Source organism: Oryzias latipes, chromosome 23, assembly GCF_002234675.1.
Source record: "Oryzias latipes chromosome 23, ASM223467v1".
Classification (NCBI taxonomy): Eukaryota; Metazoa; Chordata; class Actinopteri; order Beloniformes; family Adrianichthyidae; genus Oryzias; species Oryzias latipes.
In genome coordinates, this window is record NC_019881.2 from 8,599,558 (window position 1) to 8,721,409 (window position 121,852).

General features: G+C 40.4%; 3 protein-coding genes across 6 annotated transcripts; 2 read left to right on the forward strand and 1 right to left on the reverse strand.

Annotated features, from left to right (window-relative positions):
• Positions 1 to 4,324: 4,324 nt before the first annotated feature.
• LOC105357050 (signal peptide, CUB and EGF-like domain-containing protein 1) lies at positions 4,325 to 107,260 on the reverse strand. 4 transcript variants are annotated; one of them, XM_023952622.1, is made up of 23 exons: positions 107,007 to 107,260; positions 102,004 to 102,129; positions 84,390 to 84,515; positions 64,815 to 64,949; positions 50,605 to 50,733; positions 49,583 to 49,699; positions 44,590 to 44,679; positions 32,844 to 32,960; positions 25,733 to 25,855; positions 24,412 to 24,528; positions 24,156 to 24,278; positions 23,931 to 24,050; positions 19,937 to 20,035; positions 15,630 to 15,746; positions 15,165 to 15,323; positions 14,862 to 15,065; positions 14,619 to 14,780; positions 12,851 to 13,018; positions 9,604 to 9,765; positions 9,324 to 9,521; positions 7,768 to 7,920; positions 7,589 to 7,668; positions 4,325 to 7,269 (listed from the first exon to the last, which is right to left on the reverse strand). In XM_023952622.1, the coding sequence occupies exons 1-23, from the start codon at positions 107,188 to 107,190 to the stop codon at positions 7,120 to 7,122; spliced, it is 3,159 nt and encodes a 1,052-aa protein (XP_023808390.1). In that variant the 5' UTR covers positions 107,191 to 107,260; the 3' UTR covers positions 4,325 to 7,119. The 4 variants fall into 4 exon arrangements, with proteins under 4 accessions (XP_023808390.1, XP_023808391.1, XP_023808392.1 ...); XM_023952623.1 differs by having other exon boundaries at positions 102,004 to 102,126; positions 107,007 to 107,259; XM_023952624.1 differs by lacking the exon at positions 44,590 to 44,679.
• LOC111946965 lies at positions 73,958 to 78,379 on the forward strand. The gene is made up of 2 exons (XM_023952626.1): positions 73,958 to 74,546; positions 77,715 to 78,379. Exons 1-2 carry the CDS (start codon positions 73,974 to 73,976, stop codon positions 78,306 to 78,308), a joined length of 1,167 nt encoding a protein of 388 aa, XP_023808394.1. The 5' UTR covers positions 73,958 to 73,973; the 3' UTR covers positions 78,309 to 78,379.
• A 2,342-nt stretch (positions 107,261 to 109,602) lies between the features above and the next one.
• On the forward strand, positions 109,603 to 119,876 carry LOC101164364 (sorting and assembly machinery component 50 homolog A). The gene is made up of 15 exons (XM_004082957.4): positions 109,603 to 109,777; positions 110,277 to 110,390; positions 112,649 to 112,750; positions 112,848 to 112,935; positions 113,019 to 113,125; positions 113,215 to 113,345; positions 113,609 to 113,696; positions 114,336 to 114,464; positions 114,560 to 114,631; positions 115,103 to 115,189; positions 115,992 to 116,062; positions 116,213 to 116,280; positions 116,732 to 116,878; positions 118,200 to 118,341; positions 119,217 to 119,876. The coding sequence occupies exons 1-15, from the start codon at positions 109,757 to 109,759 to the stop codon at positions 119,260 to 119,262; spliced, it is 1,413 nt and encodes a 470-aa protein (XP_004083005.1). The 5' UTR covers positions 109,603 to 109,756; the 3' UTR covers positions 119,263 to 119,876.
• The last annotated feature ends 1,976 nt before the right edge of the window (positions 119,877 to 121,852 follow it).

The following is a 121,852-nucleotide window of genomic DNA, read 5'->3' on the forward strand; positions in this document are numbered from 1 at the left end:
ATGTCATTTTATTTAATGCAATTTAATGTTACTAACGTACTTTTTTACTTTATTTTATTTTATCTATAGTCGCTTGGTGGCTGGCCATGGTCAGAATGGGACAGAGGATGGAAATTAGCCTAGGTGTCTCACTATTTTTAGAGAACTCCACACTGTTCGTTGCATACATTGTCCCTTAAAGAAATAATAAATAAATAAAAATCTGCCAGAATACAAAACAGAACATCTTCTATATTTCTAAAGTATCTTAAGGGTTGTGTTAGTACGCCAGAAACTACATTGGAGTTTTTCATTCATTTATTCATTCTTTTCTGCTTTATTCCTTTCGGGGTCACGGGGCCACTTATGGGCAAAGGCAGAGAACACCCTGGACAGGTCGCCAGTCTGTCGCAGGATCACACATATCCCACACCCATTCACACCTATGGACAATTTGGAGTGAACAATTAAGCTATGAAGCATGTTTTTGGACGGTGGGAGGAAGTCGGAGTCCCCGAAGAAAACCCACACATTCATGGGAAGAACATGCAAACTCCACACAGAAAGGTCCCCCATTGTTGTTCTGTTTTAGGTCCCCCAGCCGGGACTGAGGCAAGAGCGCTAACCACTGCGCCACCGTGCAGCCCAGAGTTTTTCATATAACCAAAAAAAATTTAAAAAATACTTTCAGGTTTGTTTTAGGCACTGATAGTAAAAAATGTGTATGCTTCACAGATGTCCATGTCTGAAGGGTAAAAGATTAATGAAAAAGCTATAAATATGAAATACAAGATGTTTCCATGGATGCCAGTGAAGATCACAAATGATTGACAAAAAAAGGTTCAGCGCACTGTCTTGTGGGGTGTAGATTACCCAACTCCCAATGTTAAAGTGCCTAGGATAGCACAAGAGTTAATGAGCAAAATTAATTATTGCAGTCTCGGGCCGCCATCTAGTGGATAGATAGATAGATAGAGAGAGAGAGGGAGAGAGAGACAGACAGACAGGCATACTTTATTGTGTATATATATATATATATATATATGTACGATATATATATATATATCTACTGTGTGTGTGTGTGTATATATAACCTGTTTTTATTAATAAGTTATGCTAAGTTTTAGTTTGAAATGCAAAACAGAGGGAGTGGAAGACTCGGGTGTCGCTTGGTAGTTGGGGAGCTGGTGCGGGGAAAAAAGGAGAAAAGAAGAGAGGCTTGTGTCCAGAAGAAAAAAAAGTGATTCTGCTTTGTTGTTTTTTTCATTGATGAAAGAAAAGAAACAGTCACTTTTTTCCCATAATAAATCTGACTATTATTGCTTTATATCAAGTGAACTTTCAGCAGAGCAACTGCCAAAGGGAAGCAGACAAGCTGATGACAGGAGAGTCATCTCCTCATCTGGAAGTCCCTGTGGCTTGCAGATGCTGCCTATGATTGTCTGCTGTGTAAATATCACATAGGCAAGTATCTGATTTATCTGTCAAGCGTGATGAATGACCCCCAAAAGAGCATCTGAGCTGATAAATTCATTCATTCATCTTCTTAACTGTTTTGTCCCTTTCGGGGTCATGGGGCTGCCAGAGCCTAACCCAGCCAGTTGTGGGTGAAGGCAGGGGACATTCTGGACAGTCTGTCGCAGGACCACAATCACACACACTCACACCTACGGACTATTTAGAGTAACCAATTAACCTATGAAGCATGTTTTTGGATGGCGGGAGGAAGCCAGAGAAACCCACGCATGCACGGGAAGAACATACAAATTTCACATGGAGTTTGCATGTTGCTGTGAGGCAAGAGCGCTAACCACTGCGCCATCATGCAGCCCATGTAAGCTGATCACAATAGTCTTTAGTTACATTCTTTAGTTAAAACCTGATTAGAATAACAATTTATCAGCTCAGAAAAAGTATTATTCTAAACAGGATGTAACTAAAGAATGCCTCTGACTGTCACAGACCTTGAAGGATGATTAGAGCTTGGATAATACACTCCAGGAGTGTATTATCACTTGCACACTTGAATTATTGTGCATTAAAAAGTGATAACGCACAGTGATAACCGCACGCCCTAAAAAGAAGTTCCGGTCACCTCTCTTAAGCCTTCTGTATCACTGCACCGGCTTCTTTAAAACAACCTTCAGCTTCATCATCTGGACAAAAGCAAGCAGTAAGAGGTGAACTTTCTCTCTGAACTGATGCTCTATTTAACCTATCGTGACCACCAGCATATATGGGTCATCCTTTGCCGGTGACATTTAGATCAGAGGACGGAGTGCTGTGTTGTCACAGTAACATGACAAAGCGCAGCACCACGTGACAAATAATCCGCTTTTTTGGAAAAAAGCGATCCAAACCGAAAAAAATATTAAGATTAAAGTACTAAAAACTGATTGAGTGTTTGTTTATTTTGTAAGTGACCTTGTTATAATAAAGCGAGTTAATGGTCTTCGAAATGTGCATTATCAGAATTAACAAACTTCACGTCAAATGGTTCAAGCTTCCACGGCGTGCGTAAATTTCCGATAATACACACTTCGTCAGCCATTTACCTTTACTTAAGCCACACATGCACTGTTTTTTAATGTTAAATGTCAGGAATTATTCACACTCATCTGAATATACTGTTCTCCCATTGGGGATTAGTGGGTTCAAATTTACCATCTGATGACACTTAAGCCTAAAAGTGGAACAAAATGCATTCAAGCTTGACAGTAGCTATGGTTACATGTACAAAATATCTTTGATCAGATCAAAGATCTCATTAGTCTTCAGCTATGTACCTTGTCCCCGAAAAACTTGATCTGATTATAACAAACGTTTACATAAGCCACACTTTCGGTTGGAATGAATCATGTGGACATGCGCGGAACTATCTAAAATACCGTAGAAGAAGAAATCGTGAGTTCCGTTGTAAAAAGACAAAGCATAAAGCGAGATGATCTTCTAAACGTGCTTTCATTATTGTTATGATTATAGCATTATTAAGTGCATGTTCGCTCATAATTTCATAAATATGTGAAGCCAGTGCTTTATTCTTGGCCGAACAGACCCGGAAGAAGAGTTATGATTAGGCTAATACCTGCCAAGAACATTTGGCTTTGCATGCACTCAAAATCCATGCGGACAATGCCGCAATGTGCATCTTGGCTGCAAGTAAATATGTGGGAATAACATCAGCCTTTATTTTGTCTGGACACGATTGGTAACACAAATTCACACAAATTGGCTTGGATTCTCAGGACTGGGCAGACCGGCATTTCTGCATTCAAAAGCCGCCTCTGCCAGCTCACTTACTGTCCCAAAGTCGCTCAGCTGTTGGAGACACAGTTCTCCCAGGAGATGCAGTTATCTAAGTGTCCGGCAGCTCATTTATGCAGAGCAGCTGGACTGCGGGCCTTCTCCATAGCGCACACCATATCAAAGCACCCTCCCCTGCTCGCAAACACGAAGCTACGAATGCGGTCCTGTTTGCGTTTCAAAGCCTCCTCTGGTGCGCCACAACCTCTACGCATGAGCCAGAGCAGTAATGACCCACGATGAACCACGATCAGATCAACAATCGGCATAACCCATCTATCACAATCAGAAGAAAATTGTGATCCAAATGAGTCTGATCAGGTCACAGTATTCCAAATGATGCGTTTACATTACGCATTTTTATTTTGATCAGGCGTTTATTCTGATTACTTTTGCCCATGTAAACATAGCTACTGAAGCATTAGCAGGTTGGCTTGCGGACTGCAGAAATTTGGTGCAGCAGAGCTCCGGTTCTTTGGGGAGGAGCTCCAAGAACCTTCACATAATCATTAGCTTTCATGAAATTCCACTTGGTTTTGTTTTGTTATGGTTTTCTTATGCTTTGTTATTGAAGGTAATCTGTGACTTCTTCCTGAGTCGGTCACAGTTGCCTGCAATCACTGGTTAGGGTTTCTGTAGTTAGGGAGGTATCTTTCTGTGTTCTGCACTGGTGCACCTTATGTCCTCTACTTTGAACTTGGCTTTTTTGAAACATTAAATGTTCTGGAAGTATTCGGAGTCCTTCCTGCATCTGGGTTTAAACCCGTTTGTCTGACAGTAACACTATCAGCTTCAGGGCCATATTTTGTATTTCTGTAAATAGGTTGTATTTAAATATTTTTTTGCATGAAGAATCCCTATTCATATGAGCACATTTCAAAATAACACTTGATCCCGACTGAGATTGTTTAGGGATAAATAAATAGTGTTTGGACAGGGTCTGAGTTTTTGATCTATCTGCAGAAAAGAGACATGAACGACCATAGCCTGATTTGAGTAAAGCACGACACAAAGAATCAATTCACAATAAAGACCATTTCAGTTGGTTTTCTGCTACTGTTTTTTATTTTGTTCAGTATCAGATTTTTTAATTATTTAAACAATGTGGCACAACACTGTTACATTTTCTTCCTTTGGGCACAACCGAATTACACAACGTTCAAATGATTCCTCATATACATACACACATATACAGTCTGCAGTCCCAAGTCACTGCTTCCTCACTCACACATCAATCAGGTTCTGTCATCCTCATGTGCACACACACACACGCAAGCACGCACGCACACACATACACACACACACACACACACACACACACAAACAATCCTTTCACCCAATTCTCAGGGAAATAGAGTCAACTATGGAACAATTCATTTGTTTTAACACTCACACTACACAGAAGCCACGTTCATAAAGCAGGCTGAACCTCATCATGTCTGTGTGACAGCTATTCCACATGACCTGGAACCTGACAACAGCAGGATTGTTGGATCTGGAAATAATCTGGTACACACTGAAATCACTCACACATTCTTTAAGCCGATCAAAGATTTTGCTGGCTAACAACCTGCGTATTTCAATAATGTCATCAGGTTTCTCTTCTGCCTTATTCGATACCTTTCTTTGGCATAAAGGCCAAAAATAAGATCAGAAAGGCCAAACTCAATGTTTTGCAAGACCATTTTTTCCTGTTGCAACCAATGAACTTTCAATTGTTTCCATGACTGTAGACTTTTCCAAAGCCTTCCCCTGTTGAATGAGTTTTAGCTACTGTTGTAACCTCATGGACAGAATCTGGAACTGGTTTTCTCAGAAAAAAAAAAAAAATCACAAAAAACCTAAGGGGCTGACTTTTGACTGCTGTGGTTTTTACCAAATTGATCTTCAAATGTACCTTTATATTTTTTTATAGTGTTAAGCGAGAAACTCAAATGGCCAAAAGGCAAGATGACTTCAAGCATCTGCTTTATAAAAAATTCAGCACTGTCACAAGAGGAAAACCTCTCGACTGCACGGTAAGCATTAATTTCTAAAGGAGCTTGAATGCCATTAAGAGAGTCTGCAGACATTTGGAACTTCTGCTGGAGAATTTTAGCTCCTATGCTAACAAAGCTGTCAGGTTTACAGTTGAAACCTGCAGAAGGACATCTCTGCCACCATGTGAACCTTCAGAAAAATACACAAAGTTCTCTTTTCAGTCACATTGTTTAGACATGGGGTTCATCTTGACCCTGTTTCATGGTTTTTACATATATATATTAGTGCTGACGGGAATGACAGAAACATTTGGTCAGGTTATAAAAGAAGAACATATCTACACACTATACTAATTTAATGAAAAGAAAGTGCATCAGGGTGACTTGGGACAGTTGTAGCACTGCAAGTAGAGCCGTCATACTAGAAGAGATCAGAGATGCTTCTTTAATCTGGCAGCTGTAGAACACGGATAGCTCAAGGCTGGGCCATGACGATGTTCACAAACTGTAGTGGTGCTAGATAAACTGGTAAAATAGCAACACTGTTGTCCACTGTACCACTGAGCAAAATCAAACTATTGTCATTAAGTAAATCAAACAGGTTACACGGGTTCCCCTATCTTCACGTGTGGCACATTTCAGTACAACACAAAAAAGTCACAAGAAACATTTTTCTTTAAAAGATATAAAATTCAAGTGCAATTAAAGGTTCAAATATTAGTTAATTACATACATTTATCACTTAAGAAACAAGTTTGTTGCTTAAAGGTAGTTTATCTTGTCTTAAAATATATATATATATATATATATATATTTTTTTTTTTTTAAATTTAAAATATAGACTTTATGCTACAAAGGATAAAAGCACCAACAGAATAGTTTACTGGAACGGTTTAAACTGACACCTTTGAGCCTTTTTTGGAATATCTGTGTTTGCAGTGCACCAATTGTCTTCCAACCTCTTTATTTTGCGCACAAAAAGAAATCCAAGTCAGGATGCAACGGCATCATTTCTTTGGGGTCAGTCTCTTTTCCTATGTCAAGGCTGTGAAACTGAGTCAAAACATTATTAACCACTAACGGTTCTGTGATATGGGCCTCTACAAGTTATGCCATGTTGTATATAAATTATACAAAACAACACAATACAGAACAAAGGCTGGACAAAAAAAGAAAACGTAGAACACAACTTAACCATTGAAAAAACGCCTGGAAAAAAGAAAAAGGCAAGACTATTGCAACTATTTGATGCTGATTCATTTCCTGAATCCTTCAATTTTGTCATGATGTGGGCTAATGTGGCATGTTATTATAAGACGGATTCCAAAACGACATAAAAGGGACAGACTTTAAAAAAAAAAAAGCAGCTTTATGAAACTTTGTTAGCATAAGATAGTAACCTTGGCTCTCAACATTCAATATGAGGCAAACTACTTTCCATGTGGAATTGAAGACTGAATTGAAGACTGACTTGTGAATTATAAATCATAAAATAAATTATATGATTTATGTATCATAGCAGATCAAATCCTGACAAGTTAAAAGATGAGATGTAGAGCACACAGAATTAACACCTTTTTCACTTAAATACTTTGCAGAAAGTGCAATCATTTGTAAATCAAATGTGCAACTTAAAAATAAGTGAGACATGACTGTAAAAAAAAAAGCTTTTCTGTGCTTCTGTGCCTCTTTCCTCACATTAACAACAAACAACCAGGGAAGCAAATACAGATGATCAAGTCTTCTTAGCCACAAAGGGGAAAGAAGATTCTGGGGGTTTAGGCTACCTTTTAATGTAATGAATGTGGAATGATGCAGGTGGAATCAGTCTTTAGCAGGTAGAGGAGGCTTCCAGTAATTAATATGGTTGTAGGAACCTTGTTACTTTGGAACGTAGCAGCTTGATAAAGGAGCGAGGGAACATCTCTTTGGACTCAGCTGCTGTGTATCTGAAGTAGTTCTGGGGGTGGGCAAGAACGTCAAACAGGGCCTTTATTAGCTTCTTGTCCTGAAAAGGATAAGACAGGTACAACAAACATGAAAACTACAGACATTTATAGCTCATTTCCATGTTTCTCTTCCAAATGAAGTTGAACATAGGCAGCACATCGGTGAGGGGGTAATTTATTTCCACTTTTAGGGACGAAAAGGTATTGTGTTAAAAATTCTACGTTTCCAGTCAGTCGTTCCCATGTGTTGATGCTCTGACAAGCATTATTATTAGCATCATGGGAGGCTTTAGATTAGTGGGTTGATGGTCAGGGGTTCAAATCCTAGGTTAGTTGGTTGTTGTGTTGAGACAGAACACCATGACACATTATCAGTACCTTCAGGATCTCCTGATGGTTCTCAGAGGCATACAGCCTTCCATCTCGCACTATGTCCTCTATGAGCTTCTGATAGTCCTCTAGGACACAGAATGGAAAAGACAAATGACTAAACAAGGAAGGGTATGCGAAAAAGTAGACAATTACAAGATCAAAGTGGGACTCATAGAAAAGTTTACCATCATACGTGACATATGGAACCTGGAAGCCTTTGCCGCTGTTGACCTCATTAGTCTTAAACTGGATCCAAAGTTTGCGAGAACGAGAGGTGAAGGCAATGGGTCTCTCGTAGGTCTGACAAGTCTCGTACGTGGTTATGGACGTGGGCAGCGCTGGAGGAAATGTGGAGAAAGTTTAGGACCTTCCCTCAGGAACCATCTGACACAGAGCATAGCAACCCACAAGATAAGCCCCTGTCATGATTTTTAATGATTAGACACAGCCTATCTTTGTGTAACAACAAATTATGTTTATGTTGAGCCTTAAAATGTTCTAGTGCAGTGTTTTTCAACCTTTTCTGAGCCACGGCACACTTTAACCTTAAAAAAAATCCTGCACACCAGCATCCAAAAATTTAAAAAAAGAAGGAGAAACTCATAGTCTTGTATTGATCTACAGCCCCTCCACAATCTCACATGCATTTTTGAGATAAGTGTTGCAGAAAAAGCTGGAAACTGCAGCTGTTTTTTCTAAAAGATTCAATAAAAGTTAAGTTAGAAGATTTAAAAATAGTTTGATGTGTGTTCGTTGGTTTCAAGACGTCTAATGACAGATCTCCTTGTGCCCTGTCACTCTCACAACCCAATGCATCATGGGAGATGTAGTGCATAAAACGGCCGGAGATCGGTTTTCGGAGCTTCATTGTTTTGTTCACTTGTTCCACGGTCTGATACCGGATTCTGTGGAAAGCTACAGCGCAAAAGACGAGCTTTAGCTGGTATTTTTGTTAGAACTGAGCGACTTTACGAGCTAAATCGGGACAAGGAAGTGAAGACTTTAACCACTTCTGATTGGTCAGACTGATGACATGTGATTAAGCCCCTCAAGAATGATTGGTGGAGACAGTCAAAGGGACGGGACTTTTCCCAAATACAGCCGGAGCTGCAGCTGAATCGCGGTACGGTCATTCTTATCAAAATGTCTTTAATAAAATAAAATAAACGCAAAGAAAAAGTATTTTACGATCTTTTATATTCCTAACTCCTCAGTGTTTTATCAGGGCCTGTTTGGATGAACACAGAGCTGAAATCCTGGAGATGGGAAATGTTTTTAGATCAGTTAATGAGGGCAATTTTCCACGGCACACTTGACCATCTCCCACGGCACACTAGAGTGTGCCGTGGCACACTGGTTGAAAAACACTGTTCTAGTGAATCAGCAATGATAAAATGTACTTTTCGAGAAACCTTGTGAGTTCTATTTCCCCCTTTCGTTGAAATAAAACTCTTACCTTTGTTGGTTATTTTTGAAAAGTTGAGTAGAGGATTTAGATTAAAACAGTGTAACATAACATTTATCTGTTTTATCATTGTGGGATAGTTCTAAAAAGATAAAACATTTTAGATGTATTTTTTGAAAAAAACAGCATCATTGGGTCTGTATAACTTTGGGAAAACTAGGAAATTTCTCTGGAAGAATATCATAAATTAATGTCCTGCTCACTGGACCTGTTCCTGATTTTTACGTTACCTTTTGGACCTTTTCACTACATCAAAAAGTAGAAGTCTCTCTTTACCACTCTTTCTCATGACCAGTACGTCTCCACAGTCGTCTTCAATAGGGAGAAAAATCTCTGGCACCACAATAAGGATCCGTCTCTTATGTGGAGGGTTGATGGTCCAGACACAGTTCACATTTGATGGGTAATCTCCAGGGTAGTTAGGTGACTCAATGTAGCCAGTGAACTCCCCCAATTCTCCTCCACACAGCTGATCTGAGAAGTTTGCAAAGAACTATCATCACAACCCTTGAAACATTACAAGGTATAATGGCTTTTAGAAGAAACAGAACTTTACTTTTGCAGTGAGAAACATTTGTGGCACCATCAAAGTCTGTCGTGGTATTCCCGGGGCAGGTGATGCAGTAGTTCTGCCCAAACTCGGACTGGTAGGTCCCAGCTTGGCAGCGGATACAGCGGTGGGTGGTAGAGTTGTAATAATGTCCAGGAGCGCAGTGCACTAGAAAAAAGAAGCAAACTAAAAAACTGAACCACAAAGACTAACCAAGGATCATTTCATGTCTGTTATACTTCATAACTTGATCAACCCCAAACTTTTGAAGTCACAACTTAACATTTTGCAAAATTTAAAGCCAAACAAGGATAATGTCCCATCATGTCTCGCATGTTGTAAACTAGCCATTTGGGCAGTTTTGTTCCACCGGACACAAGACAGGGCTCGACATAGCCATTTGTCCGCTGGCCCGGTCCTGTTTTTCGAGCAGTGCGGACCACAAGACTTTACTTTTCACTTGCCCGCTCGGGCCACTAAAATATCTAACGGTTTATTTATTCTTCACCTTTTTCAATAAAGTAAATTTTGCGAAAACGTGTAGATTTACCTCGTCTTCATAATTTAGTTTTTCTGCTAGTCCTGTGTTCAGACTTCAAGGGTTTCTATGGGAAACCTTTGATCACTTCTCCTTCTCTCCCGCCTGCGCGCGCTCGGCTTTCACTGCCGAGCACCACGCGGCACGCGCTCACTACTTTTTTTTTTCAAACTTTATTGAATTTAACAATTCAATACAAAACAATGTTAAACAGCAACAAGGAAGGCACAAGCCAGTGGGTTATTATTACATTTGATTATAAATCCGACACCGTCACTGAAGAGAGACTGAAGCATGTCAGAGATGTGGAAGACATGGCAGGAATAGATAGGAATATGTTGGATGGAGTAGTGGGTATAATTAGTAGTATGGACAGCAAGATATTTAATGAATGCATTGAAGATGAAACTGTATCCACTAAGCTTTAAGCTGAATGTCAAAGAATCAAAGGCAACTCCAAATACCTGAATCTCAGACTCAAATGCAGTAGAATGTTAAACTACTTAATTTAGTTTTTCTTTACAACACTGTAAGCAGTAAGTATTTTTAGTTAGCTGAATGATCTCAGTTAGACCTGCACAATATGAGGAAAACTCGCGATATGCGATATCAGAGATTAAAATTGCGATAACGATATAATTTGCGGTATATAAACAAACAGCAAAATAACCAAATAACCATTCCCAGTTTAAAAATTATACTCCAAATGACCCACGTTGACATAGGTTACAAACATCTAACATAACAGGGCTCCATCTGATTGGTCAACAATGTGAAGGCGTCCATCCGATTGGTCAAATGCATTGAGGGATTTATTTGATTCGTTAAATGGTTCAAGCTGCCATTAGATTGTTTTAACACATTTAAGGTTTATGATTTATTGCGCTATTTGCCGTTAGAAGCACCATGAAAACTTCTGAACTAGTGTTTCCTACTACACTGCAGTGCTCTCTTCAAAACATCTGAAACAGACTAGAGCAGATTTAAGTTTGATATGGTCTATTTTCAGTCATTGAAAAGTGTAGAAATAAGTGATGTCACCAGAATGCACCAAATTGCACCATATTAAAAGTTTCCGGGGGGGCATGCCCCCGGACCCCCCTAAAGTTGCAAGCACCTGCGGAGCGGCGGGTCCCGCTATGCGCGGTGTCGGGCCAGTAACTTTCAGGCAGGGCCAGTAAGTTTCAAAAACTACTGGCCCTGTGGGCCAGTGCAAATTTCTGGGCTATGTCAACCCCTGCAAGATCTATATTAGATAAATAATATACAGCCATTGTAGATGTCTACAGGACAACTCAGACATTCCCATTTTGCTACTTTATTAGATGTCTACCAATAGTGTTCTGAAAGACATCTGGATATTTTATTATTTTTTATTTTACCTTTATTTTACCAGTAAAAAATCTCTTTTTCAAGAGAGACCTGGTGCCACAGATGTTTTTTTAGATGTCTACTAGAGAACCTTTTTAAATATTTACTAGATATGAAATAAAAAAGCCAAGTCAAAGATGTTTCGATCATTGAGACTTTGTGTGCCGTCATTCTTTTTCTTCTTTTACTATCAAATATAAACATGACATTATTTGTGTAGAATATATATTTTCTCCTAATCTATACATGTAAATGGAATTCTTTACTTAAAGAACTTCAACTCTGAACAGGAACTAGACTCTTCTGTTCCGCAGTAGATAAGAAAATGTGCTTAAAGCTCATTCTAATAATAATAATCCACTCGGTCAGTAGATGAAACCTTTTACCATCATTTTGTTCAGTTTTACAATAAGTTATACATCAAAACACGAATGTCGAATTGTTGTTTTGATGCAAGTTTCTGTGACTTTTGACCCCAGGTACATTTCGGCAGAAATCTTTGCTCTTTCTTGGAATGTAGAACTTTTTGATTTCTAGTTGTCCATGAAATAAAAGGCTTCAAAGTGGTGTAATGATTAGCTCCTTCACTTCACAGTGAGAATAACTCTGGTTCAAATCCCAACTGGGACCTTTCTGTGTGACGTTTGCATGTTCTCCCTCTACAGGTGTGGATTCTCTCCTGCTTCCTCCCAATGTTCAATAACGTGTTTCACAGGCTTCTGTGTCTTTGTGTGGCCCTGTGACAAACTGGTGACCTGATTAGGGTGTGCTCCACCTTCATCTGGTTTGGAACCTGTGACACCAAAAGGGATTCAGTGGGTTCTGAGGACAAATGGATGGATGTAAAATTGCAGTATTTATATTTTAACTAGTAAATGTTTTTTAAAAAAGTACTCTAATAGATGTCTAAAAATGTCCAAATATCAGATGTCTACAGGTAGACATCTAACAGATTAACATAATAGAGATGTCTGAGATGTCCTGTAGACATCCATGGTAGATGTATATTAGGCATCTTAGAAATTAGAAATTATTATAAATCCTGTGCCTAGTGTGGAAAGGCATTTCTCAATATGCCTGCTTATTTCTTCTGGGGTCACTGAGTGTCACCGATTTTTATTCCTATACATATCAATATACAAATCAAAATTTGCTTTGTGAAGTTATTTTGGACCAAACAATAGAGATGGCTTGACTATCTGCCGAAACACTCTTTAAACATGTCCAAAATCTTTTCAAACAACTAACTCATTAGGACTTTGAAACCATCAAGTCAAGAAAATCCTAATAATGGATGGGTTCAAAAACTACTAAGAGCTTTTTAGGAACTGTAAGAGAGCAAACCTTTGGCCTCACAGTCTCTGAATGAGACAGATCCTTCATACTTAGTCATGAGACCTCCTCCACATTGAAAACATTGAACTCGGCCTGGTTCTGGCTGGTAAGTGCCCTGTGGACAGGGTTGGCATGGGTGAAAGCCATCAGAAGAATACTGACCAGCTGGACACTGACCTGTAGAACAGAAGGAACAAATTACCTCTCATTAATCTTTCGTAGAACAGTAGAACAGTCTTAGAACAGTCAATTAGCAGCAAACCTAATGGGAACCCTGCCCCCCTCCCCTCAAAAAACTCTGGTTCTAATAGTGAACTTCTATCAATCAAAAAATCTAATACTTGAAGACAAAAAAGGCCAACACGGACAAAATCAAATTAGATGAGGCTGGTTTTCCCCTTAATGACATTGAGAGTCATGGTGAAAATGTCACAACTACAAAAGTGAGGAATGACTTTCCTTCAGCTAATTAAAAAAAAACATTCTTCAAACATCACTGATGAATTAGTTATGTCAAACAGGTATCAACGGTTATCTTTTTAAACATTATCTTTCAATTGTAAACTTGTGAATTGTTTTGGTTTGATGCATTTCTCGGTAGAAAAGACCGGTGCCTCAGGCCGCATTTACACTGCATGGTTCAAGTGACCCAATTCCAATTTTTTCCTCTCAAGTGGCACAGATCGGATATGACCGGTGAACGTGTAAGCAGGACAAAAGCGAATGGATTCCGTTTTTTTTAGATCAAATACAGGCCTAATTCATATGTGGAAATACGAATCGGATACCTGCATTTGCCATGTAAACAGACAAATCGGATATTCTTCTGTAAATGCAAGTCGTACGTCAGTGACGTTAACTCAGGACACCACCAACTGAGATCACATGACGCTGATTTTGCTGTTCGAGGTCAGCTGGAGCCCCATCAGCATGTTACCTTTCAGCTTCAGGCTTCGAACCATAGTCAGAAACCGCTGTTGTTTCCGGTCGGGTCCCGGTCGAGATGCAAACGGTAACTAATCAAGTGGGGCACCGTTGCTCTGGAACAGGCTAGAAGCCGTTTATTTCTTTGCTTGGATGAAACTGTTAGTACAGCGCAACGTCTGAAAATACTTCCTCGTTCAAAACTCAGAGAGAGTACATAAGCCGGCCGAGCAGCCTTCCTTTTTCCTCTACCGCGCATCCCGTCTCCTGCCTCATCCTGGAGCGCACAAGCCAACGCCTCTTCCGTCGCTGCGTTGCCTCCATGACAACCGCAGTCACACAAAAGAAACGCAACAAAAAGGGGAGGGTTTCGCCATGCTAAACGTTTGGACCAACACGCATCTTCTAAATGTACTTTTATTACTGTTATGATTATTATTATTAAGGGCCTGCTCGCACATCATTTTTTAAATCCGTGCGGTCAGTGCTTAGGTTCGCGTAAGGTGGAAATTCTGCTATGTTTACGTAGTCCTGAGAACGTCTACGTTTGGCAGTTTCAGCATTGTATAGTGTAAATCGGATGCGGTTCACTTTTAAAAGATGACGTAAGCGAGTCGTCAAAAAAAATCGGATTTAGTCAGAAAATCGGATTTTGGCATCAAATCTTAGTCACACGCATCCGTCCGTATGGGGGTTGACGTATACAGGTTATGTCCGGGTCCATGAAGGGTCATAGAGAGGAGCGGGCCACAATGTAACAGTCTTTTACCTGAATACATCACGGTATCTTTCTAAAGAAACTGAAAGCAGAATGACCGTTTAGATTAAAAAAAAGAAAGAAATTGCAATTTACCTCCACACTGAGACACATTCTTGGCCCCAATAATGCCCTGTCCATCTATACTTGGACATGGCTCACAGGACAGTTGACCCTCAGTATCCTGGTATGTTCCTGTAGGACACTGGACGCACTGCTCCTGCTCCCCGCTGTAAAATGTCCCCACACCGCAGCTCACTGAAGAGCAGTGCAGGAGTGAACACTGTAGCTTTCAACAGGACAGCAGTGTCAAGGTAAGTAATCAGATTCTGTTCTTACCACATTTTTCATCCTGTAACACTTGTCCTGTGCTGCAGATTTCCGCTCCATATGGAATCCTGGATGGTTTTTGAGCCACTTCATATTCTGTCCCAGAAAACTGGATGTAGAACTGCTGTTTGTTGATGGACTTTCTAAGTGTACGCATGGCATTCTGCAGCTTCACCTTCATCTTGGCCCTCACACAATCTACATTGCAGACATCTAAAGGAAAAATCCGTTTTTCCAATTAATGAAGAAAAGTATGCTTGATTTCTTCAGATATTATTCTGAAGTGGACACCAAACTTAAAAACGGACACACCTGAAGCTTCCTCCTCGTTCATTTCCATTTCAAATTCAGCAGTGATGAGGGAAACCTCTTTTGAAGGAGACTTGCGGCCTCTACGGCGCCTTTTTGAAGAATCGCACTTGAGATTGACAAATGTGACCTTACAGTCATCAGTGCATGGAAACTGGCCTCCTTCCAGACAAAAATGACAAAATGGGTTTTTTAAACTTTTGTTTTCAGCTAAATACTGTCTATGAATGTTATTATTATTAATACATATTTGCCAACAGGCTGAAGCCCATTAATTGGCAAATTCACACACCAAAATCAAAAATTAATCACATATTCGTCGTATAAATAAACCAAAGAGAGGTGAATTATTTGACTATTGTTTACAAACCTTTGATATATGTTAAAAGATAAGTTTTAAAAGTGCAGGAGTCGGAATGGAAGCTCATCAGACAATGACACAATGACTGGATGACATATTTTCTTTACCTGGAACAACCTGCTTGGATATCTCTCTATGTTTCTCCTTGTTGCGGGGTCTCAGGTGACACTTTGCATCTTTGATCTTGAACCTGGTCTTGTGCTTGATGGGGGGTGCCAATGTATCTTTAAAGGCAAACATTAGAAACACAGATGTTTTCATGTAGGCCCTGTATTTCAATCATGGATCATGATCAAAGAGATCCAGATTACCAAATCCTCAGATTTGACTCCATGGATTAACGATTTTAATCAATCAATCTTTATTTATACAGCACTTTTCATACAAAAGCAGACACAGAACTTTCACTAAAATAAATACCCCCCCCCCACCACCACCACCACCACCACACACACACACACACCATAAACCCAGGCTGAGTCACACCAAAGACTCAATTGAATTTGGGGGGGTTAATCCACCAGAGCGCAGCTGTGTCTGCGGCTCACCGCTCCCCCCAGGGGATGGGTCAAATGTGAAGAACAAATTTCACACACATAGGTGCAAGACAGCTAATGGGACTTTAACTTTGAACTTTAGGGGATTTTTTTTCACAAATGGAATTAAAAAAAGAAAAAAAATGACCCTAAAAGAAATTCCCACGCAACAGAATCAAAGAAACAGAATTTGACTGTCCAAACAGTCAAATGCTTGCACCTGTGCTCAGGTAAGGTTGATGGGATGTAGAAAGAGGGGGATGGCCCGGTCATTTCCACACTAAGACCCCCACAGTGGCAGCCAGAGCCCCCCTGAAACCTACATGACGTATCAGAACTATGTAATCCACCTACCGCTCAGCCCAATGTCAGCTACTCAGACCAGGGATGGAAGGACCGCCACAAGGGCCCCCAACGCCAGACAGCAGAACATTACCTACAATCTAATGATTACGTTCTCTCCAGATATCCAAAATTCCCAGTTCAGATATCATTTTTATATCATCCCTTTTTTGTTGTACCTTTTCTAAAGAATCAAGCTGCAGGTTAAGGTTAGCCAGAGGTCTGAAACTTGACCCTCACTGAGTCCATCCCTACCTCCAAAGCACAGCCAATGGTCGCAAAGGTCAGGGAGTCCTTTTGGCATGTGGTGGCCCTATTCATTATCAACTATATTTAAAAAAAACGTCCCGACTAATAATTAAGTATGAACATTTCTCACTTGTCCATACCTGTATCTGTGCATGCTGGGTTATACACAATATTGACTAATGTTACCTCTGTCTTCAAGTTTGTCAAAGTGGGTTATGTGCTTTAACCCTTCTTGGTCCTCTTCCTGGTTTCTTCTCAAGACCCGTAGTTTCTGTTTGTATCTCAGTGAAGTTGTTTGATTCGATTTGTTTGACTGCCATTCCACAGACATTTTAAAAATGTATCTTTGGCAGAGACTACTATGAGTTTCTGGACAATTTTGAAGAAATCTGGAAGAAAAATCCTAGCTAAAGTCTTCCAGACCATGACAGCAAAATTTCTCTCCTCAAGAGAGAATTAGCTTCAGGATAAGATAACCAACAGTGACAGGAAAGCAGGGATGATTTTGAAAAAGATGTAAAGTCTGCATTACTCTGATTGAAGTTGCTTGTCAGGTATGAGGGCCATTTTTTTTTCTATATGTCAAAAACGAAGCCAGACAGATTTATGCAGACACTGTGGTAAATTATGATGACTGCCTACACTACAAGTGTAGTGTTTAATCTTGAAAACAGTAAGCAGGCGAGAAAAGAAAAAGGATAATTGTTTTTGGTTTGTTTTCTTTCTAGAATGGGGAGCATTTTCATTGTATATATGCACTGACTTATGTTATATGAAGCAGGTTAGGTCAGGTAGCTTCAAAATCTCTGTTTGGCACCATGCTAAGTTACAAATGAAAAGATGCAGAATAGAGGTAAGATCTTAAGCCCGAGCCCGAGTCAGAACCCAACCCGGCCCGAAATTCAGGTCGGATCGGGTCTAAAATGACAATCATTCGGGTTCGGGTCGGTTCGGGCCGGGCTTCTCTCTCGCTGACTTTTTAAATAAATATATTGAAATGGCTGTAAAGAAGCTCCTTAGGCGGGCAATTTTCAAACATTTTTTTTTTAATCCTGTACGTCAGAACGGTTACCGCACGAACCGAAAGGCACAGCCAGCTTCTTCTTACTCAGAGGGAGAACGTTCACCAAACACACACACACACACACACACACAGACAGGTAGACCCCGTCCCCTCTATCCCACCAGTCACCAGCCCGTCGTTGATTGACATACACTGTGGGCCAGCAACTGGCAGAGAGAGGGGGGCGCCGGCCACCTGCAGCTCTGCGCACGTGTCGTGAATGGAATCTTCCCTCCGCAAGTCCGCATCTATTTTGTTTAGGTATCCCCGATATGGAGCACCAAGAAGTCAAGGATAAACTTAAGACAGGGGAACTGAAAAGACAAACACGCACCGCCGCGGCTGCAGTTATTCTCCGCGTAATTAATCAAGATCTCTCTTTCACTCTCTTTTTCTGGCCTCTTATTCTGTGTTCCAGCGTTATTTTGTTGTGCAAATGCATTTATCATGATCATAAAAATATGTAGATTATTTTAACCTTTAGAAATCTTGCGTTTTTTTTCTGCCAAAAATACTATGGGATAAATTGAAATTTCGGGTTTGCTTCGAGCTCTGGCCTGCAAATCAAGTTAATTGGTCGGGTTCGGGCTGGGTTCGGCTTTAATGCCCACGGGCCTGGGTCGGGTCGGGCTGGATTTTTTAGGTCCGATCTTACCTCTAATGCAGAAGACTAATTTAGGCAACAGACTGTGAGAAGTCAGAACTCTGTCTCCCCCTCTGGTCGCCATTGGGAACCATCTTTAGAGTTCTAACCACACCTGGATGCTGCAGACCTGAATCTCATTCACTCAATCAACCAGAGCATACTTAAGCACTGCACTGAGCTGAGCTCTGCGTGAAGTGTTGGTTGTGCCACTCTGCCTTCATGACCGAGCGTTATGTCTGGACCTGTTCTTCTGACCCTGACTGCCTGACTGCCTGCCTGCCTGCCCCGACCCTTGCCTGTATTTTGACCATCCTGTCTCTGCTTTGATGAACTCATGCCTGTTATCATTCATTTTTACGAATGGTACAGGTATACCTCACAAACCTTTATATGGTTCTAAAGAAAACCGCACTTTAAACTGTCCACACTATTGTGCTCATCATTAGAGGGAGGGCTTGACCTCCCAAATTTTAGATATTACCAACTTAGTGCTCACCTATGTGTAATTGCTGAATAGGTGTCCAATAGTCCAACGTCACTTTGGACTGACATAGAAAGGTCGATGTCTAAATGTCCTATAACAACTTTCCTTTTTTTTTTTAAATCTAAATGCATAAAATCATCCTGCATCAATCCTATCCCAATAGCAACTGTTACAGCATGGTGAGCATGAAGGAAAATGGAGGGCAGGTATCCAATAACTTCCTCCCTTATGTAATAATCCAGATTTTTTGCCGAGAATGATGGATGATCGATTTCATATTCGGGCATGTATTGGATTGTCCAAATGACATCATTTGCTAAAGGAACCTTCTTTGATGAAATTTTGAATGAGATCTCTTGATGCCATTTAGTCAGTTGATTGAAAAACAGTTTTTCCAGAATGGACTTTTATCAATATATACAGGTGAGAGATTTTGCTAAGTTCTTCATTCAGCGCTACTGAGAAGCGACTGCCTGTTGCAGCGGCTCCAGTTGTTATGACTTTCTGTTTGTTTTGTCTTTTAGTATTTATTATAGTCTCTTTCTTTTTTTTCTTGGTCAACAGCATGGATTTTATTTGCTCCAAGCTTGTGTCTTTACTTTTCCTGTTACTCTCATTACTCATCGTAACTGAGGGTAACCCGTGTGTGTGTTCGGGAGAAGAACATAGTGATAAGCAGTTGTTGCTCTTTTTTTCCTATGGGAATTTTTCTATGGGAAACTCGAAATTGCAAGATGATTTGCACGTACGTGTTGTAAATTTGGCAAGCTGTTTTACGTACGTGTACATATTAAACTGCAACGTTATTGACGCACAGGTAGAGAAGAAGCGGAGTGACTTTTTAGCCAATCAGAATGCAGAACACAATGCACGATGCAAATCTGTGAAGTAGCGAAACCGTGAAAAGTAAACCGCGTTATAGCGAGGGATCACTGTACATGAATTTAATCTTTGTTTACATGGGCAAACCATTATGTTATGTTTTGTGTTTAAAAAAATCAATTAATATACATGACAAAAAATGCAGAAAAAATAGTATTTTAAATGTAAAATCTCAGGGTATGTGATGGACTGACAGCCTTTGTTCACCTTACCTGCACAGGTAGGTTGAGTAGACGTGACATTCCTCCTCTGAAGTGATCTACCAGGTTGGACAGGTACACCACAACTCAGGGAGTAGCTGTTCTCCGAGTCTGAGGAAAACCAAACAGAACAAAGAATTTATAGGAGAAATATCTGAGGAGCAGTTTCCTCATACGTGAGATGGAAAGTTTTTGTTGAAAACATTTTAGGGTCTTTCAATAAACTTTTAATAAACCATCATGAAATATGTTGTATGAAGACATAACATCTGCTCCTGTCAGACTTCTAATATATCGTCAAAATAAAGGATCTAATAATCCTGTTTTTCACCTGATTTCCTATGTAAAAAAAAAAGAAAAATGAAGTGAAAACTAAAAGTTTTTGGAAATCTTTAATATCAGATGATTAAATAAGCATCCAAGCTTCATTTAACCACAGGAATTTATGACACCCTCCCTTTAAAATTAAAATGTTTCCCAAAAGACAGAAAAACTCATATTTCACTTCATGCCTTGAGGCTGTCTTCCATTCTTAAACAATAGATGCCAAGTACAACTGAGAAAAGGCTGCACTTTGGGGAAACAGTATGATTAAAGTATGTAATCAATCCACAGATGCCTGTTAAGCACTATCACAGAGGCTGGGGTGATGGCCAAATTGGCGTGATAGGTGAAGCCAAGAAAACCTGCAGAGTGAAAAAATGTCAAGGCTGAGCCGAGAGCCCTGCGACCCCAAAGAGTTCAGAAATATAGCAACAACCGACACAAGCAACCTCAACAAGAATCAGTAGAAGATGAAGGAGCTGCGTCTAGTGAAGGGTGCTACCAGAACCCAGAGTTTCTGCAGGGAACCACAGGAAAATTTGTTTTATTTTACACTTTAATATCTTTTATTTAAACACTGCTCCTGAGGCAGATACTTTACGCAATTAAATTGGAATACTAATATTCAATGATGTATGCTCATATCAATCTATCTATTTTCTTTCGCCACTTCTTCGAAAAGTATGTGTTCACCCATCCAAATGATCAGAATCAGGTGTCCTAATCACTTGGCCTGGCCACAGGTGTATAAAATCATCACTCAGGCATGCACTGTGTTTTTTTACAGACATTTGTGAAAGAATGGGCTACTATCAGGAACTTAGGGAATTCCAGCATGGAACTGTCATAGGGTGCCACCTGTGCAACAAATCCAGTGGTGAAATTTAACTAATCCTAAATATTCCACAGTCAACTGTAAACTCTATCAGAACAAAATGGAAGGAGTTTGGGAACAACAGTAACTCAGTCACCAAGCGGTAGACCAAGTAAACTGATATAGAGTGGTCGGTGGATGCTGAAACGCATAGTGCAAAGAGGTCGCTGACATTCTGCATGGTCAATTGCTACAGAGCTTCAAACTTCATTTGACCTTCAGATTAGCAAATGAATTTAAGTGAGTAAATGAAAAATAAAAGGGAGGAAAAAGGAAGAGTAAGTTGGTAGGGGCGCGTTGCCAATCAAGGTTCCAGCTGTGTGCACCAGAGCTGACTTGGATGAGGTGCGTACGTAGTGTAGACAGAGTATTCCAAAAGGTCGGGAAACCTATGACCCATTTCAATTCATTTCATTTCAAAAGAGTCAAAACCTCGGAGGCAGCTGGTGAGATTCTGTAGTAGTGCGGGGCATAGTTGTGGCGATCTACTGTGTGCTCAAGCGTCGCCTGCCACATCAGCCCCAATGTTTGTTTAGCTTTTCATTGAATATCATTTATTATGGAAGCGATTCTGTAGCATAATTAAAAATAAAAATAAAAACCATAAATGAATTTTAATTTTCAAAATGAGGCTGCATTTTTTTGACTCAAAATTAAAATGAAAAAGCAATCCGCCAAAATGCTTTTTCATTTTCTTCTTCAACACTGCTTATTAAAACAGGACAAAATGGAGAAGTGTGTTTGGATGGTGTATGAAACCCTGCTCGGAGCACTCTGTGGATATGAAGTGATATTTATGCCACCACATTGCAAAAACTTTTTTTTGTTTAATTAATTTATTTTTTTGCTTTCAAAAAATATTTTTGCGTTGGCAACACAACTGTTTTTGCATGTGTTGTGTCTCATCACACTTTTTTCCATATCTTTGATCTTGTGTTCATAAGTTTCAGTTTAGCGTGACATCTGCCATCAAAGAGCCTGCTGATTGGTCTAGATTCTGACCAATCAAATAGGCCAATTTATCTAACATGGTGTCTGCTACCAAGGCTCAGAAGCTGAACCAGCTCTTTTTACCTTTGATTTTGTCCCTTTGGCTGAAGCAAATTTCATTTTTAATGATTTAATTTTATTAATTTTTCAAAATAATTCATAGTTTCTTTCTTTATTTTTTAGCATTAATTGTTTTTTTTTTAGCCAGATTTTTGAATTTATGGCTGAGGATCTTCTAAAATTGCAAAACTAACAGAAAGTAAACTGTAAAGTTTATCTGCTCATATTGCACCAAATCAGTGCTTCTCAAATAGTGGGGTGCGCCGATGCAATGCCATGGGGGCGCGCAGTAGTAGCGGTTTTAGCCACAGCAATGCGGGCAATTAACCAGGGCGCAAATTTAACAGGACACCGCCCGCTGTCACCACCGGTGTCAGTGCTTGGAAAAAAATCTGCGGCACTATTGGTTTCCTATTATCTGTTATATCACAGAGTTTGTAACAGCCTAAAACTGTAAACTGCAGTTCGTGCAGCTGCTCCTGTCTGTGAGAAGGAAGGGGAGGGGTAGTGGGCTTAGGCTGCCAGGTGAAACGCGCACGCGGAGTGCTGCATTGCGCAACATCAGGATCATCGTGTGCCTTTAGATGACTCAGGTCATGCTAATAATGTCATTCTTTATCAACTATTGTAGAAATTTTGATGACGTGTCTTTATTTTCCATCAATGTGTTCTTTGTCTGCCTGTCGTTTAGTTGGTGTCAGTGTTTGACATAAAGACAGCAGGTAATGCAGGAAAACAGCTGGACTTTATGAGATCATAAATAAACAATCGATCATTTAGAAAAAATTGGGGGGGGGGGGGGGGGGCTACTTGGCAGTGGTCCCCCTCCCATGGTTGCCGCATGGAGTGTGCCCCCCCTCTCTCGGTTTTATTTGCACCTTAGACATGTAGGGCCCTTGGTAGGGGGGATGCTTGGACATCACTGCCAGTAAGCAGCAGAAGCAGACATTTTTGACAAACTGGTCACAACACTATAAGAAATAAATACAAAACCCTGTTTTATTTTGTGGCTTTGCTGTTCCTTCTGGGTTTTACTCTGAGAGAAACGGCCAGAACGGTTGAAGACTGCAGAATTCCGTACAAACAGAAACAGTACAATGTTCAAAATCCATGCCTGCCTCCAAGCACTGTCAATACGAGACAGAGACACCTGATTGGTTAGAATCTAGACCAATCAGCAGGCTGTTTGATAGCAGATGTGTCACGCTACACTGAAAATTGAGAACGCAAAATCAAAGATGGGGAGAAAGCGAGATGAGACACAACGCATGTGAAAACATTTATGTTGCAAATACGAAAAAAATACTTTTTGAAAGCAAATATTTAATATTTTCATTTGCAACTTTGTAAAGTTTTGTTTGCAATGTGGTGGCATAAATATCACTTCATATGTGGAAGGTTTCCCCTTTCAAGTGGGGCACAATAACTTGACAATTTGAATGTAGTGTGAATTGGTGAATGGGACTGTGACTGTAAAGCGCTTTGGGCCTTCAAGGAAGGTAGAAAAGGGCTATATAATTATACGTCATTTACCATTTATAAATATACATATATTTGTTACTGCCATCAGATTTCAAATGTATTTGTTAAAACTTTTAACATTTTGTGTCTTGAAGATAATATTGTGCTATGATGCCATCATGTTATATGTACCATCTCAATATTTATAAAACCGTTTTCTATGGATGAAAGAGAACACTTCCAGGGTGTAACTTCAGAGGAATTTGAAACATCAAACATTCCTGTCTGTTGGTCTACCTGCGAGAAAGAGTGCATTGGAAGGACATGACAACGAGCACACCTCTGCCCCTGAGCTTTTTGTGCAAGTCAGCTGGGCTCTGGGTGCTGGCTTTCCATCGGGAAGACACTTCACAGCCTCTGAGGAGCACACACACACACAACACAACACAAAAGGGGCAGACACACTTTATATTTAGATGATGATTGGGTGTGAAAGTAAAAAAACAAAGAGATGCTCCTCACCAATACAGTCTTTCTTGTTCCAGTGGAGTTTCATGCCCAGTGGACACAAACACTCATAGCTGCCCTGTGTGTTTATGCAGCCGTACTCACAGCTCCCATTATTGATGCTACACTCATCAATATCTGTCAGAAAGCACCAACAACATGTTATAACTTCTATTGTTACCAGTTTTTCTTTTCAAATGGTAATGAGAGAAAAAGAAGAAAACAAGACCAGGGCTGTGTGTGTCGGTGTACCGTTCCAATAGAGACTCACCTCCACAGTGGGTGAGGCCGTACAGAACGTACCCCTTCTTGCACAAACACTGAAAGCTGCCGGGGTAGTTGATACAGGTGTGATCACAGGTCCTCTCAAAGGAACACTCATCAATGTCTGAGACACAAAGAAAATTTCACATGAATGATCTGCCACATTTCCCAGAAACTGGTGACATTATAGAGCTGTAAAGACTAAAATGTACAACATTGTAAGAAGAAATTATCCTCAAGAATGCACGGAAAACCTACTTCAGTATCATCTCAGTTCCTTATGACACACAATCAGAAAAAAAAGACCCTTAATGGATTCAAAGCATGAATACCACTTAAACTATACTATACATTGTATTATCATTAAGGCCAGTGGCCGGGTTAAGGCTCTGGTAGCCCTATGACCCCGTAAGGGATAAAAGGGGTTCAGAAAATGAATAGATAATGCCAAAACTTTGGATCAGGATCAAAGTGATTCAGATTACCAATCTTCCCGATTGGACTCCACGGATCAAAGATTTTCATCCCAGTATATCACAATTCTGCCGGCCCAGATCAAATTTCCTCAGGCCTAAGGACATTTTTTCCCCCCCATAATTCAAAGTAATATACATTTCTCAATTGACAATTTAATTTGCAATTTCCATTGACACTTCGATATGCAATTTAGGCCTGTATTATGAAAATGTATTTTACAATTTAGAACTCAATATGATAAATAACAACTATAATCTTAAATATGAATGAAATACTAAATAAAAGCAGAATCAATTGTATTTTAAATTGTGGGTTTTGGAAACAAAATTCAAAGGGAAATGTTTTTTTCAATTAACAATTCAATGTTGAATTAAGTCATGAATTACAGAAATGCAGTTTGCATTTTACAATACTAAGAAATGACATCTCAGTACATTGTTTTAAATTTATTTTAAATAAACTTAAAATCTATTGGATTTTATTTTGCAAAGGTGTCCAAATTCAAATGAAATGACAAAACAGCGCCCCCTGGTGTTAGGTATTTACACTTATAGAGTGCCACGCTTTTTCTCACCCCAAAATTCAAACTGAAATGCAGTCTGTTAGATGCTCTTCAGGGCGGGGCCCACTACCTGCCTAAATTTGCTAAATGCTGCCTACCCTTCCTTCAGGAGACCTTGAGGACAGACAGAGTGTAAAACCAGAGGATGCTGAACTTTCCTCCTCTCAACTCCAAACATGTCTGAATAAATCAACTAAAACACTTCTGCCTCACTCCTGACCCTTCAAAAGAATCTGAAGAGGGATCTCTTTGTAACTTTCTCAGCACTTGACAGGTGCCAGTCACTGACCTTGACATGAACGCTCATCTGTGAGAAGTTTATGGCCTTTCTGGCAGCTGCACTCAAAAGAACCCACTGTGTTTCTGCAAAAGTGGTCACAGCCTCCGTTGTTCTCCTGGCATTCATCGATGTCTGGATTCAAAATGAAAAAATGACAAAGACGAGTTAGATTTTAGTGAAAAATGAACTCCATGTTCAGCTTAAATGTGTACTGTAATTTTTTTTATAATCAATTGTGAGCCGAAAAGTAAATATTCCAGTAGATCATGGCCGGAATGATAAATGCAATGTGATTGCATGCTTAGTAGGGAAAATGCACAGAAACAGATACTTATTAGATACTTACAGATACTTATTAGAAATTCTTCAACAAGCAAAATAAACAAACAATAGGGTACATTTTAAAAGTTATATCCCTCAATTCTTCTAATTTTAAATAATTTAGAGTTTAGGAATATATATTTCCCATCTCTTTTTATAAATTATGGTAAAATACCATCTATTTATATGGCCCTTTTCCGCCTTGTTTGAGTTCTTTACAAATCCCATTTGCCCATTTACGCACACATTCAAATGCATCTGTGCTAGTCAGTCACCTGAACACATGAGTGGATTTAGCAAGGAGCCTACAACCCTAAGGTCAGTGGTCTATGACTCTACATCTGTGCTGATTCTTTAAATCAGTTTAGCAAGGCAGCAAAGCAAGCAACAGTTCTCGCAACAAAAAATTGCTAAAAGGAAGTAAGACGGAAAATATGATCAAAACTGAAAAGCAACGTAAGGCAGCACAGAGGTAAAAGAGTAAAGAGATAAAAAACAGTTCAAAATGATTTGAAGTTTTTCTTCAAATCATTTTTAGCTTTTCCTTTACAGTTTGTCAGTCACCGATTCTGCAAGATTTTTCACTTAAAACGATAAGACAAGTCTATAATGGTTAAGAAAAAAAAGTATTGATCTCCTACAAACAAATGACAATTCTGTCCCTCACAGACGTGTTACTTCTTCTTTTAGACCATCTGTCTTCCACTGGTTACCTGTCTTAATGTCACCTGTTTGAACAAGTTATCTGTATAAAAGACACCTGTCCACACCCTTGAACAGTCAGTCTGAAACCTCTCCACCATGAACAAGACCAAAGAGCTCTCAAAGGACACCAAGGACAAGATTGTAGACCTGAACAAGCCTGGGAGGAACCATTGACTGTATGACAACTGGACTGATCATGTGAAAATGCCTTCCTTCAGGCCCCAGTGTAATGAAGCCAATTCAGTCAACATTTTTCCACTTTACGCGCTGTCATGTTGGAGCCAGTCAACAGTGATTGGTCTGAGTCATCTGAGTCACGTTTCTGGGGTAGCTATCCTGTTTGAATCCTGTACTTTGAATCCTGTTGGATTGGATGTTTGAAGTCACTCTCAGTGGCTTACGGTTGATTGACAGGCTGCTTTGGTGCCTCTTATACAATTCACCACATTATTTACCGACACTGAACCTTTCTTTGTCTGTTTCTTTGTTGGTGTTTCACAGCAGCTGATGTAGTCCTGCATGATAGGATACACTTGCAAATGTTTCTAAGATTCCAAAATATCAGAGGTCCGCTGAAGGGCACACTTACTCTGACTGTAGCAATACTGGAACCTACAAACACAAAAAAAGATGGACTGAGTACAAACGGAAAAAAACTGAATCTTAAGGGAGTAAAGAAGACTCTTGTTTCCAGAAAACATCTCTCTTTTTCTGATTAGTAAGAAAAATAATCTGATAAAGAAAGTTTTTCAATTGCAAAATAATCATAGTTTGAGAAAACATGTCTCAGTGACTCGAATTTTATTTTTAGAATTCTCTGTGAGACCATTTTTTTGCATGGGGCAATCATTTTGGACTATTTTCTAAGAGGCCTGTTTTTGCAGTGTAGTACAAAGACGCAGATTAAAATAATTAAAATATAAATTTACAAAACTAAGATTTTTTTTCTTCAAATGTTTGATTCTATCTAGGAATGAACAGCTATTTCCCACTAGTGTTTTTAAGACATACCCAAACAAAAACATTACAAGTAGTCTGGGTTCTTGTGTAAAATCTGAGGACCACCGCCTTGGGTCTACCCAACACAGACAGCTTCTTAATTATGTTGGCATCTGCACAAACTGGCAGAAAACTGAATCTACCCACACTTAATGACCACCCTGGGCATGGCTGTGCCTTATTACAAGCTTTACAATTACCTTTAATGAAGCTTAAATATTCTTTGAGCTTCACTAAATAATTAAGCCCCCAAACATATGGAAATGATCACATCTAAAGAGAATAGAGTCTGCTGAGGTGTCCTGAGTGTAGCCTCCATGTTGTGCTTGTGGTTCTTTTTAACGTTGATTATATTCTATGGAACATTATCCCAACTAATCAGTCAGTTAGTATTTCACTTATACGTTTGTATCGATGCTTTTGTTCTGCTGAGTTGTTGCTCGATTTAGTATATTAACAAGATTTGTTTTATCTAGTATTGTTGGCAGTAATTTTGTTTTTTCAAGTGAAAAATGTATATATCTCGAATGTTTATTTCACAAACAAGTCACTAATCTTTTCCTTTCAGCTCTTCCCCTCTTCCCCTTCTTCTCATAGGGGCATTTTTTAGCAGGAAAACAGAAACAGCTCATTCAAACATTTCCTAGATGGCGTGAAAAGCCAAAAGCAGAGAGCAAAGATTATTTAGAAATCAATACCAAAAAAAAACTGTTGTTTTTATCTGATGTTTTCATTATGTTGTGACTTCCTCTATGTTTGCATTTGACCTAATATCATTTTTTAAAATAACACCTATAGTTTTTCTAAAATAATGGAATAGTTTTGGTTGGTAGATATATTTTAATCTATCAGCTAGCCCAAAGTCAAAAAATAGCATCAACAATTTTTGGTTTTTGCAAACTACTACAGACGTTTCATCAAGGGCTACAGTCAGGCGGCTGCTCCTCTTCACAGCTTTACCTCATCTAAATGTCCTTCTGACTGGCCTCCTGCGGTTGCCCTCGTTTTTTTCCAGAGCTTCAAAGTTTGTTCACCACTGCTCCCATTCTTACTATGCCGGATCCCAACCGACAGTTTATCATGAAGTGGATGCCTCAGAATGTGGCATGGGTGCCCCCCCTCAAAGGTCAGAGAAAGATCAAGTCTAAATATGTGTCTTTAAAACGCCCAACACAGTTTTCCAGGATTTGCCGCTCCCTCTCGGCAATGGCATCCATCAGCAAAGAGTTCTTCCCCAAACCTTGGTACCCAATCACAGCAGCAGACAGCACCTCTCTGCTCTCTGGGTGTTGGAAAACGTTTTTAAAAAGTGTTGAGTGTTTTAAAGAAACATATTTAGACTTTTTTTTTAACATTCTTTATCGGGCATATCTGTTCAAGAAAATGGGAAAAATAGGAATTTCTTGCTGCATATTATTCACAATCTAAGTTCTAGCATCATTGCAACACATCACCAATGCACAAATCTGATGACATAAAAGGAGTCTCACAACCCCTTGTGCCATGTAACTCTGATCTGTGAATAAATGCGGTTTTGTGTGCAATTGGTGTTTACAATTTAAAGATTTCTATGCGGAGGAGCCATTTGGAATTCATAGCTAGTTTTAGGCTGCTATAATTTCAAGTTGTGTTATAAATTCTTTTTTGTATTTTGTTGTATGTTTTTGATATTCAAGTGTAAATGTAAATACACAATTGCGAATACACACAGTTACGCTCAAAATGTATTGTATGAGTTATAAATCAAGAATCACACACAAACAAATCCAGTAAGTCTATTTTCTTTCCATACATCAGGGGCTCAGCTTTGGACGCTAATCTATCACAGGGCCAAAAGAAATGTTACTGTTTTCTTTTTGGTGTTGTTTAGGTTCCAAATACTGATTTAACATCACATGTCATTGATAAACAATAGGAGTGTAAAGATTCATTTGAACAATGATTGAATTCTTGTCATAGTTTGTGGTTGATCTTGGCTCACATAAGGGTTTAGGACCCTAAATCTAACCGATCTTTAGCCAAAACTTTAACCAGTCTGACTCAGACAGAAATATTTGAGTTCTGAACAGTGCAGGTGAAGTTTTCTGCATTCCTTGGTTTTCTTAAAGATTATCAAGTGTAAATTAAATATTTGTAAAAACAAACAATTAAACAAGACTGAATGTCAACTCTATTCAAATGTTAGTTTTCTAAAGTTCAGCCCATTGTTGTTTTTCCACATCCAAATAATCCAAAGGGAACCTTTTTGGAACATTCTTGCACACGGTCTGGTCACATGTCTTTGGTAAATTCAAAGTGTTTCCACACATTGGACTGGAAGGATGGACTGATCAGTTTTTGTTGTCATCACATGTGTGCTGCCCGCTGTGCAGAGGGCCTGGTTCCCCCCAACAGGGATGGGGTAGGGGACAAATGATCTGAGGTCCCAACTTTCTTTGTCTAAGGTATGTGTTGTTAGCTTGTGTATGTGGGTATGAGTGTATATTGTTGGGGCGTAACGGGTGTGTGTAATAAAGTTGCTGTTAAAATTGCTGTGTAGGGCACTGAGAGGACATCGCCTGATTGCTCACAGTGATGTCCAAACACCCTCCCACCAAGACGCCCTAAATGTCTACGGTGTTGTTAAAATTGGCTGGTGGGGGGCTGAGAAGACATCTCCTGCTTACTGGCAGTGATGTCCAAGCACCCCCCCCCCTCACCACCACCCCCAAGGGTCCTACCTGTCTATAGAGCAAATTGAACTGAGATGGGGAGGGGCCCGAATCCATGCAGCAACCACTGGAGGAGGACGATTGCCAAGTAGCTCCCACTCCCACATAAAGCGCCTCGCAGGGTGACCCTCCCCTCCTCTCCTCGCCCTAATACGTTGTTGTAAGAAGAAGGAGGGTAGTTCAGGGGCAGCTGGCAGACTGACCCCCCGATTGGTGAGGCCAATCGCCACCCCTGCGAGAGCGCTGGTCAGGCTCTTACAGGATCAAGTCAACCCGACCAGTCAGGGCCCCCACCGAATGCCTCAGTGGAGATCCCAACCCGCTAAAGCCCATACCTATAGGACCCCTCCTCCCACAAACAGCCAAAGTATTGTTACCTTGTGAGCTAACTTTTAAACAATGCAGTTTTGAAAGTCTGAGTGTTTCAACAGACCAGGAAACTTCAAAACAAATGGTCAGCAGGCTCATGATGATGTCCAAATGCATCAAAAGCAACTTTTAGCCTCATTTACTTATGGAAACTCTAATCATCTGAGATGGAGATGACAGTGGATCTCACCTTTGATCATTAAGGCAGTTGAAATTTGCAATGTGACATTTGGACACTGGAAGAACAACTTAGACAACACATCCTAACAGAGCCAGTTAGGCATCAGAAACAAGATGAAAACACAAGCACAACAAAAAAAAAGATTTTTCTTCCAAAGTCTCTCTTCCGTTTCGGCACATGTAACACAAAACTCTGTTAACTAAAGCAGGAACATTTTTCCTTTCATATAAATGAAATGGACTGTTCAACTAAAGTGCATCTTTTCATGAAGGCATAGAAGAACACAGAATTAGACACCATTAGGATTTGTGTGTTTACATGTAAAAGAGTGGCAACTTTCTGAGTTCATGTGATCTGATAGTTTACAGACTGTAGTCCAAACATCTATTTCTAAATATGTTTAATGACAATTTCATTTATTAGCTGAATCATTACAATTAGATAATTGATAAATTAGGATGCAACGTAATTCAAGTTTAGAGCTTTGAGGAACTCTTAAAATAAAATTTATATTTTTTATTTGTTTTTCTGAATAAAAACAATATTGTCTTTTTGATTGTGGTTTAATAATTCCACAACATATTCTTCCTCTGTTTTGCATGGGTCATCCGCCTGCTGTGTTTTCTGCATCTGCAGCTGGATGGTGCTGTCAGAATGACTGTGGTCACGTCAGGGCACCGAGAGTGGGAGACAGCCAGACAAGAGCGAGCGTGGGCCTCACTGTCTAAACATCTTTAAGTTTGTCGACACGTCGCCCCAACAGGGCTGCGGCTCTGAGATTTCACACACCTACATGCCACATTCTCACACTGCCTGATACTCATTTTACAAACACGCTCTGCATGCGCGTGCACACACACACAGAAAGTTTCATAAACTATAACTGAACACATCAAAGTGGCATCTGGATTCTGATAAGCAAACAGGAATGCTGCTGCCACATGTCCAGCCTGTCTTGTTGCTATGACAACTCCTGCAGTTTCCAACAGCAGATTTGTGACATGTGAAATTTGCTTTTTGGGCCAACAGACAACTATGATTCCATCTCTTAGTCGTTGCAAAGGGAAAGTTTCAGTGCAGGTAGAGTAAAAAAGCACAATGAAGATTCATGGTTTTCCATACTGCAATCTACAGTTTAAAAACTAACTATATAAAAGTTTAAAATAATTTATTACTTGGTATGATTTATAGAAGTAAATTATAATATGATTTGAAAGTGTCAAAATTGGGCTAAGAACCATTTTAAAAAGTCTGAACGAATTAAAGAGAAAGGATTTCGTAAAAAATATAACCATCAATTTAAACTAGTAAAAATTTGTAACAAAATCTTTGAAGAAACCTATTAGAAATGGGCATCGATTTTTGCTGTTTGGAATAAACTTTATTTTCTTTAAAAACGTTTTACTAAAGCTTGCAAAAAAGCCACAATATTAAGATTTGTCCAGATCTCACCAGAACAAGGCCTCTCTCTCTCTCTCTCTCTCTGTGACTCACTGAGAAACTGCAGCTTACCCTCCATCAGATATTTGTTTCGAGCAAAGCTAAAATGTAATAATCTGTAAAGTTTAAGCCCCCACTGCTGAATTACACTCACAAACCAATACCACTCATTGCTGAACTTTGGAAGACCGAAAATGCTTATGGCCCAAAATAACAACAAAGCAGCGCCAGTGCCAAAAACCGGCGCATGAGCTCAGTGCCGTTGGAGGTTGGACGGACGACAGGATTTGGCCTCACATCACTCAGATGGGAACCGGAGTTCTCAGATAACAGCAGCCAGGTTCTACTGATCCTTTCAGACGCCTTTGGGACCTCCAGTTTTGACTTTACTGACCTTTGCAGGTTTTGCCATCAGACTGCAGGGTGAATCCCACAGGACAGCTGCAGCGCACCCCTGTGGCAGTGTCCTTACATGTCCTGTCGCAGCCACCATTGTTCACAGCACAGGTCTCTGCACATGATGGGAAAGATGGAAAAAGACAAAGAAAGGTTCACATAGTGACTCCTGTTTGAAAACAGCTGGAGACAGCAGTGGAGCTATGGTTGGAGACAAAGCTTCATGTCCAGAGAGAATAGAGCACGGTGGATCCTACGGCTTTCTTGTATTGTTCCATGTAGCTTTGTCTACACATAAATGAAAACATTTCATGTTTTAAGCAACACATACACAAAAGGTTACAGAAAGACTTGTTGCAGATACAACAAGAAGTAACATTGGGCCGACGATGAAGGGGGAGGATATCTTTAGCCCATTGCTCGATGCTGTTTTCACATGTGACGAGAAATCAGTTAAGATGTGAAAAAAGTTAAGGCTAGTAGATGAAATAAAGTTAGTACAGTTGCTGCTTGAACTCTGCAGAGCATGCTTGCAGACCTTTTCCGGGAAAATCTTCTTTTATGTGTCACAGATAAGGTTTGCTGGGGTTTATGAAGCGGATCCTAAAGCAAACACAAGCTTCTGGTAACTCTAGCTCACCTGCTAAGCTACTGCTGCTTTAGGAAAGCCCTGCACACCCTAACCTATTGGGGCCAAAGAAGTGCTAAAGAGGATGAAATCAAAGAGGTCATCGAAACTGCACTAAATAATAAACTCTTTTGGGGAGGAGTGGGGGTAGAAATGTGTGTTCAAGGTAAGAAATTGTGTCATTTTAAAGCAAATCTACTGATTCCTCTTTAAAAATAAATATTCCTCACATTTGTGTTTTCTATTTCATTTTTTTAGTTTTCCTCAGGAAAACGCGACAGAGGAGAGAGATGCCATTCCAGCTTAACAACAGCTATGTCGGGTCCTGTTTTCTTTATTTCATGAAGCAGTCATTTTGGTCAAAAAAGACTTTGTTGGCACTACGGTTGATTTTCATGTGCTTCCCAACATATTTCTGTTGTTTTTTTATGGGTTCATGTTTTCAATTCTCCTACTATAACTTATGATGACAAACCGAGAGGTTTTTATCTGTCAAAACAGCGAAAGTTGCTCTACCCTCAGAACAAACAGAAAATTTTGGAGCCACGAAGGCTGATTCTTTGTGAAGAAACGGGAAAGTATTTGTGGATTTGCTTGTGTTCCTTCATGCATCTCTAAACAACATCCATCTCACGACTTTCTCCATTCATCTGTTTTCTTGCCATGTTTATCCAGCACATTCCTTTAAAAGTATACTTTTCTTTCCAAAGAAAAAGTTCTGAAACAAGAGGTTTTTAGATGTTGTTTTTTCCTGTTAGTAGGGCAGAAGGTTTTGAAGAGGATGTGTTTTGGAAAATCCTACAAAGGTAGGAAGCAGAGACACTTCATCATTCAAGCTGCTTGTCTTGAGTGGAAAGGTGAATGTGGAGAGACTTTGTGGTGTTTATGGGTCTGAGTGATTTATACGTTGTGCAGTGGGCCCTATCATTAGCTGAGCTGAGCTCAGTCCCCTCCAGCTGCCACGCCCAGCTCAGCCCCAGGGCCAGAAAAAGTGTGTGAGCCGCCACGCCTGACTAATAAGCTGGACAAGCCCCTCAGCCAACTTTTTAACCTATGAGACCTGCATGTTTCTCTCAGTCTCCTGCTTCATCAGGAATCAGCTTGTTCACTTCGTATTATTCCTTCGTAATCATGACCTTTCACCTTTTCACTCACTGCATGTCTAATCCACTGCAAAAGTCACTAATTGTTGAACTGTTAAATACTGGTTGAATTTTTATATTTTGTACAGAGAACTTTGAGTTTATCATAGTGAACTTTGTGACTGTGTCTGCTGGGAATGCTTAGATGTTTTCAGTCTTTAGGGTGAAATGCATGGATGAGAAACTGCAGAGACAGTGAGTGACGTTATTGAGTTTGTGTGTTTAACATTTGCAGGTCAAGTGCTTTCTAAGGCATTTCATGTTCAGCTTTTGGTTCCAAATGTTTAAACCCTTTTACATTTACCAAAATGCCCCATTTACTCTATAGTCAGAAGGGCCAGGACACAACGTTTCACTTAGTGAAAAAGAAGAAGATCTCTCAACCATAAAGCATAAAGAGGATTAAAGAATATTGAAAATCTAAAATTAGGTGTCAAATAGCTGCTCGTGCTTAAAAAGTTAACAATCACTTCTCCATGCTGTTGTCTTTACAGTTTTCAATTCCCTTCCATTTTTATCCTCTAGTTATCATCTTGACAGGGCTTAAAACAATGACGGAAACACAGAAACTACCATCGTAAATGAGTTCCTATTTTTCCCTTTTCTGTGTCACAAAGGAAGCCTAACATTGGTGTAAAGTGTTTATGAAGTTTTCTTTTCGACATGCCTGAAAAAGTCAAAGTATAGCCCCCAAACATAAACTTACTCAATTTAAAAAATAAAAAAACAGAAAAAAATAGTCTTCTTGTGGTGGTGGCATCAATAGATGAAAATAATTTTTGAATTCTCTACTTTTCAGCTAGAGAATCAAGATATATTCATCCACTAATCTTCTACACCCACTCAGCCAGGACAGTCAATCACAGGCCTACAAATTCACCTATGAAGCATGTTTTTGGACTGTGGGATGAAGTCAAAGCACCAGGAGAAAACCCTTGTATGCACAGGGAGAGCATGCAAACTCCACACACTAAAGTCCCAACTGGGATTTGAACCAGGGCCTTCTCACTGTGAAGTGAGAGAGCGAACCACTACTCCACCATTGTGCACATCTCTGCACTAATAATGTAAAGGCCCTCCAGGAAAGACTCAAAACCTTCAAAGATATCATTTATATCTGCCTGCTTTCAAGAACGAGTTAAGAACCAAGCTCTGGCAAAAACATACTTGCACAGTTTTTACCCAACATGACTGCTCTATATTTGTTTCAGCAGGGGACTTACCATTTTACCTCTTTTTTATCTTGGTACAGTAGGACAATAATTCTGTTTTTGACCATGCCCATGATCTATAATCATGCATTCAATTAACGTTTTAATTGGAGACGTTGGACGTTTTAAATTTCACATTTTTAATTGACGTGCAAAACTCCCATTTTCGATAAATTGGCTACATCCTTACGCATATTATCCATAGCATATCTGTCTTTGTCTCTTCTTTCTGTACAGAAAGCCCAGAACAGCCAGACACCAGAATAAACAAATAAACTGATAGGAGTGTCAAATCTAACACAGCGATGCTGTCTGTGCTGACTCAGGACATTATGAGTGCACCACGTCCACTTTCTAACATTCACACATCTTTCACATCTGCATAGGCACATATTTGTGTCTGCAGTAACTGCAACTCAAAAGTTCAGATCTGATTATGGCAACATTTGTTTACCAAGTAAAAATGATTTAGATTTTTTTCCAGGTCATTTCATCAAACCTCATAATTCATCACTAAAAAAACCTTAAAGTCAAACAAAATGTCTTTGACCAGCGATGACGTTGAGGGTTTTTGTCCCTTTTTTTCAGCCTGATGCTCAGTTTTTTGCATTTTCTCAGTCTGCTCCAGGTTCATGTTCTTGTTTGTCTCACCTGTTGACCTCTGTATATATATATATATACTTCTAATTCAGCTCACTCCAGTGCTAGTTTGTTTGCACTGTTGTCATATTAATCTTGGCTCTCTGTGGGGTTTCCTGGAGTTCTTTCATCAAGTACTATTGCAGTGAGTTTTTTCTTCTCCTTTTCCATTTTTTGCAATCTGACCTGTTGGAGATTTTTTGTTTCTTGTTGTTTGGAACTGTTTTTCTTCTTGGATTTCTGGATTATTTGGACTGTTCTTAACCTAAGGGAGTTTACCTTAAATTTCCATTAATCTCATACAGTAAACCTGGATTAATGTTCTCTTGCTGAACTAGTTTTCCCGTCAATAACTATTTTTTTTGTTATAGACTTCCTCAACTGGGGGGGGGGGGGGGGGCAGTTTACTTTGGACAGAGGAACTCCTCATTTTATGTTATTAAAAATCCTTTCTCACTTCCTCCTGTGTTTGGACTGTTTTGGACTGTCCTTACTAATTCGTGACAGTTTTCTCAGACAACAAAAAGAACACTGAACTTTCTATTTTCATTAAAAAAAAATGGTTTAACCCTTTAAACTTGCTATAAAGTTTGATATTGTTCAGTTTAATGCTCTGAATATTGATCTGTGTTGATCAATATTCCAATTTTCTTTGATAAATGTTTTACAAAGCATCAGAAATATTTCTAAAGGGTTTTTGATGAGGAAGGACAGACATTCTTCGACCACGGGGGTGGTTCTTTGTATTTGCGGATTCTGCAGATTCACGAGTGTCTCTGTTCCCTAACACCCGCAAATACTGGGGTATTTTGTAAATACTGTATTTGCATTTTTAAATGTTATATTAATATTTGCTGTCCATGTCTGAACCATGATGAAGGCTGCACGGTGGCACAGTGGTTAGCGCTCTTGCCTCACAGCAAGAAGGCCCCCGGTTCAAGTCCCGGCTGGGGGACGTGAAAAACAGAACATCAATGGGGGACCTTTCTGTGTGGAGTTTGCATGTTCTCCCCGTGCATGCGTGGGTTCTCTCCGGGGTCTCCGGCTTCCTCCCACCATCCAAAAACATGCTTCATAGGTTAATTGGCAACTCTAAATTGACCATAGGTGTGAGTGCAGGAGTGAATGGGTGTGTGAGTGAGGACATTCTACCCTGCAACAAACTGGCGACTTGTTCAGGGTGTCCCCCCTGCCTTCGCCCACAAGTGGCCGGGATAGGCTCCGGCAGCCCAATGACCCCGAAAGGGATAAAATGGTTAAGAAAATGAATGAATGAATGTCTGAACCAAACAAACAGGAAGATGAGCAGAAGCTGTAGCTTATTTACCGTAAGCAGACACCCCCATATATACTGATTCAACTTTGATAACAAACACACACAAAAAACAAAAATCCACACAATATAGTTTGTGGGTTAATATCATAACATCCTTATTGTTATGAAGACTATTAATTGTCAGCATATTTTTGTCACTTCATAATAAATAAATAAATAAATAAATAGCGATGCATCATGGGGCTCAGACAACAGCAACAACCAGTGATCACATGATCATCCTTTGAATTATTTAATGTAAAAATTGCAAATACTTTATTTGTATTTATTTTTAAATTTACTAATGTTTGTACATCATTCATTCCACTTCCACGCTTATGACTGTCATGCAGAATCTGGTTAATTTTTTGAAATTCAATGATCCCCTTAAGAGCTTGGAGACTAAACAGCTAAATTACTTCATGTACTTCATCCCAGACACTTTCTTTTCTTTGATACATTTTGATTGTACTTGTGGGATGTGTATGTGTTGGATTTGTATGTGTTTTATTTATTTTTTACTATGTTTGGTACTTTTACTACTAATCTTTATTTTTTTACGTCCGTCAAAACAGCCAAACAATCCAAAAAGCTTAAAAGGGTTAAAGAAGAGAACACTAGCTGGTCATTTTACAATTTCATTGGGAAAAATAAATAAATGAATACCCACTGGCATGGGGTCATTTTAAGGTACTGTAGTAATGCTCTGCTTCATTTTTTTTTACAATTAAACAATTGTGATTATCTAAATAACTTTTTACTTTGAAATAAACACAAAACGAGCAAACAACATGAAATGTTGGTCAAACAAATTAAAATTCTTTTTTCATGAACTTTTTACAGGACTGACTGCCAACTCCCCAAGCTTTTCCAGAACCTGAAATCTCTGACCCTCCTTTAGCTTATTTTGTGGGTTAAGCCCATGTAGCTGATTCAACTTTGTTGTCAAAGTTGAATCAGCTACAGTGGTGGACAAAATTGTTGGTACCCCTCAGTTAAAGAAAGAAAGTCCACAATGCTCACTGAAATGACTTGAAATGTTCAAAAGTAACAATAAATTAAAATGTATTGAAAATGACAATCAAAATCAGCCATTACTTTTGAGTTGTTGATTACCGGTAACAAAATTATTTAAAAAAACAAACTAATGAAATAGGGCTGGACAAAAATAATGGTACCCATAACTTAATATTTTGTTGCACAACTTTTGAGGCAATCTCTGCATTTAAACGGTTTCTGTATTTCTCAATGAGCCTTCTGCACCTGTCCACAGGTGTTTTGGCCCACTCCTCATTAGCAAACTGTTCCACTTGTCTCTGGTTTGATGGGTGTCTTCTCCAAATGGCACGTTTCAGCTCCTTCCACAGATGTTCAGTGGGATTCAGATCTGGGCTCATAGAAGGCCACTCCAGAATAGTCCAACGCTTTTCTCTGAGCCATTCTTGGGTGTTATTGGCTGTGTGTTTTGATCGTTGTCCTGTTGGAAGACCCATGACCTGTGACTGAGACCAAGCTTTCTGACACTAGGCAGCACATTTCTATCCAGAATGCGTTGATAATCTTGAGATTTAATTTTACCTTGCACAACTTCAAGACACCCTGTGCAGCAAAGCAACCCCAAAACAGAGCTGAGCCTCCTCCATGTTTCACAGTAGGGACAGTGTTCTTTTCGTCATATGCTTCATTTTTGAGTCTACGAACATAGAGCTGATGTGCCTTACCAAAAAGCTCCAGTTTTGTCTCATCTGTCCAAAAAACATTTTCCCAGAAGCTTTGTGGCTTGTCAACATGCATTTTTGCAAATTCCAGTCTCACTCTTTTATGATTTTCTGTCAACAGTGGTGTCCTCCTTGGTCGTCTCCCATGAAGTCCACTCTGGCTCAAACAACGACGAATGGTGCGATCTGACACTGATGTACCTTGATCTAGGAGTTCACCTTTAATGTCTTTGGAGGTTGTTCTGGGCTCTTTGGATACAGTTCCAACTATACGTCTCCTCCATTTGTCATCAATTTTCCTCTTCCTGCCACGTCCAGGGAAGTTGACTACTGTCCCGTGGGTCTTAAACTTCTGAATAATCTGTGCCACTGTCGTCACAAGAACTTTAAGCTGCTTAGAGATGGTTTTATAGCCTTTACCTTTACAATGTTTGTCTATAATTTTGTTTCTAATATCCTGGGACAATTCTCTCCTTCACTTTCTGTTGTCCTTGTTCAGTGTGGTACACACCTTTTCACCAAACAGCAACGTGACTATTTGTCTCCCTTTAAATAGGCAGACTGACTGATTATGGGTTTGAAAACAGCTGTGATGTCAATTAAAGAACATACCTGAGTTCATGACCACCTGGGCAATTAGTTCTCAGTCTTTTATGGAGGTACCATCATTTTTGTCCAGCCCTATTTAATTAGTTGTTTTTTTTTAAATAATTCTGTTAATAAGCAACTCAAAAGTAATGGCTGATTTTGATTATTTAATTTTCAATCAATTTTGATTTATTGTTATTTTTGAACTTTTCAATTCATTTCAGTGAGCATTGTGGACTTTCTTTCTTTAACTGAGGGGTACCAATAATTTTTTCCACCACTGTACATGGGCCATCTTCAAAACCTACAATAACACCTGCCACATGTCCCATACAATTAATTATATGTAACAGATCCAGTATTCATGTGAGAAGCGTAAATAGGAATTGTAAAAATCTAAAACCAGTGCCGACTCAGAAGTCATTAACCCTCCATGAACTTGAAAACAACAGTAATTGCTCTCAACTGAATCTGGTACTTTAAATGTATGCTTACTATCAGACAAATCATTTCTTATTCACTTCTTGATTTTAGATCGTAACCTGAATGGTCTGTTTTAAACAGAGACTTGGAATTGTGGTTCAATGGGTTTACTGTCTGAAGCAACATTTACTTTACAAAGACATAAAACAAGGAAAGGGTGGGGGAACTGCTGCAATCCTGTCTGCTTTTATTGGTTTTACAGACAAAGTGTTTAATGAGTTAATATCTTTTGAATATCAGGTCATTGTTTTAAATAATCCTACTGGGTTGTGTTTGATGGTATACAGACTCCAAAGTGTAACTCATCTTTCATTTTGACTTTGCAGAGCTGCTTTCAATTATTCATGTAGATCTTAGCAGAATAAATATTTTTGGGTGATTTTGACCGACATGTGGACTCCATCGGACTCATATAGTCCATCGGACTCCTCCATCGGACTGATAGGTCCAAAAGTTTTTAAACAAATTTAGCAACAATGGATTTTACTCAGCATGTCAGTGTTCCCAAACACAACAGCCCACTTCAATAAAAAGATAAATAACATTACACAATATCTCCCAACGACCAGTAACAGTTCATTTCGTTGTATTCCCTTTGGCTTGTGAGAACACACAAGAGTTTTGCCTTGATTGGTGCTACAAAACCTCTGAAAGGGTGCCCCACCTTAAACTTAAACCTTAAACTTAAAACTAAAACCTGTTCTCTGGATCCCATACCCGCCTCACTTTTTAAATCCATGTATTCGTCCTGTGAGGAGGAGCTCCTGGACATCGTGAACCGCTCTCTTCAGACTAGGATCTTCCTATCGTCCTTAAAGACTGCAATGGTTTGAGCCACTCTGAAGAAGAGTGGTTTGGATGATTCAAATCTAGACAATTAGCCCCCAAGTGTCAAACCTGCCATTTTTAAGCAAGATTTTAGAAAAACTAGTTTTTATTCAATGAAATGATTTTATTAATAAAAATATTATTGTAGAAACATTTCAGTCTGGGTTTAGACCCCATCACTCCACAGAGATGGTGCGGGTCAAGGTTATAAATGAGCTCAGGTCCAACACTAACATAAAGAAAACATTAGTTTTAGTATTGCTGGACCTAAGTGCAACCTTTGACACAATTGACCACTCAGTTCTTTTAAACAGACTCCATGTTACGGCTGTGGCCGTAATATTGTTTTGTTTGTATGTTTGGAATGCTTTTCTGTATGTTTTCTTTTGGGAGGGTCTGTCTTTCCTTTTCTTTTCCCTCCTCTGTAGTGCTAATTAGATTCCACCGTGTCAGGACCACCTGATTGGCTGAGGACTTCCCAGCGGCCGCTTTAAAAACTGCATCCTCATCTGTTGAAGCCCCTCCCCCCCCAGCACTTTGAAGTTTACCTTGGTTCTAATTCCCATCCGATTACAGTTTACACTGACCACAACCCTCTAGTTTTTTTGAACAGGATGCAAAACTCGAACCAGAGACCAATGAGATGGTCACTGATGGTTCAGGATTTTAATCTTAATATTAAACACAAAAAGGGAGCTGAGAATTTGGTAGCGGATGCTCTTTCGCGCAGCATCCACCTAACCTAAGCGATGGCTTCTGGGGGGGCAGAAGTTTTCTCTTAGGTTGGGGGGTGTTACAGCTGTGGCCGTAATATTGTTTTGTTTGTATGTTTGGAATGCTTTTCTGTATGTTTTCTTTTGGGAGGGTCTGTCTTTCCTTTTCTTTTCCCTCCTCTGTAGTGCCAATTTGATTCAACCGTGTCCGGACCACCTGATTGGCTGAGGACTTCCCAGCGGCCGCTTTAAAAACTGCATCCTCATCTGTTGAAGCCCCTCCCCCTCCAGCTGGCAGCAGCAGAGCATTAGATCAAACATTGTTTGAGCTTTTTGGTCCTGGTAATTTGGGTTGGTTATTTTTGTATGTTTTTTAGTTTTCATTGTAAATAAATTCCCAGTTTAATTTCAGTCTGGGTCTGGTGAGGGTTTTTTGAGTCATTGGTGTATTTAGTTTTTCTTTTTACCTTTATGTTACTCCCATTTACAGACTCCTAGACAGGGGCGTAACACTCCATGACATGGTTGGAATCACTGGAACTGTACTCAGTTGACTTGAATCATACCTCACAGGAAGAGATTCTATTGTCAGAGTAAATGATTCATCATCTGGGAGGTGGTGTGCCACAAGGATCTGTGCTTGGTCCCACTTTTTTTATCCTGTATATACTTATGCTTGGTGATGACCTCAGGAGACCTGGCATAAAACTATCATAGTTATGCTGATGACACCCAGTTATATGTGGATGTGTGTCATGATGACTTGGGATCCATTGATTACCGTACCTTATACGTTGTATTTTAGATATTGAAACATGGATGGGAGAGAACTTTTAAAGCTCAAACAAGACAAAACAGAGATTTTAATTGTCGGTCGTGAAGCTGAGAGAAAGGGTCCAGTCCTACTTATCAACTCTTAACTTGAATGTGTGCAGTAAAGTCAGAAACCTCGTAATTTTAGATGCAGATCTTACCTCTAAAGCATACACAAACTAAAGTTACAAAGACTGTTTTTATCAATTTAGAAACAACGGCCGAATAAGACAGTTTCTCTCGAGAGCAAGTGCTGAAATATTAATCCACGCTTTTTTAACATCTAGAATAGATTATTGTAATGCTATTCTTTTTGGTATTAACAAAAAACTATCAATCAGTTACAGCTTGTTCAAAAGTCGACTGTTACCTAGAACCAGAAAGCTGGAGCACATGACCCCTATTTTAAAATCTTTGCACTGGCTCCCAGTCAGCTTCAGGACCGATTTTAAGGCTCTTTTATTGGTTTATAAAAGTTAACATGGAATTGGCCCCTCCTTCTTATCAGATTTACTCATAGTTTATGACCCTCCCAGACCTCTCTGGTCCGCAGGTACAGGTCTGCTGGTGGTCTCAAAAGTCAGAACAAAAACTCACGGTGAAGCAGCATTTAAGTACTGTGGGCTTTGCCTGTGGAACAGCCCGCCTGAGGACATGAAAGCTTCATCCACTGTGGAAATTTTTAAGAAAAAACTTAAAACAAATCTTTTTATGGAGTTTTTAAATGTCCACATGTTTTCATTAGATTATATACATTTTATTAATAATTCATTTGATATATTTTGATTGTACTTGTGGGATGTGTATGTGTTGAATTTTTATGTGATTTTATTTTTATTCTTTTACTATGTTTGGTTCTTTAACTACTATTTTTTATCTTACTATTATCTATTTTATCATGGAAAACACTTTAGGGTGCTTTGTAGCAGGTAAAGTACTATACAAATAAAGTTGAATTAAAAACACAACAAATGATCATTTTGGTTCATTTGCAATTTTCCCACTATAAAACACAGGATTTACCCAAAAATTCGCTTTGAAAAAGAAATCCACTTGTGCTACTCTTGGTGAGTTTCCAGGAGGTTTTCTGGATCACCTACAGTAGCCCTTATGTGTCAAACTGAAGCAAGTGATGTAGCCATGTAGACAGTGAAGACGACAGCATGGGTACAGATCGCAAACTCAGAAACCTTTGGTGCTTTTAAATGTGGATGTTGTGCAGTAACACTTCATTTTGCAAATTATAGTGAATAATAGCTGCTGGCAGCCAAACAAAAACCCTGCACAGGTGTGCATTCTTCGCATGCATTTAGCTTAAGGTTTGGACGTGTTTACTTCATGAAGTTAGGGAAAAGCTCTTTTTGGACAAAACTGGTTACCACGTGATCTGCTTTTTGTAAAGGTCATAAAATTCTGTGTTTAGCATTAAGTATTAGTCTGTGAGAAACCTCTGAACTAGGATTTTCTCAAAGTAAAACTCTTTCAAAATAGTTGCAGAAGCAGTTTGGACCTCTGACTGAAGGGGTTGACACAGTGGACACCAAAGATTAACAGAAAAAAAGTTAATACGAGAGGACGAAGAACAAGAAGGAACAAAGAGATGAAGAGTAGGGGGTACAAGCACAAGCGGCATGGCAACACATAGAAAGAGGAAGAAAAAAGTTACCCATAAGTAGCCGCCGTTTCACCCGCTTGTCCACATCAGCTACTGACGTGGCATTGAACTCAGAGCTCTCAATTGCAGCCTCATCTTTCTCTAAAACACAAGTGACAAGGGGACAAACAGTGAGCAGCAAGTTAATGAGAAGCCCGAATGACCAGACTTTCAGCCCCTCTTGGCCTTTGAGCAAAAAGCCAAAGCCAAGAAGCAAGAAGCGATGAGGAGGTGCCAAAATTCCTGTTAGTGTTAATCCCAAACAATGACAAAGTACCAAGAGCAACTCAAATCAAAATGAACCAATTGATCAGCATTGGTGGGTAGCTTACAAAATGAAGCAGGTGGGCAGAGAGGTGGGGAGGAAAAGAAGTGGTGAACGGTATGGGATTTAAACATAAAGAATCCTTAACAGGAGGAGGTTTAGGAATGGCATGATAGAGGGGGGAACAAAATGAACTATGACTGTTGGTGTTTATTTTGCTGTTGGCAGTGGAGTTTATGTTTCCCATATCAAACAGCCCACAGTCAGAAAAAAAGGTCCCTCACATTTAAGAAGAAGAAATGAGAAGGGTACATGGAGGACATTTTCAAAACAAGCTGCTTTAACTGCAGGTAAAGAGCAAGCAGAACAAAATTGGATGATTTTGGCAACAAAAAGTTATAAAGGGGATTTATGAGGAGCACAGGAGGGCAATGGGCAAGGAGAAGACTCAAGGAACTAAAAAAGACAATTAAGATAATGAAAAAGGAGAACAGACAAAGAAAAAAATTGTTTGAAGACAAAAGGCAGTCAGTCCCATTGTGTCCCACAATGGGACATGAGAAACAATTTAGGAGGCTGCGCATACTTAGAAATGAGTGTAGAGAGGGCATGCAAAGAGATTCAAAGAAAGAAAAAACTGGGTAGTCTGGGGGCAGTGCTGGTTGCCTGTTTGTCTATGGACCCCATTACAGCTGGCTTTAACAGTAAACGCTGGGAAAACCACATCTCTAAAAGCTGGGCAGCAGGGGTGGAGGGGAAATGAAGTCGGGTTGCACTGGTTTGGGAAATCACATGGCTGTTAGAGTGACATGTGTGGGGCTGCATTGGTGGTTTGATGATGGGGTTGGGAGACAAGGCCATCCTTTCACCTAGTCTTCGTCATTAGGGCCTGAATGAGCATCTTTTTATTAATGGTCGACATTTGGGGCAAAAACTACAGGCCTTTGATGTCTTTTAAGTGGCGGAGGTGGGGGAAGAATTGAAGACAATTAGTGCCCGCTTGATTGCCTCAGTCCCACCTTTTTACCATTTTCTTTCCTCTCTGAAGAATGATGGACAAGCTGAAGCACATGGAAGTGCCCTTGGGTATGAATGGAGGCTTTTTGGGAGAAATGTGGTGGAGTGAATACATGAGTGCAGAATAAAAAGCGTGTGCATACCAGTGTGCACGCTTTTGAGGGTGTACTTGTTTGAGTGTGTGAAAAAATGGTCTGAGAGGGAGATCAAACATTGGTGAGTGTGTGAGCAGTGGATGCACAAGGACAGTTTAAGAAGGTGTGGGAGGAGGGAAGCCCAGCCATTTTGTTCCTAAAGGGTCTAGAAAGTAAGAGATGGTCCACAAGAAGAGGCTGTTTTGGGAAACGACTTTAACCACTGAACACTACTGCTATCAGGAGAATGGAAAACCAGTGCACTGAAAGGAAAGACAAAGACTGAGATCACGAAAAACAACACCAACAACAAGATATACTTAAGTTGCAAAGGATAAAATGATAAATAAATTAAAGAATAAAGAATAAATACAGAAGCAAAGCAGGTTCTCCAATGCAGTGAACGAGACAACCAACAAATATACAAATGAGTGACAGAGGGAGATAAATGGAGCACATGGTCCATGTGAGCAGGCATATGCAGCAGTAGTGGGAGTGCAGAAGGATGGACGGTGCGGGTCGCTGCCTCTATGTTGATTAGCACGGGAGAACAACATAATGATGAATGGAATGAAGTATGAATATGTTGGAAAGGTTCTGATGGGTTGCTACAGTTTTTCAGAACTCGTGTAAAGCTGGAAAATGAAGAGAATAGTGAAAGAATTTGATGGGGAGGTTTTGTTTTTATTTCTCAGCTTTAATTAAGATCAGGCTGCAATTGAGATGTCCATTTTTACCACAGAGCCTACACAAGATCTTTAACCCCGCAAGCAAGAGTTAGTCTTTTGTTCTTGTGCATTGAGTCTCTATTTCCCCTGATTTAGCTTTGAATGTTCAGACAAGACAGGCAATCAGGTACTATCACCAGAAAGAAGTAATAAGAGGAAGGAGAAAGAGAAAAAGGTTGAATAGAAAAGGCATAAACGGCAGAGGGTTAAAAGAGGCCCAAAGAGCAAAGGGAAGATACAAACAGAGATCCTTTCTCTTCTCAAAATATGAAGAGAGAAACAGCGAAGTAGGATACAAGACACTGAGGAAAGAAGGTAAGAGAGGGTTCCTGCTTTCATTCTGCTTCCATGCTGCAGCTTTTCCATCCATGGCGTGTCCTGCTCTTCAAACCAGCTACAAAGAAAAGGGGTTAGCGGCAGTCAAAACTTTGCACTGAGCAGCCATATGTTCCAGTCAAAGGAAGACAGTGAGCAAAACACAAAGTTTTCAGCCCTTCATCACAAGGGCATTAGAAAATTATAATATTGAGCTCATGTTTCAAAAGTTTGGCACCAAGTTCGGATTTTTTGGTAAATAGTGCGGAAACAGTGGACATCTTCCGGCTGGGCAGGTGGTTCTAATCTTGAGTGTAAAAAAAAAAAACACATGGAAAAGTTTCCTTTTTTATTTGGTTCATTAGGGTTTACAAATGTACAAATGAAGCAGAACTTGTAAACAAAAGTCATATGGACTCTGAAGCAGCTTATTAATTGGAAAGATGTGTGATGAACTGCCAGGCTCCCAGCTTTAAACGTCTGACTGCAGGGAAGTCATAACAAATCCGGATTAAGAGCTCTGAACTTTAGAGGCGGCTGCTGTAGGGATTTCTGCTTCAGTGATCTGCTACGAACAACCTTTCTCAGTTTTGAAAAAGCAAAGGAAAATAAGCTAAATGACTCATAAGACTCTGGTTGAGCCTCAGTTGTTTTTGTCCTACTAAACTCTCCAAATCTGGGAAACCGGAGGAATCGTATGTCAACCTTTGTTTCATAATAGCCATAAATACTGGATTTTTCTGTCATTTTTTGTCCTCACCCCTAACTAAACCTACAGCACATGCTGTAAAAAAAAGCAAACAGACTTGTCTTAATGTGATTTACAATTCGTACAAATCTTTGGCTTCACTGTTTAAATAAACTGACCATTGAATTTTTCACCTACGTTTCACTGACACCTCCCTCCCTTATGTGAACAGTAGAAAAACAGTTTCATATAAAAGTTCCAGAAGGAGTTCAAATTCTTTAAAATCAATTAGAAATCCAAAACAGCAATTGAATTTAAAATTCTAATGTTTTCAGTTAAAATTATAAAAGGCAAGACTTTACTAAAAAAAACACAATATAATACATCATAACACGATGACAGCTCTTCCCTCAGTTTTCTGTTGCACAAGAACATTTGAAAACTATAACCCAAAAACCAGGGGGTCACACTGTTTGTCTACACATCACCTAATGCCTTTTTAATAGAAAAATGAAGAAATCTCGATTTATTTGCTTCAAATAATATAATTCTGATTTTTAAACCAGATTCAATTTAAAAAGTTAAACAATTTACATCGAATGAGATTCAAACCTTAAAGACCCAGTCTCCAGTTTCTGTAGGGCTCCTCAGTCAAAAGGGGATGATGGAAAACAGCTGAACTGCTTCACTTTATTAGTATACATATTTACATATATATTTATGCACTACTGATTAGAACATTAATATGTTTGAAGCTGGAAGAGGAATGCTGTTAAATACGTTCGCTGACAAAAAAATTGGACTAACACCAGCTACTTGCAGGTTGTAGTCAACTCACTGAGAACAGAACTTGTCATGATGAACGTATATGTCCGAAGGGGAGACAAAAATAACAAGTTTCTTTGTCATTGCATTTTCACTGAATCACCAATCCAACTCTTCTAGTAGTCACAATAAAACACCATAAGTCAGAATCCCTTCTGACAGTTATACAGCTACAGTCTCAACAAAGGATGTCTTTGTTAAAAGTGAATATTTTCTGTTTCTGAAAAAACACTGCTAGAGGAAGATAAAGCCTTAGTCACAACTGCCCATTACGAGAGGGAAAATGAGCAAACCTGTACGGGGCACGCAGGTGGCCTGGGCGAAATGTCAAGGTCGTAAACGTCTCAGTGGACGCGTAGAAAGAAATTATTCATGCACAAGGGGATTCAGCGGGTGACAGGTCGTAACAAACACTTACAGAGAGAAGTAGGTGAGATGGAGGCACTGATTTTTTCTTCCTTCAAACCCGCCCCCAACCCCTTGCACTGTGAAAGGGGCCCGTTAGAGCTGTTCAGGGGATACGTGCCCGCTCCTCGTGTGTCCCTTTTGCACTGCTTGCGTGCACCTCGACTGTTAGAAATGAGGAAATTAGACGATCAAAATGTAGTTCTTTTGCGCGTCCTACTGGCACCTGCATATTCCATGCACATGCCGTGCAGGCAGCATTCGACCATGCTCAATAATGAGCCAGTACGTGCATCTTACCATCGACTATATGTGATGTAACGGCATAGTACGACAGAATCACTTGTACGTCAAAACCGAATGCAACGTCCATTATTCTTACACAGACTTCACAATACACTTACACTTATCACACGCATGAAAATCGTATGTTCCGTTTTCATGACGGACCTCAAGGGTACTCCAAGACACACCTGCGCTCCCCCCGTAAGATGCAGCCACTCCTTTTTACGACACGTCACTGATCCGTACAACCCAAAAACCCCAGCACCTGTACGGGTCAACCCCTTGTACAGGTGTATGTGACTAAGGCTTCAAAAAGATAAGAGTTACTTAAGGCTGCACTCACCGCTGCAGGTCTTGCTGTCTGAGTGAAGTGCGTACTTTTGGTGGCAGCCACACACTGGGCCCGTGTCTGTGTCATCACACGTGTGTTGACAGCCACCATTTCCATAGTGACACGTCACTAAAGACATAAAAGCACATTAGTGACAATAATGATACTTCAACAGTTGAAAAAGGTTAATAGTTTATTATTTAAACCATTTTTGGTCATTTTTAGCTGAAATTTTTCAAAGCATTCATGTTGTGAATAAAGATAAAAAAATGTATGATGGGGAGTCTGTGAGAATGACACATAAGAAGAAATCTACAGATTATGACAATGTTGGCATGTTACAGATAAAAAACGGAATTGATGGCATAGTCAAAACTGTCACATACACTTGCAACATATCCCTTCAACAACAATACTTTAAGATGTGATAAAAGTTGCTAAACTGAATCAATTTAAAAAAAAAAAGAAGGTGATCAATCACAGACCTGGATAATTACTACCATGATATTTAGAAATATTGGAAAAACTGTCTCTTAAACAGAGGTAAAAGAGAAAAGGTAAAAGAGGTTAAATGAGCAAGAGTGTGGTTTTTGCGAGAACAGGTCTTTAGCACAGAAAATTTTGCAAAAGCTGTTGATATCAAAGGAAACGCTCTATATGCAAATATTGATTTGAGGAAAGAAAGTGACACATTTGATCCTTATTGCTTCAACAGAAATGTCAGCCTTATTGGGGGGGAAGGGGAGTTCCATATGTATTAGAATTTTATATGGACATCAAAGGTGTATTCACGTGCCGTGCTTCACCATTAGATTACATGAAATATCATGCATGTGTTTGCGTTTAGGTTGGTTCTACTGTTGATTGACTCTTGTTTGGTACGTTCTGAATAACTGTTAGGATTTATTCCAACCTGATTCTACACAAACCGAGAAGGCTCTCAATGCTGCATGAAAACAACATAATGCTAAAGAAAGGAAAGAGAAATGAATTATGTTTTGTGTGCAGACTGGAGATTCCATCAGCATACATACATGTACAGTCTTTCTGGTTCTTGGCAAGTTCAAAGCCGGGTCGGCACTCGCATGTTACGCCACCTTTGCCTGGAGCCTCTCTGCAGATATGAGCACAGCCGTGGTCCTTGTTCATGCAGTTCATTCCATCTGTATTCAAAGTGGAGACATTCATTTGTATTTTTTCCTATTGCATCACCAAAAGCTTAACAAAATGCTGAAACAGAGAACACTGGCATTGTTTTTTCTCAGCAAAACAGTTTCCATCAAGGCAGGAAGACATTGCTTCTAAGACTAAAAAGACTGAAGGTGTGCAGCACTTCTGGGCACACCTTTACCCATAAACACTGTGAAGGCCAAGTGCTGCTGGTGTAGAAAACGTTTTAATGTTTAAAGTTTTTAATGTAAGTTGTTAATGGTTACGATATGCAAGGGTGAAGTGGTAGATGACTGTCATTTAGTCAGGGGTTAATAGCAGTGTGGGTTGTTCACTCTGATGTGCCACAAAGACTTTGTGTTATTTAATTAAAATGTAGGAAATAAAGAAAAATAAATAAAAAAATTACACATTAAATAAATCACTGGGCGGAAGCTCCGGAGAAGACCCAGGACTGCTGCCCCCACAGCCCGGTCCCGGATAAGCAGAAGATGATGGATATATCAACATTGAACATTATTTACAACAAAATAAAGCTTTTTCATCAATGTATTGCTGTCATTATGTATTTAATTATTTCTCCAAACTAAAATGCAAACTTTATTTTTACTCATAAATAAAAGTGATATACAATTATGAACTGGCAATTCAATTCGTCATTGAATCATGAAGCTTGACATTTTACAAAAGTCACCAGAACAGGCCTGAGTTATGGTAGTTGGAAATATGGAAAAGTTGGAGAAGTTCTTCGTCTCAGTAGTCTACATAAAAGATAAGTAGCTCAAGATGAGAAGAAAAAACTGCAAAGACAACTGTGGACTTTTGAGAAGCAAAGCTCTACACACCATCTGTGTTAGATACCAGTTTGTAAATTTTGGAAGTGAGCATTGGGTTCTTATGGTCAATGAACTTTGTTACTGTAGGGGGAGGTTCTAGGTCTATTTGGGTGCACAGTATTTAGTACTTATAACTGATTTGCTGGTATTCTAGAAATTTGTTTTTACTAACAATTTAAATTGAGGTTAACTTTTGGAGGGGTATAAATATTCTATTCTGAATTATATGTTGAAACTGTTGGATCCCTTTGTTCTTCCATGAAGTAAAGTAAATCACGTTTTTGTATAGTAATATGTCAGGTTTGTTCTTAATGGGGGTGAGTTTGCATGGAAATATTGTGAAGTTGCTATTGTTTTTTTTGTTTTGTTTTTTAGAAATTCCCACCAGGCTGTTAGAGATTAGCTGATGTTCAAACTTCTGAAGCACTTGTGATGTTTAATTTTGGGACTGAAAAAAGGCCAATTAGAAATATGTAGGTTATCACAGAGTGTGTGCTCTATATCTATCTAACAGACCAAGTTTAAGCCATTTTAGGACATAAAGTAATCTGTTTGGGGAAATTCTGCTGGGAAACTGCCTGGTCCTGGGGCTTTTTTACTAGGCATGTTAGTTAGTACTTTATGTAGCTCTTCTTCAGTAAGAGGGGACTCTAGGGCTGTAATTTGTTCTTCCGTTGGTCTAGGCAAATCAATGCTATTGAGAAATCTACTAATATCGTTGTCAGAAGGGTCAATTTGGGATGAGTAAAGGGATTGGTAAAAGTTCTTGAAAACAGTTTATTGAAACTGGATCAATTCTAATGTTTCCTGTTTAATCTATGACTGATGAAATGGTTATCTTTTCTTTGTTTAGTTTGAGTTGATTTGCCAAAAATTTCCCAGATTTATTACTGTGATCAAACCTCTATAAGCGTAGTCTCTATAATAAAAAGCGTATTCTTTATTAATTATTTCATGTAGTTCGAGTCTAACTTTTCTTATTTGTTTGCGGAGTTTGTTCATCCGGAAAGCTGCTGTGGGCTTCTTCTAACAATCTAATTTTTTTCTCTAAATCCACTATCTTAGAATTTTCTTTTTTTTCTCATCATTTTCTTTTTTTTCATGAATCATCTCATCTCATCTCATTGTCAGCCAAACCGTAACACAAATTATATTTTTCAATATTCATGTAATCGAGTAATTTCATTTCGAAACAATTTCATAATGGTAACGGTTGATTTAACGAAAAACCTGCCTCAGACTGATTGATCTGGTTGGATAAGTCATTTCATAGATTAATCGATTAATAGTTACATCCTTAGTGATTAAAATAAAGTAGTGAGATGCTCTAAAACAGATTATCGGAATGGGTCTTAAAACCCTACCACTTCAGCTACTGTAGACAATGCCGCTCTATTAACATCAATATGCAAACAGTAAAGTATTTTCTTACTCATGCTTCCACTGTTCAAAAGCTTTTGTCTACAGTTAGCAATAAAAATTGAAAAAACATTTTTTAAAAGCTCATTCCTTCCGCTTTGTTTGTATTGGGAAGGTCAGCGAGTTTACCACGTCTGACATTTCTCACTGGGAGCACAAGTAGGTCCAGTTAAAACATTGAGTCTTCATGGGCCTTGTCTTCATGGTCCAGTAAGAGCCCCCAGGATAGAATCTGTTTCTCACACAGTCTCCACTGTCTATTTTTATTATTCTGTCTGTTTCATTCTTTTACTTTCGCTGCTTGTCTTTATCTGCCTCCTCACATTTCTTTTTTTTCTCTGAGGAACTCTGTCTCTAGATGGGGTCCAAGCATATCATAACCATATTATTACAACCTGTCTCTTGCAGTGTTACCCCAAAGCCTCATAAGTCTAGCTGGCAAAGAATAGGGGTAGAGAAAGGAGAAAGATGGAATGGCTTGAAAGGCAAAGGCAGCCTGAGACGGTTGAAGCGGGAAATGCTGACAGGAATGTGGAGGAAGAGGTTTGACAGAATGAGGAGAGATGGAGACAGAGCAGGATAATTTAAAGCTCCACATTCGCTTTCCTCTCCACTCCTCTCTGAGGCTGATGAGGAATGAGGTGATGCGGAACACCAGCCTCACAACTACGCTGCCTCACCCGGGACAGAGACATTTTACAGCCCAGTAAGGCTCATTTGATGCAACTTTTGAGGAGGATTCAAACTTCAACAATGTTAAGCACCTAAGAAAACATAAAAACAATGAGGGATTGCTGGCTTTAGCCAATAAAACAGCCTAAAGCTGCACCTGGAAATGTTATCACCCAAAAGAAGAAGAAGAGCTGAGATTCAGAGGCAACTCAGTAACTTACAATGCACCATCCAATTCTAATAAAAGTATTGTGTCTTAAATGCATATATACAGTATATATTACATCCATATTGGATGCATATGAATATACATCTTAAAGCACCACCTTGGAGGGGGTATTGTGCTTAAACTCTCCCAGGACTTCTACAGTCAGTGGCCACTACTCATGAACCAAAGGCAGTTTGGTCCAGGGGGAAGAATCTGACAAAGACTAAGGTTGCCTTAAATGGTTTTCATGAGCTTTGAAGTGTATTATAATGTTTGTTTTCTCAGAAAAACAAACCCCGAAGCAGTATTTCAATCCATTCCAGTGGGCGGCTGGTGCAGTGGTAGGGCGGTCGACCTCTGATCGGAAAATTGCAGGTTGATTCCTACCTTGCCCGCCTGTATGTCAAAGGGTCCTTGGATGGAAGTTTGGCGCCATTGTTCAGCAGCAGGTGAATGGGACTGTGACTGGAAAGAGCTATACACAAGTGTATGCCATTTACCATTGACGCATTTCTGAGTACTCTCTAAAAATCTCAGTTCTTTGCACCAGCCTCTTCAATCCACAAAAACGAGCAGGTCACGAGCTGACCTAAACCAGTGAGAACAGCCCCTTCCAGAAAGAGTCTGCACTGCCAGCACTGCCCCCAGGCTAACACACACACCCATTTTCTCTGTGGAGCTAGCAATGATCAGCTAAACACTTTCATATTAAGTTCACCATTTGCAAATCAATCTTTGCAAATGTTCAGTTGTTTGTTTCGTGGGTAGAATGTAGATACACTGCAGAGGCCAACTCTAGGATGACGTCATGAAATGGGTTGCACCCATAAGGAGAGAAAGGCAGAGCCTCAGAGATCAGGTCATCTTACTTCTGGGTAGGAGAAGAGTTCGTGAAAAAAACTAATATTTCATAAATAATTTGTTCTTCAGTGTGACAAAAGTAACATATGATCAGATATATGGATATAGTTTACTCTGATAAGAAGTAAACTACCGTATATGAAAAGCATGATATAGGCCCTTTAAAGAACTAACTAACAAATTTGGCAGGACAGAAGATAAATTCTCTTACAACTGGCCAAAGTTAAAATAGAATAGAATAGAATAGAATTACTCATTAGGGCCACATTTTGTTCAACCTAAGCTGGTGAATCATGTTTAGGAATTTTACGACATTCCCATAAAAAAATGTTGGCTAAAAATGAGTTAGCTAAGATCGCAACAGTTGCAAACTCGCCACGTGCACGCCATTTAAAATCTACAATGTCTAATTCCAACATTTCTTCTACAGTAGTTTCCCAATGCTAGGAGGTTAGGAGATGATCGATGAGTTTTCATTAGTAGCTGGCACTTAAGGTGCTTTTTTTTGTATTCAAGATGGCAGCCTTTTCCCAAAGTCAATTAAACTTCTGTGGTGGTTGTAGACTTAAGCTGGTCGCTTTCTGTAAAAATTTCAATAAAGCACACAAACAAAAGTGAAGTTTTCCCATATTGTGGAAAAATGTGAAAGTCGCCAAAACTCACACTTAGATGCAAAATGGCCACCAAGCCGTACTTTGTGTGGCCATCCCATAATATTATCAAAACTTCCTTTGGATATGCCCAACGTGTGTGTTATGGTTTCGTTTGTGTATTTTGAATTTTGTTTTGTTGACCGCTCCTTAAGTGATTCCTCTAGAGCGAAAGACAAGAGCCGATTCCTCCTTATGAGTCATATTTTCTAAATATTTTCACCCTTCCTGACCTTATTTTTCTCTCTAAGCTGCATGTGACGGTGTCTGTGGTCAATATCAGTTTGTGTTCAATGCACTCCACAGCGGGGTGGGGGGTAGCTGGGTACACTCGCAGCAGTGCAGAACTTTGCGAAAAAGGCAGACATAGGCAAAGAGACAGGTGCAACTAATTGTAAAGAAAAAGCTAACGTCAGCAAAGATGAACATGGAGGCATTAAATAGTTCTTTATGTTTTCAACAGAGTGGCCTTCATCTCAATTTGAATGGTGGCATAGACCACATGTGATGCAACTTATTTTTGTGCCATTTTTCAAGTAAAGTAAAGAGAAGTGAATTACTTTTTCAAATTGGTCATAAGTAAAGTCATTTTATTACAAATTTGGTCCATTAACTAAGTAAAGTAATCAATTAATTTTTAGAAGTAATTTACCCATCACTGCCGCTAGCTTACAGCCCTGCACAACCCCAACCTAACATTAGACTTAGTGCAACAAAAATGGTGAGCACTATCGGAGCCAGTTTAGATCCAGATTCCAGCTCAGACAAGGAAAACAAAAACGTTCATGGATCTATTTGTCTGCAAGTTAATACATCAGAAGAGAGCGGAGCAGGGAGCTTGGGGCCCGCCAATTGTTGCTTTCACGTAACAAATACAAACTATTTCAAACAACATTTTTTGTCTGCTCTTGATTTACAATTTAAAGAAAAACTAAGAAATGTAATTGTAAACCTAATTTTTCTGTTGTCAAGATAATGTCCTCCATCTTCCGAAAAATGCCACAAGAACATTTTGAAAACACTAAAAACACAATTCTTATTGCAGTAGGTCTTTAACCTTTTTTTTTTTTTTTTTTTTTTTACCATAATCCAGTTCTTAACTTCTATATAGAGTTATTTATTCTCTTATACCAAAGGTGCCATTAACCTGTAACCGGAAATAAAAATGTAAATATAAAAAAACCATCTTTATCATGGATACAATAAAGCCCAACAACGGTAGCTTTCCAATTCATTGCTGAGATTTTTTTAGTGTATTACGGTATATTATCTTGTTTGCATACACTTTCCTCCCCACAAATAAAATTCTGTATACATAATTGCTGTAATCTTAGAATGACTGTTTTCTTATGTGAACATTTCATATGTTGGATAACTATTAATTCTAGCTGTTTAGATGCTACATGCGTTACCCAGCTCTAACCGTAATGCACAATTCTACCAGGTGTGTCTCCACTGGGATCCATAAAATGATGCCAAGCTGTTGCTCAGGGACACCTGAACGTCCATACAGTATACTACTGTACAGTATACTACTACTATGTTACCCATCTATCTCCACTGGGGCCACGAGATATCGACATGTAGCTCATATGAAGCTACATGGTGTGAAGATGAAGTAATGGTGGCCCATGTACAGTCAGGCCACCTTTACCTCTTCTTGGACCCACCTGGGCAGAGCAAACATCTTCAAAGATCACTTTCAAAACAATGTTCTAAACAAGTCTGTGCATGCATGTTAGTGAGGAGAGATTTTCAACTACCTTCATCTTCAATGATGTTTGGCCCCTCAAGCTGCAGGTAACCACCTTTGCTCTTCACATTTGCAAAAAATGCATAACTAAAAGTACTCCAGAAATTAGTTACTTTATTAAAATTCAGAATCCAGCTATTGTTTCCTAGACATATACTGTAACTCACAGCTCTACCAGAAAATCCAAAAGAGAATATCCTGCAGGAGTTCCAACATGAAAGCAGAAGATCACCTTAACCTACAGCAAATCTGCCTCTGAATGATCAAAGGAACCAAAGGACAGGTCTGGAACTACCCAACTGCAGTCACATCTAAATATTGACAGATCTACTATGTTGTCAACAATCTGTCCATGATACTGAATTCAACTGGGTTTATTTTTTTAAAATGACATGTTTGGAAAGTTTTTTCCTAACTTAGTTTATATTTGCATCAAATATAACTTTGTAGCCAATTTATGAAAAAAAAACTGATAAAACATTGTGTCAAGATGAAAATATTTTAAACTTTTTAACTGTGATGGCAAAGTATAAAATTTTTTTAAAAACACAGTGTAGAAAGGCCCTGATTTTCCAGTCTGGCTGCTAGCTGCTCTAGTTACATTACTGAACTTTAACTTGAACAACTAAAGAAAAAAAATTGCATCATACCTCAGGAAGCACGGTGAGAACTGAGTATAAGTGCATTTCTATGTCCCGTTTTTTTTCATTCTAATTCTTTGATCAATGACGATCAGATTAATCTGACACCATAACACTAACGTGGCTCTATAAGAGGACACTTCTAATGTCCATAAAAGGCAGCCGAGAATGTCATCTATCAAATCAGATGACCTTATTTCATCTCCCCTGATGGGAATCCTTCTGCAGAGTAAATAGTTTTTCATGTTTAATGAGTTTGTGTTAAAGTTCATGGTATCACTCAGGAGGACGAAGGGGACTGCAGTGTGTGCTCCCACGTGCCTCGTGTCTGCCACTTAAAAGCTCTCTGTACCTCCAATTTCCTGCTTTAGTTTGTTTAAAGTGAGAATTCTTTCGTCATGAACAAAATGTGCATGTGGGAGTGTGCGCGTGTCAGAGCTGGAATTTGTGTGTGTTCAAAAGTCTACACATTTATGCCCTGAAGTGTGTGTTTGTGTGTGTGTGTGTGTGTGTGTGTGTGTGTGTGTGTGTGTGTGTTGTGAGTGCAGCAGGCTCAGGCTCAGTCTGCTTCCTCTCTCTGCACAGCTCCAAATAAACACCTTCAGTCCAATCCACCATATTTGTCTCTGTGTTTATTTTTTCTCTTTTACTCCTTGAGCACTCACACTTCCCCCATCCTTCTTTCCCACAATCCACTTCTGTCATGGCCTTCCTCTTTCTCAGCACATGTCAGAGTGACTAAGTGAAACCTTTGTCTTAAATTTAAACAAATGGCTGCCTGATTGGGCCTTATCATTTATAAATCATATCCAGACAGCCGTTTATCTCCTTCAGCTCAGTGTGTCACGACTGTGAGAAAAGTGGAGCAGTTTGAAATGTTTTCAGCGTCTTTAACTCCTCTTGGCAACAAAGGTACTAAATAAATGAACAACAAATCACAACTGTTGCAACACGGATGCCCTACTTTTCATTGGCTGTGTATTATTCAGAAAAAAACATCTCTTGGAGCTCAGTCATGGCAACAAACTTTTTCAAAGAACAAAACTCAATGGGTTCAATTTCTCTCAATGAGTAGCTTGTTACATGTGATTGAAAGCAAATGCAGGCAGTCAGTCATAATATAATATACATCCATTGACCCACCTATCCATCCATCATGTACATCATCTCAGACAACATACAGTATCCACTGGATACCGGTTCCATTGAAAAAAGCATTGGGGTTTTTGGCGTCTGATAGTACTCCATGTTCATTAATCAGCTGTTTTTAGGGTTAGAATAGCTGCTGACAAGTTTGAAATCCAGAAGTATAAACCATTACGCAATTTGAAGTTATCACACTGACCTGTTTTTTTCCTGGATTTTTTTTTTCTTTACTGGAAGAACTCCCAGTAAGATAAAGTCTTCCTGCAAGTCCTAAGAAGTACATATTGTGCTTCTATCAGTACTTTTTTAGCTTTATGCTTTTTTTCCCATTCTTCAACTAATGCATTTTTTTTTAAATGACTGCTTTTGTTTCTAATATTAAAAAAAATATTCAATCACAAAAACAACGAGCATATTTAATAGTTTCATAGTTTCAACACAGCTAATCTTTCAGTCTGCAAGATTTCGGTTTTTTTAAGTTTTTAAAGTTTCAATACTAGAATGGAAGGTAAAGCCTTCAGCTTCTAAGACCAAACAACATTTCTACTAAAAAACTATACAGGGGTTGTCCAATCTTAACTTTATACTCATTTCTTTCACTACTTCTCGTAAATTGCTCTGTCTCTTCTTCTATTTTGTTGTGTGCTGCAGTGCTCCTGCCGATGGCGGGTTGGGGTTTAACAACGTCTTGAAGTTTCACTGTATACAGTGATGAAAGTCAGGCAAGGAAAAAATCCCTGAACTTTTCTTTGAGCGATATGGCGGGCACAGAGCGAAATTTTGGAAAAATACGTGGTCTTAGATGCATTCTGGTGCATTCTGGCAACTAGTTATTCACTTCTTTATCAAGAAACTAAGACTAATTGGAGCATCATGATTTGTCATTCAAACCCCTAGTTTGACTCTCCATTAAGGACTTGCTGGTCCTAAAAAAGAATTTGGAAAATTGCTCAAAGTAACACAATCCTACAATCTACGCTTTTCCTTAAAGCTGCAAAACATACAATTGCTAAAATATAGTAACATCAAAGCCCCAAATGGCAAAAAGAACACCAGTAACTATGATATTCTATGAAAATACCTCAGTTATTTATACATTATTTCTGCTTTAGAAATGACTGATGTACAACATCCACTTGCACTGTTTTCTCAAACTATAATTACATCAAAATATGGGATCTGCTTTAAACTATAATTCTATAACATAATACATCAATTCTTTAACACCAATACTTAGTAATCTGGGAAATATCAAAACAAACATACAAACTAAACTAAACATTGTAAACATTATTTTTTAAGGGAGTGCGGGTCCAAACCATCAAATACTTATAATTAATGTCAACTATACTGAACTAAATCATGGTAATTAGGAAATACAAATAAATTAGATAGAGAAATGTATTCAAAATAAAAACTGAAACTCAAAACTAAAATTGAAATTATTTCAAAATGTGGTTTTGAGATTATTTTACACAAAAAAGTATTTGACCTACACTACCTTAAAAATCTTTTTTTTCCAGCCAAGACCACTTCAATTTGTTTTTTATCGTCTTCTCACAACTGAGGTCGTGACCACGCTCAATAATGACGATGCCTGCCATTATTTTAACACAAATTTGATCGCAAACTCTTCAGATGTGTTTGTGAAAATTTAGCGTGGGTCCGCCAGTTTTGGTCTCTAGGGAAGCGAGTCACGCTGACCACGTGGTGCAGACAGAGCCAATCAGACCCGTCGACGCATCCGAAAGCAACTAAAACGTCCCGTCATTGGTCAATTAGGCCGGGAAGACGAGAGATGGCCACGACCATAGAGGAAGCGATCTGCGGAGAAATATAGAAAATAAAGCTAAAATTAGCTGATTTCAGACCATTTTTTAATCCGGAAAGCGATTTGTCCGTAGAGATCAGGTCTTTATTTCCCGGAAAGTACGTTCGGTTTGCTCAAAAACCCGGATTTCCGGGAATTCCCGGAAGACTTTCATCACTGTGTATATAAAAGCTCTGCTTTGTGAGCATTGAAATTCACATTATACTGTCAACCCACAAAAAAGATTGGGATTATAAATGTGACACAGTTTGCTGTTTTTTTCGGTCTTAAAGCTGTTTTCCACAGGGCCTTCTGTGGTGCATTGACATAAAACAATAGAACATACATTAATCAGTCAGAATGTTTGCATCAACTCAATCACGCCTGCGTCTGACATCCATCGCTCCTTACCTTAACTCAAGCTTTACGAAGGAGTTCTCTTTCCTAGGATTCGTTTTGATGTCTCCCTATGGATTCGCTCCTGCCTGTTCCTCAGAAGCACTTCTCTCATTACACCAATCCTGATTAGCTGGTGATTGCAACGCTAGCGTCACCTGTCTAAATAAATAGCTAGCACTACAACGCAGCGTCATCCAAACACTTCTTCATGCTTCAAAGACCATCTCAAGTTTTCCTATGTAGCTAGCTAAAATGTCCACAAATCGGGGGCACCTTACTCTGTTTTAGGCGCTAGCAACTCCTACCTTGGTTCTCCACCACAGACCGAAGCATTCATTTGGTAAGCACACCAGTTCACTAACTCCTGTGCTATCACACCAGTTAGCACATGCTCTTAGTGTCAGCCCACAGCCTCACAGTATTCTCCCTAGTTAAGCAGGAAGATGAACACCCATACCCCTCACAAAAGAGCTCATGGGGACTATGGGGCTTGACTGTGTGGTTGCACACACCAAGTCTGCTTCAGTTGCCTCGGGCTGGAACATGCCTCACTCACGATGCATGCACCATGAAGAGTCTGCGGCGTCAACTAGCTTACCAAGCTAGTCTGTCGGGTGCGGATCCTTACTTGTCTACCAACAAATAGCCGCCCAACGGTGAAGAGAAGCAGGACACCAACTCAGACAAGGAACTGTAAGCCACAGGTGGCTGGGACTCCCAGCTGGACCTGTCTGCGGCAGCTCCGCCCGCAGAGGATGTCTTGGACTTTACCTATGCTGGACGTTTTCATATCCGAGAATGAATGAGGATGAAGGTTTCAACTTCCTTGCCTAAGTTGGAAGGCAGAGAAGTATGTTAGAGCAGTGTAGGACATGTATGAGGGCTGTAAGACAGTGGGGAGGTGGGCTGTTGGGGTGACAGAGGTGGAGTTGGGATTACATCAGGAATCAGTTCTGACCCCCTTCCTGTTTGCAATGGTGATGGACAGGCTGACAGATGAGGTTAGACAGAAATTACCATGAACAATGATGTGTGCAGATGATGTTGTGATTAGTAGTAAGAGCAGGGAACAGGTGGAGGAGAAGCTAGAGAGGTGGAGGTTAGCCCTGGAAAGGAGAAGAATGAAGGTTAGCTGCAGTAAGATAGAGTACATGTGTGAATGAGAGGGAAATATGTGGAGGAGTGGGATTTATAGGGAGAAGAGATGAAGAAGGTGGAGGATTTGAAGTATCTAGGGTCAACATTCCAGAGGAATGGAGACTGTGGAAAAGAAGTGAAGAAGCGAGTGCAGGCAGGTTGACATGGATGGAGAAAAGTGACAGGTGTGATGTGCGATAGAAGAGTTTCAGCTCAAATGAAAGGAAAGGTGTAAAAAACAGTGGTGAAAGCAGCCATGTTGTTGGGTCTAGAGGGAGTGTCACTGAGGAAAAGACAGGAAGCAGAGCTGGAGGTAGCAGAGATGAAGATGCTGAGGTTCTCTTTGGGAGTGACCAGGATGGATATGATTAGGAATGAGGACATCAGAGGGACTGCACATGATAGATGTTTTGGAGATAAAGTCAGAGAGGCCAGACTGTGAGAGTTGGGACATGTCCAGACCAAGCTGTTTACCAGAAGCTATGAAATGGTAGAAAATAACACATCAGAAAACAGTACATTTCTTTTTGTGTAGGTCTGACAATTATAGGTATGTAAAGAGCCAAAGGCACACAGATAGGTGGATAGAAATGTGGGCTTAAATCACTTCTATGTCTTTTTAAGATCGAATAAGTGACGGCCTCTTGAGTTTTCATGAAGAACTTTGACAGAGGAGAGGAGAGTATGAAGAGGAGGGACTAGGGGAGCAGAATTTTCCAAGAGGATTCCTGTGGAATACGTTGATGCGGCTGCTATTTTTGCCCAGGACAGGTACAAGTGTTGAATTGTGAGTGTTGAAGAGAGTGGAGGTTTGTGTAGAGGTGCTTAAACACATTGGAAGGCAGCCAGAACGAGCCTACCTCAAGCTTTCTTATGTTCTATTGAAAAAAAGTCTAATAACATGAAAAAAAATGACATTTGTTTATGTTTGAGTTTCTACACACATTCTCACACACATGCAATCCATGTGAAGTATATCAAAAAGCCCACCTACACGTATGTGTGTATTTGACATACTACTTTTTCACAAAAGCTCCATCTTAAAATACATTATTTTGCTTTCAAACTGGTTAATCTCCAACTTTTTCTTTGTGGGGCCTTGCATGAACTTGTTTAAAAAAGTAAACACATCAATGGCAAGAAACTGACAGACTCGTGATCTTGTGGTTCTTTCCTGAGTTTTCAGAGAGTAAACACGAGTCTATTTCTGCTCCTGTTTTCTTCCTCTCCGAACGATTCTACAAGGAGTCCTCTAACATCCTGAAAGTGGCTCTGAATAAGCTTCACGCTAACCACACTGAAATGCTCGACTGAGGTTACAGAGAGGCAGGAGGAGGGAAAGGCCAAGCCCTGCTAGTACCTCCTCCTTTAACTGACCTCTCCTCTCACTCTCAGTCTGTGCCCCTTCCCACATTCCTCCAGTGCTCCCATTTCTGTAGCCATTAAAGAAAGGAGAGACGCTGTCCTCTTGTCTGCCTTTGGGCTTGTCAGCCACACTGTCTCCATTCAAAGCTGATGCATGTGACTATTGTGTTAGCAGAATGTGTGTGTGTGTGTGTGTGTGTGTGTGTGTGCGTGTGTGCATGTACGCCTCCGTGCACGTGTGTGGAGCAGAGGAGGAAGAACCCCTGCTCAGGTCAGGATGACTCCCTTTTTCTGTGCCCTCTAATGAACCGTTAGCATGATGGGATGGAGACAGCACGTCAGAGAGGCCAGGATAGCAGGGTCAGAGGATTTTATTGGAACGTGGTCAACATGAAATGCATGCCAAACATGCGTTTGTCACAGTGGGTGTTGAGTGGGATGATTAAGCCAGAGCCTTGACGTCAGTGTCTTCAAACAAGTCTGTTCAGAAGAGTTTGCATGAAAACGTTGACAATCAGAGTGACACCAATGTCACTGGCATGGATTCACTACGGCATGCATGTTCTTCTTGCATGCATGTTCTTCATCAAGAACATGCATGCATCAAGAACCATGTTTTTCATGTGTGGAAAAAACATGCATGAAGAACATGCATGCATAGGCTTCTTCCGGGCACTCTGGCTTCTTTCTTGTGTGTGCGTGTGTGTTTTAGTGTGTGTGAGCCCGTGTGGTACTGGGATGGACGGGTGAAGCCTTTCCCTTAGGCTCCTGTGATTGACCCCAGCCTCCCCCGACCCTGAACAGGACTAAGTGGGTTAGGAAGTAGAATGAATGGGTGTTGTGAAGTGGATGAAAGTCTATGTAAATGAAGAAAAAACATTGTTTATTAATATTATTGTTCTGTGCATCAGGTTCAGTCAAAGGAGTAAAGCTGTGAGAAACTGTAGAAAAATCAAACACTTCAGCTAAGGTCCTACAGAGCTCAGTCAGCCCTACTGACATCCATGCCTGCAGAATCAAAACACTATCTGTATTTAACGTTGACAGTGATTATTTCAAATTCAGTAATTGCTGCTGATGGTAAATCCAAAGTGTTGTAGATCATCAACTGGTTTTTATTCCAGCATTTTGATGTAGTTTAGAAAACTCTGAGTCGTCCGTCCCTATCTGGCATTACCCTCAGAGCGGTGGATGCAGGTGTGCTGGTTGTCACTCAGGAAGAAGCCCTCTGTGCACTGACACTCGTAACTCCCCATTGTGTTGACACACACTTGTTGACATCCGCCGTTGTTATCCAGACACTCGTCCACATCTGAGAGAGACAGAACAACAGAGATGAAGTTAGACTCTGCAGCTTAGTGGGTAACAGGACATTAGGGCTTCAGAAAGAAATGGCTCCGGAAAAGTTGATGACACGGAGAGTGTTTGATGAGAGAGATGGCACCCACCACCTCAGCCCACCCTGACACACACACACTCAAACAACAGCCACGTTTCTTCAAAGTCTGATTCTGGGATTCTGGCATTTTATATTATGTCAAAAAAAATGTGTGCCTGCCAATGCTGAGCAACTGAGAGACTGGAAGATTACCAACGGGGGAGCTAAAGTGAGCTGGAAATACATTATATACTCCACTGACTTTAAATGAGATGAAACAGACCCGCCCCTTTCTGTTTGTGCTAGTTGTTGTGTATCTGTGTGTAGAGCTTCAGCAAATTAACAGTTTGACTCTGCAATGTGTTTAGTCTGAAGTGTCAAGTTGACCGTATGGTGCATATAAACTACTAAAGATGGTGTTGAGACTTTATTTTGGACTGAGACATTAAAGAGTAAACAGAAGAACAACAATAGAGGGCAATATAGCAACATTCACACTACTCATAACGTCAAGTCCAAACTTCAATTAATACAAACAGTTTTTATATATAAAGGGATCTAAATTAGCCCCCACCCACCCGCCAAATGTGGTTTAAATTTCAATTTGGCAGGTAGACAAGCTATTTCACCCCCCACTTTGGCAGGTGAGGCATTGTTTCCTTATCTCTGACAGGGGGCTATAACTCAACAACCCTGACTTTCAAGTGTCTGCCCCCCTCCTCACTTTCCTACCACAAACAATCACCCTAGAGTTGATTCAAAGATTTCATTCATCGTGCCAATTTAATCGAGTCACTTGCGCCACTGCACAAGGTGCATTCAGGGGCTGCATAGAATTTCCAGACTTCTGTGCATTCATTAAGAGCTCACCATTGCTGCATTCAGGTCCGCTGGTAATTTTTAGCATTTGCTCACACTGTAAACATGGAGGGCTCTAACATCATCTGTTCATGAAAAATAGAAAATGAACAGGACATTTAAAGTAGAGAAGCCACAAAGTGTCCATGTCATGGACATTATTTGTTTAGTTTCTGTGCTCGTCACCATTTTTCCTACTGACGGTATCCGCAAAAAAAAAAAATACAAATTATTTATTCAACATTTACTCCTTCCCCCAAATTTTTCTCTGTAATGTTTGTGAATAAAGTAGGAAGAAGAAAGTAGACTGGCGATGTGACGAGCACAGAAACTAGTCTATAGATCATCTCGATCGACAATTTGAATGGCAGCTCATCTTCCAGTTTTTATGAACAGATGAGGATAGAGCCCACCATGTTTGGAATTCCTTACCTTTGTAGTTATTAAAAACTTTTGAACAAAAATCCTGCAAACATTTTAACAGACATCACCTGCTTTTTTGTTTTTTTAAATTACCTTTTATTTTTTAATACACATTAGAAAAAAAAATGTGTTTGCCTCCATAAATAATTAAATGACCAGGATAGAAAAAAACATGAGGGCTTTGATGAAAAGTCAATACTTTCAAGAAATTGTTCATAAAAAGGTTCAGAGATAGAGCAAAAATCCCCAATTGAAACTTTATCCCTTAAGAGAATAACGTTTTTTCTTTTAAATACATAATTTAAATAATTTTCCAGAGAAATGTTTGCCAGTAAAAATTTAATTTCGCTTGTAGACTTAAGATATCGCCCACCACGGCTAATAACCAAAAAGGTTAATACAGGGCTCTAAATGAACCTTTTTGGCTGTTAGCCGGGGTGGCCAGTAACATTTAGTTACAACTTGAACAGTTTTTAAGAAATTAACTTTATTCACAACAGAAGAGTAAAGATTAGAACCATGGTATTGTGGTATGTAAAAGATTGTGTGTTTTTAGGAGTTGCTGGGACAGCTCTTGTGTTAAAGGGTAAATTCAAATTGGCTGTCCTGCCCCTTTTGCAGAAAAGCACATGAACATTACAGACCACTCTCATCTTTTTAGGGGGGCAACTTGCAGAATCAGAGATTGACAAATACTGCTCTTTACAATACTTTCATCCAGACATTTGGCAGATCACTTTATTAAAAATAACCAGAGGCTAATACATATGCTCTGCAAAAAGCATGGCGTCCTGTTGCGTGCACAGCTGACCACCAACATCCTTGTCATGACCCAAATGATGGGGTTCTGCTCTTGTCAGTTGCAAAACAACATTAATGTGAATGGGTAAAAAATGAAAGGGACAGTGTTAATAAAGAAGAGAAAGTTGCATCCACTGCTGTCACACCTTTTAAACAATTCCAAATGTTTTTGACAAACACAAGTACATTAGAATTTCCAATAATTCATGGTGATATATCACTAACACATCACAATTTTCCAACTCAACTAAGAAAAATATTTATCTACAACTGTACTTAAAGTATAACAGTGGAATAGTATTTTCTAAGTGAAAAAGTTAACCTTTTTTTGGGAGGAAAGCAAATAAAGATCTGTTTTAAGGATATAGACCTTTTTTTGGACTTTCCATGATTTTAATCGAGCTTATACCCAAACACAGGGTTGAACTGATCAGATGAACCTTGAATTGTGTCATTACTGCATTCAGGATCTAGTTTGCACTTTCCTACAGTACTTCAGGTACATCTCATGCTTAAACTAAGGCTGTTAATGTAAAAATAATCTATAAGATCGATCATCTCCAGGCTGCTGGTAGCAGGGGAAGAGTCTCCATCTCACAGTCAACCTCTCAGGATAAACACATGCAGCCCTTTAGCTTCCGCCAGACTCTGTGGGTTTTGATCTGCTTGACAAACCTGTTTAAATGTCATAAAGATAATGTGAGCATGTCCATTACGCATCAATTCAGGAAATATGAATGGATTTTGACCATCAACTAATGCAACTAATGAGACCACCAATGGAGGTTTTGTCCTCAATAGGATCCTGCTATTCATTCTCTGTTGAGGCTAGCATCTTGGTATGTATTAATTATATGTATGTGTATTACTTGTAAATCAATTTTGTGGCAGATAAAGACAGACCAATAACTCATTGCTGGTGCTTCTTTAAACTTTAGAATGAAAAGCCCCTTTTCTGGTGAAATGGTTTATTTCATTACCAGAAAGAAAATAGCGTCAAAGATACGTTTTTATAAAGAGTGGGGAAGGGGGCTTCAGATTTTATAAAGGTCAAATGCACAAATTGTGTCCGCAGGTAATTGTATGTTTAACACTTTCTTCTGCAGTGGCTCCAATAATAAAAGCATTGATGCTCTAACCCTCATAGTGAAATATAACATGTTCTGATGTGAAATTAATCTAATAGAAGACTTTACCAACCATTGACTTTTTATTTTACGATTCATACTAAATATGCCATTCTTTATGAAGAGAAATCGTTTCACAAAAGCCTAAAATAATTTGTGTTAATGTAAATTTTAACTCATCCCAAAGTTTAACATGCCAGACTGTCCATGATGACTCCCTGCTGTGCATCTCCTGGATCCCCGTGTTAAATGAAAACAAGTCAGAAAGAAGGAAAACAAACTCACCAAAGCCCCGCAGACATTCCCAGAAAGCACTGCCACACTGACCACAGCTGTGTTCTCGCCAAAGAAATCAATCTTAAATCAAAAGGACAAAGTAGCCAAACAGTGGTGCTCTTTAATCTAACCAAAATTAAGCACTCTTACAGAAATTAGTGCCATAACTTGATACAATGCATCTGCAAAATGATGGAATGACTTCCTGTAAGCTCACGCAAACTGATGACGGCACTTCTCCAAAGTGTAGTTTGTCTTCCAAGGCTCCTTTGGAGCCCAGCACGGCTCTCCAGTTTCTTAAAATCCTGCCTCAAAACATTTTTACTGTGTTTTAAAAAAATGAGCGTTTTCAGAAGCAGTTGCAGTTTAAACTGTGGTTCTCCTCTAGCATTCAGTTAGGAGCATGGAGACATGACAGGGCTGTCATGCACAAACTGCTCATTGCCTTTTTGTACTTGCTGCAAACATAACTCAGGAAAGCAGCAATGCTGGCCATTTGTATCACAAGTTGAAGAAAAAAGTTACAAGACCTTTTAATTTACTTTTTAAAATGACAGCAATAGACAACCCGCTGATGTGATGGCAAAGGCCTTTTTTAGAAAAAAAACATTGTGCAGATGTCAAAAAGCAAAAAACAAAAATACTGCATTCAAAAGCCCTTTGAATAATCTGTTAGTTTGATATGATGTTGAGCATTACAATAATTGCTTTTCTGAAATGTGTTTTGAATATGATTATGAATCAGATTAAGGTTTTGTGGGCCCGTTTAAAAAGACAAATGTTTGACTTAGAAATCACAAAATCGTGATGCAGAGCAGCTAAACTGAGATAAACTATAGAAATAGGAGTGTAAGGCTCACCACTATTTCAAAGCTGTTCCCGTTATAGTCCCATTAGCTGCCTAGTAGCTCTGGGTTAATGAAATCAATGAATCGATCTGAATCCATCCAAGCTTAATAAATCAATAATCCATCCATAAAAGAAGAGTCCAATCTTTCCTTCTCCTGTGATCTGCATAACAGCAGTAGAGACCAAAGTCTGCTAGCTTGATGCTAACGTATACAGTGATCCCTTGCTATAACGCGGTTTACTTTTCACGGTTTCGCTACTTCACGGATTTGCATCGTGCATTGTGTTCTGCATTCTGATTGGCTAAAAAGTCACTCCGCTTCTTCTCTACCTGCACGTCAATAACGTTGCAGTTTAAAGTGAACAGCTACATAAAACAGCTTGCCAAATTTACATTACGTACGTGCAAATTCTCTTGCAATTTTGAGTTTCTCTAAAACCCATAGAAAAAAGAGCGACAACAACTGCCAATCCCTATGTTCTTCCCCCGAACAAACACACCTGCACTGCGGGCTTCAAAAGAAGAAAACACTGCAGAGCGGAGTCAGGATGCAGCGGCTCAGACTGAAGAGCAGTGAAATACACCTGAGTCACTATTTGTCCGACTGTACTTTGTATTTTTTTCATAATAATTTTAAATTTTCTTCCGTTTAATCCAATTACTCAGGTCGCGGTGGGCGGGGCTAATCTCCGCAATTTGAAGCCTTCTGTTCACATCAATGATTATAATTATTATTTGACAGTACAGAAGTTATTTGTTAAAAAAATCGTTTCTAAAGTACTTCAATTTGTGAAACAAATGGTTGAGCCTGTAAAATGGTCTGTTCTTTATTTTCAATGTATAATAAGAGTATTTAATTGTATATTAATTGTAAGAAAAAAATAAAAGGTTTCTACTTCACGGATTTTGCTTATCACTGGTACTTTTTAGAACGTAACCCCCCGCGAAAAACAAGGGTTTACTGTAATGGAATTTCTTATAGGACGGCTACTGCTAACGCTCGTTCAATCTAAACATATATTGGTGACTAAATAAACTGCTTTACAGGCATGAATTTTCCAAACTGTGTTAAGGAAACGTTTTTTAAAGTAACAATTTGTGGTCTAAAGCACTTTTTTCGCTCAAACCTTCTGGAATAAAGTGTAATGCTATAGCGCGTGTTCCACATAGTGCCCAAACCGAAACGCTCTCCAGGAGAGGCAGAATATTTATTTTTGTAATATGAGTTTGTAATATGAGTTTAGAGCCTTTACAATGTTAATTGAAATAATTAAAATTTGTTCACCACACTTGAACCCTCCCCAGGGGAGTAGTGAGCTGCAGACACAGCTGCGCTCTGGAACCATTTGGTGGTTTAAACCCCCCCAGTCCGACCCCTTAAAAGGCCTATATCACGCAAAATCAACTTTTTGAGCTTTTAGGTGTATTGCAATGGTCAAACCTCACAAAAAAAAAAAAATCCAAATTGATATTCTTGTATCTCTAAGCATTCCTCTAAAAGTGAAAGGTGAAACCTCAGAGGTCGAGTCGTCTTACTTGGAAGGTTGGAAGGTAATATATTATTATTATTATCATATGTATGGATATAGTTTACTCTGAAAGGCTTAAGAAAAGAAGGATATAGACCCTTTAATGCTGAGTGTAAAGCAGGGATTCATCAGGTGGGACTTGACGTTAGATTTGAACTGACAAACTTCCAGTATCAGGGCAGACACTCTACCGCAAAGCCACTGAACCTTTTTGAATGATATGTTGTAAATCCATATGTGATGTGATACATACCTTAAACCTTTTTCACATCAGTCCAGATGTGTTTTGGAAAAAGTTGGAGGCAGATTTGTGTTATTTTTGCCTAACTGTGTTTTTCTTTTTAAAATCCAGACAAACAGAAAGGTAAAAGTAACATGAGGCTTAGTCAGACACCAGCTTCTGGCAACTCTTGGGAAATTCTAGCTCATTCCTAATGACCTCTAGGTCACTATTATTCTAGGGTTGCTGTCTACGTCCAATCACATCAGAATTTGAGTTCTTCAAGGCTGTGGTGAGTCTTTCAGGATTTTAAAGCTTTAGCTTCCACATGCAACAGGGCATTCTGCATGAATGAAGTTGTTAGAGGACTTCCAGATACTTGACTGAAACCATCATTTTTTTCCAAACACTACAGGTTAGCGGTGCCAGAGAAAGCAAAGCAGAGCCAGAGCATCGCAGGCCTTCCCCATGTTTTACTGTTCCTGTCAATTTTGCTCTTCCTCCCCAAACAAAGAGCGGATTCATAGAGCAAAAATGTACAACTCTGTGCCTTTTTCTGAATCTTATTTCCAAATTCCAAAACTGGCTGTATTTTATAAAGAATCACATGTCAATCCATCACATTGCTTCGTTTTATCATAAGCACACCTACAATATTTAAGGCAAGGTATAGTTTGAAACATTTTGTCCTGTCTGCAGGTGTGTTCTTGGCCCTTCTCTTTATAACACACAGAAGGTAAAGGTACTTTGTGAATGAAATCAAAGTTTTATTTCCAGTTGATATAAACTTTTCACTTTTATTGATTATTTATCTGCTACTGCTTTGTTGGTGGGTTAATCTGTCCACTGTACACGTTCTCTGTATAAAACCACACAACATCCGTGCAGAACTTAAAATGAAGAATCATCAGCTGATTTTCAAGTTTGCATTTTGGGCATAAATATATCATGCCCAATGGTAATAAAGGAAATTAGGTCATTTTTTTATTTCTGGAATGCTCTTTGGTGTTCGCTGTATCCACACAACTTTCCATGAAACAGGGAAGAGCAGAGCAGGAGATGGAATCCAACCAAGAAAATAGAAAAATGGATGACAGAGGAGTTTAAATAAAATAACTATAAAACTACTAAAAGTAAAATATATACTTTAAACAAGGACAGATAAAAGTTCAAAGAATCTGCATTTTAAGAGAGAGATAAAGGCAAGAGGTAAAACACGGGAGAAATTACAGCAAGTGTTATAACAGCTAGAAAAGTAAGGAAAAACCAGTAACGCTTTCTTTTACAGTACAGTACTTACAGTTTCCTCATTGGTATTTACATGGCACTTATTGTGTAACTACTGGGTTTTTACAGGGTATTTACATGGTACTTTTTATGGAATTTACTGGGTACCTACAGGGTGTTTACATGGTACTTTTTATGGGACTTACTGTGTACTTACATGGTACTAGCTGTGTATCTATGTGGTACTATTTGGTTCATACTTATGTGATACAAACTGGGTATTTATAATATACTTAATAGGAAAAAGTTCAGTTGTGAATAATCTATCCAATTTTATAAATGAGGATAATTGATTGACTTCAAGCATTGCAGTCAAAGCAATAAAGAATTCACAGAGATTTATCAAACTCAATACAGAAATGATTGAATAACTAAAATGTACTTTGTACTTTACCAAAGTCGTTATGCTTTTTATGTGTTGTGCTTGTATCGTGATTTTTCTTGTAGTTACAAACCCTGAAGAAGTCCTGCACCATTACCAAACTCCTGAAAGAATTTCGACGGACAAAGAGCACGACCCTCACATGTCGCCAGTGTAATATAGACAAAAATTCAATAGATTTGACTGCAACTATTGCTAATGACTTTGGCTGGAAAAGGTGAGGATCTGGGGCCATTTCCTCTTTCATGGTGGGTGACAAACTCATGAGCTATGCAAAGGAGTGTGAATCATTCCTTGAGCAACACAAAACTCTGAAAGAAAAGATAAATAAAATGAAAAGAAATCTGTTCTTTGGAATGCTCCTTTCTTAAAACAAATGTCATTGTGATGACTCATTTTATGCTGCAGAAGTGTATCATATTAAAGATTGTTGTTTTCACTGTTGTCTAATTTCTTTTTAAATTTGCCACATGTTACAAGAAGTAATCAGGCCAGAATATGTTTTTGCAATGCAGTTACTTCACCCTTACCAACAAGTTAGCATTGTCTCATTTGGTAAGGTCAGAAGACCCAGTGTGTATGTACACTGTACAGGAAGGTAATACGTGAACATACCCAGCATTTGCTACTGAAATAAGCATCTAGTTGAGTGGAAATAGGGCTGACTTTCTTTTACAGTCCAGTTTCATTGTCATGGCCTGGCAGCTACTCCCTCCTCCCCCCTCCTTCCTGTGTTGGACGCGACCAGCTGGATTCACTCACCTCATCTACACCTTCCTTCATAAGCTCCTCCTGGATCATCAGCCGGTGCCAGTTCGTTGTTCCTCCTATGGTGCATAGTCTGGTCAGCTCATGTTTATGTCTCACGTCTCATTGCCTCACGCTCATAGTGTTTTTTCTCGCTCTGCCTCAGGACTTAAACCTATTGGATCCTCACCTGGTCGCTGTCCTCCTACGCTGCTGTCTATCCGCCTCAAGAAACCTCCAGCCAGCCGCCTCTCCTCGCCATGGTTCAAGCCTCGCCCACGCCGCAGAACTCCCTCAAGGAAATTCCTCCTCAAGATTTCTCCAGCTAGCCTTAGCTCTTTAACTAGAGATAAACCTGTCAAGACCTATTTCAGATTAAACCACTTGAAACTTACCATTGAGTCCTAGCCTCCTTCCGGGTTCCAGCATCTGGGTCATTCTGAACTCACGTCCGCATCATGACAGAACGAACTGGCCAAACCTCTGACCCAGCTGACCCGGAAGGGCTCCGCCATGCAGTTACCCAACAAGGTATTTTTCTGGGACTTCAGTCTAACTTACTCACTCGTATTACGTCTGTACAAGAGGATCTGGTTTCTCGCATCAACGGTATCACTCGGACTCTTAATGAATTTTCTGGTCAAACTTCAAGGCCCACAGTCTCTGCTCCGCCTCCTATTTCCGGCAACAACGCTACATCCGCTTCCACCCTCATCCCGGAAAATGTTCGACTACAGCCGGAACCTTTTTTCGGGGATGTTTCTGCCTGCGGAGGGTTCCTTCTGCAATGTGAACTGATTTTCCAACAAGCCCCCAGGTATTATCAAGCCGATCACACTCGTATCTCACTAATCGTGAACTCTCTCCGTAGTAAGGCGCTGCAATGGGCTCAAGCTTTCCTGGCCTCCCATCCTATCTCGCATCTCCCTTTCGAACGCTTCCTGGGAGAGTTCCGCCTCGTCTTCGACCGGCCTCGAAAGCAGGAGGAAGCCACCCGACGGTTGCTAGGTCTCAGGCAGGGTAACCGTCCGGTGAGTGAACATCTCATTGACTTCCGGATTTTTGCTGTCGAGGCTGGATGGCCAGATCCCGCACTCAAGGGGATTTTTTACCAGTCACTGAATGAGCGCATTAAGGATCATCTTTGCACCCAGCCCGAAGCAGGCACTTTCGAAGAACTTGTCACGGCCGCCCTGAGGTCGGACATCCGCCTCCGGGAACGCCTCGCTGAGCAGAAATGTAAGCCACCTCCATCCCTTGACTATCCCGTTCGCGACTTACCCCTGGCGGCTCCAGCGAGCCTAGCTTCGCCCCCCGTCAAAACTGATGAACCCATGCAAATAGGCCACTCCAAGCTCTCTCTAGAGGAGAGAAAGAAGCGTCGTGATGGGGGGTTATGTTTTTACTGTGGTCAGGCGGGCCATCAGGTCTCTCAATGCACCGCTCGTTTGGACTCCAGGAGCCCCTCGTTTAGGGACGGGCCACGGGGGGGTGACCCTGAACCTTCTCACGTTTCCAAGTTTTTACTCGTTCCTGTCAAGATTTGCAATAAGAACCAAGTTTTTGAATTTAAAGCTCTTGTTGACTCTGGGGCCGAACATAGTTTAATGGATCAAAGTCTCGTTCATGAACTCTCTCTCCCGGTTGAAGTCCTCGATAACGCTGTTAATGCTGCGGGTCTGGGGGGAAAACAACTTTCACGCATTACCAAACGCACCGGTCCGGTTCTCGTTATTACCTCCGGTAACCACAGGGAATACCATAATTTCTTTATCACTCAATGTCCGCAGACGCCGTTAATTCTCGGGTTTTCTTGGCTTCAGAAGCACAATCCCAGTATTGACTGGAGTTCGTCTCGCATTTCCAACTGGAGCACTTTCTGTATGGCAAACTGCCTGCAGTCTGCTGTTCCCCTCACCAAGTTACCTGACTCAGGACCCGATAAAGAAATAGATCTGTCTAACATACCCTCCTGTTATCATGACCTACGTTCCGTATTCAGTAAATCTAGGGCTAGTGCTTTACCGCCACATCGACCATACGACTGCGCTATCGAATTGCTAAATGGAGCTCCTCTTCCAAAGAGTAAATTGTACAATCTTTCCGGTCCTGAAAAGAGCTCCATGGAGGCCTATATTCAGGAGGCTCTTTCCCTGGGTCACATACGTCCTTCCTCTTCCCCAGTCGCTGCCGGGTTTTTTTTTGTGGAGAAGAAGGATAAGACGTTGCGACCATGCATCGATTTTCGAGAGTTGAATCAGATCACGGTCAAGGATAAATACACCCTACCATTATTAGAATCTGTTTTCGACTCTGTCCAACATGCTAAAATCTTCTCGAAACTTGATCTCAGGAACGCTTACCACCTTGTACGCATGCGCGAAGGTGACGAGTGGAAGACGGCTTTCAACACCCCGTTGGGCCATTTCGAGTACCTTGTGATGCCGTTTGGGCTTACCAACGCCCCCGCAGTGTTCCAGCGTTTGGTAAATGATGTCCTCAGGGACTTTCTTGATCGTTTTGTCTTCGTGTATCTTGACGATATTCTTGTTTTTTCCTCCAATGAAACACAACACGAACATCATGTCCGTCTTGTCCTAGAACGGCTTCTCGCCAATCAGTTGTATGTCAAGGCTGAGAAGTGTGCGTTTCATGTGTCCTCCGTCCCGTTCTTGGGTTATATTATCGAAGCTGGCAATATCCGTCCTGACCCCGCTAAGATCGAGGCTGTCGCTCAGTGGGAGACTCCACAAACCCGCAAGAAGCTCCAACAATTCCTGGGGTTTTCCAACTTCTATCGCCGTTTCATTCGTGATTACAGCAGTATTGCAGCCCCTCTCACGCAACTCACCTCCATCAATCGCCCTTTTGTCTGGAACTCTGCCGCTGATGCCGCTTTCAAACGTTTAAAGTCCCTGTTTGTTTCCGCACCTATCCTCATCCAACCCGACGTGGCTAAGTAATTCATTGTGGAAGTCGACGCCTCTGACTCGGGGGTGGGCGCTGTTTTGTCCCAGCGCGAGGACGGCACGGGGAAACTTAAGCCCTGTGCGTTCTTTTCCCGCAAACTAAGTCCGGCTGAGCGGAACTACGATGTGGGCAATCGTGAGTTGCTAGCCATCAAGCTCGCGTTGGAAGAATGGCGTCACTGGCTGGAGGGGGCGGAACAACAATTTATAGTTTGGACAGACCACAAGAACTTGGCATATTTACGCAGTGCAAAACGGCTCAACTCCCGTCAAGCCAGGTGGTGCTTATTTTTTGATCGATTCAACTTCGCCATCACATATCGTCCAGGCAGCCGTAATGTCAAGCCAGACGCCCTCTCACGCAAATACTCCAGGTCTGACGACAACTCTGTCTCCACCATTCTACCAACGTCCTGTTTTATAGGCAATCTCACGTGGGAGATTGAGAACAGGGTCCAGCAGGCCCAGAGCGAGATCCCCGCCGGTATCACAAACCCTCCTGGCACCCTCTATGTTCCAGACTCCCTCAGGTCCGAGGTCCTCACCTGGGGTCACACCTCACGTCTCACCTGCCACGGAGGGGTTTTTCGGACTATTCGACTCCTTAAGCGTCGCTTTTTCTGGCCCACCTTGGAACGTGACGTCAAGGAGTACATAGCTGCTTGTAGTACTTGCGCTCGCTCCAAGACGTCTAACCGACCTCCTTCTGGTCTCCTGCTGCCGCTGCCCATCCCTAGCCGTCCCTGGTCCCACATTGCTGTGGACTTTGTCACAGGACTCCCACCTTCACAGGGCCATACGGTCATACTAACCGTCATAGACCGATTCTCCAAAGCCGCCCAGTTTGTTCCACTCCCTCAACTTCCCACGGCCACTGAGACCGCCGACGCCCTCGTCAACCACGTCTTCCGACATCATGGGATCCCTTGTGACATCGTGTCAGATCGTGGCCCCCAGTTTACATCCCAAGTTTGGAAAGCATTCTGCTCCGCCCTGGGGGCCACGGTCAGTTTGACTTCAGGGTACCATCCTCAGGCTAACGGTCAAGCGGAGCGGGCGAACCAAGAGCTAGAGGCCGCCCTCAGATGCTTGGCAGCTCAGAACCATGCTGACTGGTCCAAGTATCTGATTTGGGCAGAATATGCCCATAATTCCCACACCTCTACAGCCACGGGACGGTCACCTTTTGAAGCCTCGCTGGGCTACTCACCCCCCTTGTTTCCTTCCCAGGAATTGGATCTGGCGGTTCCCTCTATCCAGCTCCATCTGCAGCGCTGTCAGGAGATCTGGCTGCAGACCAAGGCCGCTCTCGTCCGCACCGCTGAGAATAACCGCCAGATTGCCAACCGTCACAGGGGGGTGAGTCCCGAATACCAACCAGGTCAAAGGGTGTGGCTGTCCTCCCGTAATGTCCCTCTCCAGGGGTCCTCTCGCAAGCTGTCGCCCAAGTTCATTGGGCCTTATACGATCGACCGGGTCATTAATCCGACCTGTGTTCGACTTCGTCTGCCGGCGGCTCTGCAGATACACCCCACATTCCATGTGTCACAGATCAAGCCTGTTTCCGAGAGCCCTTTGTGCCCGCCGGCCGCTTCCCCGCCACCCGCCCGTACCATCGATGGGGCCCCCGCCTTCACTGTCTCCAAGATCTTGGACGTTCGGCGTCGGGGTCGCGGGGTCCAGTTCTTGGTGGATTGGGAGGGGTATGGTCCAGAGGAACGTTCATGGATCTCGCGTTCGCTCGTCCTGGACCGTACCCTCATCGACGACTTCTATGCTGCCCATCCTGATCGTCGCCCTGGACCGCCTGGTGGCGGTCGTTGAGGGGGGGGTACTGTCATGGCCTGGCAGCTACTCCCTCCTCCCCCCTCCTTCCTGTGTTGGACGCGACCAGCTGGATTCACTCACCTCATCTACACCTTCCTTCATAAGCTCCTCCTGGATCATCAGCCGGTGCCAGTTCGTTGTTCCTCCTATGGTGCATAGTCTGGTCAGCTCATGTTTATGTCTCACGTCTCATTGCCTCACGCTCATAGTGTTTTTTCTCGCTCTGCCTCAGGACTTAAACCTATTGGATCCTCACCTGGTCGCTGTCCTCCTACGCTGCTGTCTATCCGCCTCAAGAAACCTCCAGCCAGCCGCCTCTCCTCGCCATGGTTCAAGCCTCGCCCACGCCGCAGAACTCCCTCAAGGAAATTCCTCCTCAAGATTTCTCCAGCTAGCCTTAGCTCTTTAACTAGAGATAAACCTGTCAAGACCTATTTCAGATTAAACCACTTGAAACTTACCATTGAGTCCTAGCCTCCTTCCGGGTTCCAGCATCTGGGTCATTCTGAACTCACGTCCGCATCATGACATTCATTGTACTTAAGGGGTAATTACGAAGTAATATTCAAGTGAACATACCCAGCATTTGCTACTGAAATAAGCATGTAGTTGAGTGGAAATAGGGCTGACTTTCTTTTACAGTCCAGTTTCATTGTACTTAAGGGGTGGTTTCTGTGGTAAATTCATGGTAAATACCATGAAACATACAGTGAGTGCAGACCTAAAGGTCAAGGTACTTTATTTGTACTTACCTTGTTCTTACATTGGGCAAGTACCACAAAAGACACCTTTGCACAACATGTAAATACCCACTAAGTATATTATAAATACCCAGTATGTACCACATAAGTATGAACCAGATAGTACCACATAAATACACAGCAAGTGCCATGTACGTATCGAGTAGACACAAAAAAAGTACCATGTAAGTACCCAATAAGTCCCATAAAAAGTACCATGTAAATACCCTGTGGGTACCCAGTAGTTACATAATAAGTACCATGTAAATACCATTGAAGTACACTGTAAGTACTGCACTGTAAAAGAAAGCGTTACCGAAAAACCTTGGCGTGATTGAAGGTATGAAGGTATTCTATTACAACGGTCACCAACCCCGTACCGGTCCGCGGGTCATTTGGTAACGGGCCCACCATAAAGAATAAATAACTTACATTACTTACGTTTTATTTATTTCGGAATCTGAAAGATGTTTTATTTTGAAAAATTGCCTGATTTTCTGTCACATCCATCTATGTCACTCTTGACGCAGGCCAAGGCGCTCTTCTCAGTCACGTGATAGGTTACCGCTAAAATAAAACCTAGGAGCTGGCAAAATGAGTAAAAAACAAACGTCTTTGGAGAATTTCTTTGCCAAAAGGAAAACGCCCAGCCAGAAGACAGAAGAGGACCCTTCTAAACGTACCCCTCCCAAACTTCCAAAAAAAAAGAAAAGCTACATTTAATAGACAGTACTTCTTTTTTGCACCATGAGTTTGGGAAGGGGAGAGGATAATGAGAGCTGTGCGATGTACAATGTCATGCATCTCAAAATAAAGCTTAGGGATCTTCATGTCACGTCTCATTTCCTCCTTCATTGTAGCGTTGCTATAATAATCATTCGCCTTATCTTAAAGGCCGGTTGTGAAAACTTTGTGTGACGTCATACCGGTCCGTGGCGTGAAAAAGGTTGGGGACCACTGTTCCATTACATGAACTTAAAAATGTAAAGGAGCAAAGAGAGCAATTCAGAAATCAACAAGAGAAACTATGAATGAAAGAAAGACCCACAGAGGGGATGTATCTGTTTTCACACATTACTGCATCGTTTAACTCACCAACCTGGATTTAATTAGCAGCCGTTCAGAACGAATGCATCTAGTCGACGTCCAATAAACAAGTCTTGAGGTAAAAGACAAAAACAACTGGTTTCCCTTTGCCAGGCTGTAAATACCAATCATCGTCCAAACCAGCAGCACAAACAGATTCAGTGAACCCATATAACTTGCTCCCATTTCCTTTACTGAGGTACAACACAAACAAACACAACGATAACTTAAGGACATAAACGTCACAGACAACAAGAAAGCAAACAGCAGGATGCACATGGTAGAAAAACAAGAGCAAGTTCATTTCTATCTATGCAATATCTGCCTCTTTACGAATAATGCTGACTTTTTTTTTACATTTCCCATTTCATTAACCAGCTTCAAGAAATCAGTGACATTCTTCAGGTAATCACTAGGTGGTGATCCTTCAAATAAATTCATTCAGAACAAAAAAGGTCAGCCTTGAAGTTTGAACATCTTTATGAGATTTTTTCTTTAAATATGGCATGTTGTTTTACATTGTAATTAAATTGTAAATGGAAAATTTATGTTAACAAGGGGGTCTTGATATTTTAACATAAACACAGAGTTGTCCACTTGGATTTTTTTCCTGGGTAAAAAGTTGCTCTGAAACATTTTTAAAAAATTCTTTTTAATCTTTTCAAGTTGGATTTGTGCTAAAGCGCAGATCTGATAGCGTCTCTCGCTGTGTGCATCAGTGTGATCCTTGTTCTGGTATGCAAATTGATAGTTACAAATTAGTTATTGATTTGATAAGCTTTGCCAGGATTCAAGCATTCTTTGACATACTGACCAAAAAATGAGTTTCTTTTAAACAAATTCAATTTTAAACTGTAGGACCTTAAAAATCATGCAATTAGTTACACAGCATTTGTCATGGACAAAAGGACATCCCATGGAAACCCTTTTCCACTCAAGAATCTGGGACTTATTAGATAACTGCACCTGTGCTTAAGGCTGCTGTAAATACATAAAAACTTGTGTCAACCAGTAACCACAGTGCATCAAGCAGAAACAATAATAAAATCCTACATCTCATGGGTATTAACAATAAAGGAGGTGCAGGTAATTTTTAACTGATGGTATTTATAGGACTTCTGGATTTTCTTTTTTGCCCAGGTTTCCTGTCCTGTTGGAGTTTGTTTAGGAAACACTGCCCCTAACTAAACAGTGCCCCTTACTTTTTCTGAAATTGAGAGAACCAGTAAACTTCAGTGACAGCGAAAAATATGTTAAAGCTTTGAAGTTTTGTTTTTCTCTTTTGGACAAAAAAGGGCAAAGTCCAGTGACTTCCAGTCCCAATTCCTGGAAAATTATGTGATTTGTTTAAGACGTAGCTTTTGACTTAAAGTTTACATTAAATCAGACAGGAATTATACAACTCCCATACCTAATTGGTTAACAATGACCAATAGGGGTGCTGCTGACCTACAGGATGTCTGCTGATGCCTACTGTTGGCCTATCATGATGATCATGAAGTGAATAGAGGAACGAAACGGGAAGATCCTGAAGGAGAAGTTTAATAAGAATGTTCTGGAGGGGAAAGGAGGGGCAGACAAGGTGATTAGTCTGAAGCCGGAAGTGAAAGGTGTGATGTTGAATGTTGTTGGTGGTTAGGCTCAACAGGTAGGATGTGAGCTTGAGGAGAAGGAGAAATTCTGGAGGGAGATGGATGAGGAGATTCAGGGTATCTCTAGAGGGGGGAAAGTGGGGATTTGGGCAGACTTGGGGATTTGATGGAGAGATTTTGTGTTCAGTAACAGGAATTCAGGACAGACAGTGGTGGAGTTTGCTCAAGAATGAAAATGGCAGTAGTGAAGACATCCTTTCAGAAAAGAGAAGAACATATTGACCCATAAGAGCGGAGGAAGCAGAACACCAGATGTAATCTAAGACAGTGTTTTTCAACCTTTTTTGAGCCACGGCACACTTTAACCTTGACAAAAATCCTGCGGCACACCAGCATCCCAAAAAAAAAAAGCAGAAATTCATAGTCTGTATTGATCTACAGCCCCCGCCCCCGCCCCCCCCCCCCCAATCTCACATGCATTTTTGGGATGATTGTGGCAGAAAAAGCAGGAAGTTGCAGGTGTTTTTTCTAAAAGATGAAATAAAAGTTAAGTTACAGAGTTTAAAAACTTTTTGATGTTTGTTCGTTGTGGTTTCAAGACGTTTAACAAGGACGACTCATTTTGCGCTGAGGCGCTTTCCCTTTAACCCAATGCATTATGGGAGATGTAGTGTGAAAACTGCCGCAAAAGGGCAGAAAGACTAGCGTCTCTGAGCTTCATTGTTTTGTTAACTTTTTCCACGGTCTGATACCAGATTCTGTGGAAAGCTACACCACTAAAAACGAGCTTTAGCTGGTATTTTTGTTAGAACTGAGCAACGTTTTGAGCTAAATTGGAACAAGGAAGTTAAGACTTTAACCACTTCTGATTGGTCAGAGTGCTGACATGTGATTAAGCCTTCAAGAATGATTGGCGGAGACAGTTAAAGGGGCGGGACTTTTCCGCGAACAGCTTTATTTGCAGCTAAATCGCGGTACCGTCATTCTTATCAAAATGTCTTTAATAGAATCAAATAAACAAAGAAAAATTTTTTTTATGATCTTTTATATTCCTAACTACTCAGTGTTTTATCAGGGCCTGTTTGGAAGAACAAAGAGCTGATTTCCTGGAGATGGGAAATGTTTTTAGATCAGTTAATGAAGGCAATTTCCCACGGCACACTTGACCATCTCCCACACCACACTAGTGTGCCTGGGCACACTGGTTGAAAAACACTGATCTAAGAGATTAGTAACTACAAAACGGTGGCTTGAAAGAGTGTAACCAGGTGCATAGGATGCCTGTGTGAAGATGACTCTGGTACTGAGGAAGATGAAGAGAACAAGAACAGAGCAGAGATTCTGTGGAAGTTGTAACAGATTTTAGGAGGTCAGGAGATTATTCCAATTGACTGGACAACTCCAGATAAAGTGATCTGGGAGATTAGGAAGAAGGTACTTGTTGTTTCATCTGGAACAAGGAAGAAGGATAATGAGACGTGGTGTTGGAATCAAGAAGTTTCAGATTGTGTTAAGAGGAAAAATTCAGCAAAGAAAAACTGAGAAACCAAGGGAAAGAAGACAGTAAACAATAGAGCAGTGAGATTCAACACAAAGTGAAGGAGCCAAGGGCCAAACAAAGGGTGAATGAAGATTTCTATGACAAGTTGGACAAAAAGAATGGAGAGGTGAATCTGTACAGGTGAGGCATATAAACAGAGATAGAAGGGTGTATTAAATAGGTTAGGTGCAGGACATGTAAGTGAGCCGGAAAATGGTGGTGCGATGTTCTGTGGGTGTAACAGAGGAGTTCAAGGTGAAGCTGGGACTGCACCAAGGATCAGCTTTGAGCTCCATCTTGGTTGCTTTGGCGACAAACAGACTGACACAGGAGGTTAGACAGGAACCTCTATGGATCATAAAGTTTGCTGATGACACTGTGTTCTTTAGTGAGAGCAGGCAACAGGTGGACGAACATCTAGAGAGGTGGAGGTTTAATGTGGAAAGAAAATGAATGAAGATCAGCTGCAATAAGACAGACAATCTGTGTGTAAATGAGAGGAACTGGCGTGGAACGGTGAGGTCACAGGGAGCAGAGATGAAGAAGGTGGAGGACTTCAAGTTCTTAGAGTGTAAAGAGGCAGAGGGTAGAGAAAGGTTTCTGGTGTGATGTTTGATTAAAGAGTGTCATAAAGAATGAAAGGAAAAGAACACAGTTGATTGGAGAGGGATGACACTGTAGAAGCTCCTGAAAGGAAAGGAAAGCAAAACTCGAGTGAAGGATCAGGTGCAGGTTCATGAACAATGATGTAGCAAATCACAAAGCTTTGGAGATGTTCTGTTGTTCTCAGTCAAACTCACTCTCATTGATTGAAATGTTTTCACTCTTACCTTTACTTCAGGTTGAGTAGAAGGGTTAAAAATTACTTGATTGACCTTTAGGCCAAGTGTTAATTATCTCATCAAAATCACCATTGCTTTAAAATCAAAACAGTTGGTATGACATCTACATCAGCTCTTGTCACTTATTATAGGAATGAATTAATAAATTCATTTGCAAAAGTTGACACATATGTAGTCATGATGGTTTTTGCTTTTTAACTTAAACATAAAAGTCACAACAATGTCCGCTTACAGGAGTACATTAATAAAATATTTGCTTCAGAGAAAGCCACAAATACCTAGGCAGTTGTGTCCGTCGTCAGCCAGCTTGAACCCATCATAGCAAGTGCATCTGTAGTTTCCTGGTATGTTGATGCATTCATGGACACACCCTCCATTGTAATCATTATCACACTCGTCCGTGTCTGAAAGAGAGAGATTTTTTATTATTTTGGAATTTGAGTTATTACAAGCATTCAAAAAATAATAAGAAGGCCAAACAAAAAATATATCTATATATCTATATCTATATATCTATATCTATATATAAATATATATTTATATATATATAGATATATATATATATGCCAGCGCCCATATATATATATATATATATATATATATATATATATAGATAGATATATATATTATATTTCGTTTGTTTTAATTTGTTGTTTATTTCTAATTTTGGATGATTAATCATGACTTGTTCTGAAAATTTTAAAAATTCAAAGTTAAAGAAGATATATTTCCATATATACATACACATGTGAATTATGCCAACATAATTACCCTTAATCATGCGTACATATTTTTTTTTACTTACACACACATGACACATGCATCCATTAAATGTGAAGTTTGTCAAAAAGAGTTTAAACGGAGGCGTCTGTTTTGCTCCATTCCACCAATTTTAACTTCACCTCTTTAGTATACAAACACACACACACCAAGATAAGGGTTGCTACATAAAGCCCCATCTCCCGCCTGTCATGTCACTCTCTTTCCCTTGGCATGATCAAGTACACCCTAGGAAGAACACAGTCATCTAACTCACCTGCTTACTCACTTTGTACAAACACATGGTGGATGGTTTTTTTTTAATTGGATATGCAAATTACATTGATGCCTGTCTGTCTGCACAAGGAATTACCAGTCAATGCGATTTTGTGACAAAAGTCCTCCATACATACTGTAAATGTGTATAGACACACTGTGCTGGGTGGGCAATTCCATGCCTCGAGGGCCGGTGTGTCTGCATGATTTCCAGATAGTCAGCCCTACTCATGGCTGATTACCTGATTCAGGTGTGTCCAGCCAATAATCTTGCCCTACTCATGGCTGATTACCTGGTTAAGGTGTGTCCAGCCAATTAGAACACGCCAGAGCAGGGTATGCTGGAAAACATGCAGGAATGCGGCCCTCAGTGCCCACCTCTGCTGTAGACAATGTTCATCAGGGTGCTTGTCCTTCTGCAAGCTGTTTTCAGTGCAACTGAGTACGTTGGTCAAGTTGTCTGCAGGTCAGAACTCTATTTTGAATCATGGTCACTGTCGACTTTTAGAGATAGTCAAGACATCAGGTGTTTTAGCAAGGAGGAGCGTTGTTAGCCTTAGCTGTGTGAGCCTTTGACCAGGGTTTGATATGTAATCCAGTGACAATTCTAATGTTCATCTTGGAGTGTGGTTCCAAGTCATCCACACGTTTCTCAAGTGTATCAAACCTGTGCATCGACTCTTCAGTTACCTCTGCGACTCATTCATTAAGCTCCAGAGGTGGCTTCTATTGAATCTTGATGATTGTCACACTCACAGGCAAGTCTTCAAGTGCTTTTTGAGGTCTTTCATTTCTGTAGTCCTTGGGCTTTTCTTAGGCATCATGGTTGTCTCGCTTTTTGCAATAATTTAGCGATACATTAAGTTTTAAGACAGTGCTAACTGTTGAGAACTGCCAGCCTGGGACTGTTGGCATTGACCCAGACCCAGGTCAAAATGTTTGTAGTAACATTAGTCATTTCAAGAATATTATTCAGTGGATGTTTTATTTGAATTAAAACTTTGCAAAAAATATCTCAAAATATTAAAGGTAATTCTACTGTTTGATTATTATTTTATATCATAAGAATATAGTGGCATAAGGAGAATTACTTGTTACTTTAGGAGGGTGTATGTCAGAATTAAATAATAGAATAACAAATAAAAGTAAATTTGAATTTAATTAAAACACTTATGTATTGGCCAGTCAGGTGTGGCTTGAAGAGGAAAAAAAAGAGGTTGAAAGAAAGTTTTTTTAAAGAACAAGGCTTTTGTCTTTTACTCCAAAGACAAAAGATCCGTTTAGATCGCGAACCACACATAACGATTGTTTAGGGAGGTGACAAAATTGGCGGATAACCTGAGGGGAGACAGAGACGTAGATAACATTTTCAGGTCACCCAACTCTTCATAAAAACTTGGAGTGAGACTCCAAAGAATCACAGATCACTCTTTACAGCGGCAAGTCATAAGACGAGGCAAGTTTGGTTTTGTGAAAGTGTAATTGTGGAATAAAGCACCATGAGCAAAAAAATTGATGAATTGAAAAGTAATAAGAAAAAAAACTTTTTAAAGAGCAACACAAAAAGTATTCACTTTAATAACATGAGAAACAAACAAACAAACTCCATACTAAGAAAATACACAAGGCATTTAGAAAAAAATTTAAAACTCTGTGTCTCTTGTAGTCATGTCACCTTTGGCCTTTTTTGAAGGTTTGAGAATTTTAGTGGATGGCTCTTATTTGAAACCTGGCTCGAGGACCAGCTTTGTAATAGTGAGAAGCCTCTGGACCAATCTGGCTCCTGTAACCTGTAAATGTAAATCACTTACAGTGGTTCCAACCAATGGAGTCAATTCAGTCGCCACTCTTATGCAAAACGGACTTCGCCACGTTGGAACCAGATCACATTAGTAAGCAGTGATAAGTCCGAGTCGGTCTTATTCAACATTTGTAAGGCAACAACTCTCGTCAGTCAGTAGTAGGCTTGCAGGAAAGCCACACCCCTTCCACTGAAAGCAGGTTCAGTCTCTCAGTCCAGTTCTCTTATACAGTCAAGGTTTATGATAAAATCTCACCATTTATGAGCCTATACAAAACTTAAAGCACTGTAACAGAACTACAGCATGTATCAACCATTTGGTTTTAAAGGACAAAAAACAAAATTTAAAAACACAAAACAAAGATTGCTGAAAAACCTTTTACATTTAGATCTTGGTAGACCGAGCATTTTATTTACCATGGGATTTTTGGTTACCATTTTAGCCCAGAAATTTTCCATCTCACTGCAGTCTCACAGTTCACGAGTCATATCAAGCCTCAATTTGGGTCATCTCTGCACGCGTCACTGTGTTTCTTTCAAATTTGCAAACCAATGATGTAATCACTTCCTGTGCATCCCTCAAACGGCTGCGCCGGCCGCCGTGATGCTCTCAAGGCTGTGTGTTTGAATCCAACACATATTGATGTAAGCCTTACTCGCTTGCTATATTGCAAGTTATTCAATTAAACACTAACCAATCAGATGCCTCAATAAAAGATGGCCTTTCATCGAATGTTTGAAGCATTTCATTGACAGACATACCTGAGCCTGCCTTCTGTGGAAGGGGTGTGGCCTTCTACTATGCTCACGACTGGTTTTAGAGAGTGATTGCTATAAAAATGTAGACTAAGACCGACACCGCCAATCAGTGTTCGGCAGCGGAGCCGCCATCAGTAACGTGAGTTTTGGGTCTTTAAGAAGGTAGTAAAGCCCTTGAAAAGTATATACCATTTTTTTTTGCGTTTGTCTGTCATTTGTTTAGTGTTCAGATTTGACGTGAAGCTGCGCTGAAAAAATAGAATCAGTGCTGGATTATTTGTGGTTATTTTTTTCTGTCTTTGATTTTTGTTTTCTGATTGTTCTTAATATTTGGGAAAAGCATGGCTGCTGATAAAGGTTAAAAGCAGTCCACTATTTCATGCTCTGCTCTGACTGGCAAAAATGGCGGATCGATGTAATATCAATAAAAATGTGTTAAAGTTGGACTTTTAATCATATCAGCACTGGACTGGAATGATGGATGATGAATTACTGCTAATTATGGCTAATTAATTACTGATTGATTTTTTTTGGGGTCTGGTGGTTTTTAGATGAAAACCATGACTATCTAGAAACACTCGGTCTGTGCGTGTGTGTTTTTATACTAAAGAGGTGAAGTTAAGCGCTGATTAAATGTTGATTCCAAAAGATTTTTTAAAAAGTGGCAAAATGAAGTGCTGGAAGAAAGACAAGATAGGAAAAAGAACAGAATCAGAAAAAAATAGAACCACCACCACCCCATCCGTGCACTGAGCAGGAAACCAGTTGGTGTTTTTCAAAGGACAGGTGCATGCTCTTTGTGGCAATCTCGCTATTCGAAATGAGAAAATTAGACAATCAGAGGGTTGTTTGTGTGGGCATCCTATGGGGATCGCGCAGGAACTTACGTACTGTATCACACGCACATACCATGCATAAGCATTTGCGATGTCAGGGAGTCAATGCCAGAAGCCCACAGCACCCGTTTAAGCCCCATGTGGGTGCACGTGCCTAAGGCTACAATTATCCCTGCAGGCCAAACTTATGGATCCTACGAGTGTTTATTCAGCCTCATCAAAATTAAAAAAAAAAAAAAATCAACTGGAAAAAAGTAACTTAAAATGTACTTCGGCATGAGAAATAGAGGTGTGGCGAGAGAGGTCAAACAATGCGTGAGTCCCACAGCCAATGTGTGAGAGTTGGCAGCCCTTAATCATTTTGTATTGATGATAAGACAGTAAAAACCACAGAGATGCTAAAATGATAAGATAAAATGCTGCCTGGTTCACAGTTTTAGCGGCATCAACTGCCACACAGGTGATCTTCCAACCAGCCCACCTCAATACTGGACCGTACCAGCTTACTTTCAGCCCTGCTCATAAGCAGAAGAACATAAATTAAATAAAACCATTTAAAGGATAGAAAATCATATCTTTGAACAGGAGAGTGGAAACCTCAATGGGACTTTTCCTGGTTAATTAAAGGTTAATATAATAAACAACTATTGTTAAAATAATAGTTTTCAACTTGTTTGGTAATAAAAGGAATAAAGAATAGAATTATAATTTAAAACTTACTGTGAATAAAAAAAAAACATTGATTAGCATGTAACAGTGTTTAAGACTAAAACTTCAAATTAGCCTTCCATTAGAAAACTTGTTTTCCTCCCATTACAAGCAAAGCACTCAGTGTGATGGAAAATCTAATCAGCCAGTGGAAACTGGAACACACAGAAACCTTCAAAATGAAATACAGTTCTCTAAAAGAGGACCCACAACCTAGTTCTAAAAATGTAAAATGAACAAAGAAGCTAACAAAGGCCAGCAAAGTGAGGATAAATACACACACAAACAAGAGTTATTCATCACAACTTTATACCATGGTCCGGGGGAATACTCGATTCTGATTAGCTGCTTAGTGTGTGTTAAAAAGTGATATACCATAGGATAACCGCAAGGTGAAAAAAGAAGTTCCGGTCACCTAGCTTAAATGTTTTGTATCACTCCGCCGGCTTCTTTAAAACAACCTTTTGCTTCATCATTTGGACAAAAACAAACGGTAAGAGGTGAACTTTCTCTCTGAACTGACGCTTTACTCAACCCATCGGAAAGATCAGCATATATATAATTGCTTTATATCGTTGAATCTTGACTGCAGCGGTGGTGCGGCACAACGCTGACTATTTGTTACGTCGCACCACACCACGTAACAAATGGTCCGCTTTTTGTGAGAAAAGCGATCCAAATCAGAAAGAAAACAAGAATTAAGGACTAAAACCTTGTTAATATTTATTGCTTTTGTAAGTGACCATGGGATAATGGCCGACGAAGTGTGCATTATCACTTTTTAAAGCACTTCGCGTCGGACGGTTCAGGTATCTACGGCGTGTGTTAAAAAGTGTTAAAAAGTGATAATGCAAACTTCATCTGCCATTAACCCTTACATAACACTGTTGTTCTAATGAGGAGACGAAGCATCCACCTTTTGGTACAAGACCCACAAACAGTGTTATTCACAGCCATAGAAACAAAAAACTTAAAACATTCAGACCAGGTTAGTTCATTTTCTGGTTTCAGGTTTCTGTCAGTCTGTCAGTCTATCCCCAGGGCAGCAGTAGCTTCCCATCACCAAGTATGAATGAGGACTGAATGAATAATGGATTCACATTGTAAACGCTTTGAGCGTCTGGAAAAGCCCAGAAAAATCCAATCCATCATTATTATTATTTTAAACTAACTATTTCTCCACTGTCAACAAGGAAAACTTGCAAACAAAAGCTTTATGTGTTTGTTTGTTTGTTTGTTTGTTTATGTCACTAATCAGAGTGGATGAGCTTGAACTAAGGATGCAGATACATACAAGTTATGACAGTGACAGCAGTTACTGGTTGAAAACCATAGATACAAGAAAGATTATGTTGGTTAAAAAAAAAGTTATACAACTGAATGGAAAGAAGTAAATAATTGGTTTCTGGCAGGTTGTTAGTTTCTCCTCCTCGTGTCTACTGTTCCATTGCTTCTATGTGTTATGTAAATAAAATGACATCCAATCAAAATTTTTCTTTTACTAACTAAGGTCAATTAATTGGCTGAAGGTGAACCATGGTAAGGAATGTGTGATGTGTTCATTAAACAAATGATAAATCTTTATGAAACACTTTTATTTATCCACAAAGAAGAAATGAGTCTAAAAGACCCAAAATGCACATTTAAATGTTTAAATCTGTTCTGTCAAGGACATTTGGTTTTTGTTGATTAAATAAAAAGTGCCAGTAAAGTTATAATTATGAATGTCAAATGAATAATACATATCTATATTGAATCCATTTAAGTAACAGAATTGGACTGTATCTTTTTGCGACAAAGTTAGTATTGATATTATGTATTAATATGTGGTTCATGTATAAGATGAGAGGCAAAGATACACACCCCTACTTAGAACCCTACTCTAATTTGGCTTTAATATTCAAAATGTAAACCTGCTTTTAAGGGTTGCAATCTGAAAAACGAATGGTTCTGCTGTTTGTCTAGTAAAAATGTAGCTGTTTTTCCACCTCAGCCAAAGAACAGAGATGGGTGGCAAACCCGGAAAAGGATCTTCTAAATTTAAAAAGATGCATGCTTCTTGTCCAGCAAAAACACATATATTCACACCAATGTTTAAGATCTAAATTATAACATTTAAAATTGATTTTTTTGGTCTTGTAATCATGGTTATTAAAGCAGTAACTCATGACTCAGTGTTTTTTCTCATCACAATAACATGTTCTGTGATGCTAAAAGAGCTCAACAATTTTCAGATTTAATTATGAGAATAACAGCTGACTAAAAGCAGACATTTGCTTAAAGTGCTGCACCCTTGCCTATCAAGTTTCTGCCTCGTCTGAAAAGTCTGCAGTTAACCGAGGCTAGTCTGAGCGCTATCATAACAACACCAACGCAAAAGCAGAAGATCAGCACACGTCTGGAAGTCAGCTTTTCATCTGTCTGGAGTACAGGGTTTCTCCGGAGGTGAAGGATACTGTTTGGGACTAAAACAGTCAGATTTGATTCATTACAGCGTGATGACAAGTTGGAACACAGCAATCATGCAAACAGACACAGGCATTTTTTCAGGTTGTTGATGTAGATATAATCTCTGTTGTAGACACTAAACAGAAGCGTAGACTTACAAAAATAGTAAACCTACTGAAAGTATAATCTGTCAATCAAACGCTTCGAACGTTTGACGTGAGACCACCTACTTTAACTGAGCCATCTGATTGATCAATTTATGACTTAATAAATTGAAATACAGCAAAAAACACGATTAAAAGAAAATTAGTATTATTATGAACATTTAAAAAAAAAGGTCTCAGAGCCAGAATGGTTATTCTGACCAATAGAATGACTGAGTAACAGCTGTTTATTTTTCTATAGAAGACCATGGGATTTTGGCTTCTTGGAGCCAGCTGATACTACCTGTTTGGATCAAAGAGTCGATGAGATGGCCGCATGAGCCTTAAGGTAAATGGAGAACACACCTGCTCTACCTTTAAGATGCAGCCCTTCCTTTCAACAACCCTCCACAGGCCAAACAACCCAAAAACCTGCAGCCCCCATGGGTCTATCCACATGTGACTGAGTCATAGCAAACCTGTTTATGCAAAGCAACAAGTTGGGTTGTCTTGCTCAAGGGCCCAATTTCTGTTTAGCCTTGGAATAGAACCCATTCCAAACTGGAAATGTGGCTGCTCACCTCAGCCACAGCTCAAGTATTCAGAATGCTTATGTAAAAAGAACATGAATCTGTTTGACAACGCTAGTAATTATCCTTGAGGATGCAGACAGTGTAATGCTGTGTAAGACTTAGGTTTCTAAGTTGCATGTGGATCTGGTCTCTAGTCAGATTAATCCGATTGGCCCAATATCTCTAGAATAGTATTGTCAGAAGTCAGAACTCTGTCTCCCCCCCTAATCACCAGCGTGAACCATATCCAGTGTTCTAGCCAAACTTCCTGGACGCTGCATACCGGACTGTCATTGAGTGAATCAATCAATCAATGCGAAGTATTGTTTGTGCCACTCTGCCTTCATTACCAAGCGTTATATCTGGACCTGATCTTCTGTCTCCTGACCTTGACTCTGTTTGCCTGCCGCCTGCCCCGACCTTCGCCTGGATTTTGACCACCCTGTTTTTCCTCTGATGATCTTGTTCCTGTTATTGACTCCTGCCTGCCTGACCCTGATTTAGCTTTGTGGACTTTTAGCAGGAGCTAATAAACCTGCTGTATTTGGATCCAGCCATCTGCCTGTTCTAGTGACACGTATCCTACAGAATCTAACTCCTAACTACAAGATTGCCTTATCAACAATCAAATTAATAGGGGGCAGAATATATTGTAATATGTGATCTTAGGCAAATGCCACTTCTCAACTTTAAAAAAAACAACTTTTTCAGATACTCAATGATGTGCATAAATATTTATACAATGTGGAATAAGGATAGGCACTTTGCCAGTGCCAGTGGATGGAGGGAGGGCATTTTTAACCTTCCTTTGCCCTACTTGTGCATGTCGAGCGGCCAAACAACACTATCAGTTAGTGAAAAATCTATACCTCTGCTCATTCTTACTTAATGAAGCCAAAACTGAGGTTCTAGTCTGTGCTCCTGACAGTTGCCTCCCCCAGATGGTCCAGGGGCTTGGTCCAATTGCTTCCCTTATCAAGCCGTCTGTCAGGAATCTTGGGGTGGTTTTATCTCTTGATTCTCACGTCGGGTCACTTGCTCGCTCTTGTTTTTATCATCTTAAAAATATTGCTAAACTGAATCCAATTCTGTCACGTTCTGAGATGGAGATGCTCACCCACGCTTTTATATCATCTTGTCTTGATTACTGCAACTCCATCTTCACATTTAAGCAAAAAATCTCTAGAATGGCTCCAGGTTGTCCAGAACACTGCTGCAAGGCTTTTAACTTATTCATCCAAGTTTTCACATCACCCCGTTGTTAATCCAGCTGCACTGGCTCCCAATCAGATACCGAGTGCATTTTCAAATTCTGGTTTTAAAATACACAGTTCTTAATACCCAAGCACCAGTCTACATAAAAGACCTTTTGCAGCTGTACACTCCCAACAGGTCCCTGAGATCATCTGACCAGGGTCTGCTGGTTGTAAAGAGAACCCGGTTAAAGACTAAAGGTGACAGAGCCTTTGCTGCAGTGGCTACATCCCTGTGGAACTCCCTTCCTCTCAGCCTCAGATCTGCAGACTCATTGTTTTCTTTAAAAAAACAGCTAAAAACCTATCTTCTTAAAATAGCTTTTTCTTAATTTGTTTATTTTATTTACTGTGTTTTATCGTATTTATGTTTTATCGTCTTTTATTGTGAAGCACACTGTGATTTTTATCTTGATAGGTGCTGTACAAATAAAGTTTATTATTGTAAGTTTATTATTCTCAAAGTTACCGATACAGTCACTCAGCTGACAGAGTGTGAAAAAATACAATCATGGTTAGCACTCTCCAGCTATAGTGTAACATGGTCTCCACTTGGCCTGAGAGGTTGCACAGCTGCACTGGAGCCACTAATTCAATTCAATTCAATTTTATTTATATATTCCAAATTCACAGCCACAGTCAGCTGAGTGGCCTTAAACACTATAACACTAACAAACTATCAAACCTTTTTGTCCTGGTGCTGAAGAAGTATATTTAATGAATGCCATCGCTAGTCTCAAGACTCATTAAAGCTTGGTTGTCTTCTAAAGTTTCTTTCACACACACAAAAGCATCTAGAAAAAACAGAATACCGCTTTGGTTTTATTCAAGAAGGCATTTTGTTCATTCTTGAAACTGAAGAATATGTTCAACATCTAATGTTATACAACATGTTCCATCCATATGCATGTTACATGCACTGCCTTCTTGACCGGACAGTGCCAGGGTAATTTCTTGCTATTGATGAACTAGGCAAATGCCTAGAGCCCCCAGGCCACCAGGGGGCCCCAAAGCTGCATGCTCTGCTTTAAGACCTTCAGGCCTCAGGACCGACTGTTAAAGTGGAACAATCATCTGCACATTTACATGGTCAGCAGCCCATTTTGGCAAAACCTACAGATCAAGCTAACTAGCCGTTTTTATTTTTATTTTTGTGTTTTTTTGCGCTTCTTGGTTTATTGGATTTTTGTATTTAAGGTAACAAAGTTTGCCGGAGAGTTTTTCTGCCAGATGCCCTTTCTGACACAACGCTGTATTTTTGAGGCACCGGGAGACCTAGATAGGCAGCAGCACGAAGGGTCTTGCCTAAGGACCCACACTGAACCAGGTTGCCTGTGTGACAGTCCTACACCCAACCAACTGAGCCATCCGGTCGCCATCATCCTATTTATTACATAGATTAATTTATACTATATATGTTTGTATGTTTCATTGTTAACAGTAAAATCCTAATTGTAGCAAAATGACATTTGTACCATTCAGGTTCATTACAAATTGTGAAAGTCTTTTTAGGGGATTAATGAAAAGAGTGGAGAAAATCTTGTAGAAGGACCAGAACATAAAAACAGAAGACCACCAATTTTCTCTGCAAATGAGCTTTTGTGCACTTCCTTAGTTTATGTCCAGCAGCATGCAGAGTCCTTGGGTCCCTTAGTATATCTTTCCTCCATCGGTGTGAGTTTGAAGTGGTTATTCCTATTCAGTCCAGCTTCTCTTTCAAGTTCAGGTCAAATTCTTGATGCCGACCGCATTTCTTTTCTTGCCACAATTCTACTCAAGCCCGTGTTGGTCTATGCTTTAGCCTCTGGCCACAATTCCGTCCAAGTCCTTGCTATTGACTTAGTTTCTGAAGCTTGAACACGCTCCAGCAAAGATCCTTATCACCAACTCTGCTCTGGTCTGTTGAACAGGCATAACATGATCACCTACGGATACCAATCACAGGATTTGATTCAGATCAAAACCCGGCCATTATCGTCATCCCACACAAGGTCACTTCACTCCCTTTCTGAAACTCACCTGAGCCCAAGATTTCTCCTAACAATATTCTTCATAGTGTCCTCTATTGAGAATGACTCAATTCTCATTCTCCCACCTGTAATTACGTTAGGTGATTTCTCTTGTATTTTTTTCAGTATCCTGTTCCTCACTCGAGACAAAGATGCCTTAGCTTAGTTACTTTGTTGATATTGGGAGTACAAGAATGTGTAGTCCGGCTAAAATTGGCCCTCCTTTAAATGGACAATGGGTGACTATGTGCCCAAATCTCTACAGTAATAAGAGATTTCTCCATTGTTGTGTCTGTCAGTCTTCCGTGTCACTTAAGCATAATTCAGCTGCATAGGTTCAAGTAAATCCACCACTCTGGAGGCCCTATTGCCTTGAGCTTAAAGTCTGGAATAAAAGGTGGTTCTCCTATCACACCATCTCTCACAAACGTCGGTCGGTGCAAGCCTCCATATCCATGAAACGATCCAGTGATGAGGAATAATATTGTACATGTTTTTTTATGTTATTGTTAAAGCTCTGATACAAAACATCCAAGAGTGTGTTTTGTTCAACTCTCTGGAAGTAGCTTATGCCCTGGATTCAATGGCTCACTCCTCCAATAACCATTTTCCTTCAGCCAGAATGCGCACGAGTATTCCACCTTCATAAAATAGGTTGGTGGAATCAAAAATTCTCATTTGATCCATTAAAAACCTCTTAAAAGTTCCTGACTGGAGTTTCCACATAGTAGTTCCTCGCAGCTGGCTGCCCCTTCTTTTGAGTAGAGAATAGGCAAAGGCTACTTTGGAAATCTTAAAGGGGAAGTATTAAGGTTGCAATGCAACCTGAAGTTCACACTGAGGTGGGAAAAGGTCTGTCTTTCCTGGAGCGACTAAAAAATCGTTATGGTGGAATAAACAGGGTTCATGATAGGGGCCGGGAGAATTCATGGCACAGACGTTGGTTACTGGGGAAAAACTGTTACTGTTACTGTTACTTGTTCAGCCAAATTAATTACCCACCAGGACAGTTCAGTCAGGCAATTCCTGGCACCTTCTCGTTCGTGGCACCTTCTCACTCTGAGAAGAATGGCCAGGCTGTTCTGTAGTGAGTCCATATGTACAAACCAGATTGACTTTTAGAGTATAGCAGAAAAGAGTTTGTAATGCCACAAACAGAGAATGTACAGTTCAATAAAATAATTCCAGGATGTAGGTTTTGCTCCTACCGGCCATGAGGCACTGATGGGTCAGGTATTACCAAGCTCTAGGTAAGGTAGCTCTTGGTTAAAGCTGGTGGCATTCAGTAATTCAATGAGGCAGGGCATAAATCCAAAACGGATGTCCTAACTTGGATGAGGCAAAAGGGGGCAGAAGACAGGCGGTGATCCTAGTTAGATCCACGACTTAATGCTAACAGTGATGCTGAAACGAGTAGAAACTAAATGACCGGGGAGTAGCAGTTGGAGGAATCTGACTGAACCGGTGCGTAGCATAGTAATGTAGTAATGATGAGCAGCAGGTGGCACAGGAAGTCTCAGATATGGTAATTTTCATAATATCATGCAGAAGAGCATCCAAGCTTCTAAAGCGATGTGGCTGGAAAGTCTTTTCATTAGGTTGTGAGCATGTCAAACGACTGACTGCATACGGCAAGATGGACACAACACAGCTGTTGTTGTTAGCTTAGGCAGAACAAATCACAAAAATCCAAACCATCAGCAACAAAAGAGTCACTCATCAAAGGCTAAATACAAATATGCATCCATCTTTTGCACTTCTGACAGAAGAAAGATACTTGAAAAAAATCTAGTGGCATATATCCTATGAGAATTTAAAAGCAACATTATTTGTTTAAAACTGGGCCTATCTTCCTGTGCGCAACAAGGCGTAAACAAATCCACCACATTGTGTGCATATGTGCATAAAAATGTGTGCAAAAGCAAAAAAAAGGAGGCTGTTGCGTTCAGATGTGAAGATCTAGCTGTGCTGTTCCTTCAGGCAGAAGAGAGTGGAGGTGTGAAGACTGAGCCAGGACCTGCCTCCATCTCCCCCAACATCCTCCATTAGTGCACTTCCTCCCTGTTAATCAGAAGGACTCCTAACATAAGCTGTCCTATTACTCATTCAGCAAGACCATACTCCAACTCCTTTAATGTCACAGCTGTTACTGTAACCCAACTATTGAATGGACCACTTTTGCACTTGGAACTTCCTATTTCAATCTAACAGATGTGCTTTAACTCTCAGTTTAAAGTCAAATGATTACATTTTGAAATGCTGAAACCTTTCCATGTTGGGATTCAAAACAGGGTCAAAATTGCTCCTAAAGACCAAACTCAGCCCATTTAACCAACTGCTGATGAGTGCTGCAGATATTACCAAGCGGGGACTTAAGTCACTTAAGACTTAAGTGACGGGGAGTTTGTAAAAAGAATGTATGCTGAAAGTAGCTGACATTGTTTGTCGAGAGCAAAAGAAAAAGTTTAAAGAAATAAGTCTGTCAATTGATACAATTACTAGACAAGTAGAAGATCTGGACAGCAACCTCCGGGAAGACATCAGGAGGGCCTGATTAACTGTACAAATGACATTTGGTCATTAAGGTTATTAAAAACAACCTTTTCTGCTTATCCATTTTTTTCCACCAAAATTGGCCCCTAGTCTAATGCTGAGTTCTTAATTTGGCCCTCCTCTACAAAAACTCTGAGAACCCCTGATCTAGAGAAACTGCAGCTTAAACTTTCCCACTGCATGTGTCTCCTGGCAAAGTTGCAGGTTGATTGTAACTCATTTTTAATGTTGCTCTCAGTGTTGTTGTTGAAGACTTCAATAACTGAATAAAAAAACAGTAATTCAGCTTTTTTTTTTCATTCTTTAATATTTTGCTTGCATCTATTCAGAATCTGTTTGGTGTCATAACTTAAAGTCCCACTCCAATCATCTTCTGACCTATTTTAAAAGCATTCCCAGTGGTCTTTCAATGATGATGAGGCCATTATAGGTTAAATAGAATAAAAAACATGGCGTTTTTAGGACATAGTTTCTGCAGAGCGACAGGAGTTCATCAGAAACTCGTGTAACAAAAATGGCGAGCAATATCAGAGCTATCCAGCCGTACAAGTTAGGTCAAGATTCCAGCTCAGACAAGGAAAACAAAGACGTTCATGGATCTATTTGTCTGCAGGTGGATGCATCAGAATGGAGTGAAGCAGGGAGCTTGTAGTATGCTAATTCTAGTTTTTACATAACAACTACAAGCTTTTTAAACATCTTTTTCTCATGAAAACATTTTTGAATAAAAACTCAGAAATGCCGTTTTAAGCTTTATTTTTTTTATTCAATCTAGCCATCAGTCACCTCCTTTACATGGATGACATCAAGCTATTTTCTAAGAGCGAGGACGACATTGACTCCCTGATCCACATCACCAGGTCTAAGTACTGACATTGGGATGTCATTTGGGCTCAAGAAATGTAGCCGGATGGTGACAAAGAGAGGCAAGGTAGTCCACACAGTAGGGGTCTCACTCGCAGAAGGAACAATAGCAGACATTGAGGACATTTACAAGTACCTTGGAAATCCGCAGGCAAATCGCAACCTGGAGCAGGCAAGAAGGAAAGCTGCAATAGCCAAATACCTCCAACGAGTGAGACAAGTCCTGAGAAGCCAGCTCAATGGCAAGAACAAGACTCGGGCAATAAACAGTTACGCACTGCCAGCTATCAGATACCATGCAGGGATAATAAGATGGCCAAAGGAAGAGATACAGACCACGGATGTTAAGACACGAAAGCTCCTCACAATACATGTAGGGTTTCCTCCCAAATCTAGTATCCTGAAACGATGCTAGCCGCAGGGAAGGAGACCAAGGACTAGTGAGTGTAGAAGCCACTATCCTGGATGAAACATCCTAGATGCATTAATACATAAAGGTCAAGGCCCCAACTGACAGTGTGCTCAGTGAATGTATCAGGCAATGGAGAGCAGAGGATGCGGTGCTGGAAGACAGATCCTCATTGGAGGACAAACCCCTGCATGGGATGAACCACCGGACCATAATTGAAGTGGCAGATATCAAAAAGTCCTACCAATGGCTAGAAAGGGCTGGCCTACAGGACAGCACTGACTGAAGCACTCTTCCTGGCAGCTCAAGAACAAGCCCTGAACACAGAGCAATAGAGGCTCAGATCTACCACACCAGACAAGACCCAAGGTGTAGGCTGTGCAAAGACGTGCATGAAACAATCCAGCACATAACTGCAGGGTGTAAGATGCTGGTAGGAAATATACAGTTTGGAAACATTCAGGCAGCCTTTAAGGTGAGACCAAGACTACCTCAGGTTGGGGAGCTGGACTACATGTCGAAAATTTGTGAATTGTTATTTGTGAATGTCTAATTCCTTTGTCTTGATCATATTTTTTTGGATTCTAAATTGTGTTATTTAAGTGAAACTGCTTTTCTTTGTGTTTGGATTTTTCCTTTTTTGACTTTGCACGTTCTTTGCACATATGGACAAAAAAGTGATTTTTTTTTTTATTGATTGTGCTAGAATGCATATATATGCATATATATATATATATATGCATATATATATATATATATATATATATATATATATATATGCATATATATATATATATATGCATATATATATATATATATATATATATATATATATATATATATATATATATATATATATATATATATGCATATATATATATATATGCATATATATATATATATGCATATATATATATATATATATATATATGCATATATATATATATGCATATATATATATGCATATATATATATATGCATATATATATATATATATATGCATATATATATATATATATATATATATATATATATGCATATATATATATATATGCATATATATATATATATGCATATATATATATATATATATATATATATATATATATGCATATATATATATATGCATATATATATATGCATATATATATATATATATATATATATATATATATATATATATATATATATATATATATATATATATATATATATATATATATATATATAGTATAGGATTTTTTTGACTTGCTCTAAGTAAAATGATTCAAATTCCCCAATCTGACACATTTATCAGTTTTTAGATGTGATTTTCTATATGTGACAAATGTTTACTTACCCCACCCACAGGTATTAACGACAAGGACACAAGGAGCCGGCATAAAACATGAAACCCCTCCTTTGTGTGTCTGTGCTTCATCATATTTACTAGCCAAGACATAATCACCACAGATCTTTAGCCAGCACCCACATGATGAGAGTCCAGTCGGGTCATACGTGAGGCCTGCTCGATAATCAGCGCTGAGATTGATTAGGACTTCCAAAAGGATTGTGAGTGATGCTGGATGGCAGATCAGGTGGAATTTCCCCTCTCCGGTGTGTGACCACAAACTGGGACTTAAAATATTTTAAACTTCCTGTGACTCAACCTGAAAGGGTTTGGACATGATCACTGAGGGGTAGAACCTGCAGCTCCTTTATAATACGTAAAGCGACCGCAAGGTTGAAAAAGCTAAATCTATCATCTATAAAATGGGACCAATTTGCCACCAGTTGAATTTTTATACAGACTGTCAGATGGCTTTTAAACACCCTGACATTGCCACGTTTGCTCAGACCCAAACAAAGTAGACATCATTCTGCACCAGTTTAGGAATTTTAAAGGTTTCTTAAGTTTTCCACTCCTCCTCCCTTTCAAAGATATGCTGACTTTATTTATCAGAACTTTCAAGAACGAACCCAAAGAAATCCCTGACAAAGCTCTGACAGGGACTGACTTCAACACACAAATAGGCTGCCTCTGACCTGTTTGGTTGGTCAAACACTTGATAATGACTTCCTGCATTCATCCATCCATTGTCAGCAGTTACAGAAACAAGCCCCCAATGCTTATGATCAGGTCTGAAAAACAGTTACATGAACACAGAACACCAATGGAGGACCTTTTATGTATGGAGTTTGCATTTTCTCTCTGTGCATGCGTGGGTTTTCTCCGGGTACTTCGGCTTCCTTCCCACCGTCCAAAAACATGCTTCATTCGTTAATTGGTTACTCTAAATTGTCCGTAGGTGTGAATGTGATTGTGCACGGGTGTGTAATTTGTGGCCCTGCAACAGACTGGCGACCTATCCAAAATGTCCCCTGCCTTGTCCCACAAGTGGCCAGGAAAGGCTCTGGCAGCCCAGTGATCCCGAAGGGGACAAAACGGGTTTAGAAGATGAATGTTACTTTCTGCTGTTTTTACGGGTTTTTTGGGGGCTTAAAGACTAAACTGTGACTCACCTTCACACTGTTTTCCATCCCCCTTGTAGCCTGCCTTGCAGATGCAGTTGTAAGACTTGGCCGTGTTCTGGCAGAGGGCGTCAATGTGGCAGTCATCTGAACTCTCTGCACACTCGTCTACATCTGCTTGACAACAGAACACAGAGAGCTAATTACAGGTGTGTCCCTGAGGATTCAGTCAGTGTAACGGCTAATCATGCAGGCTGAATAGGAGAACTGGACAGAATGAGTGGGATGTCACCCACAGAAAATGACTTGCTTCTGGTTCCAACCAAATCAAGTCAATTTCATCGCCTTTTTTCAAGATTCAGCTGTCGCCATGTTGAAACCAGAAATCATCAGTAAGCTGTGACTGGTCCAAATCGGTCTGTGTCCAACTTTTTTCCACTGAAAGTGGCCTCGGGAGAATCTGTCAAACGCTTTGAACGTAGGATCTGAAACCAACTTTTACTGAGACATCTGATTGGTCAGTTTATAACCTTAATAACTTTCAATAAAGAAAAAACTTAACATAAAAAATGAGCATTATCAAGAACATGTTAAAAAAAGGTATCAGAGCTAGAGTGGTTATTCTGAACAATAGAATGACTGAGTAACAGCCGTTTATTCCTTTATAAACGGCTGTGGGATTTTGGCTTCTTGGAGCCTCTTCCTGTTTGGAACACCAAGGGGGAGGGGTCAGTATGTCCAGTTCTCATATGCAGACAATGGTGCAAATAAAACAAAACAGTATCAGTCATTGTTGCAGTTGGGTCACATCTGAGTTTGGGTCTGGAAAAAAATAAGCAAAACAAGATTTTAAAGGTTTTAAAACCATGAAGCACCTATTTCCCTTTCCACAAACAAACTTATTCAATAGTGAATTGTGCCTTAAATGTTGTTTAATGAAAATCCTATAAAAGAGCTTCTGCTGCAGCAGTTCATTTCACAGAATAATGACTGTGTTCTTAAATGCATCACTTCTCCGTTTCCAGCTTTAGATGTGCTGGACAAATATTAATATCTGATTTGATTTTTGATTTGATTTGAAATTGTTTAATTGAAGCAATCAAGGAATAATGCACAAAATACAATAAGAATTCATACATTCATTCAAAGACGTATCAAACTTAGGATAATTAGATATTAAATCAAAGATTGTGTGAAAGGGAGTGGAAGGAAGCAAACTTATATAATCCCACCCCTGTTCTACCATAACCATTTTATCACATGATTTATCATTATCCGGTTCATAACTTTTCATCTGATATCAATGCCTTACCAACATAATTTCAGGTCATTACGTATGATTAAGTATCAATAAACCACATGATTGTTGAAACAACTTTTAAGTCGCTTGAAAATCTTTGAGAGAGCAGCCGGCAGGCAAAATGTGTCCGTTCGTTAACCCGGAACGGGAAGTTGTCAATATCTGTATTTGAATGTATGAGGTACAAAATAAATCATGCCAATTTTCTTTCTTTTTTTAATGACCCAACAATGAAACACTGATGAGGATCTTTATGACTTCAAATTATAGGTGTATTGATTAACTGATTGATTTCTATTACTATGATCAACTAGATCAATCTGTCTGAGGCAAGTTATTAATCCAATTCAAAAGATTTATTTAACTATTGTTTCAAAAGGAAATAGGTCGATTATATCAACCTTGGAAAATACCACACATTTTACCATACAATGTGCAAGAATGTTCTAATAATGTTCCCTTAAGATTATTTGGATGTGGAAAAACAACAGTGGACTGAACTTTAAGAAACGGAAATGTGAATGGATTTGACATTCATTCTTGTTTGTTTGTTTGTGCACATATTCCATTTACACTTGATTATTTATTAGGCTAGTGAATCGTATCATTCAGAATGAACCAACATCGACCTATGAATCATATTGTTGTTAAAACGACTAGTTACCCCCCCTTACTTGAAATGTAAGCAAGCCTAAATAAACTTAATTTAGTTCATTTATCATAAGAAATATGGATGAGGACTGATAATTACTGTAAAGCTAAGAGTTACACGTGGTGACAGGTCAAGTTATTATACAATCTGACCATTTTGTTACTTAATAGTGATCCTGAAATGACTCCTGCTATGTTATGTTAAAGAAAACAAGACGAGGCAGCTTCATGAGTCTAACAAGGTCTGACATCCATCCTTTGGTCCTAACCTCTCAAAGGAAATTAGGAAATGTGAGTAGCTCTGTTCAGAACAGAAAGCTTAAGGAAGTAGAGAATAATCCTCCCCATCTCCATTAGGAGAGTGTTGTGGAGGACCCATAGAAAAGTGGCGACTGAGAGAAAACAATGTCAAAAAATATTATAACTAAACCCAAACATGACTTTAAAACCAAAAACATAGACTTGACCTGACTTAAAAAGAAAAAAACCTGAGAAACATGGAAAAACCAAACAAGGATCTGGAACAAAAGAAGCCAAACCACAGTCCTGAATAAACCAGAGATCTAATTAAAACAACTGCTGCAGCAGAGAGGCTGTGGAGTTACAACCTAAAACACTCAGTGACAATAGCTGGATCAACCACAAGGTGAAAACTCAGATGCACAACAGGAACTAAACTCCTGTGAAACAGATGAGAAAACCTGGATCATTTAACTGCACTTTCCATCCTTTTGCTAACAAATGACCTATGGACAGCTGCTTCCTATTCAGACCCTAAAAGACGATGTTCATTCAGGAATCCCCTTCAAACACACCGATGTCCCTTTGAGAGAAATTCTAAAATCAAATGTCTGATTCCTAAGCATCCATTCCTGTTATGTTCTGCATGTATTTGGTTTTTGTTGGTGTTTCATCTTTTCTTTCTGTGCAGGCTGACTATGGCTCCTCCCAGCTGATCCTCACCTTCACCTGATCTCTGCGGAGGAGTGCACAGCTGACTTAGCTGATGTGGTTTGCTCCCTATTTTAGTTGACTGCTTTCTGTGTTCAGTGATGGTTAATTTTGTATTCCCACCTTGTGTTTGTCATATTAGTGGTTTTTAAGTAGAAATGAAAAAGCATTGTGAAGTATTGATTTTTCATTTTAATTTTGAGTCTTTTGATGCAGCTACATTTTGAAAATTAAGTAGCACTTCTGTTAATCCATTTTAATTGTCAAATCAGACATTTCTAAATGATTTTGCTACACATTTACCAGGGAATGTTTTGAAAATCAAATGTCAAATACCATTTTCATTATCATTTTAGTTAAGTGACAGAATAAGCAGTGTTGAAGTAGAAAATGAAGAGGCATTTTAGCGGACTGCTTTTTCATTTTAATTTTGAGTCAAAAAATGCAGCATCATTTTGAAAAATGAAAAAGCATTTCTGGTTTTGCCTTTTACTTTTAATTATGCTACAGAATCGCTTCCATATACTTTCTGCAGGAACTGAGTTATGGTCCAAATAAAAGAGACGAATGTTCTTTAAAATCTGTTTTATCGCAACAAAGACTGTTGGCTTGAAAACAACACAAAGAAATGATGGGTGGAGTAAGAGTTTTGTAAAATATAGACATCGAGGAGAGGGGGAAAAAAGCCTGCCCTCCATAATGCAGTCAGGTTTTAAACTAACTTCAATGGAGGACCACTAACACCATCTTCCTCCAATATCTGGTACTCAAAGTGTGCGGTTAGCCCTTTTAGATGAAGAGCCTCACTCAGAAGTTAAGGATGTTGGGCCAAAATATAACTTTCCTCAAAATAACTGAAAATGAAAAAAGTCTGAACTTTGGCTTGATGTGGTTAAATTGGCGCTTTGAAGCCCTCAGATGTGCTTCCTGCTGAGCCTAATAAATGACAGGCTGTGCTTGAAGAAAGAGAAGGGCTAAAACGGGGCGAGGAGCACACAATGACCCTTCATATTGATCAGGTTATTGATGGGGTCACATGTGGGCTCATTACTTCCATACAGCGGGGACACAGACGGGCATGTCACTTATGTGAATCAGAACCAACCGAGCCGCTCAACCTCCTCCTCTGCTGCAGACTATAAATAGCCTGACATTGTCCGGACAGCCTGGCTGGACAAGGTATGTACCCCCCCTCCCTCCCTCCCCAGCCCCTCCTTACTTAGCAAAGCTGCAAAAAAGCAAGAAAAAAAAACAAAAAAGTGTATTTATGTTAAATATGTTCCTGTTTAAGAAGCTGATGGGTGGGGGTGGGGGGGCTCCAGAGTGAAGCGGCAGAGTGAGGGTTCCTGAGGGACATTTGCCTCCTGAAAGGCCCCTGTTTGCAGGAGCTCCTGACAACAATGTGTGGCCCCCACTGCTCCTCCTGAGACCCCACACCACCACCACCCCCACCACATACACACACATGCACCTCAAAACTAACATTTGCATACCGCACACACCCTGTTTTCCTCCGTCATTATGAGAACCCAGATGATCTCCGGGACACCCCCCACCCCCACATACAGCCGGTGGCTGAAAACGAGCAGCCGGACCGAACCCGAGCAAATGAGAGCTTAACCCAGGGATCCGGCTGCGGTTCTGAATGGAACATGGGCTGCACTCAGAGCAGGAGCCGAACCTGCGCATTTATTATTTACCCGAGGCGCCTCGGAGTCGGTCTGCACCCTGCAGCTTCTCAACCTGCGCAGCTCCAAACCTGCGCAGCCCCAAACCTGCGCGCGTGCGCGGGCTCCAGCTACACAAGGGACGGACGGACTTCAGTCTCCCGATGATCATTTTGGAGCCACAGCTGCTTTAAAACCGCTCTGCAGTGAAAACACAAACGAACTTTTGACCCAGAAAAAGCGGGACTGTCTGTGGCGTCATGACGCCGCCGGCTGTCATCCTGCTCGCACGTGCGCTTTCACTAAATGACAATCGGCGGGGAGCCGATCCCGCTCCAAAGTTTAAAGGTCCAGACTGTGGCCTGCGGGGTTCTGGGGAAAGTTTCCCGCATGTGAGCGGAGTATCTCCCGTAGCTGGACTCTGGTGAGCGGCTCGGATGTTGGGGGGGTGTGGGGTTGGGGGGGATTCGCGGAGCGGCACTTACCTGCGGGCCCGACATTCCCCATCAACCCGCAAGTATTTATGAGGAGGAGAAGCAAACAGGCGTCCCGGGAAAAGCAGGCGCTCCTCATGCTGACAGGCGGAGAGAGGAGTCCGCGCGGCTTCTCTGACGGCTTCGCGTCTGCGTGTGCGTGAGTGTGTGAGGGGCAGACAAGGTGCGTGCGCATACATGTGTGCGTGTCTCTGTGGAAATGGGTGATAGGAGAGGAGGAGGAGGACCCTTCCGAGTGGACCAGCACCGTGGTGGGTGGGGTGGGGGGGGAGGCTGGGCCTTGGGGGGATGAGGGGGCCCGAAGGCCCTGATTGGCTTGCTTGAGCCGGGAGGCGAGAGAGAGGGAGCAGGAGGCTGTGGTCTTCAGGTTACCAGGAGCCATCATTCATTCACATTTGAAAGTGCCGGAAGAGGAAGCAGAAACTGGAAGGATTTCCTTTAAATCCATCTATTTAGTGCTGGTCAGCTGCTCAAAGGGTGGATTCTAACTCTGCTTTTTTGGTTTTGCTCAACAGCACTTCAGCCAGTGCTTTTTCTAGAAGAGGGAAAAGGTGACGCATCAGAACCCCAACAAACATTAAGCTTAGCTTGACATTGGACGCAGAAAATTCTGCAACTTCAGTTCCTAACACCCACAAAACAGGAAGGTTAACTGTCATCATCATTGTTGTTCTGGAAATGAATGAAGTTTTCAAAGAGATATTCCCCAAGGGAAGCAAGGTCAGATTAGAAGCAACCAAACTACACTTGTAGCGTAAAAAGCAGTAAAATATTGTTGTGTTGGAAAACTGCTGTCATTTGATCAAGAAGAAATAAAACAGAAAAGTAGAAGGGTAAAGGGATACTAGCACCTGCTATGCAGTGAAGAAACACGTTCTTTCAGATAAATGTGCAGTTTTACTTGTGTAATGTTGAAATCTATTAATTTGTTACTCATTTGTTTTTTGCAACAAATTGTAGTATTTGAAAATTATATTTTAGTTTCATGAACATGATTGCTTTCATGAATCTATGGACCTACACTGGCTTACTGAGAAAGCCTTTTTTGACCATGTCCTTGGCAATGGAAGGCCTTAGCAAACATTTGCCCAGGGCACAGAGTGGCGTTGATCCAGTCCCCGTACTTTGTAGCTTTGACCTCTAAGGACCGCCAAGGCGTGCTTCAGGTGTACCAACTAACGGATGGAACCTGGAGGGAAAGCTTCATGAGTGTCTGATGCTAGATGTCGAGGCTCAGTACTCACTTTTGGTTTGGTTTTCCAAACTTTTAACTCAACACAACACATTCTTTGTACAATTAATGAGGTTTCCCTGAATGGACTAATTACATTGAATAATTAAGCCCAAGTTACCTTAAATGTATTTTTCATTCTATGGTCAGCTGTCCAAACTTTAGCACTCACACATACCGTACCATCACATTAGGTTTTAGACCTTACATGGATGGCATATTGCTGTTTGTGACATCACAGATGGGTTGTTTTGCCAAATTTCTCAAAAGATCTTTTTCACATTTCCCACTGGGCTCATGCCAAATAACTGCACCCACAAAGTAATCTCACTCAGACCTGAGATGGGGGCTTTGTGAGGACTGGACCCCCGGAAATGCATGCAGACTCAGTGGGGAGACTACAATAGCGGGCTAATCCAGCGAAGGGTCACCAAGCTAAGAAAACAGTCTGTACAAAAGATACGTCTGCTATTCCCTCCTAAGTCCTTTTAAATGAGCAAATATTGAAGTGACAATGACAGAACACAAAGTGCTGCTGCCTCAAAAACCAAACTCATTATGAAAGTCAGTCAACCACGAAACAATCCTTTTCCTGACTGAAAGATCAGCTGAATCGCAAAATAGGACATTTTAATAATATTTTTTTAAAGTTTGAACCTTGCAGGAGTTTTTTTGTATTTTTTATATTGTGGCTTTTGTCAAAATTCCTAAATTTTGCACATATAGGTTATGAAACTGACTATGAATTATCGATTTAGATATTAGAAAACGCATAGATAATTAATACCAAATTCTTGTTGCTATTTTATTAGAGTGGATGAATTTGAAACAAAGATAAGAAATGTGTTTATAGTAAGAATACTGAATCTTTAAACAGTTAAACTTTAATTATTTTAAAAGATAATGATTCAAATGGGAGGAATTGAAAGGATATTTGAGCAGATGTTTACTCACAAAGAAAACAAACACTGCCATCTGCTGGAAAATCTTGGTCAAAGCATTTATTTTCTTTTTAGATGATGCCTTCATGAACAGAAAGTTTATTCACAATCCACCAAAGGTCCGTCTCCTTAGGCTTTTTTTGGGGTAATTTTGTGGTTTACAAAGTCAAAAGCAGATAAAAAAAATACCCAGGATATTTTGCGTTAAAAAAAAAACTATTTCTTCATTTTCCAGCATTTCTACATCTGTTTTTACGTTTTTGCAGTAAAATGCAGCATGTGCTCCGTTTTATTATGTAATAAACATGAACACAACACTTTCATTGGGCTCCGTCCAAACGTGTTTCAAGAAGGTAGTGTGTCTTTTCTGTTCTTGTTTGACTTCGTGCTGCAGATGTCAGACTTTACGTAGAGCACGTGAACGCAGCACACTCTCCTGTGACTGTCATGGCGTCCTCCATGAAGGGGGTTTGGTGGTAGTGACGTTAGCCACTGTTAGGGCCCCGTTTTCCCGGCGAGCAGAGTCGCGTACCACGTGCCACAAAGGTTTGAAGAGACGTCCGGTTGCCATGGGAGCCGTTCACGCAAAAGTAAGCCTGCAGCTCCTGATGAGCCCGTCCCGCCTTGACCTCCCCCGCCCCACACAGACACAATAGCACAGACTGGAGTGGGACGTCAGTGAACCCACGGTAGCTGATAATAATCCACTTCTGCACTGAAGCCGCACGCGCTGCTCTTGAGGGTGGCGCCTTTTTAGGAGCCAAGAAGTCATCACTGTTATTGTGTTTCAAGTAAATAAACCAAACTGTACCTCATTCACCGAACAGTTCTAAAGAACTCCGACATGTTTGTGACATCATGTCCGACTCACGCAGAGCTCCTTGTGGATCTAGTTCATTTACAGTGACTGTCATCTGAGAAGACCTGGATCTAGGGAACCCGCAGGCTGGGAGTCCCCCCTCACTTTCCCTTCCCTTACTCACCTCACCTTCCCTAACTCACCCACAGCTGGTCACCTATGGAACTCCACCTGTTTCTGTTTAGTTGGGACATAGCCATATTCTATCTGAAGGTGTGTCTGTGTTGCAGAGTATGGATCCCCTCCCGATGCACGGCAAGGATCTTGGAGTCAACCCTGATGACCTGATGGAGCATCCAGAACCGGAACCAGATGCCAAGCAGGAGATCTTAGAAAATAAAGATGTGAGTACTGAATGACCTGTAAGATGATTTTTACTCCACAATTCTAAAAGTAGGATGCTGCTCATCATGAACCCCGTCAGTTTTGATGTGAACAGCCTGTAGACTTGTATGAGCTGCTCTCCCAGACCTCAGATTATTATATATTTACCCTACTTAAATGAGATTAATTTGATTGAAACCACTCACAATAAGTTCGGGATATATCTGCAGTGAAAACCAAACAAACCTTCGACCCAGAAAAAGCAGGAGTGTGGCTTCATGACGCCGCCGGCTGTCATCCTGCTCGCATGTGCTTTTTCACTAAATAACAATCAGTGGGGAGCCGATCCCAGGGGGGGGGGGGGTCCTCTACCTGCGGCCCCGACATTCCCCATCAACCCGCAAAAAACTCAGGGGAGGTACCGGTAATTGTATTGGAGTGATAGAAAAACCTAATATAGTGTTTTCCTCATGATGACCTCACTGTGTTTAGTGTGTCTGACATATTGGGGCCAAACCCAAAACATTCTAGAAAAACCTTTTCAGTGTTTCATCAATGTCAACATTCTGATTTTGTCAGTTACGCCGCTGAACAGACGAGCAGCTCCACCTGTCCATAGCGCCTTCTGGTTGGTAGTGGACAGTCAGAACCTGTTGAGTCTGAGGGTGTATTCAGAATGGACACATTTGGTCCCCTGGAAGTGAACCAGAGTTTGTTTCCCCCGATAATTTTCAGTCTGAATACACCCAAGGAGACCCTGGTCCGGGGCCAGGAACCGCTCTCGGACCCATCTTTTGAGGTGGTCTCAGTCCGTTTCAAATCGGACTGAGCTTCAGTTTGCGCTGAGATTCCTCAGTCTGAATACAATCCGTTTTGGGAGCAGAACAACTGGACCAAAACGTGCAACGTAGTCGGTGGTCACGTGATCTAAACACAGTCAGAATGAAGCATCAGATGAGCCGCGGACATATTTAAATTCAATTATTGTCGTGTTTTAGCCAGACAGACCTTTCCTCTTCAGTGAGAATAGCGAAATTAATATCATCATTACTTAACAGGGGCTGCAAGCCAGTTACTTCTGTGCCGGTCCCAAGCCCGGATAAATAGAGAGGGTTGCGTCAGGAAGGGCATCCGGCGTAAAAATTGCCAAAATAACCATGCGAATCATCCACAACACTTTAGACATACCGGATCGGTCGAGGCCCGGGTCAACAACGACCGCCACCGATGCTGTTAACCTACAGGGTGTCGGTGGAAATTTGACTACTGTTGGTCGAAGAAAGAGGGGAGGCAGAAGGGTCCGTGATGGATGTCTTAACAGAGGACATGAAGTTGGCTAATGTTAGGGTAGAAGATGTCCATGACAGAGTGAGGTGGAAAACGATGATTCGCTGTGGCGACCCCTGATGGGAAAAGCCGAAAGAAAAAGAAGAAGACTTAACAGAAAATTGACTGACTTGGTTTTTAAATATGGCAGATAACGTTTATATCTTGTGGGACACACAAAAAAGTGACGTCTCCAGTACCGATAACAGAACCGTTGAGGTCAGATCTTAACGATACTGCGGTCTTGAAGAATGTTGCCCCGGGGCTCGTTCAATAATCACCAATCAGCACAAAATGGATTTGGTTATTGTAGATGGTCCAGACGGCATACGTTCTTACCTCAGAAACCTCATAGAACCATCATCACTCCCCAGTTCCACCTGAACACCCCCAACTTTCTGTTCATGGATGATAATGCTTCCCCACATGGTCACAGCTAGACTTCAGTAAGTGGGAGCGGCCTCATGTGGTATGGCCAGCAATGACCTCTTACCTGAACCCCATAGAGCAGGTCTGTGACCAGCTGAAGCAGACACTGGATGATCAGACCCCCAAGTGACCCCCCAAGAACCTCATGTAGCACTTGTGGAAGAGTGGAACGCCTCAGAACAACATCATAAGGTTAGTGAGGAGCAGGAGACGTCTAGGTCAAGCTGTCATTGCCGCAAATGGTGGAAATACACGGTCATTGACACGGTCAATGTTTGTTGTTTGGGTCTATCTTTTATTATTGTCTTCATTTAGGGGTAACAAATATCAAACTAATGAAAATAGTGTTTCTTCTCATTCATTATTATTGACATCAAAGGTAACTTTTTCTAAAATTCAGACCAAATAGAAGAAGCACTCACAGAAATAACAATATCCTGACCTTATTGTGAGTAGTATAGATGCTGCTTTGATGCTGTTACGAATATTTGGAAAAAACATTCTGAATATTTGTTTGGGCTAGGTGGTCGTCCAGCATGTCAACATCCAGGGTTTGGGGAGAACCAAAGAAGATTTGCTCGGTTATGAGATCTCTGACGTCTTTAATGCCAAAAATCTCATTGACGTATGTACTTCTTTATGTACCTGTTCAGTTTTGTGGCACGCTAACACCAAACGTCTCCATGTTACTTTTTTTTTTAAACTTTTGAGTTCGGTTGCAGGTCATGAAAAAAGCTCACATTGCAAGACAGAGGCTTCTCCGACTGGGAATCTTCAAAGAGGTGGAGGTCCTCATTGATACATCTGAGGGTAACTGAACCCCCTCTTGTTAGAGCCTAGAAAACAGTGAGTTATGTGATCACAAAGCCTGATCTGAGACTTCTTCTCCTCAGGTGCGGACGCTTTACCCAATGGTTTAGATGTGACTTTTGAGGTGAACGAAATCAAGCGTCTGACAGGAAGTTACAACACAATGGTTGGGAACAACGAAGGAAGCATGGTGGGAAAATGGCTTTTCCAGGAGTTACAACCATGATGCTAACTTCAGTCACAGAAAAGCGGAATGAGCTGTGAGTCTCTGTCCTCCAGGTTCTGGGTCTGAAGCTGCCAAACATGATTGGCCGGGCGGAGAAGCTCACTTTCCAGTTCTCCTACGGTACAAAAGAGACATCCTACGGCCTGTCCTTCTTCAAGCCCCAGCCAGGATACTTTGAACGCAAGTATGAGCATCGTGCTGAAACCCAGCGTCAGAGTTCCAAATATCTCGATCGCTTTGCGTAACTTACAGACACGTTCCAGTTGACAGGAAGAAAATATTTAACCACCAACTGTTTCAGAGACTGGCTCCTTATTCCAAAAAGCGTAGATTCTGAGAAAAGTGTAAACTCTTGCATTTCGTCATCCTGCTCCCCCTCAGATGGATTTTTTATTCAACATTTTTATGACGAGCTGCAGTACCTGTCTTCACTGTTCTCTGTTTCAGCCTCACTCTCAATATGTACAAAGTCACTGGTCAGTTTCCATGGAGCTCCTTAAAGGAGACTGACCGCGGCGTGTCGGCGGAATTCAATGTAAGCAGTCTCTGCCATTCTCTGTCACCTCCTGCACCTGCGCTTACAAATGTGCAACTTCGATAACGAGTACCATCCATTCATCCACCCACCCATCCGTCTGTCTGTTCACCCATTCATCCACCCATCTTGTTCATTTGAACAACAATTCAATACATTGTGAAGTTTTCCAGATTCCTTGGATTTCTTCAAGATGATCAAGTGTAAATTAAATATTCTAGAACATTCTAAAACACTGTATGGTCACATTTCTTTGCTAAATTCAAAGTGTTTCCACAGATTGGACTGGAATGATGGACTGATCAGTTTTTGTTGTCGTCACATGTGTGTTGCCCGATTTGATGCACTTGGTTGTTTTTACCTTATAGTCAAATCAACCTACTGTACCTCAATCCAAACAGTTTTTTCCAATATCGATTATCAATCAGTTTATTTCATTTTGACACGGTTTTAAAATGGTATAAGTCGATTAACAACTTAACCCAGACAGATCGATCTGGTTGTATCGTAGGAATAGAAATTGAGTCATCGATTAACTCGGTGAAGTGTTACACCTCGAGGTCAAAAGTGAGACTTTTTAGATTCAATTGATAGAAATATTCTTTGAAAAAAACACTGAAGCTTTTCATCTCCCTGTAGTTTCCTGTGGGGCCAACCGGCCACATGCTGAAGTGGGAGGGTGTGTGGAGGGAACTGGGCTGCCTGGCTCGCAGCGCCTCCTTTGCTGTGCGCGAGGAGAGCGGGCACTCGCTGAAGTCTGCCCTCTCGGTATGCATCCACATCCTTACGCCTGGTTTGTCTTTGCTCATTAGAATGTCTATTCTGTCCATCGCACCTATTCAGAACGATGCCTTCATTTGCAGCACACAATGTCAATCGACTCAAGAAATTCTGCCATCTTCCCGAGCAGTGGGGCCTTACTTCGCATCAACCAGGTCAGTATGCAGCCTCACAGCTTTAGAAGAGGCCCTAAGCCTTAGTGCCACCGTCTTTAAGCAGGAGTCAGTTACCCTGAGACATCTATAGCAGCAACACCTCACCTGTATCACTTCAATTTCATTGTTTCTGTCTTTGTTTTGAGGTTTTATTGACTTTTAGCTTTGTTTTCATATTCTAGATGTCCACGGCTTTAGTTGTTCTGTTATCAAATAGATTCTGGTGGATCTGAAAAAGCAAAAAAAAAAAGTGTTTTTCATTTTAAAAAGTGCCTGAAAGTGGGCGAGCGCTCCATAAAAGCATAAAAAATAAGCTGATGAAGCCAAGCATGTTCAGAAGCTTTGCTGCAGCATGTTAGCATGATCGGTGTCATCAGTTTCAAGACAAAAGAGGTTGTTTTTTTATGTTTAATAAGGTGTGAAGCTGTCTTTGTGTTCTTGTTGACTGGTATGTGTCGGATTTCTGTGCAGGAGCTGGCTGGCTTCACAGGAGGAGACGCCAGCTTCTTCAAAGAGGATTTTGAGTTGCAGCTGAACAGGCGGCTTTTCTGGGATTCCGTAAGGGTCTTTGCGTTATTCCAGAAATGTTTTTCTTGTCTTTAAACAGTCATGTTCTCATGTCTGTTTTCTTGGGCTAAACTAACAGTAGAGGGCAGCAAAGTTTGACTGATCAGTAAAGACTAAACCATTCTTGTGCAGCCTCCCTAAAGCATCTACCGTATTTTCCGGACTATAAGTTGCCCTTTTTTTCATAGTTTGGCAAGGGGTGCGACTTATACTCCGCAGCGACTTATATTAGAAATAAATTGAAATAAATACATTGTTAACCCTCCTGTTATGTTCATTTGTGAGGAACAGAGATGATGTTCCTGGGTCAATTTGATGGATGAGGTATGTTAAGTGTTAAGAGTATGTTAAGTGACTCAGAGAATCAGCAAACCTTTTTTTTACAGTAAGATCTTGAAGGCTAACAGCATAATATTCTATTTTCCAACGATTTCATAGATTCAGAAATGCAATAAAAATGACAACTGTTTCTACAAATACAGGATGAAAACAGAGTATTAGTTGGCCAATGATGCTTCATGAAAGGAATAAATAAATATGAGAAAGAATTACTGTGAAATTATGAGATAAACAGTCTGCTATGATTGTGTCATATGAGGTTGTGCAAGTTATTAGTTCTTAGTCTCAGATTTTGTCAATTTCCTGTCAAAATGCGACTTATAGTCCAGTGCGACTTATCTGTGTTTTTTTCTACTTTATAATGCATTTTTGGGCTGGTACGACTTATACTCCGGAGCGACTAGTCCGGAAAATACGGTACTTTTAGGCAGATGAACTATGTTTGTCCCCTCAGGTCTTGTCTGCCTCTCTGTGGGGTGGAATGCTGTTTCCCATTGAAGGAAAACCTTCCTGCATCGCTGACAGGTCTGTCTCACGTTTCTTTTTAGATGTTGAATGCAAAAAGTCTGAAGCTAGTTCCTCAGATTTGAACTCGTTTGGATCTGGTTGTTGTCCTATGCCACGTGTTGTCCCACTGACAGAAGTTTCTCAGTAATTGAGGGTTTTTCTGCTCAGGTTCTACCTTGGAGGCCCCACAAGTGTGCGAGGCTTTGGGATGTACAGCATTGGGCCTCAGAGTGAAGGTAAACACGGAAACTCAGAAACATTTGTTTTCGTGAAGCTAAATTTAGTTGCTGTTCAAAGTTGATATGAAGCAGAATCTTGAGAGTATGACGTTTGAAAGATTCCTCTGGAATCCCAAGCAATTTGCACCAATTAGAAACCCTAAAAGGCAGGGCATGCTGGGAGTTTTTGTTTTCCCAGCTTTATCCCTACTTTGTCCTAGGAAGATTTTCTCTGCTTCTTCCTTCAGCTCCTGTTCTTTGGGGTTCTTAGAAGTTAGGTTTTGTGGTTTCATGCCTACAGTAGAGCCACCATCACGGGACAGAGGGTCATTTGAAGCCCACACAAAGGGCGAGGCGGTCTTAACACCTTTAGATGTCTCATCTGTGAAGACAATTGATCTGCAGAACAGCAACCACCTCTTCAAGATGTCAAACGTCGTTTTTCTTACCTGTTTCCTGTAACTTCCAGGTGACTATTTGGGTGGGGAGGCATACTGGGCTGGCGGCCTGCACCTCTATACTCCACTTCCCTTCAGGCCAGGGAGAGGAGGCTTCGGAGATCTTTTCAGAACACACTTCTTTCTGAATGCCGGTAACCTATGCAACCTGAACTATGGTGAGTTGACTCAATAAACAGCAAAGATGTAGATTCATCATCTGATTGTAAACTTTTTCTTATCTTGAAAAATACACCACAAAAATAATGTTTTCTTAAAAGTATGAATTGTTTTACTTTTAAGAGTGGAACTTGCAGTTTAGAAATTGCTTTTATCCATATTTGCTTTGCTTGCCCAAACATCTTCATCTAAAATAGTAATAATAACAATAGAGTATATAAGCTGAAGAGAAAATCCATTCATCCATCCATCCATCCATCTTCTGCTCATCCGGGACGGGGTCACTGGGCAGCAGTCTAAGCAAAGATGCCCAGATTCCCAGACTTCCCTCTTCCCGGGTACTTCCTCCAGCTCCTCTTGGGGGACCTCGAAGTGTTTCCAGGCTAGCCGAGAGACATAGTCTCTCCAGCTTGTCCTGGGTCCTCCGCCAATTGGGACACGCCCGGAACACCTCTTGAGGGAGGCATCCAGACCAGATGGCCGAGCCACCTGAGCTGGCTCCTATGGATGTGGAGCTGTTTTGTTTTTGAGCAGAAAAATAAGTTGACATGTTTGTGCATTGATTCCTCTTTAGTCCATTTTTTGGTTCTTACTAAAAAAAAAAAAAAAAAAAAGGCATCAGAAATATATTTCGAGTTTTGTTCTTCTTTCAGGAAAATGAGAACGCAAAGGCTGCAGCAGTAACTCTGCTAAATGATGACATTTATGAAATCTGTCTCAGTATCATATCAAGGCTCTTTCCTGCTGATAACCTTTCTGTCTTTTTTTAATTTTTTATTTTAGTTTTACTCGTACGTTTTACTGTGTTATATCACATCATTTTATCGTTTTATTTGTTTCACCTATTTATGATATTTTATCACATACATATTTTTTTCATCTAGAATTTTTACTCTTATATTTCACAACATTTGAACATATTTGTTTAAAGTCTTTAAGCCAAGTTAGACTGTTTAGGAGTGTTTTTCTCCCCCTTAGCTGGGGTGTTTGTGTCTATGCTGACACCCCGGCCAACAGGAGGACAGGGCAGACGGCGCCTTCTGGGTTCTCTGTTCTTTAGCTTTGTTCTTTAGTCATTTCTCTTTTACCTGTGTTTGTTTTTGTGTATTTTATTGTGCGGGGCTTATTTAATTATTTTATTGCATGAATAGGGATTGGTGTTTTCTGCAATCTTGTTTGTTTGTATGTACCGCACCTTGAGCGTTTTTTGTTTTTTTTTTGTTATTTTTTTTACATGAAAGGTGCCATATAAAAAAAAAATGGATATTGAATCTGAATTTGTCTGGGTCAAAGTATTCAAGTTGGTATTTGTCTGTGCAGGTGAGGGTCCTCGAGCACACCTTCAAAAGTTAGCAGAGTGTATTCGCTGGTCATATGGAGCAGGCATTGTGCTGCGCCTCGGAAACATCGCCAGACTGGAACTCAACTACTGCATCCCCATGGGGGTTCAGAGTGGAGATCGGTAGGACACAGCACAGTGCCATGTAGTACCACGTAGTTTGTTTGTTTTTTTACACTGTTATCATGAGAAAGTTCGTAACTGGCTGCACGGTGATACAGTGGTTAGCGCGCTCACCTCACACTGAGAAGACCCTTGGGACCTTTTTCTGTGGAGTTTGCATGTTCTTTCTGTGCATGCGAGGGTTTTCTCTGGGCACTCCGGCTTTCTCAAGCAGTCCAAAAGCATGCTACGTAGACTAATTGAAAGTGTCCCTAGTTGAGTGTGGGAGTTATTGTGTGGTCCTGCCACATCTAGGGACACTTTAGAGCATTGGTGACCAAATCCAGGATTCACAGATAAGGCAGGGTTTCTGGAGAGCCAGAAACCCTGCCTTATCTGCTGCTGATTACCTGGATCAGGTGTGTTTAGCCAATAAGCCTTGGCACCCCGTTCCCCTTAACTGCAGATGGTCTGGGACTCTGTTAGACCATGTATTTCTGTGCCCTTTCAGGCCTTTGGTTAAAAAAGGAGAACCACTCCATCCTTTTTCTCTGTGTTCACGATAAAGATCTGAAAGGTTCTGTGAAACCCCGTTAGTTTTACCTTTCAAAAGGAAAAATCGTAAATGAAAAAACATTTTCTTTACATTCTGTGGGCAGCTAACAACTTCAGAAACCTCAGAATGAAGTTTGAAAGTAAACTAGACTGTCAAAGTTGATCTGTTTGGGCTTCAAATAAACTACAGGAACTCCATTATTTTTCTCTCCTTTTATCTTGGGAATTTGACCTTGACTTTTTCTTTTACTCTAAGATATCATTACAACATGAGCACCAATAGAAACATCATCAGAAGCATAAAGCTCAGTGGTCCTCTTTCCTGTGTTTCCTCTTTGCAGGATATGTGACGGTGTCCAGTTTGGAGCAGGAATTCGTTTTCTGTGATCTCCTCACATCCCTGACCTCACTGTTCACTCTCAAGTCAAAGCAAAAAAGGGAGAACTCTGTCACCGTTGTTCACTCTGAACCTGTTGTAGAATCTAAAAGAAAAGCATGGGCCTGGGTGGCAGTAAAATGAGCTGATGTCCCTATGTCTTTTATTTTCTCCATTTAGGCTTTGAGAAAACAAACCTCCAGGGTCACAGTAATAGATCTAACCTGAGAGAGGAGCCATAAACTCCCTCTTTGTGTCCGCTCTGGCCTTTCTTTGTTGTGATTAGTGTTGGCACTTTGTTCCCTGTAGCAGCACCAAGGTATTTATTATACTGGAAGATATGGTTGTTCCCCTGTTGGTCTACCTGAAGTTGAAAATTTTTGTGGCCTTGACCAATCACGTTGCACGTAAAGAATTTAGTTTTTGAAGTGTGAATAACTGACTCCTGTGCCAGAAGGGGGAGATAACAAACCAGCACTTTTCCACCCAAACTACACAAAGGTTGAAGAAGATGCTGTCTCAGGCAAACCCTGAACACCTTCCACCACCAGTCTTCTTACTGTATCTCCTCTGTTGGTGTTGTCAAAAAGATTTTCATTAATAAATTCCAGCTGCCCCCTCTGTCTTTTTGTGTCCTTTTTTTGTGTTTTGAACATGCATCTACTTACAGGGTAAAATCTGTTAATGTGAGGTATCACATGCTCAATGGCTGGTCTCTCCTAGATCTGGTTTCCATGGCGGTAAGCAGGGACACAGCTGCTTACAGTTCTCCACATTTTATGTTTAATTTAGTGTGTTTATAGATTTTGTTTTGCACAGCTTTTGGTTCACAGTTTACGTATAGCTGCCACAATCTTCTGAGTCTAGGATTTCGCTTTGGGACAATAATATCAATCACATTGATGTTTGATGTGAAACCTCCCACGATATACCTGAGAAAATGGCCAGGATTCCAGTGTCTCCATGGATGGTTCGTCCCAATAACAAGCCCAAGAGGAAAAGAAAACACAGGAAGAAAAAAACTAGGCTGTACTGGAACAACTTTAAAGAAACCCTTACTCCCCAGCCTTTTTCTTTCTAATGCCAGGTCTGTAACATAAATTAACTGAGGTTACAGATCACAGCTGATACGGTCATAACAGAAACATGGCTTAAGAAGTCTTTGTCAGACTCAGCAGTTGATTGGCAGGACATTCAGTCTACTGCCACAACTGGAACATTGACTCTGGTGAGAGCAGAGGAGTGTTGTGCATCTACATAAAACTGTAGTGATTGTGGACAAACGTTCCCCCTCCATCTAACCCTGTCTTCTGCATCCTCTTCTACAACACCAACTACCTTCTTGTTGTCCTTCACTCCATCCAGAAATCTCCTCTTTGGTCTTCCTCTACACCTTTGGCAGCTCTAGACTCAGCATCCTTCTCCCAATAGATTCACTGTCTCTCCTCTGAACATGTCCCAACCATCCCAGTCTGACCTCTGTGACTTTTATCTCCAAAACCTCTATCATGTGCAGTCCCTCTGATGTCCTCATCCCTGATCCTATCCATCCTGGTCACTCCCAAGGAGAACCTCAGCATCTTCATCTCTGCAACCTCCAGCTCTGCTTCCTGTCTTTTCCTGAGTGTCTCTAGGCCCAACAACCTGACCACTTTTTTTCTACACCTTTCCTTTCATTTCAGCTGAAACTCTTCTATCACACCTGACACTTTTCTCCACCCATTCCAACCTGCCTGCACTCACTTCTTCACCACACTTTCCTTTCTCCTGGACTGTTGACCCTAATGCACTTCTTCATCTCTTCTCCCTGTAAACTTACACTGCCACTTGGGTTCCTCTCACTCACACACATGTACTTCATCTTGCTGCGTCTAACCTTCATTGTTCTCCTTTCCAGGGCAAACCTCCACCTCTCGAACTTATCTTCCACCTGTTCCCAGCTCTCACTACAAATCACACAATTGTCTACAAACATCATAGTCTATGGTGATTCCTGTCTAACCTCATCTGTCAGCCTGCCCATTACCATTGCAAATAGGAAGGGGTTCACAGCTGATTCATGATGTAATCCCACCTCCACCTTGAACTCCCCTGTCAACCCTACAGCCCACCTCCCCACTGTTTTAGAGCCATCTTACATGTGCTGCAACGCTCTAACATACCTCTATGTCACTCCAGACTTCATCATACAATACCACAGTTCCTCTCTGGACACTCTGTCATAAGCTCTCTACAAATCTACAAAGACACTGTAGATTTGACCTCTGACCTTCTTTGTACTTCTCTATCAAACATCCTCAAAGCAAAGATTGCATCTGTAGTGCTCTTTCTTGGCATGAAACCATCCTGCTGCTCAAAAATGTTTACTTATGCTCTTAGTCTAGCTTCAACTACTCTTTCCCATAACTTCATTCTTTGGCTTATCAGCTTTATTCCTCTTTAGTTCCCATAACTCTGCACATCTCCCTTATTCTTAAAAATTTCTCCGTTCCTCAGACATTTTCTCACCACCTAAGAACCTGTTGAACAACCCAGTCAGAAACCCCACTGTCATCTCTCCTAGACACTTCCATACCTCCACAGGTATATAATCAGCACCAT

What these genes read in the sequence shown, in the direction of transcription:
- LOC111946965 (XM_023952626.1), top strand. Translation starts at nt 73,974, where the DNA reads ATGACAGAACGAACTGGCCAAACCTCTGACCCAGCTGACCCGGAAGGG. An exon ending in TCAGGCAGGGTAACCGTCCG is followed by an intron (nt 74,547 to 77,714) that starts GTGAGTGAACAT and finishes TTTCCTTCCCAG; the next exon opens with GAATTGGATCTGGCGGTTCC.
- LOC105357050 (XM_023952622.1), bottom strand. Translation starts at nt 107,190, where the DNA reads ATGCGCACGCACCTTGTCTGCCCCTCACACACTCACGCACACGCAGAC. An exon ending in GTTACAGGATGAAAAATGTG is followed by an intron (nt 14,781 to 14,861) that starts GTAAGAACAGAA and finishes ACTGCTCTTCAG; the next exon opens with TGAGCTGCGGTGTGGGGACA. An exon ending in ACTGGTCATGAGAAAGAGTG is followed by an intron (nt 7,921 to 9,323) that starts GTAAAGAGAGAC and finishes CATTTCCTCCAG; the next exon opens with CGCTGCCCACGTCCATAACC.
- LOC101164364 (XM_004082957.4), top strand. Translation starts at nt 109,757, where the DNA reads ATGGGAGCCGTTCACGCAAAA. An exon ending in GGCGGCTTTTCTGGGATTCC is followed by an intron (nt 115,190 to 115,991) that starts GTAAGGGTCTTT and finishes TTGTCCCCTCAG; the next exon opens with GTCTTGTCTGCCTCTCTGTG. An exon ending in GGGGTTCAGAGTGGAGATCG is followed by an intron (nt 118,342 to 119,216) that starts GTAGGACACAGC and finishes TCCTCTTTGCAG; the next exon opens with GATATGTGACGGTGTCCAGT.